Raw genomic sequence first — 141,246 nt, forward strand, 5'->3', positions numbered from 1 at the left:
TTGATTGAGCGGAAAAGTTTTGTAAATAGCCCTCACAGTCTTCTCTGCGTGTATATGATTTTTTGTTATTTTTTTATTTATTATTATTATTATTTTTTTTTTTTTTTTTTGTGACTTAATGTGGAATTGAATTTGACCAAGGGTGTTGATTTGAGATCTGCGTGGAATTTCTCCAAGGTTTTCTTTGCTTTGAATGTGGCTATGGCTGTGAATTTTTTCTTTTTCCTGATCGGAAGCATAAGTGAATCTGCTAGTGGGTGTGAATTTCATTTGTTTTACTTTGGTGTATTTTGTATGTACTGTGTCTGGGTTTATGGGCTTATGGAAGCATTAGTGTATGTGGTTGTGATAGAAGATGAGCTGATGGTTATGGTTGAATATGGCTAAAAAATTGCAGGAACATATCCAGTGCTTTGGCACGGCATTTTTTTTAATTTCTTTTCTTGTTTTGTTAATATGAATTAAATTAAAAAAATTATTTGTTTTTGGGTTTTTAAGCTTTGAGCTCGAAATAGTTAATTGATTGTGGGGATTGTTGGAGAAGTTCGATTGTGTGTCGATTACTCAAGTTCGATTTGTGTGGGTTATTTGTGTTGGTGGTATGTTGATGGTGAGGGTGTAACTGTAAAAATTTAAAACTTAAGTGAACAATGTGGGCACCCATGGGTCCACCCGTACCTGCATAGGATAGGGCAATATTGGACCCGTTTAAATCAACCTGTTTAGGGCTCGTACCCGTAGGATCCACACCCATTTGGACCCGACATGTATTCAGCCCATCTGTCCGTTTTACCAGGTTTAAGTAAAACTCATTGAAACTCATGGTTTCGAGGGAAGGATCCCCCAAATATTGGAAATTCACTTTTAGTTTATATGATTTAATAAATTACTATATTAATATCTAATAAATAATTATATATATATCAAAATAGATGTTAAAAGCAAATAATTTGATATATTTTAATTGATGAGATCTCTCATAATAGAGTGTGATGTATAAGAAGAAACAAATCTACGACATATTTGAGATAATTATAAATTATGTGCTCGATAAAAATGTTAAGACATTCAGGTCACACATTCATTTTTTTTTTTTTTTTATATAGGATTCTATAAATGTGTAACATAAATAGGTTTAATTTATTAAAATGTAAATCACATTCGAACAAGTCAAGTAATAATAGATCTTATATTCTTATTGTTCTGACTTTGCTGATCTCTATGCTAGCTTATATAAGATTATTTTAACAATGGAAATATCTAGTTTTCTTTACATTGATTTTCATAAAAAATAAAAAAACAAAAGACTTTCCCTTAACTTACTTTTTGTTGGTTGGGTATAATATTATTAACTAAATATAACAAATGAACCGAACTCAAACCGATCTCAAACTCCAGTCAATTCCTCGAGCTCGAATTCGAACAAGATTTTCCTAGGCTCGATGAATTCGAACTCAAACTCAAACTCCTTCATATTTTCACGAACTGAACTTGAACATGAAGGTCTTCGGCTCGGCTCGGTTCATATGCAAGCCTAATCCACGTATAAAATGTTATTGTTCTAGTAATTGTCCACAAGCCCAACTCTTAGAAAAAGTTTAAAAGCCCACAAAGTAACAGTAATTTCCTCACAAAAATCAGTTCCAAGAAATAGAAATAAGTTTCAGTTTTGGATTATCAAACTCTTATTTCCTAAACAATAACACTACTCTTTCAAAGGAATATACAAAGACACTCTACAATTGCCACGTCATCAGCAAATATTTTAATCCAAAATGTATCAATCTTCTTCTCCACGCTTCTCTTTCACGTTCTTTCTCCATCACCGTGTTCAACTCTGCTCTTCTCCAGCTCCATCACTCTCTTCATCTTCATCTCTCTTCTCCATCTCCATCTCCGTTGCTCTCTTCATCTTCGCGCTCTTCTCTATCTCCTCTCTTCATCTTCATCGCTCTTCTCCATCTCCATCACTGTCTTCACACTCTTATCTCCATCTCCATCGCTGTCTTCGCGCTCTTATCTCCAACGAGTGTAATACCTAAAGCGAGCCATAGAACTGCTTCGAGGGGATAGGTGAGGTTGAGGTTCCCACACAGTAAAGACCATACAGGAGTTTGATGCTCACGGAAAGTCTTTAGTTCGCAGGTCTTTTTGATTTCCCACTTGCTCTGTGGGAATTGAAACCCCTGTTTTCTGTACTAGCCCCTGACCTGTGAGTGAGCCTACACTCTCTCTATTTAATGAAATATTTCATTTTGATTTTTAGATATTCTTAAGCCAATGGCTGATTTGTTTTTGATTGTAAACCTGCTGTAGAGTAGGTCTAACAGCAGTGCAAACCATGTATATTATTTGCATTATTGCTCAATGAAGTTAGACCATTCCGGTAGTTTCAGTTTTTCATTTTGTGTGCCAACTTCTCTGCAGTTCTTTTCCTTAGAATTCTCCAGCTCAAAAACCATCAATTATGAGATAAGTGAGACAAGAGGAATCTCTTCTCTTATTTAATTAGGAATGTGATGTTGACTTAGCTCTAAACATTTTATCAGCTACATTTATGCAATGTCTCCCACCTGCTACCCAACTCTTTCTCTTTAGCTTCAAAATCATATTGGTATCTTCACGTTGCTAACAATTCATAATTTTTTTCTTTTGATTCAGAGGCTGTGCATTGCGTTGACTATGTCTCCTGTGCAGTAGTACATGGGATAGCAATCCAGTTTGGCTTGCCTTCCTATATAAAACATGATAATTGTGTCCTCGTGCATACTTATTTATATTTATCGGTTCATGTAATCAGGAGACAAAGTTTGTAAACATAACCAATTTGATACTAGAACTACTATAATTTTCAGCACATGAGGGCGGTTGACATCAGAATTGCAAATATTTAATCTAAAATAAACAAAAAGTAGGAGCAAATTAAGTTTGAAACGTTCAAGGATGTATTAAACATAGTTAATAAAACNGCATATCAAAACTCCAATACTAAAGTAAAATAAGAATTCAGATACAAGTAAATACAAGGATTAATAATTAGTAAGTATTTTAAGAGAGAAATGTAATAAAAATAAAATTATGAAAGCCAACATAAACCAATATTAAATCATTGGATCATAAAAGTTAAACTAGTGACACAGGCCAAAATTCTGAGACTTACTGTCTTGCAACAAAAGGATCAAAATCAAGTTCTTTACTTCTTTATCAATAATTCAGATACAAGTAACAATAACACTACTATTACAAAGGCAAATACAAAGAAGACTTTACAAAGTGACATGGCAATGCCACATCATCTAATACATCATCACTTGCCACATCATCATTAAATATTTTATCATTTTAATATTTCAATCTTCTTCTCCACGCTTTCTCTTTCGTGCTCTTCTCCATTACCGTTTTTGGAACTGCTCTACTAACTGCTCTTCTCCATCTCCATCACTCTCTTCATCTTCATCGTTCTTCTCCATCTCCATCACTTTTTTCATCTTTGCGCTTTTCTGCTATCAACTCTTCTCCATCTTCTCTCTTCATCTTCATCGCTCTTCTCCATCTCCATCGCTCTCTTCATCTTCGCGCTCTTCTCCATCGTCTTGTTCTCTAGAAGCTGCTGAGAGGTAATCTTCATTTTCCTTCAATAAAATGTTTTGGACATTTTCTGGTTTGGAGCTGACTTATTTCTTAATCCTACCTACTCAGAGGTTGGAACTTGGACGTTGATATGGAGAAAGATTCTTTGTTGCATTAAGGACGGTAAGTGGTCTTTTGCCCTTGGTTGAAATAGCATTTGATTTAGACCTAAGGCAATGATGTGCCATTATTTGGAATAATGTAGCTGTGCATGATATTCTAGTCTATTAATGTGGTCTGTAAATGATTTCTGCATTGGAAATATGATGTTATTTACCTCTCAATGACTCGAATCATTTACCATGACTGTTTGATCAATAAGTGGATTTATGCCTCTAGTTCTATGTTTACTGGTTGTGTTATAGGGTCCCATTGGAAAGTTGAGGAGCATTCAAGTAAAGTGGTGTATAACCAAGAAACGTTCTCCATTTTCCATCATGATTCTGCAGTTTTGGTTCATTACAGATTCCTGGAAGACCTTTAGGTACAAGATTAGTTGCTTTCAGTTGTATTCTAGTTGTTTGGTGAGATCTGTTGTATCTCAATATGATTGTTAAGGTTAAAAGTGAATTTCACTATGTGCCTACATAGAGAAGTCAAAATGCAGATATGTAATTTGGATTTTGGGCCTTGCTATGAGTATGAAACATTAGCTCATTTATTACATTGTTTTTGGTCTTTATGTTTCCTTTTTTCAGGTCTTTTGTAATTTAGCTACATCTACTTTGATTAAAAGAAATGTCAGTTTACATTAGATGGCTTAATTATGTGGTTTTTGCAACGGTAAGTGTATTGGTTGAACTTGAATGTGGTCTATTAATTGGTATTGAAATAAGATTTTTCCATTATTTTACACCAAGTCGTTGGTCCATTTTTGTTCAAAGGTGTAAAGAGTCTATGAGTATACAGATATTTTATATTATTTATTGATTTTTAATATAGTTTTAAATTATAAACATTATATTCTCTTCATGGGTGAATAATGAATTCATGTTCATAAAAGTTAATGTTAAGATCAATGAAATACTCATTTAACCTTATAGTTAAAATTTACAAAAGTTAAAAGTCATTTAATATATTTATTAACAACATAAACTTGTAAGCCATGAATCAATTTTAAACATTTAAAAATGTGGTGGTGCAACGATGTTTAAAGTGGTGGCAGTGGGTAGAATGTTTTAGAAACTAAAATTGCTTTTGCTCTAGGAATTGAGTTGAATGTGGTTTTGCTCTAGAAGATCAATGAAGTACTAATATTATTATTTTTTAATTGAATTAATGAATCATATTTATAACATAGAATATTTGTTTTTTGTATTTTATTTAGGGTAATATGTTAACATCATAGTACCAAAGATGGAAGAATGTAGTAAAACTAAATTAGAGAACTCTTCTTCTAAATTCAATGCCGTTGAGGTAATTTTCTTTGTAATCTCTTTTTATTGATTAATATAATAATTTTTTTATGCTATTATTTCTACGTTTTTGTTAAGTATTATTATATTCTAATTCTGGCTATTATAATATCTAATTAGGAAGAAATAGAAGATGCAAGAAATGTAGAAGAGGAATTGGAGCTTAAGCCTGGAATGAATTTTGATTCATTTGATAGACTTTTCCAATACTATAGAAGCTATGGGAATAAAATGGGTTTTGAAGCTATTATAAGATCTTCAAACAAAGGAGATGATGGAAAGTTGAAATACGCAACACTTTCTTGTGCTTGTAGTGGGAAGTCTACATGTATCTCTAGAAATGCCTTTAAAATGCATCCGGTGACGAAAACTGATTGTAAGGCCCGGATTGGTGTAGCTTTACGTTCTGATGCAAGTTGGCTAATATGTTCAGTTGTCCTTGATCATAACTATGAACTCAACAGTCCTAGCAAAACTAGATTTTTCAAGGCCAATCGAATAATAAAACCGTACATCTAAAGGAAACTCGAAGTAAACGACAGGGTTGGGATTAGACCCAATAAAAATTTAAATTCCTTTGTAGTAGAAGCTGGTGGTCCTGAGAATTTGCCTTTTCTACAGAAAGATTGTAGAAACTACATTAAAAAAGTTAGGAGGTTATGACTTGGTGTTGGAGATGCTTCTACAATTCAAAAATATTTTTTTAAAATGCAAAATGAGAATTCAAATTTCTTCTACATAATGGATTTAGATGAAGAGGGTCGATTAAAGAATGTTCTATGGGTGGATGCAAGAAGTAGGGCTGCATTTAAAGAATTCGGTGACGTTGTGACATTCGACACTACATATTTGACCAATAAGTATGATATGTCGTTTGCGGCTTTTGTTGATGTTGATCATCATGGATATTCAACATTGTTTTGTTGTGTGTTAATCTCTAACGATGACACAAAGACATTTGTATGGCTTTTTCAATCTTCGCTTGCATGTATGATGAATTGTGCTCCAAAGGCAATAATCACTGATCAAGATAAGGCAATGTAAAATGCAATTGAGATTGTGTTCCCGGGTACACGACATAGATGGTGTTTGTGGCATATAATGAAGAAATTACCTGAAAAGTTAAAAGGTTATACCCAATATGATTCTATTAAGTTTTCTTTAAAAAATGAAGTGTATGATTCATTGACACATGGGGAGTTTGAAGAACGTTGGAATAGGTTCATTGAAGAACACAACCTTCAGGCCAATGAATAGTTACTTAGATTGTATAATAAAAGACGACGTTGGGTGCCAGCATTTGTAAAAGATACTTTCTGGGCAGGTATGTCTACCACTCAATGTAGTAAAAGTATGCATGCATTCTTTGATGGATATGTTAATTCAAAAACCACCTTAAAATAGTTTGTGGAATAGTATGAGCATGCATTGCGTGATAAAGTGGAGAAAGAAATGGAGGCTAATTTTAAATCTTTCAAATAATGGATCCCTTGCATAAGCAGTTATGGTATTGAGAGACAATTTCAAGATGAATATACCATTGCAAAATTCAAAGAGTTTCAACAAGAGCTTACTGCTAAGCTCTATTGTGAAATATCTTCTTTCAAAGAGAATGATTCCTATATGGAATTTATAATAAAAAAGATGTTAGGGTTAGAGAGACTTATCGTCGTGTCCCTTTTGTGGTATGTTTTAACGAAGCAACTTGTGATGTTCATTGCAATTGTTAATTGTTTGAGTTTAAAGGAATCTTATGTCGACATGCAATTGTGGTGTTGATTCACAAGGAAATTTCTCATGTACCAGAAAAGTACATTTTAAGGCGATGAAGGAAAAATATAAACAGATGTCACACCAGGGTTAAAATAAGTTATAATAATTGGAGCATCAATCTTGAAGGACAACGATTTGACCACTTGTCTAGTTTATTTTCTAGTGTAGCAGACTTAGCATCAAATAGTGAGGATGATTGTAATATAGTGATAGAAGTGATCAATGATCTTAAGAAAAAATTGATGTCAAATGAAGGTGTTGGCAAGAATGGTAAAAGAGAAAATATGTCAGCTAATAGTAGAATGAATTGTGAAAGTGTTGATGGTACTTCCAAAGAAGGGAATTGTAATATTCTTAGTCCACGGGCTGTCTGCAGCAAAGGTCGTCCTCCATTAGAAAGAAAGCAGTCGAAGGTTGAACAAATTCTTTGTAAAATAAAAAAGAAGAAATTCCGAAAACAGGAAAAAGATAAAAAAGTTGAAGGTAAAAATTTAGTAATTATCAATTTTGTTAATTATTTTCTTATTTTTATTCTATTTATTGATAGATAACATGACTTTTGTTATATAATTGCAGCATTGTTGGATACCGAAGCTTGTGGGATTTCAATACGTGATTAGTGTCCTTTGATATCTGTTTTTGCTGCAGCTTGAATACTGCACCTTTTTTGCTGTATGTGCAGTGTTTTGTAGAGAAGTTTGGTTTTGGTAGAATTTTATGGATTTATAGCTTGTAAGCTACATTTTTTTGTTTCTGTTGTGTTTGTGTGCTATTGTGATGCTCGGGCCTGTTATATGTGGTTATAGTTGGCTCAATTCTATACAGGTTTTCAGGGGAGGTTTTGGGATTGTTGCAACGTAGTAGCAGTTGTAGCATATTGAAAGGGTCTAGAGATGCAACACCTCTGTGTTTTTGTTTGTGTGACTGCAGGGATATTTAGTACTAGTGATGAGGCTCTTCCAGGGGAGGTTGGTTTTTTGCAGTTCTCTCTGTTATTGCAACTTGGTTGCTACATTTTCTATAGTGTTTTGCAGGTCTTTATGGTGTGATCCTTGCCACTTATCATAGTGGTGGTCTTACTAGTTGTGTGAGAGGGATTAGTAAATAATTAATAATATTCACAAGTAGTCAGATTAATTATTTATTGACTGTCAGAATAGTTAGCATTAATTGGATGACTCACATGAATAATTTCCCACATCAGTTACATATATCAGTTTAAGGCGCTTCTTCTGGAACTGCATATTAGCATTTCCTCTAGTCCTAAACTTGCATGTCATTGCTAACAATTTCATTCCTCTTCTTTCTAACAAGATTAGGATTCTTTTGCATTACTATTCTGATTCATATTTTACGAAACTCTAATGCTTAAGTTTCGGTTGTCTTCTTGTCTTACAAGTATATTGGCAGCCTGGTTGGTGACTTCTATTGGACCCTTCTCTATGGCGGCATTTACGAGTACCCCAGAGACAAGAAGAGCAAGAATGGGAAGCTGAGGCTCTTGTATGAGTGTGCACCGATGAGCTTCATTGTGGAACAAGCTGGAGGAAAAAGATCAGACGGCCATCAAAGAGTACTTGACATTCAACCAACTGAGGCGAGGACATTCTTATGAGTTTATGCACTTTTCTTGCTAAACTTAGGTACTAAGATGCTTTGGTTGTTTCCTTTCAACAGATACATCAGCGTGTTCCACTTTACATTGGAAGTCGAGAGGAAGTGGAGAAATTGGAAAAGTATTTAGCTTAACCGAAATGTAAAACAAAGAGTACTTTTGTTCATGAAATAATTCTTTAATGGAAGTTTCTCAAGAAATACGCTAAATTGAAATTAAAAGAGAAGCAATTACTTTCCTTTACCTGTATGAATTACTTTTGTTTCGGGGCAAAATATTGCCAGCTCTACATGGGACTTCAGCTGTGTGTAAGATTCAATCTAGAAATTGGATCAAATTTTCAGAGTGTGCTGATGTGGCATTGATTTAAGCTTATGTGGAGTCAAAGTTTTTAAACTTTGGTCAAAGGCACTTTGGAAGAAAGAAAGGGATAGCTTTGTAATTTCATTTCTAGGATATTTGTTGGAAGAAAGAAAGGAGTATGCTGAGAAGGTATTAGAAGATTTAATATGCTTGAGTGTAAATCTGTCAAAACACCAATGGGGCAACATATTAAATTAAGCTTGAATCAGTGTCCTAGTTCAGAAGATGAGAGAAAGGAAATGATTGATATCCCTTATGCTAATGCAATAGGAAGTCTAATGTACCTTATGGTCTGTACAAGGCCTGATTTAGCCTTTGCAGTGAGCTATGTTAGTAGATTCATGAGTAATCCTGGAAAACCTCATTGGGAAGCAGTGAAATGGATACTAAGGTATATTAGGGGAACAATGTCAACAGGAATTGTGTATAGTAAAGAGAAAAACATGCTGGATTTCATTGTGGGGTGTGTAGATGCTGATTATGCTGGAAATCCTGATAATAGGAAATCCATGACAGGCTTTGTTTTCTCTTTATGGAATAATCTGGTTCGTTGGAAAGCTAATTTGCAGGCTATTGTGACTATCAACTACAGAAGCTGAGTATGTGGCGATTACAGAAGCTGCCAAGGAAGCAATTTGGCTAAAGGGAATGCTTAGTGAGTTGGGATTTAATCAGGCTCAAGTTCCAATCAAGAGTGATAGCCAAAGTGCTATATTCCTATGCAAAAACCAAACCTTTCATGAAAGGTCCAAACACATTGATGTGAGGCTGCACTTCATCAGAGATATGGTTGAAGAAAAAATTATTAAGGTGGAGAAAATTCTTGGGAAAGAGAATCCAGTAGATATGTTTACCAAAGTTGTTACTTTGGATAAACTAAGGCTCTTCAAGAGCATGCTCCAAATTGAGTAAGAATTGAGGAAATTTCCAAGGCAGTAGGGGATGAAGAAATCAGATGCCAAGGTGGAGATTTGTGCTGATGTGGCATTGATTTAAGCTTATGTGGAGTCAAAGTTTTTAAACTTTGGTCAAAGGCACTTTGGAAGAAAGAAAGGGACAGCCTTGTAATTTCATTTCTGGGATATTTGTTGTGCCTTTCAGTTTTCACGCCACTTTCATTTCTCTCTGGATTGTTCTCTTCTTGTTACAAAGAGAGGAAGTTGTTGAGGGAAAACATCAAGGTGGAGCCTTGGTATTCACAGGATGAGATCAACGATGGTGTTGAGCTCTCTTTGTAACTGATTTTTATTCTTTTTCCTCTTGTATAAATTTTGATTTATTCTATGTATTTTTGTGTGTGTGTGAGAGGTGTGAGACACATGGGAGCAACCTAGGGTGGTTTACAGAGGGGAGTTGATACTGGGTTCTTGGTGTAAATCTGACTCACAAACTCTGTAAGATTTCTCTTCATAGTGTATTTTTCTTACTGCTTTGAAGAGTGGATGTAGGTAATCAATCTGATTACCGAACCACTATAAATCAGTGTGTATGCTCTTTATTATTTATGCTCTTATTTTCGTTATATCTTTTTTTTGCTGTGAATGTGTTGGATTATTTTAAACTTAGATTTCCTTATTGAACAATCAGTTTGATCAACACAGAGGAAACAGATTATCAGAAATGGAAACGCATAATTGTCTTCTTTTCATGTGGGAGAGAAGTGAAATTTCTTAGCCATTCTTCATGGTGATCAATCACACAATTTATGAAACTTGTATCAAACCAATGCCATAATCAGAACCTGTGCCTAGGGCTGGTTAACAAACCAAGCCACTCGCGAGCCGGCTCGGCTAGAGTTTGGCTCGTTAACGGCTCAGCTCGGTTCGTGAGAGAGAACGATTCGAGTTTGAGCCTACTTCAGCTCGGCTCGTTAGGCTCACAAGTCGAGCCTGGCTCGAATAAGTGAGGAGTTTTGGGGGGTTTACTGAATATGAGGGATTACACTAAAATTTTTAAAACAAAAAGTTTTCAAAAATGACAAGGACCCCCTGATTTTAAAATCCCTAAAATCGTTGACATGAACTATTTGCCTTAAAATCAAACCAATTCCAAAAATTGTCAACACATTTTCTAGCCGTCTCCGGTGTACCCTATCATCGTCGTCAATACCATCTACTTCGCTGGAGTGTTTGTTGCAGAATCGCCATCGTCAAACCTATCTACCCTTCCAACTCTCGACGTCACTGAAATCTACTTGTTTTCCTTTTCTGTCCTCGCTGTAAAACCCAGCTGCTCCATCGTCGACCATCGTCTTGTTCGCAATAAGTTTGATTGTTTTTAATCTTGTTGAGTTATTGTTATTTGTGTATGATTGATTTTTGTGAAACCCATTAGCTTCTCATGATTTTTGTGAACTCTCTTTTATAACAGGTGGTTTTTTCCCGTGAAAGTGATTGTGTTGTTGTCGTTGACCAGCGTGGTGTCATCGTCTTTTCTTCTTTAACTTGTGTGATACTTTTAGGTATCATTGGCATTGAAGATTCAGATCGAAGATATGCCAAGTGCCAAAGTCAGATGAAAAACATTGGTTTGTGTAAAACAATGTAAAAGTCAAAAAGATGTGATAAGGATGTCAGTTGCTTTATTAACTTTACAATGAAAATATATTGTTTTATTACCTTTTTCCAATACTTGATTACTGATAGTATTAAAAGGGCCTAAAAAATTGAATTTTCTGGACAGCTCGCGAGCAGCTCGAGCTCGTAAATCGACTCAAAATACTTGTAAGAGGCGTTTGGTTCAGAAATGTTAGATTACTGGAAAGATAGATTACCTTAGAAGATTACTAGGAATCTTTAAAAAAATGTTTTTGGTTAGTTGGTGGGTATGTTATATGAATATGTTTGGTTATGGGGAATAAATTGATGGGTATGTTATTTAAATTACTAAATTGTCCTCCTTTTAAATATTAATATAAGATTGTTTTTATTATTAATTTTTGAATAATTTCTTTTAACCCCCAATATTTCAGATTTAGCTAAAACACCCCCGCTTATATAAAACTTTAATTTATGACGAAATCACCCCCATCTCCTGCCGCCGCCTGCCGCCACCGTAAACCACCGCCGGAAATCTCCGAAAGCACCCATGAGTACCTCACCGTGACGAAGAGGCTTCGAATATGGCTGTTTTCGGCCATTTCGATGGCCAAAAATGGCCATATCAGGCCAGATCGATGGATCTGGCCATTAACGGCCAGGTCTGGGCTAGATCTGGCCATTAACGGCCACGGACATGGCCGTTAACAGCCAGATCTATTCCGACCAGATCTAGCCCAGACCTGGCCGTTAATGGCCAGGGATCTGGCCGTTAACGACCAGTTCCATCGATCTGGCCTGATATGGCCGTTTTCGGCTATTTCGATGGCCGAAAACGACCATATCGAAGCCTCTGGAGCCTCCCACGGAATTTCGTTCCTTTTCAAGGACTCTGACGATTTTTCGGCGGTGGTCCGTGGTGGTTGGCCGCTGCCGGTGGTGGTGGCTGGGTAGCAGTGGTGGTGGTGGTGGCTGGGTGAGTGGTGGTCTGTAAATTATTTTAAATATAAGGGTATTATTGTCCAAAATTTTAATTAACAAGGGTAAAATTGAAATAGAATATTTATGTAAATTTGTTTTAAAGTAGGAGTATTATTGTCTAAAATTTTTATTAATAAGGGATAAAATTGTAACAAAAAAAGATAACCCTGGTAATCTCAGAATACCTAAGAAAATGGAAGTAATCAGATTACCTCTTATATTACCAATAGTAACCACTATTGGTATTTAAAGATTACCGGTATCTTATATTACTTGACAACCAAACATGGTAATCAAGTAATATAAGATGATATAACCCCAGTAATCCCACTTAACCCCCAACCAAACGCTCTCTTAAATTCATTATGAGGCGAGCCGAGCCGAGCCACAAAATCTATGGCTCAACTCGGCTCGTTTCTTTACCTTATTTCATGAGCTCAGCTCGTTAAGCAAAAAATTCAGCTCATGAACACCCCTACCTGAGCCTCAAATAGCCGTGAGATATTTACTTTTTTGGTAGATACACCATAAACCAATTTTAATTGGAAGCCTGGATAAATAAATAACAAAGATTTTGTGCAAGAAGTTTCTACTTCATTATCAAATGTTATCAGTAACCTTCATCAGAAATTTACAATCACCACTAAATCAATATGGACAGAATACAAGTGGACAAAGATAAGTATTTGATTAGCAAGCTGAAGGGTACTTTGCTTTGCCCAATCTTTCAACTAAAATTATGTGGGAATACTAAAGAGATGTTAAGTAACGTGTAACAAAGAATTAAGATCACAGTCAAGCATCTTTGATGTAAGTACTGTATTGGTACCGTGTCAGCATTAAGTCATCTTAATCTTCAAAAAGAATTAGTTTCTTGCTGAAAAAAATTTCTAATCCAAAGAACTCCTGCGACCTTTTGCTGCATTTCATAAGAAAACATCAATTTTAGAACTCCGAACTAAATTTTGGTATACAGAACAATGAAAATACAAGTTTATCCCCAGTATTGAAAAGAGAGGAAAGCAAAACTTAAAAGTAAGGAGCAATAAATCACCAGGACTTAAAATTCTTATGCATTTTGTTATTGATTTTACTGCAGTTAGGGTTTCAGAGCCTGCAAAATGAAAATTTACAAGATAAATACATAACTTGAAATGATTAAAATCAAATCAAATAGGTAAGTCTAAATCACCTTCAACATTCATGTCTTTTCCTGAAAGAACTTCTGTCAGTATAGATGAATATTCTGACACAACTTGATTAGCCTCCAGATTGGCATCCCCAGATTCATGAGAGCTGCATATTATGTCAAGTATAACATATCTGGTGAAGTGTATAGTGGTGTATAAAATAGTGGAGAATACTAAGACATTAAATAATCAACATGACAAAGGGAACAAATACCCTGAAATATTGTCCACAGAAGCACAACTATCCACAATTGGCTGGCAAGGATAACCAAGTCCTTCGCAGTCGAGATCAAAATCAACTAGCAGCTCGGAGAAAGAAAAATTTCGTCCAAAGGCATCTAAATTAGGCAAATCCATGTCAAAAATGCCAGCTTCCTTTTCAGATTCAGATGTCGAAATTTCATTAGTAATTGGTTCATCCACGTTCACTACAATTCCACCTCAAATCTTTCCCACCTACCCACCTCAGACAAGCCATCCTTCTTAGTCTCGTTCTTCTGTGTCTCCAACTCCATTTCCATTGCTTCTTCACTGCTCAAAACCACTTCACCCATTCTCATAGTAGCCAATCAGGAAAACAGCCAACAACAACCAAAACACTACACCAAGTATGAACAGTCACAACAACAACCAAAACAAGCAATAACCCAAAAAAACAGCAAGAACATAGCAGCCAATCAAGAAAACAGAAAATATCATATATTGATACCATTTACAATATACATAGTAGATCCCGGCAAACATAGATGATGTCATTTAAGAAACAGTGTCAAATGGTAACAGTATCATGCAATTCATTAAGATGCAACGAAAAAAAAATTAAGAGCACCGATTGAGAAAAAAATTAGTATCAAGGTCAACATAAATTCAATTGCAAGAGGACTTGGGATCCGTAGTGAGAGACTCACACGGCTCCGGCGAAGAGCTAAGGCGAAGGTAGCGACGGAATTTCGGAAAATCCACAGCGGTCACTCTATTCACTTCTCTATTTTGAGATTTTATAAGCTATGAAATGACAGAGCTGGACTCTCTATGATTTCAGTGGTTAGGGTTAAGGTTTGGTTTGTCAACGGGGAGAAGAGCGCGATGGAGATGAAGAGCTGATAGGAAAACTGACCGAATGAGATGAAGAGCTGATAGGAGAATAGAGCAATGGAGAAGAGAGATGGAGATGAAGAGAGCGATGGAGAACCAGAGACGAGAGCGACAGAGAAAGCGATGGAGAAGAAGATTGAAAAATTGAAAAATTGAAATGATAAAGTAAATTAAAAAAAAACAGAGAAGAAGTAATAAAAAATAAATATTTAATGATGATGTGGCACATGTTAGATGATGTGGTATCGCACGTCACCTGCCACGTCACTTTGTAATGCCTTCTTTGTTTTTGGCTTTGTAAGAGTAGTGCAAGGATCTAATAATACAAGACAGTTCAAGTACCACAAACCAAAATGATTTATGGTAAGTTGAGCACCTTTGAACAACATTTGTAAATCGTATAAAATATTTTAAAACAAAAAGTCTAACGAGAACTATAAATAAGGTCTAAACAAAGACGTAAAAAAAAAAGTTGGATCCGCTGCAATCAGGTGGCGAAGATAATCAGTGATGGACAATCATCTTACTCGTTCATTTGCAGTTCTTGGTTCCACTGGTTTGCAGCCAGTAGTTTCTCGATAATACTCTTCAATGCAGGGACACTCATCCCACATTTCTGATCAGCAAAGCAAGATCTTCCTTCTTCAGCTGCCTTGCAAAGCTTTGGATCTAGAGGTACCTTACCGAGGAATGGTACAGCCATCTCCATGCACATTTTTGCCGCACCGCCACCACTTGTATCAAATACTTCACTCAAGGCAATCAAGTCTAACATTTCTGGTGCCTTTTCTCTCATATACTTTATCACTTTCTCCGTCACATCTATCTGCTCGCCATTCTCCGTTCCCCGAATGAATTTGAAATCTGTTAATGGCTGGCATAAGCCACTCATGTTCTCAACAACCCCAAGAACTGGGACTCCAACTTTCTTGCAAAAATTCACTTCTTTACGCACATCAATCAAAGAAACCTGTTGAGGTGTAGTTACAATGATCGCACCATCTATTCCCGTAGCCTGGAGGAATTGGACAATAGAGATGTGTTCATCTGAAGTCCCCGGTGGTGCATCAACAACTAAAAAGTCAATATCTCCCCAATATACATCCTTTAGAAATTGCTTGATGAGTCCATTCTTCCGAGGTCCCCTCCATATGACAGCTTCATCAGGGTCAGGTAGCATAAATCCAATGGACATAACCCCAAGGTTGGATTCCACATAAACAGGAGACCAACCAAGGTTGCTTTGGTGAATATCTTGACCTTCTAGGCCAAGCATCTTTGGGATACTAGGGCCGCAGATGTCTATGTCCAGGAGACCAACTTGGAAGTCCATAGCTGCTAATGCAAATGAGAGCTGTGCAGAGAATGTGCTTTTTCCAACTCCACCCTTCCCTGATAGAACCAATATCTTGTGCTTAACTGTAGCCATTCGTTCAGCAATAGCAACCAAATCTGCGGAAACCAATACATAAAATATTAAATAAATAAACAATTCATGAGAGGAACAATATGGTCAAGGCATAATAGTTAAGCAGATATGAAAAATAAGTGCTGCGATCACTTGTACAAGAAACAATTTGCATCAGTGATGGCAAACCCATCATATTAAATTTAAAACATTTCTTCTCACAGCTACAATTTCCATGGGAGGTAAGTTAAAGCACAAAAGAGATATTTACGTTCAAAAAGAATAGTAACAGAATTTTAATCAGAAACAAAAGTGAACTATATTCTTCACTTTTGGGGTTCTGGATTATATTCACTCTGGCATACAGGAAATGACTAATCATTGCTTTCAAACATGCAGTACGGCCTAAGATGGTAGTCCATTTAAACCCAAAAGGTGAAATTTAAACCTAAAGATGTGAGTTTGAGAAGCTGAAATATTTTTACACTCTTGACAAGATTATGTGCACACAACCTTTACCTGATTTCCAACCTTCAAATATAATAGATAAGGTCATGTAATACTTGTTATTCCTTCATACTCAACAACTATCACACTTAAAACACATTAAGTTTTAACTGGAAACATAATAAAGAACTTCTCACATGCAAAGAAAAATTAAATCGAATTTGAGATCACCACAACTACATTGATCTCAGTAGCATCATATTTATTTCAACTCTATTGACAGGCGTCAGTAAGAGAATTTCCTTGTAATCAACATACTTCTAAATATAGATAAAAGTAAATATTAATTAAAATTCTCTCAAAACTAATTAAATTAACAGCTAATAAAAAGTATCTTGAAGACTAACAAATTAATGGTGCATGAGTTTAGACTTTGAGAGACTTGTAACTATCACAATTATGCATACTTCAACTGAACTAATAGGTGACTTTAAAATCTAACCAATACATGATCTGATATCTGCATTACACAAACCACAGCCCCATAAATAAAAAAGCAACACTTGCACAGCAGTAAACTATAAATCTGCTAAAAATCAAATCCACAACATGTAGGGCCACACACCAAAGTGATTCCACACTGCAAAAATTTAAGAAAGCCAAAAAGTGATCCTATATCATCTTGTGTGATAATATCTCCAATCTCTTCAACAGCACCACACTATATGATTAGTTTTTAGGTCACACTGCTATCTAAAATGTAACATAATCCCTCAATCTCCAAGGACATGAAGAGACAAGCCAATATTACTTAAAAGAAATTGCCTACAGTCGAGTTCAATTCATTGAATAAACTTTGGCTTCTAGCCACACCATTTAAAACAGGAAGAAAAAAAGAGTCCTACTGAAACTTTGTTCACCAGAAAGAAACAAATTGTAGTTGACACAGAAACACCTATGAAGTGGGACTCACATAAAACATCATCCTAAATTGATTTCTAACTAGCATACTCCATCCAAATCTACTAAAGCTTTCAATCACACTTAATTCACATTTAATTAAAAGTTGCAACCAGCAATTAAATAAAAGCTTATAAATATAAAGACAAAGACAAAGAGAATGCAAAAGGTTAAAACCTGGGTCGGGGCCTTTAGGGGCAGTAGCACAAGCTTCTTGATTAGGGCATCCTTGGCAGGAGTCAGATTTTCCCGCAGACTCTGACTGAGGACCTGGGCAATCTGAGGAACAAAACAAAACCAATGAATTCAATAAATTGTAACCTTGTACATAACAAAAGCCAGGAAAATCAACTTGATCTAAAAGAGGAAGAGAATTTGAAGCATACGTTCATTGGCGTTTTCAGGAATTTCACCGTTCTCCATAGCCGGGTTCTCTTGAATGAGTTGTTATTAGTTCAAACAGTGCTGAGCTACGAACACAAGGCAACAAACAAGTCCAAATTGAGACGAGCTAAAAAATCAATAACACGATTAAAAAAACAAAAAACAAGCGTTTCCTCTTCTTCCTAAAAATATATCATAGCAAAAACAAATGGAACTTAAGCCCGCGCACACTAAAAAGATTAAAAATGAACATAAAAAACAACAACAAAGGTATCTCTAATTTTGTTGCAATTTGAAATATTATCCTGTGCCTTTTTATCAAACACCTTGAACCAAACAAAAACGCACATATCAACTCCCTTCCTCTCATCTTCTACAACTTCTTGATGATTTTACAAAATACAAGTATTCATCTAGTTAAAAGGCACATATCAACTAATTGACCGAAGCACCCCATTGGACATAAAAAGATCAAAAATTTACAAATCCCTATTTCCTAGTATTTGAACTCCTATAGCTTGGACTCAGAATTCTGAATAATCTAAAATTATGAGAGAAATTACCAAGATTAAATTGCTCCTCATTTTTCTTAATAAGAAACAAACAAAATTTTATTAACATAAAACTACATTGCTCACTCAATAAAGCAATATCAAATAGCTTTTTGAATAGCAAGACACCAATAAAGAAATTAATGAGAAAACTTCAAAACATCAGTATTCATTATGCTTATGCAGCACTGAAAGCATACAAATAATTAAAGGAAATATTACACATACTCATTTATTCAACTCTAAAACTACAAACATATTAACATGAAGCAAATTTCAACCTTTCCAAACCCAGTATACACATGCATATCCACAGACACCATGAACTGAATGATTTTGGTCTCCAGAAAAAACTTTCCATTTCTAAAGTAAGTTTGCAAGAAACAGTCAATATCATTTTAACAGAACATAAGTCCTGAACTCCTAAAATAAGGTACTGACATTCATAGCTCAATACCTCTACAACTACAAACATATACTCACAACTTTAAAACTACAAACATATTAACAAGAAGCAAATTTCAACCTTTCCAACCCCGTCTATACATGCATATCCACAGACACTATGACAGAATGATTTGGTCTCCAGAAAAAAACTTTCCATTTCTAAAGTAAGTTTACAGGAACAGTCAATATCATTTTAACAGAACATCAGTCCTGAACTCCTAAATTAAGGTGCTGACATTCATAGCTCAATACCTCTACAAAATAACCCATTATTTTCACATCTATCTTTGTACATATATCTATAAACCAAGATCAATATCAAAACCTAGTGTGCTAAGCAAAGTAATCTTCTCAATAATATAGTCTAAAAGTCATAAGATGATAATACCGATGTAGAAAATGATTTGATTAGAACACTGGCCACATAACAGCTACTACTCAGAGCACATAAGACATATGTAATTACTTGCTTTTATGCTGATACAACTAAGAACCAAAGCAATTCCATACAGAAAAACACTTTGTTTGCAACAGGACTATACAATTACTTGATATTATTGAAAAGCATGAAAGTTAAAATAATATATGGCAATAATGTACAACAGAATAGATAAATACTCACATGAGAAACAATACAAAATAAAGACGATCAACCAAAGGACTATGCTATAAAAAGAAAACAAAGCAGCAGTTCAATAAAGAAGCACAACTATCTGTGGAGCCAGCATATAATACAATGCAGGGTGATAGAGCACTATGTCAAGAGTTAAGAGTACTGTGGTAAGGATCTAGAGTCTTGACAACACAACATATCCTTCAGCACAGAAGATGTTCAGAACATTGGCACTAAGTCAAATTACACATGAAACTAATGGAAATTCAAGAGTTGTTTTCATATGTTCCCAAGTTATTAGTGACAAAAGAAACCTATGGAATATCATCATTTAGAACAATACAAGAAGAATAGTTCCTAGTGTATAAAATTGCAGCGAGATTTACATTTATTTTGTAACCTCAGACTATCCCACAAATATTTTGCTGCTAGAAGAATCGTTCAACTGTAACAACATAATAATTCCTCAAACCGGCCAAAATTGTGAATGTAATACTCAAGGCAGTTAATGTTTTAGATCCACTAACTAGTGCTATCACAATCTTCAGGGAGCGCGCTAGATAGCTCCTAAAAATAAGTAGAAATATATTTCAGCTGAGCAAAGAACCAAATTACCATTACAAATCATCAAAATATCATTCTATACCATAACCCATCACGGATAAGATTACCAAGTGCAGAAAACCGATTATACAATCAACTCATAACCAAAATTTTGACTTTATAATGGAAAACACTACAATTTCGAAAGGGAAAAAGAAAATTCAGCAAATCTAAAGAAATTTAAAAACCCATTTCTTGGTATTTAGTATTTACCAGAAAAAAGAAACCAACCACTAAAAAAAATTAGGGATTATTTGTACTTACGATATGGAGATGGAAGGTAAAAGAAGAGATGAGATATGGAGATGAATATGAATATATAGTTACGATCGATTTGGGGCTTCAATTAGGGATTTAGTAAAAGAACTGACGATTTGGGCTCCCTGATTCCAATGTTGATGACGATCTTGGCTTTGATGTTGGAAGGAGTGAGTGAGAGAGATGGCGATGGTGAGTTGGTGACTGCAAGTGCAGACTGAAGAATGAAGATGGCGTTGGTGAGTTTGTCTTTGTGATTGTCGAGAGAGAGAGTTTGAGTTTGAGTTAAACTAAAATTGTAGGGTTATTTGAAATTTGAAAGGGGGTGCATAAAAATCAAAACCGCCTAGTTTTAGTAAAATTTGGATCGGATATGGATATCCGCTTTTTTAGCAATCTTGATCCGGTATTCAATCTGGATATTCAGACTTTCTAAAATTATGATTCGTATCCGATCCGAATTTTTGGATAACTGGTTTTTTCGAATCGGAGTGGAGCAGACACGGATCGGATATCGGATTTTTTTGAACAGCCTTATCCAATCAGATGCGATTCCAATCGAATGAGATATGAGATTTGGAATGACTATTTTACTCTTGAACCGTTATATTAAACAATTTTACATTAATTTAAAGGAGGGAATCTAGAATTTGTAAAACTATGGACAAGAATTAGCCATTTTGCTTTAACCTTGGGTGAGAACATGTCTTTTACTCTTTTTTAATTAATACTATTAGAGGTTGTTTGGTTAACAGTAATGGAAGATGACACCAGTAATCTATCTCAAAAGGGGATATTACCATGTTTGGTTTTTAGGTAATCAAAAATTCTAGTAAACTTTTAACGTAAATAGTGTTTACTGTAGGCAATATTGGGAGTAATCTGATTACCGAGTGAAAATATGTTATTTTAAGATTATTGAGGTAATCCAATTTTTGTTCCCATTTTACCCTTAATTAATTAACATTTTAGGCACAAATGTCCTCGTATGTTTATCAAATAACAATTAACTCAATTGTACTAAAATGCCACAATCACAATAAAAAATTTAAAATTTAACAAAATAACCCCAACTGCCCAAGACGACTACCAGTCATCAACCACTGCTGACAGTTACTAGAATGGTGAATGTCCGACCGAATCTAGCCGATCGTGCGTCGATCTAGATCTCTGGCTGGAAACTTTAGATCATTGTGGATCTGAACGGCCAAATCCATGGCCATTTTCGACAACATTTGTGGCCGTTAACGGCCTTGGATCTAGCCCTTTTTTGCCAGGATAGGTCTAGCTGTTTGCTGCCAGATCGACGCACGACTAGCTAAATCCGAATGGTCGTGCATCGTTCATGCCACTTTTGATGGCGGCCGACGATGGTAGCCAACTGTCGACAGTCACTTGGGTGACTAAATATTTTGTTAAATTTTAAACTTTTAATGTGGTTGGGGTGTTTTAGCAAAATTCTCAAATGTCAATGGGTTAAAAGTAATAATCGAAATAATAAAACAATATTATAATAATTTTTAAAGAAAATGGCAATTTAGTAAAAAGGTCTCCTATAATTCTTTTATTCTTCCCAACCAAACATATTAATCATATATATCCATCAATCGAACCAAACATATATAGTATAATATTCTCCTTAATCTTTAAAATAATATATCTCACTGATAATCTTATCTTTTCGCATTCCTTGAATGACTTAACCAAAGAGCCCATAGGGGCGTTTGGTTGGGAGTTATGTGAAATTACTAGGGGTTAAGTCATCTTATATTATTTTATTACCATGTTTGGTTGTGGTTGTCAAGTAATATAAGATGTCGGTAATATTCAAATACCAATAGTAGTTACTATTGGTAATATTTGAGATAATTTGATTACCTCTATTTTCTTAGGTATTCTAAGATTACTAAGGTTATCTTTTTTTGTTACAATTTTATCCCTTATTAATAAAAATTTTGGACAATAATGCCCCTATTTTAAAATAAATTTACATTAATATCCTATTTCAATTTTACCCTTGTTTAATTAAAGTTTTGGACAATAATACCCTTATATTTAAAACAATTTATAGATCACCACTGCCACCCAGCCACCACCGCCAACAGCAGGCCAACCACCACGGACCGCCGTCGGAGTCCCCTAAAAAAGAACGGGATTCGGTGGGAGGCTTCGGAAGGCTTCAATATGGCCTTTTTCCAGCCATATTGATGGCCGAAAACGGCCATATCAGGCCAGATCGATGGAACTGGCCGTTAACGGGCAGATCTATTCTGGCTGAAATAGATTTGGCAGTTAACGATCAGATCTCGCCCAGATCTGGTCGATAATGGCCGTTTTTAGCCATCAATATAGCCAGAAACGGCTATATCGGAGCCTCTTGGTCACAGTGAGCTACTCATAAGGACTTTCGGAGACTTCTGACAGTGGTTTGCGATGGCGGCAGACAGCGGCAGGAGGTGGGGGTAATTTCATCATAAATTAAAGTATTATATAAGCGGGGTGTTTTAACTAAATCTAAAATATTGGGAGTTAAAAGAAATTATTCAAAAATTAATAATAAAAATAATATTATATTAATATTTAAAAGGGAGACAATTTAGTAATTTAAATAACATACTCACCAATTTATTCCCCATAACCAAACATATTAATATAACATACCCACCAACTAACCAAACACATTTTTCTAAAGATTCTCAATAATCTTCAAGCTAATCTATCTTTCCAGTAATCCAACATTCCCTAAATCAAACGCCCCTTTAATATATTACTATATTACTTGAGAGTTCTCTTTAAGTGAGATAGGGGAAATTGGGAATGATTCATTGACACCAAAGTTTTTCTACAAATTCTTACATTATTTAATCAGAGTGATTAAACTATTTATCATAGCAATCTTTATATTATAAGAATTTCCCAATATCATATTCATCCCTTCTTAAACATCACTTTTATATCGTGTTGTTCTATTTCTATACAGTTTTACAAATTTAATTTCGACCGGTAAATTCAAACAAATTTAGTAATTACAATACAAACAAATTAAATTAATAATAATTGAAGGAAAGATTTTCGAAAACTGAATTCAAGTATAAGAAAATAACATCTCATCTCTGATAATCATTAGATTATCTAACTCAAACAAAAACATCCCTAAAATGATGATAAAATTAAATCAAGTCTTTACAAAATTCACCAGATTAGATAAACATAAATGCTAATCAAGTTTAGTACCTACAAGAGAGAAAGATTATTGAGAAACAGAAATAAGACAAGAACGCCTACAATCAAACATCTCTCACTTCTTTATAAAACAAACCAGACACCATTTTTTTTTCCCATCATATTAACTCCTGCAGCACAACACAGCACAACTCAATCTTCTATTGAATAACATACCAGACATAATTTTGTTTTCCCCGCCATACTCAACTCCTCCAACACAAGACAACTCAATCTCTGTTAAACAACATACCAGACATCATTTTTTTTCCCACCATATTCAGCTCCTCCAACACAGCAACACTCAAATCTCCGTTGAACGTCACATTCATAAATGTATACGTTCTTTTTTCCATTGTATTCAACTTAATGTCCTCCAAGCTGTAGCCACAGTCAACTAGAACACAACCAACATCTCCAGTTGCATTATAACATACCACCACCCGAACTGCACCATTGATGCTCCCAGCTTCCCAACATTTATTCATTCCACAATGTAGCTTCACGTAATCTGCACTTGATGCCAGACCAAAAACCTTCATTTCTGCAACACCCCAATTTATAAACCAACAAAGATTCAATTAACTATATTTGCAGTCGGTTTTTTCAAGATATCCCCCACAAAATCTCCATTTCTTCTCTTTCAACCACCTCATTTCTTTACTTGTATATCTCCTTTTTCTTTTTTCTTCTTTTTTTCTTTTTTTTCTTTTTTTGTTTCCCCATTTCGATCTTTTAGAAGCAAATTAATGTAGAGACCAACACAAACTAAAGTTTTTCATTTGATGCAGCAACCAAACATGAACCAGTAAATCGGACAGTAGTAGGGGCTCTGCCTCGCAAGTTAAAAATGCCACTATCATTCACAGTGGTGATAGATTTCACAGCTTGAAATTCTTATCACCAGGTCAATGGCTGTCTATTATATTTGCGCTAATCATCTGGACAGCAAATCATGCAGATTCTAGTCCATAAGTCCTCTCTCTATCTCTTTTTTTTTTTTTTCTTTTCTTTTTTTCTTTTTTTTTTTTTATCCTTTTTTTTTATAAGAAGCTCCATATTCCTCTCCACTAGCCATAAAAACAAACTTGTATCTCTACAAAAAATGGCGCCCTTAGAAGAGAAAGCACACTTCTGACTTTTCTACCAACTTTTTCAAACAATCCACACATAGCATATCTAGGCAAAATGTCTCCTCATACTCACAGTCCTCAAGACAACACCCACAATAGAAACAACGTGCTATGCAAAGCGTGCAACCCCTACAAACCTGAGAGGCATGATCTTTTGCCCGGCAACTCTCTCTTGGGCAGTCATAAACTAGCCCCAGTTTTTGGCATTTAGGGCATGACTCAATGTCGAAGGCACGATCATCATCACAAGGAGGATATAAATGTTCAAAACCAAAAAACTGCGGTTTACGGGTTCTCAGCTGCATATTGTCATCCTCACCAAGTAAGCACTTGAACTCTTCAAACTGCTTGTCTGTTATACCCATTTGTCTACCAATCCTTAAGTGCTTTATTCCTGGGGTGCCGGCAGACATGAAGGCTCTTAAATTAGACAAAATGCCCTCAGTGCTCAGTTTCAAACAATCTGGCACACAAAGCTGCAAACAAAAAGCCCAAAATTCTTAGTTCAACATACTTCAAAGAATTAAACTCAGGAAGAATGGAAATATAAGAGTTAAAATAAGGAAATCATTAACACATGCTTTATAAGGACTAAAATTTGATTGATCCTGTCACTGTATCTCTTTTTCTCAAGAGAATCTTCATATAAATCAAAAGGCTTCTAGCAAGTAATATTAAAAGCACAGTAGATAAGGAAATCCCAATCGCAATATCAACAGACGACGATCTTGGCTTTGATGGTGGAAGGAGTGAGTGAGAGAGATGGCGATGGTGAGTTGGTGACTGTAAGTGAAGACTGAAGAATGAAGATGGCAATGGTGAGTTTGTCTTTGTGACTGTCGAGAGAGAGAGTTTGAGTTTGAGTAAATTAAAATTTTAGGGTTATTTGAAATTTAAAAGGGGGTGCATAAAATCCAAAACCGCCTAGTTTTAGTAAAATCCATCCTGATCTGGTATTCAATCTAGATATTCGGATTTTCTTAAAATTATGATTCATATCCGATCCGAATTTTCGGATATCTGGCTTTTTTGAATCGGAGTGGAGCGGACTCGAATCGAATATCGGATTTTTTTGAACTGTCCTACCCCATCAGATGCGATTCTGGTCGAATGAGATATGAGATTTGGAATGACTGTTTTACCCTTGAACCATTATATTAAACAATTTTACATTAATTTAAAGGAGGGAATCTGGAATTTGTAAAACTATGGACAAGAATTAGCCATTTTGCTTTAACCTTGGGTGGGAACATGTCTTTTACTCTTTTTTAATTAATACTATTGGAGGTTGTTTGGTTAACGGTAATGGAAGATGACACCGGTAATCTATCTCAAAAGGGGATATTACCGTGTTTGGTTTTTAGGTAATAAAAAATTCTAGTAAACTTTCAATGCAAATAGTGTTTATTGTAGGCAATACTGGGGGTAATCTGATTACCGAGTGAAAATGTGTTATTTTAAGATTATTGAGGTAATCAAATTTTTGTTCTCATTTTACCCTTAATTAATTAACATTTTAGGCACAAATGTCCTCGTATGTTTACCAAATAACAATAAACCCAATTGTACTAAAATGCCACAATCACAATAAAAAGTTTAAAATTTAACAAAATATCGGCAGCTGCCCAAGATGACTACCAGTCGTCAACCACTGCCGACAGTTACTAGAATGGTGAATGTCCGACCGGATCTAGCCGACCGTGCGTCGATCTAGTCATTTCCGACTAGATCTCTGGTTGGAAATGTTTAGATCATTGTGGATCTGAACGGCCAAATCCATGGCCATTTTCGACCACATTTGTGGCCGTTAACGGCCTTGGATCTAGCCGTTTTTTGCCAGGATAGGTCTGGCTGTTTGCTGCCAGATCGACACACGATCGGCTAAATCCGAATGGTCGTGTGTCGTTCATGCTACTTCCGATGGAGGCCGACGATGGTAGCCAACTGTCGACAGTCACTTGGGTGACTGAATATTTTGTTAAATTTTAAACTTTTAATGTGGTTGAGGTGTTTTAGCCAAATTCTCAAATGTCAATGGGTTAAAAGTAATAATCGAAATAATAAAACAATATTATAATAATTTTTAAAGAAAATGGCAATTTAGTAAAATGGTCTCCTATAATTCTTTTATTCCTCCCAACCAAACATATTAATTATTTATATCCATCAATCGAACCAAATATATATAGTATAATATTCTCCTTAATCTTTAAAATAATATATCTAACTGATAATCTTATCTTTTCGCATTCTTTGAATGACTTAACCAAAGACCCCATAGGGGGCGTTTGGTTGGGAGTTATGTGGAATTACTAGGGGTTAAGTCATCTTATATTATTTGATTACAATGTTTGGTTGTCAAATAATATGAGATGTCGGTAATCTTCAAATACCAATAGTAGTTATTATTGGTAATATTGAAGGTAATTTGATTACCTCTATTTTCTTAGGTATTCTAAGATTACTAAAGTTATTTTTTTTTGTTACAATTTTATCCCTTATTAATAAAAAATTTGGACAATAATGCCCCTATTTTAAAATAAATTTACATTAATATCCTATTTCAATTTTACCCTTATTTAATTAAAGTTTTGGACAATAATACCCTTATATTTAAAACAATTTATGGACCACCACTGCCACCGAGCCACCATCGCCAACAGCGAGCCAACCAACATGGACCGCTGCCGAAAAGTCGCCGGAGTCCCCTAAAAAAGAACGGGATTCTGTGGGAGGCTCCGGGAGGCTTCAATATGGCCGTTTTCCAGCCATATTGATGGCCGAAAACGGCCATATCAGGCCAGATCGATGGAACTGGCCGTTAATGGGCAGATCTATTCTGACCGAAATAGATCTGGCCGTTAATGATCAAATCTCGCCCAGATCTGGTCGATAATGACTGTTTTCAGCCATCAATATAGTCAGAAACGGCCATATCGGAGCCTCTTGGTCACGGTGAGCTACTCACAGGGACTTTCGGAGACTTCTGACAGTGGTTTGCAACGGCGGCAGGCAACGGCAGGAGGTGGAGGTGATTTCGTCATAAATTAAAGTTTTATATAAGCAGGAGTATTTTAGCTAAATCTAAAATATTGGGAGTTAAAAGAAATTATTCAAAAATTAATTATAAAAATAATATTATATTAATATTTAAAAAGGGGACAATTTAATAATTTAAATAACATACCCATCAATTTATTCCCCATAACCAAACATATTAATATGACATACCCACCAACTAATCAAACACATTTTTTTAAAGATTCCCAGTAATCTTCAAGCTAATCTATCTTTCCAATAATCAAATATTCCCAGTAATCTAACATTCCCTGAACTAAACGCCCATTTAATATATTACTATATTACTTGAGAGTTCTTTTTAAGTGAGAATGGGGAAATTGGGAATGATTCATTGACACCAAAGTTTTTCTACAAATTCTTACATTACTTAATGAGAGTGATTAAACTATTTATCATAGCAATCTTTATATTATAAGAATTTCCCAATATCATATTCATCCATTCTTAAACATCACTTTTATATCGTGTTGTTCTATTTCTATACAGTTTTACAAATTTAATTTCGACAGCTAAATTCAAACAAATTTAGTAATTACAATACAAACATATTAAATTAATAATAATTGAAGGAAAGATTTTCGAAAACTGAATTCAAGTATAAGAAAATAACATCTCATCTCTGATAATCATTAGATTATCTAACTCAAACAAAAACATCCCTAAAATGATGATAAAATTAAATCAAGTCTTTACAAAATTCACCAGATTAGATAAACATAAATGCTAATCAAGTTTAGTACCTACAAGAGAGAAAGATTATTGAGAAACAGAAATAAGACAAGAACGCCTACAATCAAACATCTCTCACTTCTTTATAAAACAAACCAGACACCATTTTTTTTTCCCATCATATTAACTCCTGCAGCACAACACAGCACAACTCAATCTTCTATTGAATAACATACCAGACATAATTTTGTTTTCCCCGCCATACTCAACTCCTCCAACACAAGACAACTCAATCTCTGTTAAACAACATACCAGACATCATTTTTTTTCCCACCATATTCAGCTCCTCCAACACAGCAACACTCAAATCTCCGTTGAACGTCACATTCATAAATGTATACGTTCTTTTTTCCATTGTATTCAACTTAATGTCCTCCAAGCTGTAGCCACAGTCAACTAGAACACAACCAACATCTCCAGTTGCATTATAACATACCACCACCCGAACTGCACCATTGATGCTCCCAGCTTCCCAACATTTATTCATTCCACAATGTAGCTTCACGTAATCTGCACTTGATGCCAGACCAAAAACCTTCATTTCTGCAACACCCCAATTTATAAACCAACAAAGATTCAATTAACTATATTTGCAGTCGGTTTTTTCAAGATATCCCCCACAAAATCTCCATTTCTTCTCTTTCAACCACCTCATTTCTTTACTTGTATATCTCCTTTTTCTTTTTTCTTCTTTTTTTCTTTTTTTTCTTTTTTTGTTTCCCCATTTCGATCTTTTAGAAGCAAATTAATGTAGAGACCAACACAAACTAAAGTTTTTCATTTGATGCAGCAACCAAACATGAACCAGTAAATCGGACAGTAGTAGGGGCTCTGCCTCGCAAGTTAAAAATGCCACTATCATTCACAGTGGTGATAGATTTCACAGCTTGAAATTCTTATCACCAGGTCAATGGCTGTCTATTATATTTGCGCTAATCATCTGGACAGCAAATCATGCAGATTCTAGTCCATAAGTCCTCTCTCTATCTCTTTTTTTTTTTTTTCTTTTCTTTTTTTCTTTTTTTTTTTTTATCCTTTTTTTTTATAAGAAGCTCCATATTCCTCTCCACTAGCCATAAAAACAAACTTGTATCTCTACAAAAAATGGCGCCCTTAGAAGAGAAAGCACACTTCTGACTTTTCTACCAACTTTTTCAAACAATCCACACATAGCATATCTAGGCAAAATGTCTCCTCATACTCACAGTCCTCAAGACAACACCCACAATAGAAACAACGTGCTATGCAAAGCGTGCAACCCCTACAAACCTGAGAGGCATGATCTTTTGCCCGGCAACTCTCTCTTGGGCAGTCATAAACTAGCCCCAGTTTTTGGCATTTAGGGCATGACTCAATGTCGAAGGCACGATCATCATCACAAGGAGGATATAAATGTCCAAAACCAAAAAACTGCGGTTTACGGGTTCTCAGCTGCATATTGTCATCCTCACCAAGTAAGCACTTGAACTCTTCAAACTGCTTGTCTGTTATACCCATTTGTCTACCAATCCTTAAGTGCTTTATTCCTGGGGTGCCAGAAGACATGAAGGCTCTTAAATTTGACAAAATGCCCTCAATGCTGAGTTTCAAACAATCTGGCACACAAAGCTGCAAACAAAAAGCCCAAAATTCTTAGTTCAACATACTACAAAGAATTAAACTCAGGAAGAATGGAAATATAAGAGTTAAAATAAGGAAATCATTAACACTTGCTTTATAAGGACAAAAATTTGATTGATCCTGTCACTTTATCTCTTTTTCTCAAGAGAATCTTCATATAAATCAAGAGGCTTCAAGCAAGTAATATTAAAAGCACAGTAGACGAGGAAATCCCAATCGCAATATCAAGAGTTACAAACAATGAGCAAGAATTTGAATCACTTCTAAACTAAATGATGGCATATTAATACACATGTCAAGTTGAAGACATCCATTCTAATAATCAAACATTTTATCCATTTGAATGCTATCAAGAAATTAATGCTTTCTATTATCATGAGTGGGAGATAGATAATCCTTCAAGGTTCAAACACCTATCAAGAGATTGTAGGACTGAACACAAAATTTTCATATAGATGCTGATGAACAATCAAAAGGAATATTCATCATCATCATGGAAAGAAATTCAGTGAGAAGCTATGTGCTTAGAATTGATAGAGAGCGTGCTTCATGATTGAGATAGGTTCTTCCTCTCACAACACAAAAGAAATAAAGACAGATTCTTAAACTTTACATGGAAGTTTCTTTCCAGGTTCTGGTAGAAAATTACATCAATAAGAAAGGGGAGTTTATTAAGGTAACTTTGTAGTGAAGGGCTTGAAGTATTAAATTATTCTAGGAAGAAGGATAAAGATTGTTCTGTAAATTGATTTGAACCATATGTTCCCTTCAGTAGAAACCCTGAGAAGGCTAAGAGAAAGCTTTTTGCAAAATGAGGGTACCAAAATATTCATCAACGCTCTCCACCTTTCCAATTATAGTTTGCTTAAACTATATGGAATCTAAATACAACATAATATATCATAAAATTACAGTGTCTTTTGTCTAAATATATTAGCAAAATCATCAAACCATTACTAGAGGAAAGCAAAATAAAGAACCATAAAGCTATTATTACAAATAATACGCATAAGAAATAGATTTAACTAAGAAATCTAATTAAGCCACGAGTACTAACCTTCTTCAGCCCTGGATTGCTTTCGAGCACACGCTTCAAACCAATATCGGTGATTCTACAACAGTTCACAAGACTCAAGCATTGAAGAGTACCAACTGCCCTGCCAGTTAACTTCACAAGAGCATCATCACTGATCTTCGAACTCAAAGGTTGATATATGTGAATGCTCCTCCATAACAAAGGATCACTCCTAACTGCATCACGCAATGACCTACAAACTCTTTCAACCGAAAGGAGGTCTTTCACTCCCAGACAACCCAGAGCAAAAAATAAGGCATCATGGGGAATACCTCCTCCACCACAATCGAAACAAACTTCCTTAGCCTCATTATTACAAACAACCCCATCATTCACGTTCACATTCCCACTACAACCAGAATTATCACCATAAGAAACCCCATTACCAATCTCAATTTGACTAAAACTACTAATTGGAATCGATATTTTATCAAATTGCAAGTTACCCTTCAATTGTTGAAACCTCACCAAATTGAGACCAGAAAAGGATTTTTGATCTCCATTGTGTTTCTCACTCTCACACCCCCATAAACCTCCTATATCCGTCTCAAAATCTTGAATGATTGCCGTGAACGTAGGCATAGGCAACTCATCCACAGCGCCTCCCAGTTCTTGGTCAAAACTATCCTTCGATTCCTTATCTAAAAAGTCATTATCTAAACTGCTAAAACTCCATGAACCCCAGACGTCATCGCAACTCAAACCAATAGTTCTCTCTGATTCCTTGTCTAAACCGCTAAAACTCCACGAACCCCAAATATCATTACGAAAATTCAAACCCATTCCTATAAGATATATAAGATAGACTACTTACAAGAAAAACCCAAAATTCCAGGAAAGAAAACCCTCAATTCCAGAACAGTATATCTGAAATTTCAAAAGGTTTATCGAAAAAACAAGTAAATTGACGAAGTGGGTCGGCGAAAGAAGAGAGAAAGTTAAACTTGACAGGGAGGAGAAAAGCCTATGAAGATAAAGAAAAAAAAGGTACAAGTTAATGTTAGCGAAGGAGGTGGAGGAGGAGAAGGAGAAGAAGATTAATGGGGCGGGTTTCGCAACAGAAAGGGTAGACAGATTAGTTGGTATTAATAACAAGGGTAAGGGCAAGGGGAGGGCATAGTAAATATTTAATCCCTCCTGTACAGAGGGCGGGTAGATTTTTTACTGGTAATTTCTTCCCTCTCTTCTAACCTAAATCGGGAAACCAAAAGAGTGGAATACACATGTACGGTTAATATTGTATCTACGAATAATTATACGTGTATATATATATATATATATAAATTAATAATTATATTATAAAAATTTAATACTACTTGCGTTTGATTGAGTATCTTATTAACAAGGAATATGTGTAAAATAGTGAATTAATTAAAATAATTTAAGCAAATTATTGTTTTGAGAATTTATAATATATTAATGAGAGTTAGTTACAAATTATTTTCTTGGAGGTTGTGTGCAATTAATTTTTGCTTTTTCTTTCAATTTCAATTGATTTTTTGAATCTTTTATGGAAATTGTTAAATGATATAGACATATATATCTCGACTTCCCAAAAAAAAAAAAAAAAAAAAAAATAGAGATTAAAAAAAGAAATGAAGATAAGTCATAAATGAAAGTGATAAAAATTTGATAAGATATGTTTGGCAATTAATGATAGTTGGAAGACAGGCAAATTAAATATGGGGGATATTGACAATTAAATAAAATCATCACCTTCTCCTATAAACTAAATGTATATCCATCCTCATTATATACTAAATGAGAAATTGGTTTAGGTCATAATCAAAAGTGGCAAGGCCAACTAATTAATTAATTGAATTTGGGATAAAATAAATTGAAATGCCTCAACTAATTGAGGTGGTACAACTAATGGAGAGTGATTAGGTGGGTTCCTACTCATTAAAATTAAAGTCATTTTGTAGATGGTGTTAAGTTCGATGGCTTGAACTATAAGGTTAAGATAACATGATATCAATTTCAATGTCTAAATTTCGGCACAACCACATAATTTTAATGTATGATTCACTGGTGGGAATAAAAATTAATACGATATTAGATAACATATGTTGATATATAATTAATAATCCATATGGGAATATTTATACAAAACAATCTTGCATATAGAATCTATTAGGGAGAAAAGAGAGAATTTGATAAAAGAAATCTTCCAAAATCAGTAACCTATATCATCAAAAGTCACATCTTCCCCAAAACTCAAAGATTTTACTTTTACAACCCCACCAAGTCAATTGATCTCTTGCCCACCACATCATATTACTATTAAATAAAAAATAATAGAGTATATCCCTTCCAAGACAAGTTAGGAACGCGGCTAAGAAAAGAAGAGTCTCAGTCAGTGTCAAATTGTTGTGTTGACGTGTTGAGCAAGCCCAGCCCACATCACCAAAAAGAGAAGAAGGATCAAAGACGCTTATTGAATTGAATCAACTAACGACCAAATCTTCTCTAAATTATTATTATTTTAATGTTAATTTATTTGCAATTTCTAAACAATCAGAAAATCACCCGTTTCTTCCTTGCTAAGCCTTAGCAATCAGATGAAAGAAGATTCCAAGTCCTCCACAGAGTTTGCAATAGCTTTTCGGAGAAGAAATTGAAACTTCAATTACCCAAAAACGCATCCATGCCCAGAAAACAATTATGATTTACATATGTAATCTGCTCGCGGCAACATTTATTGATTCAACTTATTTTTACACACAACAGATACATACTCTTAATCGACAGCTGAGCTAGATTTCAGCACAAAATAACCTGTTTTTTTTTTTTGACATTCTATCAGGGGGAGGCCCAGCTGAATAGATCATTGAAAGTAAGATAACATCACTACATTATTGCTGTATTACAATTCGGCTCTAATGAAAACTCAACTCAAACGGCATTTATTATGCATGCTAAATCTCTCTATAAGGTGGGAGGAATCCATATATACCCATGTGTTTGAACATAACCAGCTTTGGCTAGAAGCTCATCTGCTTCAGCAGGACCTCGGCTGCCTGGTTTGTATGGTAATGTCTTCATTTCACCGTTGTCAATTCTGTGCAGAAGAGGAGTGAAAATCTCCCAGGCCGCCTGATAATTGAAACAATAGAATTGTTAAAGTGTGATGTGGAGCTATGAGTATAGATAATTAGATATTTAACCAACCGGACAATATTTACCTTCAACTCGTCTCTGCGAACAAAATGCTGCTGATCACCTCGAATCCTGTCAACATTTCCAGTTTCATGATCAATTTATGTATGAAAAGGATATAAACTTAAAATTTGTGTATCAATATCATTATTGCACTAAAAGTATGTCTATAATTCTCATAGGATCAGGATCATACGTGTCAAGAATTAGGCGCTCATAAGCCTCTGGGATTGTAACATTTTGATAACGTTGCCCATATGACAAGTCTAGCTCACTTTGTACCGTTGACATCTCCAGACCAGGCTGCTTGACCTGAGACATAGAGCAACTTAGCGGACATGAACAAAGACCCTGAAATTCTTCAGGCAACAGTTTCAACAACTGAGGGATTAACTCTAGGTCAACAAATTGAATCTCTTCCGCTCTAAGATTATTGGGTATGAATATGTGGATTCATGTGACTTGATTGGGAAAATAGATTCTCTTTCAGGAAAGGAAAAAAAAAATGCTTTCTCCACTATCAGACAAAGCAAATTCCTTTATTGTGCAAATGAACAATTTGTTAAAAAACAGGTCATCCAAGTCAACTCAAAATTTAACATTACAAGCAATATCTTCTACAGAAAAAATAAAGGGAACTTTGGGAATAGCTATCATAATGCTGATATCAGAATTACTTACTGTCAGCTTCATGTAAATGGCCTCTAATGGTTGAAGACGTATTACAAATTCATTTCTCCCTTGCTTTTGACCTAAGTATAAGAGAATATTAGCAATTGATTAATGGCTTTCAGTTATTTAGACAGAGTAAAATAACACTCAGGCTGCAACAATTCATGCAATGATACAGATAAACAAAAAGTCAATAATCAATTGACCTAACAATGAGTCATATTGCTGATTACAAGCCACCATTAATTTTTGTAGAGAATGGCTCAGTTGCTGTGAAAAATGCAGAAGTCACACCAAAATACAAGATATCCCGATATCATTTTAAAAATACTATCGTATCTTTTTCTTTACAATAAAACCATTCTTTAATAATTTATTACCAGAAAGCGCTTTTACATTTACTCGATCAACAATTTTTTTTTTTATAGAAGCTATATTTCCATAACCCTACTTCAACAAGATCTACTTCCATAAGCTCAATCAGAAGAAGTTATACCAAACAAATCGTAAAACCTGTATCCCTACAAACTGTATGCATAGATCAGTAAAATGGAGCTCCATCATGTTTAATAAGTGCTGTAAAATTCTGTTAGTGACTAAACAACCTACCTTAGATGGTTACTTCTCACACTCATTTTAATATGGAAGACTACAACTGGAAAGTGCATAGAAAACAAGAAAAATCTTCAACAGAAACTTGAACAGAATTTCAGGTTTTGTGTCATACATTTGAATATATCACCAGGAACATCCTTAAATTGAACGCGTATCTCTGCCTTCCTTGAATTCAATGCCTTTCCTGCCTTTAATATGAAGGGAACACCTAAAATCAAAGATAGATAAGTAAACTAGCAGAGGCAGTGGGAAAAAATGGAGTCATGAATGTGTTAGGGTCAATTCAGTGCATTAGACATACATATATAAAGCAATCATCACTAATGTGCTCGTGCAGAATAAGAAGCAAACTTTTAAAATAGAAAGTTCAGAACGTATTTCCAGTGAACTGCATTAAGTTCTGAAAAGGACAAAAAGGTAGACTAGAAATTCATAATACCTTCCCATCTTTCATTATGTATGCGCAAAACAACAGTAGCAAATGTTGGGGTATTTGAGTGCTCAGGAACTGTTGGATCATCCCTATAGCCATCATATTGTCCAAGAACAACTTCTTCATCATTGATTGGGAGTACAGATTGGAGAACCTGAGTTTCACATAATAATCAGCAATATTATGGCAGAGATATAAATATTATGGCAGAGATATAAATGGACTATGATCATAGAAATTAGAATCCTGTGAAAACTTAAAGAAATCTTAGGGGGACACATCAATCATTACATATATGTACTGCTTGTAATCAGAAACCAAAAAAAAATCACCTCATTTCTTCTGTATATCATTACAAAAGGAAAATGGAATAGAAATGATGAAACATCTAGGTTTAATAAAAATGATAGAGGCCTTTGTAGCAGAAATATTAATTGACGACAGAATATATGTTTGTAAATGCTTTTCAATAATGAAGTAAAAAGTTACAAGTTACACACCTTCACTTTCTCATCCCGGATGTACTCAGGTTTCAAAGAGACGGGCTTTTCCATTGCAACGAGACATAGAACCTGCAGTTTGTGGAATACTAAAATATTTATAAAAAATAGAGAAATGTAAATATAACCTTTCCTTCCTCCTTATACATGACATTGAATAATCAAATTATATTCTCACTTCTGAATGTTCCAGCATTAAGAAAAATTATCAAATATGAAGAAAAAAAATCATTGATACAAAGATGACTTGTTAACCACACAAAAAACTTTTTGATTCAATATATGGCCTACCTGCAACAGATGATTCTGAATGATATCACGGATAATCCTGTAAAACATAAACATAGATACAATTAATGCAAGATTACTCATCAATTTCATGATTTTTTGACATCAGGTGGGTCATATTTTCTATATTTTTTCACAAGCAGGTCAACATTAAAAATACTAAAAAAAAATTATCTATCTGTTAAAAATTTTTTTTGTCAACATCAGCAGGATGTATGAATGAAACTAGCTTCAAAAGGATGAAAGCAATCTATAGAACTCAAGTTTTAATGTGCAAGCTACATGTCCATAAAAATACCATACAAAATTCAAACACATGATTCTTCTTATTTTTTCATTTCAAGATACAGCACAAAGAATTGAGAGTAACCATTCATCAAGCATCATACCCATATTCATCAAAATATCCTCCACGACCTTCAGTTCCAAAATCCTCCCTGAAGACAATCTGCCAAATAAACAAAGAAGATACATATTAAAATTGTAGCCTTCAGTTACTTGAAAATCCACTATCCATGTTTAGGCCAAAACAGTTCAAGCTTCTATATTTACAGTAAGCACTCATAGATACAACTGATAATTTCAACACCACCTAGAGTCCCTAACCTAGCCCTACCAATAGTAATGTACCTCTAATGCCTCAACTCAGTTAAGTCATTGTCCTATATTAATACCTAACAGCATAGCAAGATTCTCACCTGTACATTGTCAATGTTGTCACGATTCCAGAGGGGCAGAAAGAAACGATTTGCAAAGCGAAGTACCAACTGCAGGTAACATATAGAAACAAATGAGTTGAGCTTACAAAACTAGATAAACAATGACTAAGTACCTATTCGTGCATATATTTACCAAGTTTTGCACCAATTCCTTTCCCAAATAATGATCAATACGGTAAATTTGTGATTCATCAAACAACTCTCCTATCTGGGAACTAAGTTCCTCTGCTGAGTCCAAATCCTTGCCAAATGGCTTCTCAACAACAATCCGAGTCCATCCACCAAGATCAGCTGGAAAGGATTACACAAATGCAATACAGTTATTAGATCCTCAAACGCTAACATGCATTTTGAACTGACCAGCACTTCCAATCAGAACCTTAAGTTTAGAACAGCAGTTCGAATTGTTAATTAAAAGCAGTGTAGATTGTCAATGAAATACCAAAATTACGAGGAAAAACAGCTTGAAGCATTGATGCTGAAAATTGAGGTAGTAGTCAGTTTAAGTGACAACTTCCCATGCTGGATGTTGACTTGTGATTGAATCACATGTTTATGATGTAAACAGATATTCATGCAATTAAAAGTTGTCCGCTGAATTTAAGAAACAATAAGAAAGATTCTAACTCAAACACTGCCCTTCAGATATAAAACATAAATAGCAATTAACTTAGGTCTACAACTAGACTATATCATTAGAAGTCGGATACCCATATACAACCTCCAATGCCACTTACTAAGTGCTATTGTATACTAGGTAGTTGACAGGTTTCTTACTGCAGTCTGGTTTCAGACAGTGGAAACCCTGAAATACCCTACAGGATTGAAGGTGTTTTGACATTGGGATCATGAAGATTTCTGCCAGCAGACTAACACTGAAGACTGTGGATGCCTACAATGCAACCCCACTTAAGTTGGAAGCTACCACAGCCCAGAGGAATTCAGTCTTTGCATCAACTCCAAATAATAAAAAGTGTATCAGGTGAAGGACTTCTTACAGAAGCAAAGGAGAAGAACCCATAATCAACGGCGGTGGCTGTATATGCAATTATATATATTTGTTACTATATAAGTTTATTGTTGGAAGACAGTCAGCCCTCTCATAGCAGTTCCTATCATAACGGAAAGAGAGAGCTGATCTTTAATAGATCAATGCAATCATTAATATGATCTAAAGAGATTGGTTAAAGTGGAAAAATGACAGAATCACAACCTCCATATTGGAGGAAATAGAAAAAAGCACAATTTAACTCATCAATTTCTCCACAAAGGCAGTTCTAGGATATAAGAAAAAATATAAAATTTAAAGGACTTACATTTATTCATGCAACACCGCTTAATCATCCTGCATACAGATGGATATACTGACGGGGGAAGTGCAAAATAGAAAAGTCTGCGAGATGATCCTTCTACACTGTTTTTTGAGATCTCATGTTCTGAAATTTCCTTGTCCAGTAGCCGAAAACCCTCCTCGGTATCATAAGAACCACTTACATATTTAATCTACAACAAGGGTTACACCAATGACATGTTACCACAGAGCAACATAACTGAAATGATAAAAATCCAGTAGTAGATGGTAGAGAATACTAACCAGTTGCAAAAAGTCCGATACTTCCGTTTCTTTGGAACCAGTAAGATATCTGCAATTATTTCTCAAAACTCAATTAATATGAACGGTAGGAAAAAAGTCAACAGTGACACAAAAATTACTGTTTCTTCTCATAATATTAACCCAGATCATATAAAGAATGTTAAACATTTTAGGTGGGAAAGGGTTAAAAAAAAGAAATACAGAAACATCTCACCCACGAATGCGATTTCTGAGCTGATCATCAGAAATTTTAGTCCTTGCATAGCCAAAAATGTGAACATCGTTTGACGTTAAAAATCTCTGCACAAAACAACACCAAGCCCAAATTAACACACCCAGTCACCCATGCCAGATTCTTTAGAGATGTACACCAAATCAAATATTATCTTACCACATGCAAGCAAAACGTCAAGCATATATAGTAGTCCATGAGCTTACTTAAAACTGATAAAAATAATCTATAGACACTATAAATCAACGATCTCTAAATAAATAAATATAGTCAAACTATATAACCCAAAAGTATTTTAGTCACATAAACAGCAAATTTTTAACTTCAAATAAATGACCAGCTACACATCATACCAAGATTGAACAAATAAAATACCACAATATGCATAAAATTCTCGCTGAAATTGAGCATCTGATGAATAATGAGGACACTAACTAGAGGTACATGCACACACTTCAACTTTTTTTCCTTCGTTTGGAATAAGAAATTATATGATCCAAAGAGAAAGAGAGTTAGATGACGGAACCTGACGATAAAGATTGAAGAGAGCAGGGAAAGTCTTCTTTTTGGCAAGATCACCAGAAGCACCAAGAACAACAATTGAAAGACAACCAGTTTCAGGCGCATTCTCATTGTCTGACAATGAATCACCTTTGAAACTAGCCCTTTTCTCCATTAACCATTGACCTGATCCCATCTTCTAAACTCTGTATAAAAAACCACAACATCAATGCAAATAAGATCATCCATTAAATACTGTCATTCATATATCACAACAGAAAATTTAAGAAACGTAATTATCATATCCTCGGTATCATCAAACAACGAGTAGACAGTTAAACGAAAACATTAATAAAGAAGAAATCCAAATTCCAAAAAAAAAGGAAATAACTTAGCAGATCCAAACAAACGCAGAATTCGACTGGAGACGAAAAAACATGAAAAGAGAAACAGGAGCAGACGAAATGAAATCAGACCTGGTGAAGCTGAGAAAATTGAATGTTGTTTGTCAGAGAAGAGATATTAAGAGTGATTGTCTGTTTGGTGAACGATAGAAAAGCGGATTTTTATTTTTGTACTGCAAAAATGAGACAGTTGCAAATTGTTATTGTTCCACCAACTCTTGGTTATATAGCTATCCGCCTTCTGATTTGATTCTTACAAGCTGATGATCAGCAGCCGTAGTTGACACGAACACTTGTTATTCTTCGTTTTGTCCTGTTTTTATACGTATTTGTAGTTTTCCCCCAAATAAATTCTGTCTTTTAAATTCCATTTCAGATGACTAGATGAGTCATGAGATGATCATGTTGCAGTTGAACCAAATCACCAATGGACTAGTAATAAAATAATTTGAAGACGAGGGCTTAACTTGAAATACTATAAAATACTGGATTCCTTAAAAAAATACGGTCGCGCACGCTGACAAATTTAGGAGTCATTAAAGATTTCCCTCTATTTATAGCCAACTCCAAATCAGAAACATACTATATGCGTATATACCCGTAAAAATGTTCAGCTGCATGAACGACCACCGCAGTGCACTAAGAAGTAAGAACTGTCTTGTTGGACAGATTGGATGGACTAGAGTGACGACACCACCTAGCGTAATATAGAATCGATTCCAGTTCATGTCGGCTGTTCTGACTAGACGCCACGTCATCAATGATGAATAATTTCGTATCCGATAAAGATTTGGGCCTATAGGGATCGTAGTTCTGATGTATGGGGGCTTAATTTATCCACCCCCATGACAGATGATTATTGAAAAATGTTTGCACCCCCCTACCGTCAAAAAGGAGTTTAAAAAGTCAACTAAAACAAGGCTATTTTCGTCATTTCACGGAGAAAATTTATCCTGGTGGGGGTGGACAAATAAACCCGATGTTTGGATCAATGTGGACGATGAACGTGTTCATTCAATAATTCTTGTAAAATTTTGTTGGTTTCTCCATTTATTTTGTTTTATTAAATTTATATATTTAAATTGAGAATTATGGTATTGTTTCTGTCCGAGGAATGAGAAATCTCTACTTCCAAACACACCAAGTTCTAGAGTTCTTAATATGGGATAAATTTATTTTATTTCTTATGTGAATAAAATAATATATTATTCAAAGTTAACAAAATATTCTCATTTAGATGAGGAGGAGTAGACGTTTGATGTGGTTGGCGGTAGTTGTGATAACGTGATGTTAAAAGTTGATTTTTTTGTTTTGTTTGTAGGTAACCGAGTCTATCTATGTATGTTTTAATTAATCTTCGAAATTTATTAAACACTCTACAAACTTAAGAGATCAAGTAAACTACAATGTGATTAATGGTTCTAAAGTTTGAACCCAGAAACTCAAAGAATAAAACAAATCTCCTTGAACAATGTGGTTGATGGTTCTAGAGTTTAAACCCAGAAACTCAAGGAATAAAACAAATCTCTTTGAACGTTAGACCAATTTGTTAGAGTTAAAAATATTGGATATTCTTGTTTCAATTTATAAATTTTTTTATTTAAAAATTAATTATGAAAAGAAAGAAAAAGTGAGGTTTTCATGACTTTGATTAACTTTGATAACTGAAATGTAAAGCATAATTTTCACATCAGTAATGTGAATTACCTGATGCTGATCATTCTCATTCAACCCATTTTTCACAATTTTAATAAAATGATGGGTCAAATGACTTTGAATTCAAAAGGTCTAGTGTCAATGGCGATTCAATTCAATGGTGGAAATTGGAACCACCCACGTGTGAAATTTCTTAAAATATACGGCATAATTAATTTATTAATTAATAAATTACACAAAAGAGTTGATTAATTATAAGTTAAACAATGTTTCCCGGTTGTCAAAAAGAAGGGAAAGGGTAAGTAAGTTTTGATTTGAGTAGTAGTTGAACTTGAACGCACACCAGTCACCACTATCCGACAAATTAATTAATTAATTATCACAATAAACGATTTTAATAAAAGGTCACGTGGCAAGCAGATACTAGATCAGAGATCAAACTCATCTAATCAAGATTCAAGCAGGTGGGTAGGTGGAGAAGGGTTAGCTCTCACCCGATTTCGTTGTTTTCTATGCTTTATTTTTTTGTATTTTTCAAAATGGAATATTGGACCCCATCGTAATTTTTCCTTTAAAAATATGTTAATTATTAAAGGAAGAAAACACAAATAAAATATGCCTATTTCATTTTTTTTTTTTTTATTATCTTTTTAGAAAGGAAGATTCTGATAAGTTTAATTAAAGTTTCATAATACTTTAATATAATAATTCTAATTAGTTTTCCCATCCCATTATTAGAGAGAGGAGTATGGAATTCTGTGAAGGCAAGGGCCGAATGGCATGGCCATGGCAGGCCCCAGCATGAGCAAAGATTACTGGGAATTTCAAAGTCAGATTTAGAAATTAGAATGGTACAAAAACTTCGTCTTTGAAAATTGAAAATGAGCAAATGGAGCTGCCTTTAGTCTTGCGGTTTTCACAAGCTCAAGCCCAAAAGTCATAAATGGTTTTAGTTCAAGACTGTACATATTTTGACCTATAATTAATGTGTTCATATTTTGTGCTACAATATTTCGGATATTTTAATTCAATTAAACACTATAAAAATTTATTTTGAGTGAGGAATAGAAAGTTTCATAGTTATGGGTGGGCAATTAAACTTATTAGAAGAGCAATAATGGTGATTTTTCTTATGACCAGGTATGAACCAAATAAAGAAGGTAAAAATGTCAAAACAACTTCAGCTTTGGTTGGCAGGTCCTAAGTTAAATAAATTAAAGAAACAGACTGGGCCAATCCAAAATGAATATTAACTTGAAACCCAAATATGATTTCTCCGGCCTAAGCCCAAGCCCTTAACCGAAGCTCTCACAACATCAAACTGCAGTCATTCATATAATAATTCTGCATAAGGCTGTGTATGGCGAGTGATCCCAATTTTATAAATAATATCAGATCTGTGGTAGATAATCAAGCAAAATCTTACAGCTATTACATGATTAAGTGTATAAATTTATAATAGGATATTAGGATTGTAATCAATATATATTAGGAACAAATCTGTAAAATAGAAAGTTAGATTATTTGTTTCCTAGATTAGATTATTTGTTTCCTAGATTAGTTCTTTATTTGCCTATATATTGGTGTATAATTTGTCAATACAATACAAGAAAATTACAATCATTTCTCTATTTGTAACATGGTATTAGAGCAATTCTAGGTTGTTTTTCAATTTCGTTTTCTTTTCTGCTCAAGTAAGCATTATTTGTGAGTCACCCTGGAGAGTGGCCCTTTTTTTCTCACCGCTTGTCTAGGAAACAAGATAGGTCTCTTACGGCCTATTCTATAGACTTTAAAATGATATATGAAGAACTTAATGTCTTTTTACTGGTGAGTGTTGATGTGAAAGTTCAACAAACTCAACGAGAGAAAATGGCGGTTATGAGTTTCTTAGCTGGACTCCCTTTTGAGTTTGAATCTGCTAAATCTCAAGTTCTCCTCAGTTCTGAGATCACCTCCCTCCAAGACATATTTACTAGGGTTCTTCGTACAGAAAGCACTCCATCTGTTCAGTCGAGTAGTGCTCTTGTAAGTCAGAATAATGACACGTCATAATAATGATACCGGGCGTTCATATAACAGGAGCAATAATAGAGGAGGGGTTCGAATTATCGTGATAATCAGAGTCAGGAGTCAGGAGGGATTGTGTGTTACTATTGTCATGAACCTGGTCATACAAAGCGCACGTATAGAAAGTTGCAAAATAAGGCCCAAAAAAACTCAATCAGCTCATGTTGCCGCTACTGATACTTCTGAGAAGACGGTTATGATTTCAGCTGATGAGTTTGCCAAGTTTTCTCAGTATCAAGAATCATTGAAGTCCTCATCTACTTCCATCATTGCTCTCGCCGAGTCAGGTAAACCAAATACATGTCTTATTTCCTCATCCTCTAAATGGGTCATTGATTCTGGTGCCGCAGATCATATGACTGGTAATCCTAGTCTCTTTTTAACATATCAGTCACATAATTCCTCGTCTAATGTTACTTTAGCTGATGGGTCAACTTCTTGTGTTCTTGGGTTGGGTCTGTTAACCCTACTTCGTCAATTTCCCTATCCTCTGTATTGAGTCTACCACAGTTCGCTTTTACTTTAATTTCTGTGAGTAAACTCACTCATGCTCTTAAATGTTGCCTCTCATTTTTTTCCTGATCATTGCCTGTTTTAGGATCTTACGACAAGGCGGATTATTGGTAAAGGACATGAATTTGGAGGGCTCTACATCCGTGACACATAGGTGCCCAGAACCATTGCAAGTTCTAGTATTTCGACCCCTTTTGAGGCGCATTGTCGATAAGAACATCCTTTTTTACCATTGTTAAATAAACTATGTCCTTAGTTTAATAAATTATCTTTGTTAGATTGTGAGTCATGTCAATTTGCCAAACACCACCGTCTTCCTTCAAGTCCAAGAGTCATTAAACAGGCTAGTGTCCCTTTTAAATTAGTTCATTCAAATGTTTTGGGTCCGTGTTCTATTATGTCTAAACCTGAATTTAAATATTTTGTTATATTTGTTGATGACAACTCTCATGTAACTTGGCTTTATTTAATGAAAAATAGTTTTGAGTTGTTTTCTCATTTTTGTGCCTTTTGTGCTTAAGTTAAAACTCAATTTAATACTTCTATCTAGACATTAAGAAGCGATAATGCCAAATAATATTTTTCGAGTTCTTTTCAGTCTTATATGAGTCAACATGACATTCTTCATCAATCCTTTTGTGTTGACACATTATCCCAAAATGGAGTAGCTGAGAGGAAAAATAGGCACCTTCTTGAAACTGCCCGAGCCCTATTATTTCAAATGGAAGTTCCTAAACAGTTTTGGGCCGATGCAGTTTCCACGGCCTGTTTTCTAATTAACCGCATACCTTCATCTATTCTGAATGGTTTCACTCCTTACAGTGTTCTCTTCCTGGCTAAGCCTTTGTTTCCTATTGCACCAAAGATATTTGGTAGTACTTATTTTGCTCGTGATGTTCGACTCCACGTAATCAAGTTAGATCCCAAATCTCTTAAATGTGTTTTTCTAGGTTACTCTCGCCTTTAGAAGGGATATCAATGCTATTGTCCTAGTCTTAATAGATATCTGGTGTCACCTGATGTTACTTTCTTAGAAAACACCCATTTTTTTCCTACTTCGTCTACCTATACAAGTCAGGGGGAGGATGATGACTTACTAATCTATACTGCCACATCCCTACCGGTTACTCCTACACCTGAGGCTTCTCCACCTACTGTTCCTCCTCCGACACCACCTCATGTTCGTCCACTACCTCCAATTCACATTGTCTATTCTTGTTGACATGAACCTCTTGTACCAGTCCCTTCGTCGCTAGATCCAGTCTCCAGTGATCCCGATACCTGTGTTCCTCATCAAGAAGACCCTCAGAATTCATGTCTTGCCCAAGACTCTTCGTCGTTGGATCCAGCCTTGAGTGATCTTGATCTTCCTATTGCTCTTCGGAAACGTAAACGTCAGTGTACTTATCCCATCTCTTCATTTGTTTCTTATGATCACCTGTCATCTTCTTCTTGTTCTTTTGTGGCATCACTAGACTCTGTCTCCCTTCCTGTAACTGTTCATGAAGCCTTATCTCATCCTGGTTGACGTGATGCTATGATAGAAGAGATGAATGCTTTAGATGTTAATGGTACTTGGACCTTGGTTGACTTACCTACTGGAAAGAGACCTATTGGATGCAAATGGGTGTTTGCTATTAAAGTAAATCATGATGGGTCAGTGGCTAGGCTTAAAGCTCATCTTGTAGCTAAAGGCTATGCTCAAACTTATGAAGTGGATTATTCTGACACTTTTTCCCCTGTGGCTAAATTGACTTCTGTTCACTTATTTATCTCTATGGCGGCTACTCATTCTTGGCCATTGCATCAGTTCGACATAAAAAATGCTCTTTTACATGGTGACCTTCAGGAAGAAGTCTATATGGAATAACCACCTGGGTATGTTGCTCAGGGGGAGTATGGGAAAGTTTGTCATCTTCGCAAATCGTTATATGGTTTGAAACAGAGTCCACGTGCTTGGTTTGGAAAGTTTAGTCAAGTAGTTAAAAAGTTCGGAATGACAAAGAGCAAGTCTGATCACTTAGTCTTTTACAAACAATCGGCAGCTGGCATTATTTTTCTTGTCGTATATGTTAACGACATTATCATCACTAGGAATGACACTATAGGGATTTCATTACTTAAGTCATTTCTTCACACCCAGTTTCATACAAAAGATTTAGGAGTGTTGAAGTATTTCTTGGGGGTTGAGGTAACAAGGAGCAAGAAAGGCATATTCCTCTCTCAAAGGAAATATGTATTTGACTTATTAACTGAGACAGGAAAATTGAGTGCTAAGCCATGCAGTACGCCAATGTTTCCTAATTTGCAACTTACCAAAAATGGTGAAATGTTTGAAGATCCTGAGAGGTATAGAAGACTGGTTGGAAAGTTGAACTATCTAACAGTCACTCATCCTGATATTGCGTACTTTGTCAGTGTAGTAAGTCAATTCATGTCTTCTCCTATGGTTGACCATTGGGCAGCGTTAGAACAGATTTAATGTTATCTGAAAGGAGCTGTAGGATGTGGTATTTTTTACGGAAATCATGGACATAATAATATTGAGTGCTTCTCTGATGCAGATTGGGCAGGTTTCAAGATAGATAGGAGATCCACTATGGGCTACTGTGTTTTTGTTGGTGGAAATTTGGTCTCATGGAAAAGTAAGAAGCAAACTGCTGTGTCCCAATCTAGTGCAGAATCAGAATATAGGGCTATGGCCCAATCTGTGTGTGAAGTAATATAGATATATCAATTTTTGACTGAAGTTGGTCTTATGGCCTTTTTGCCAGCGAAATTGTGATGTGATAACTGATAACCAAACCGCCCTTCATATTGCTTCTAATCCCGTATTTCATAAATGAACTAAGCACATTGAAATTGATTGTCATTTCATTCGTGAGAAAATACAGCAATGTTTAATCTCTACAAAATATGTGAAGACTGGAGAGCAACTAGGAGATGTTTTCACTAAAGCTTTGAATGGGGTTCGGATTGATTATATTTGTAACAAGCTGGGCATGATTAACATCTATGCTCCATCTTTAGGGGGAGTGTTGTAGATAATCATGCAAAATCTTACAGATATTGCATGATTAAGTACATAAATCTATAATAAGATATTATAATTATGATCAATATATATTAGAAACAAAACTATAAAATAGGAAGTTAGATTATTCATTTCCTAGATTAGTTCTTTATTTTCCTATATATTGATGTATAATTTACCAATACAATACAAGAAAATTACAATCAGTTCTCTGTATGTAACAAGATCAATTAATATAAAACACTATTCGGAGTTTACACTAAGGATTTGTGAGTTAAATGATAAGAACACTGACATCTTATGGGTCAGATTATGCAGTTGAAAAAAGGTGGTCATGTAGAAAAGGAAGCACAACATTGATACATATAAATATTCACACATGACCGACTGTAGAAAGATTAACAATAACAATGTGCAACAGTTGCGAAAAGAACTGATTCCCATAGCAGTTAGACCCTTTACAGATGAAACAAATTCTAGTTTTGGCTGAAATTTTTCTATAAATAGTAAGATTTGGAGAGCAGATGTTTTAAGTTCATCAGCAGCAACCAAGGCTACAATCAGACTCAGCACATTAAGATGGCGGATAACCCCAGTCAAGGTGGACCAAACAGTCAAACCAGCTATGAGGAGCTCACTTGCAGGATGCCATCACATTTTCAGCCACTTTGGCTTGACAGGCTTTTTCTCAGCAGATTTCTGCTCTTGAACAGAAGGATGGGGAGAGGCTACTACAGGTTCTGGTGCAGACTGAACAGGCTCTGGCTGCTCATCAACGATTTCCAAATCTTTCAAAGACAAAATATCTTCTTGAAGGAATGAGTCTGAATTAACAGCTGCAGTATCATCACCTGACCATAAGAAAAAGAATGAAATGTAAGTTATTAGTTATTGTTTCATATTCATTGCACAAAGCAAGTCAATCTTAAATCAATAGACTAAAGATAGCAGAGTTGGGGTACTGTTCATTCATAAAGATTCACCAAAAGAATAATTGGGTGAAAGTAACCAGCATTTGCAATAGAAATCGAAAATTTAGCATTGGCATACACCAAAATTCACTTCAAGCATTTCTCAAGTGAGCAAATGGGATGGGAAGAAGGAAATAGCAGTAGCTCTCATTTAACAAATATCAGATCATCACATTTTCCAATAATGCTACGGACACCGAGACTGTTCACCGAATTCTTACACCGAATTACGTGTCATGTGACTCAAACCAACCACGTATCTCGTTAACAAATATTTTGCGAGTGAACGAATATTCATCAACTATGGACGGTCGTTCACTGTTATTAGACAGGAGTCTATTATATGTGGACGTCCGTCCATGTGAAATGAACGATAGACTCATGTCCATATTATATGGACGGAAGTCCATTTACTATGGACGGGAGTCCACATATAATGGACGCCCGTTCATACTTTAAAAAAAAAAAAGAAAAAAAATTGTATATAAAATGCAGGGACGCCCTTTCATCACTTATGGACGGCCGTCCCTGAATTTTGGACCCCTGTTCACATTTAATGGACACCCGTCTATACTGTAAAGTTTAAAAAAAAATTAAAAAAAATTATGGACGCCCGTCCATTTCCATTATTCAATGGACGGGCGTCCATTATTAAATTTATGACAGTTTTTGAAAATAAATAATCCAAATACCGTACAGTCAGTCAAACATTTAATTGCACCTAAAAGATTTCAATCAAACATTTAAACAAACATGTTATTGCTTTATAAGTTTCCGCACAAATATATTCAAAAGCAAGCAAAACTGATTAAACAGAGTACCTCAAGAGCCCATTTGTTCAGTTTAAGCAGTGAGGGACGCCCGTCCACTGAATAATGGACGGGCATCCATAAATTTTTTTTAAAACTTTCCAGTATGGACGGGTGTTCATTATATGTGGACGCCCATCCAAAATTCAAGGACGGCCATCCATAACCGATGAACAAGCGTCCCTTCATTTTATATACATTTTATTTTTTTAAAGTATGGACAGGTGTCCATTATATGTGGACGGGGGTCCAAAATTCAAGAACAGTCGTCCATAGTTGATGAACGGCCGTTCGCTCACAAAATATTTGTTAACGGGATACGTGGCTGGTCTGAGTCACGTGACACGTAATTCGGTGTAAGAATTCGGTGCACAGTCCCGATGTCCGTAGCATTATTGCACATTTTCACACATAAGTATATAACATCAAGTTGTTATGATTAATCTTAAAAAAAGAGTGCACACTTAACACACGTCACTGATTAAAAGGATTCACAGGAGAAACCTTGGAACTAAACTCCAGCAAAAACTGGTCTAAAGCCCCATTCAAATAACAAGTAAAAATAACAGTGGCTCTGAAACTAAAGCATGGATTACTAAGGATCCATGCTTTAAGGAACAAATGTAAGTCACCACAAGCAGAAAACAATAAAAGATCACATTACAAATGATACAACGAAACAATATAAAAATGATCTACTGTTATATAATATATATAGAAAAAAATTAAAGCATACAAGAGAATTATAGCATCTGAAAGCACACTCTAACCTTTAGGTGGATCATAAGAAAAATACACAATAGCGCCAGGAATAAAGCCAGCCGCAAAAAAATCTTGCGACAAGTCTTTTATTACCTTCTTTGGGGGAGTTGTATCTGCAAAACAAGCAATTGTTAGACTTTACAACATTAGTTTCATAATGTAACATGTCTCTTTGATGATTATAACAAAAGTTTAAAATTCAAATACATTACATAAATGAAATGGTAGATCTGGTCGAGCAACCACTTTCATAAGAAGATCAACTAAGCTCTGAATTGTTTCTGATGGATGGAAAGTGGCCTCCAGTGTATGACCATCAGGAAAGCGGATCCTAATTACAGCCTGCATACAAGAGCAAATGAACTTCATCCATGGGTTATAAACTTATTAACCTGACCTAGTGTTTGGAATATAATATGCACCAAAATTTCACAATAGCTTATTATGTTTCTCCCTCCAGCAACACAAGAACAAATTAAAATTTCAAAAATGGTACGGCGAGCACCTTCGTAATTTTTGACCTGCGAGCCGCTTCTTCTGCCTCTCGGATTTTGCGTGTCTTTAAGAATTTATCTGTTCATAATTTCATTTAGACATCATAAGAAGTAGTAAACAACCTGTAAAAAATTGTTTATTGTACATGTAAATCAATACAAGTGTCTTTATGTTTACTCCAAACCCTAATAAGAGAGTGACTAAGATGTGAGATCTCTAATGCCAACAAATCTAACTAGCTAAACTAACTAACACTCGCAAGTTAAATTTTATTCATTCCCCATATACCTTAAGTATGTACAAATACAAGAAAGCAATACAAATCCACATTCACAAATAATGGCATGGGCAAATGATACCTAACACGAAAATATACAAAAATGGATTCCTTGTTGATATATATATATATATATATATATATATATAACATGCTATATCATACATGTCCAACCCACTAATTCCTAATTTTACAACTCAAAAGTTGTACATTTATATATCAACCGTCATCCACTATCAACCACAAATATGGATTCAAGAAGATGTTGAGCAGTTCTCCCAAAATCCAATTCTATATAAATGATGCACACTCGAAGAACAGCCTTCTCCTTTTGTCTGTCATAATTACATTATATATTATGGCCGTGAAAAAAAAAATTACCTTGCTTTTTAGTTGCCAGAAGTCTGTAATAATCTTCTGCAGTGAACTCGTAAAAGTCATCCGTCTCCTCTGGCCAAAAAGTAAACAAATGCTTCATCAAGACATTACCAGTGCAGTAGTCAGCACATTTCACCTAAATAAGGGGTTTTGGACTCGAGGTTATTCTTACCAGTGGTGGAAACTGCAGTTGACGATGAAGAAAGTCCAGGTGTTTCAAACACACGAATTTCTCGTCCATACTTCTCTTTGGCAGCTGCAAGCTTAGCCTGATAAAATTCAGCCAAAAACAATCAGAACAACAGCACTGCAAAGACAACCTTATAAACCATCAAACAAGAGCCATTGACATTGAAGAATCTATATGTAAAAGCGTTCAACAATGTTTTTAACTTAAAATCATGTTGATATAAAGTACAAAAATCAAACAACTCAATGAAACTTTAACAATAAGCATCACTTTACATATCGAAAGTAACAATAATTTATCTTTACATGTTAAGGAGCTAGTATCTGAATCCTATATATCCAAACTTGTTATCCAAGAATTCAGTTTTCAAAACTGTGACCTTTAATTGTTATTATTTCTTCAAAATTCATATCAAATTTAACTTAAAACAAAAGAGCACATGACCCAGATAAAAAATCAAACTACAAAAGCATAAAAAGCGGTCTTAGACAGAACCCAGATCGAAAGACGAGCAAAAACCGATAAAAATTATGATGAAAATTGGTGATAAAGAAAGTGACCTTAGCTGATTCAAGTTCCATTGGATGAATGTTGATGTGTCTCCTCCTCTTCAAAGGCACTGGCGAAGAACCATCAACTAACATCAGCGAAAGAAGCAGAGTCTTTGAGTCTTGATCTTTAAGTTCTTCTCATTTTACGATTGGGACTGCTTAAATTTAAGTAATTCCTTTCTTCTTTCTGCAAGTCGGCGCTTGTACGTAACAAGATGAAACGGGTTTCTCTTCTAATTTGGGCCGGTTCGGTGCTGTAAAAGGGCCGTGGCCCGTTATGACTCTCTTTTGTATTCTGGGCCTTCTTGTCGTTTTCTTTTGTGTTTTGGGTCTTTCAACAATTTGACCCAATATTGAAGTCCGATGGGCTTTTAATTGTTCGACCTGTCATTTCCTTCTGCAGACTCTTAATTGAACTTCAATTAGGTCCTCTTTTTTTTTTTTTTTTAATCAGGGTGTCCGACGACCTTATGTACATCTTAACTAATCTCTGAAATTCATTGAATATCCTACAAACTTAATATTTTAAGTAAACTATAAATGTGATAAGTGACCTCAAAGTGGTTTGAATCCTGAAAATCAACGAAGAGAACAAACCTTCTTGACGATTAGGAATTGGGTTCATGTTATTATACCACAATATTCTAACTTATATAAAAGCAGTTATATTGGACCACTATTACTATGAATAATTAACAAGTTATATATTTAGAATTCAAGCAAAAACAATTGGATTACTTTTGTTAGTGGTTCCTTTTCGGGAAAATAAAAGTTGTTAACAATGATGATATATTAAGGAGGTTCACAACGTGGTCCAATGCAACTATTCCTTAATAGTTACCTTTCTATTTGATTAACAATAGTTGAGGAATAGAAGTATCACGAATAACTTACTAATTTGTTCACTTCCTATATAAGACCACCGCGAGATTAATGGATAGCATTATTAAATCGATAATAGTCATTTTCGCTTAAATCGAAAGATATACATCATCATTATAGAATAATCAAACAATTAAGACTATTTTTTTTTTTTATATAATATGTGCCAAATGAAGAACATAAATCTCTAATACTCGCCGATTCAGGGTAGGAATCAGGAATTCCCGAGCCTGGTTCTGATTCCTATAGTGTTGGAATCGGAAACCATAATCGGAATCGAGGTCTAGGTACCCGAGTAGAAACCAAGACTAAATTGTAATCTTTGTAGACTGTTGGGAGTGTATTTGTCATTTTTAAGGGGTGTATTTGTCATTTTTTAAAAAGTTGGGAGTAATTAAAATTTGCTTAGGTACCTGGAACCGAAAACGGAACCAATGTTTTAGGTTTTAGTCTCGATTCCAAATCTTAGGAACTGGTCGATTAGGGTTCTGGTTACTTAAAAAAAGTTGGGTACATGGAACCGATCACCCATAGTTCAAATCACTTTGGGGCCACCAACCACATTTATGGCTTGCCTGAAATATTGGACTTATAGAATGTTCAATTGGGCTGGGGGATTAGTTGAGGTTGAGCTTGTAGGGTATTTAATGAGCTCGGGGATTAGTTGAAGTTGGGCTTGTAAGGTGTTCAATGCATCTCGAGGATTAGTTGAGGTTGAGCTTCTAAGGTGTTCAATGGGCCTGGTGATTAGTTTAAGTTGGACTTATAGAGTATTCAATGTGTTATGGATATTAGTTAAGGTTGGTCTTATAGGGTGTTCGATGGGTCTTAGGGATTAGTTGATGTTGGGCTTGAAAGGTGTTTGATGGGCCTTGGGGATTAATTGAGATGTCCAAAAACTGACTCGGATTATCAAAGAAAAATATATATAATAGGCATTTGGGATTAATTGAAATTAAACTTGTAAAGTGTTCAATGAATTTTAAAGATTAATTGAGATACACGCAAGCTGGCCGGATTATAAAAACAAAAAAAATATCAATAATATGACTTGTTACCCTTTGTCCATTTTTTAAAATAATTGTAAATGGGTGGCCGGCTGGGTGCATCATTATGTTGGTGAAAAGATAGAAAAATGACATAAATTTAAGTAGTAATAAGACAATCACAAATGAAAATAAATATCACTTATCCAAAAAATCTTTTTGTCTTATAGTTATATGTGTTATGTTATATTAATATATACCATTTCCTTTAGTCACCTCGCCCTTTACCATATCCCAAGTTACATCTTATTAAGGGATAATTTGGCACTTAAGCTAAGCAAAAAAATATGTGCACCTTAACTCACTCTTATTTTAAGCATCACTTACCCATTTGTAATAAATCAAATCTTATCCATTTCAACACTCATTTTTCCCTTTTTGTCCTCATCAAATCCCAATTCCTCATCTTATAATATTTTCTTCATTACACTTTTTTAACATAATACAAACAAATGTAGTTAATTATTTAAAATAATTCTCTAGCTAAAATGTCTTGATATAATTTTATTAGGATTATAACATTAGGTTTTAATTCAATAAATAAATCCACAAAATATATAAATATAGTCAATGAAATTCGACCAGAAAACGAAAAAAATTATATATTTATTAATATCGTATACGCATTTATTTGATTATTTTATTTTTCATTTAACTTCATACAATTATAATGTTGGGATGAATCAAAATGCATTTGTTTTGGGTGACTTCGAATGAATGGATTGCTACAGTGAACCCGCGAAACATTGTATTATAGCCTCCAACCGAAACCTTGATGACGCCACCTAAGCAATTCAAATCCGGCCGGCAACAACATCACCTGCGCACGTTAGCATCGACTCCCCATTTCAAATCCTTTCATTCGTCCAAAAGGACCAAAATTTCCCCGCTCGGCCCCACTAACTTTTTCAAAATTAAAAAAAAGCTTCATATCCGAGGTCTGTTTCACAATTATGAGAATCCCTAGGGACTTACATTTAAAAAACAACGAATTAAAATTTTAAATTAATAATAAAAAAAACCAACCAGAACGGAAAGCAACTGAGAGAGAGAGAGAAAGAGGAGAAAGAGAAGAAATCTCGATAGAGAGAGAGAGAGAGGGAGAGAGCGGTGGTGGTGGTGGTGATGACGATGGACAGAGAGAAGGAAAGAGAGATAGAGCTAGAGAGTGCAATGTACACAAACTGTTTGTTATTAGGTTTAGATCCATCGATAATCGGGCTCGGAGCATCCAACGGCACTCCTCGGGTCGGACTCTTCCGTCACTCCAACCCTAAATTAGGCGAACAGCTTCTGTACTTCATCCTCTCATCTCTTCGCGGCCCTACTCAATCCGCCAAAGTAACATCGTCTCTTTATCTTTTTGTTTTTTTCCAAAATGCAATGCATCATTCATGATTTAATTTTCTTGTTTGTGGATCTTTCAGGATTTCGATAAGGTCTGGCCGATTTTCGATTCGGCGCAATCGCGTGATTTTAGAAAGGTGATTATCTTTTGTTTTGTTTTGTTGTCGTTTTTTATTTTGAATTTTTGGTACTAATGGGTAATGTTATGTGATACTTAGGTTGTGCAAGGGATAATTAGTGAGCTGGAGTCTCAAGGGGCATTACCGAGGAGTAATTCGAGAGTTTCGTCACTCGCTACGTGTTGTGGACCGAGGTTGGTTGCTTAATGTATTCTGCTTTTTCTCTGGTGTTTGAGTTTTTTGAACTGAATTTGTGTTTGGTTGATGAGAAAACTGAGGAAAATAATGCCAATTCAGTTTATATTTTATCTGTTCACTTATATGTATTCTGGCGATATGCGAGGTTGTAGATGTATAATTCAAAAGTTTGAATTATTTATTTTCCAGATTGGGAAAGATAAGAAACAAGAGACTGAGCTTGCTTTTATTTAGGTGGTAATTCACAACTGAACTAGGGAAGGGATGATGGGAAACTTTCGTGTAAGAGTTTCTTTAGTATTCTGGAATACATTTTTTAAGCTGTATTACACAATTGATCAATTGTAGTATGATTTCGTGAAAGTTACTTCTTAATAAGTTTTAAAATGCTGCCATCTAATGTGTTGTGGCGCCTGAATGTGATTGTCATTGGTTTACATTTTTCTGTGTGAAATATCACATGTTGGTTAAGGTTTGTAATTTTGATAGTGAATAGTAAGTCTTTATATTTAATTTTGTAGGACTTTTTTTTTTTTGGGTTTTGGTAATGGGGGGTCTATTTAAGTGGTTAATAGGTATAATAATTTGATCCACAGGGTTCCTTTTGGGCATTAATGATATTTGTCTTTTAATCATTGAAAGTAATTTCATTTTTTGACAGATTTGTTGAACTTCTGTGGCAACTTTCTTTGCATGCTTTACGTGAGGTTCATAGACGAACATTTCCAGCTGATGTAGCATCTAACCCACTCCCGGCCTCTTTAACGGATGTTGCCTTTTCACATGCGGCTACACTACTTCCAGTTACTAAGGTATTGGTGATTTACATCATATCCAGCAAAGATAATGTCACAGTCTCTGGTGTGGGGTGCCTTATAGGGGTTTTCAAATTAGTGAAATACATGATGGTAGTCAGGCCATGTTAATATGGATAGGAATTTGTTGACGTGAGTATAAATGACTACATTCGAAGAGAAGTTAATTAATATTTCATATTTGAAGACTCCATTTAATTCATATCTGAGTTAGTGTCATGTGATTATTCGTTTGAATTTATGATGGCAATATACGATTGATTAGAACAGTTTCAGTGTTCCTTGTCTGGTTTTGAGAAAAAGACTGTAGTTTTGTTTATATGTTGCCTTATCTTCTGCTTGTTACTGTACTCTATGCTTTTAGCACCTGTTTGAAAGTTGATTAATTTCTTCTAGAGTAGCTTTGATTTTAGCTTCTCATCTTAAACAGGCAAGAATAGCACTTGAAAGAAGGAAGTTTCTTAAAAATGCAGAGACAGGAGTGCAGAGGCAGGCAATGTGGTCAAGCTTAGCTCATGAAATGACTGCAGAGTTTCGTGGTCTTTGTGCAGAAGAGGTAAAGGGGGTTACTGAGTCACATTCTTTCAGGCATTTAAGTTCCATTCTTTTGTACAAGGCTTTACATTCTTTCAATTTTCTTTGGAAACTTTGGATCTCAGGCATACTTGCAGCAAGAGTTGGAAAAGCTACATGACTTGAGGAACAAAGTGAAGTTGGAAGGGGAGTTATGGGATGACCTTGTATCTTCTTCCAGTCAGAATTCCCATTTAGTTTCAAAGGCTACTCGCTTGTGGGAGTCTATATTAGCTCGTAAAAGTAAGTTCAAAAGATTACGGTCTCATAAAGATTTGAAATTTATTGACTTTAATGTTGCCATTCTCCTGAATTTTGTATGTTACAAGATCTCTTAGGAAAAAAAAAAAACAGTTGTTTTGATGGACTAACCCTTTTGTGTGAAAACTGTATGCCTTTTCTTAACTGCAGTTAATATATCAGGCATTTTTTCTTATTTATTTTGTTTCTATTACTTCTTTGGTCTTGTATTGATATTTCTATGTTGGAGTTTAAGCTACATGGACTTTGTTTATACAGTTGCGGCATGATGTCTGTGCCTACAAAATGCATTTGATTTAGCTTGCCATTCCTTTGAGTAGCCTTATATAATTCAAATTTCCTGCTATATTTCTTGGTGCTCGTGAAAGAATACCATGACTACTGTTAACTATGGGGATCATCAAAAGAATGTTAGGTTTTTTTTATTCAGAGAAGTGCTACTTCTATGACCTACTGTTGACATTTCCAATATGGTTTGGATTTTTCAAGGTGTGAAGAAAAAGGAACGGTTTGAATTGTTTAATGACCTGGTGCCTCTTTATTACTCATGACCTGTTTACCTATGTGATTCATTTGCTTTTACTGGTTATTCAATCTTGTGTAGGGATCTACTTATGTTAGAAATATACTGGAGCTTTTCCGTCCATGTTTTCACTTCTATGCCTTTGCAAGAAATTGTGCTGTTCTTCTAATTATTAAACATTCAAACATTGTTTTCTCTCAATGAATTCAATTGATAAACCATTACAACTGGAGATTGTTTATAAAATCCAGGGCTAAGTTTGCTTTTACCTTGTTTCTCATTTTCAAATAAGTGTAATTGATATTGCCAATTCCTACTTTATTTTTATTTTTTCATGTCTGCTCCATTTAACAACCTTAATACTCTATATACAGATCAACATGAAGTTCTTGCTTCAGGCCCTATTGAGGACTTGATAGCTCATAGAGAGCATAGGTAATTTACCATCACGTATCATTTTGGGTGCAGAGATGCCAATGACTCAATTTCCTCATTTATAGTCTTCTGTTAACAGGTACCGCATCTCTGGTTCATCTTTGCTCGCAGCTATGGATCAGAGTTCTCAGGTACAGTCTGGTGATTTGGATGAGAAAGAACATGGTGATGGATCGTCCTATTCACAAATTAGTGATGAGTCTCTTTCTCGAGTGGATGATAGGGGTGGAAGAGTTCACCCAACTGTTGATGTGGCAGAAATTATTAGGCGTTGGACGCATGCCTTACAACGTATACATAAACAGTCACTACAACTGGTATGCTATTTATTTCCTTTGTTATCAGCTGTCCAACACAAAATCTTCTTTTGTCATTTTCTGTTTAGATTAGTAATTAGTATAACTAGAGTCTCATGGTTATGGACTCTGAATGTGGGTTAAGGTGATAATATCCTTCCCATAGATTAGAAAACAACTATGCAACATGTATATGTACCTAAAAATCATATATTAACCAAACTCAAAACCCTTTATCTGTTTCATTTTTTTGATAAGAATTTATAGATTTTGTATTAATTGTGAAAACATCTATTTGTTGTATTTAATAACTGCAGCTAAATTATGTGGTGTTTATAACGAAACAGAAAATTAGAAAATTTCAAATCAAATTATTACAGAATTAATGATCTCACACATTTTCTGACATGCTGAAATGCTATGTAATAACTTTTCCATAGGCAAAAGCTAATGATGGAAACGGTCCAGATATTTTACGAAGTGCACAAGAGGGCTGTACAAGTGGCCATGCTGAGTCTTTAGCCTCAACGCTTACTGAACATCAGCAACACTTGGCCAGCTTTCAGGTAAGTAAATAATCTTTATAGATCAAGTCAGTAGCTTTCAGCTAGGCTGATGTACTCCCATGTCAACTTCAAGCATGAGCACTTTCAGCTCTTCCATAATGCGTTGGTGACTTATTATATGCATTTTATGTAGTATCAGATGCCATGTTGAAGATATTTGTCATAATGTGCAGGTGCTCATTAATCAACTGAAGGAAGTTGCTCCAGCAATACAAAAATCAATATCAGATTGTACAGAGAAAGTAAATGGTATTTCCTCTACTCTGCCTCCAATGGCTAAACATCGTGGTCGAGCCACTTCACCCATACAAGCCCAGAGCAGTGGGAGGACATTGGTAATTATTCAAGCAGTCTTATTTTTGTACCAAATGTTTGTACGTAATACCTACTTTCAAACATTGAATAATGAAGTGAAGGCTTATTTCTGTTTATCATACAGGAAAATAGCTCTGATGATATTGCTGAGGTGACTTCAAAAATGTCGAGTGTCCAGCTTGACAAGGTTTTGGCTAGTCCACCCACTTTAAAGCTCCCACAGCTATTTACTTTGACCCCAAATTCTTCTGGAAAAGGTGGAAATGTTCAAAAGCGTCACACTTTAGTCCCTCAAACCAACCAAATGGAAAGTTTTTCTGAAAGAAATTCCCTGGACCAGCCTCTGTCAAATAATCGCTTGGATAACCCACCACAAGGTTTGCCATTTCTGTTTCATGCCATTTTGCATATATAATCGGCTAGCTGAAGGAATTTTATTCTGTGATTTGCATAGAAAATTTGGTCTTTGAACATCTTTATGTCGAGATCTTGATTCTTAGTATATTGGTTGCAGACAGTGATATTTCTTATGTTCAATACTTAAAGAGATCTGTAAGAGAAGCAGCTCTATCAGTGCGATCCAGCAATTCAGAATCATCACGAGACAGTCACTCTGATGAAAGCTCTGAACACTTCTTTGTGCCTCTTTCAGCAGCTGGGTTTTCTCGCCTTGGCCCAGAAAACAAAGCATCACCAGTAAGGAGTAAGAGATTATTCACATCTCAGACAGACACTTCCTTGCTCAATAATTGTGCCCCTGATGGTCATGTTGGGAGCAAGTATGATGATATACCAGACATGTTGAGTGAATTGGATTCACTTCGTGATTTTGATAAGGTAAATGGTTTTCTCTCAGCCACTGGTTCAAATGGTGCAATTTCTGAGACACGGAGGTCATTCTATGACATTGATGAAGCTCAGGATCAGGTCTTCTCACCACCATTACTAATGGAAACATCCCTGCTGGCTGATACTTATGAAGACTTACTTGGTATGTTTGTCTTGACAACAAACTCTTCCTGTAGTAGGAGGCTTCCATGGGGTTAATCTATTTTGCCTATAATAAGTTCATCACATTTTATTAAATGAAGTTACTTTTGCATATATTTATCCAATACAATCACGTGGCGAGGCAAATTCGTAAGCTGATGCTGGCAATTTTCGTGTCTAGTCATCAAATTTATTTATTCTTAAAATGTTTTGGGGTTTGAAAGCTTGTTTAATTCTTTGCAGCTCCACTTTCGGAAACTGAAACCGCCTTGATGGACCATTAGAACGAAAGTCTAGGCAATGCCTGCTCTCATAGTCATGAGAATATGACTAGATCATTTTGGTGGTATTGTTTTCATATATTGGTTGGGATATTCTCCACTCTCCACTAATTTCTTTTTGCATGATCCGATGCTTGTATGTATTCCTTCTTGGTCTTGAGTACCTTATTGCTCTCCGGTTCAGCACGATTGATATTTTGTTGTCTGGGGCAAGGGAGAATATGAACCTTCTTGGCACTGCTGTTGTACATGCTTGTAACATACCTGAAAACCCAAGATGAAGTTTTATATGCCAAGTCGGATCTGGATCTTTGAGGCCAATATTTATAGCCCAATCAGATTGGTACGACCAGAAATTCATGATTAGAAGAGAATTGCTTTGCTTGCTAGTGTGATTTTCAGCCCAATGGATTTTAGGCGTCAATACTGAATTTCTCAAGATTATTTTTGAAGGACTGATTTTAATGTATCTGATAGATGTGTATTTTGATAGTGTATTATGCTGACAGATCAGGAATGGAAGAAATTGCTATCTGAATCTTCGGATTTTTTATTATTTATTTATTTGTATTCTTTAAATAGGAGTGTGCTTTTTATGGTTTTTCAATTGATTTAAGTGTGCAGTTGTTGTTGCTGCTGAAATTAGTTCATAACTTTCTCAAGACGGTATTATTGTTTGTTGAGTGATTGTGAATTTGTGATCATCTGAGGCTTGCGTATAAGCTTTGGACCGTAACTTTATGACGTAGTGGTTGGTTTCATTGATTTTATGACTTTTTCAAAGTAGTACTGTGGTTCCTGGAACAAATGAATAGAGTTAAATTGTGCCCAATTTAGTTAAAGCAGTAGAGGGGAATCCGTCTTTTGAAAGAAGCTTGTTGACTGGGTTTCTATCTTTAATTACACCCTTGACACGTTTTTTTTGGAAACGACACATTGACATTGACCTTTTCTGGGCTAAGGTCTCAAAGGATTGGACTGTCATTCATTTTCAAAAAACACTCGATGTGGGATGAGTTATCTTGATGTGATCCTCCACCAAATTTGTTTTGGATTCAACTTGTGCTTTCTTCTGACCTTAAAATTAAAAGACAAGGAAAAAGAAAGACTGTCTTATTTTACCGGCCCTGTTTTGAACAGAAATAAATTAATATTCCTTTCACATTTCTAAATCATACGACAAAATTTTTATCCCGATAATGTTGCTTTCACATGCCACGGGTCTCTTGACTATATTTATAGATTTTATAATAAGTTATAAATTATGAATATTAGTTTATAATATGTAACGCGGAAGTATGGCGCCAAAAATGCTCGGATATATGGTGGTCAACCAATTTATTTGTCCGCCTAATTTGAACAGTTCTTATAAGCAACAACAATTTATATAATAAATACATACAAATTGGAGGGTGGAAACAGAACAATATTGTATGAAAATGGAAGATCAATTTGTTTATATGGGTGCAAATCTTTGAAAGGGTCAAATAAACTTTTGCAGCCTCTTTTTTTTTTTTTATTTATCATCAGGGGTATTTAAACCAGCTCACACGTATTTCAATTAATTTTTCGAGACCTTAAAACTATCAGTCGGGTAAGAGTTCCAATTGTCACCCCTATTAAGGTTTAGGGAGACTCAAACTCTGAAGCTTATGAAACATCATTTTGCTATTTTACTATTTTACCATCAGACCATCCAGTAGTGATTAATTTACCTTACGTCTCAGTGTGTGACAATTGATAATCGATTACGTATTGTAAACCTAGTAAAATAATAAATAAATTGAGAAGAGAGGTACCATTTTATTAAAAAAGAAATTCAAGTTGTAAAATGAAAAACATCCAATGGGATTAAACCTTTTTTTTTTTTTTTTTTTAATTTCTGCTATTGAATTTGAAAGTCACGTTAGAGGAAAAGTGTGTTAGCTTCAATGGAGATTTACCCAACTTGTAATCAAATAATATTAGAATTCAAGGTTGTAATGATCTTATTATATTCTTTTACAGCTTATAAAGATGCGTCTTTTTGTGTTATATAATTCAAAGAATTGCTAACATCAAAGAGAAACACGCGCGTCAGAGTACGTGGGATTTTTTATTCAGAAAATTTTAAAATTTTAAGATTATATTATTATTAATATAATCTAAATAAACATTAACATTTCCTAATGTTAAAAATTTGAACAAACTGATTTGGAATGAATTTTAATAATTTAAAAAAAATTAAATGTTTAATTAATTCTAAGATTGTCGATTTAAACGATGTTTAAATCCTACTGTGGAAGTCTGTGACTCTGTGTTAATATAAAAAATATTGATAATAAAATACTTAATATTTTAATTATGTGATTAAATTAAATATGTCTGGAACCGGACATACTTTACTATGATTGAACAAATCCCACTCACGGTCGAATGGCGCGTGTATTTGGCAATTCCGATCAGCCGGTTCGAAATCTCCATTTTAACCTTTCGCTTTTCCGTGGATGACCGTAGCCAGGAAGTCTATTTTGGTCAAAATGGTGTCATCTCTATCTGAAGAAAATCTAAAAGTGAAAAAGAAAAGAGGAAAAAAAAAAAAAAATTCCAGGGAAAGTTGAGAATAGAAAAGAAACTCAGAAAGAAAGAAAATGAAAAAGCAACAAATTAACAACAGTAAAATTGGCTAACAAAACACCACCACCACCACAACAACAACAGGAACGAAAGATTTGATTTTTATTTGTTGTTTAATCCCATCATTGTTTGAACTGAATCTCAATCTCTCTTTTTCTGTGAGAGAGAAATGAGTAGCTCAACTGTCGTTGTAAGTGTAGATAATACTCTTTAATCATTCTGTTTAGTTTCTTTGCGATTTGATTTTGCTTGTTTTGTACTTGTTAGTCTAATGTTGTTCTTTTACTTTTTGTGTTTGCATCATGTTGTTGTTGTGTAGGTTGAAGTATTGTTGATGGAGAATGTTATGTGGAGTTTCTAGATCATACTCAGATCTTGTTACTTTTTGATCCAGCTGAATAGTTTGCCAATCTTGGAGAAACACATCAAGGGAGAGAGGTGAATATTCACTGTACCTTTTTCACTTTTATTAAGTCAAAGTTTGGGGAGTTTTAGTTTTATTTTCAAAATCAGGGAGGTTGTTGGATACTTCTTGATTCTCAATTGTTTTGTGCATCTGGGTTTCTTAAATTAAGTCAATACGTTGGTGGGTTTTGTTTTTTGACATGAGAATGGCTGACCAGGGACTTTTTATCTTTCTGTTAATTGGTTTCAAATTCCAGTGTTTTTCTTTTTGTTTTTCATTGTATGAAGTGGGTTTGATGTTTCTGTTCAGATAAGCGAGGGATTTTCTTTATCATCTTGAGTCAGAGTGGAACATTTATTGAATTAAGTAAAGATGACCATTTTACGATAATGAAGAAGGTTAGAAGCTTTAGGGGTGGATTTCGAATTATGACTCCATATTGATTGATGCATCCTGGTTTTCCCAGTTAGAGTGAATTGTGCCCTTTGACTATCATTCATGCTGTTTTGGCTTTGAAGGAGGAACAATTAGGTATTGGATTCTCAAGTGCATGAGATATTGATACCATTGTACAGCTTGAGTTATGATCAAACAGATACTTAATAGGTTCCCTAGGAAGCCATCTAAATCGTCTGACAGTCGTGAAGGTGGGGCTACCTCTACCTCATCTTCAAATGTTTCAACCAGTTCAAGAAACAGTGATTCCGGTAATCGCTATGGCAATCAGAACAGTGCATCTCATCCTGGGAACAATTTCAACGCTAATGTAGGGGCCAATCATGGGAATAAGTTTGCCCAGGTTGTAAATTCAAAGCTTAATGGGAATTCCTTGGTTTCTTCTTATGAAGCTTTGCCTAGTTTTAAGGATGTTCATAGCTCTGAGAAGCAGAACTTGTTTATCAAGAAACTGAGCCTATGTTGTGTTATCTTTGACTTCACTGACCCAACAAAGAATCTCAAAGAAAAGGACATCAAGCGACAAACACTAGTAGAGCTTGTGGATTATGTTTCTTCTGCAAATGGAAAATTTCCAGAAACTGTCATGCAGGAAATGGTAAAGATGGTGTCCCTAAATTTGTTTAGAACCCTCACTTCTCCACCCCGTGAAAATAAAGTTTTAGAAGCCTTTGATTTGGAAGAGGAAGAGCCCTCAATGGACCCTGGATGGCCTCATTTGCAAGTAGTGTATGAATTTCTTTTGAGGTTTGTGGCATCACCAGAGACAGATGCAAAATTGGCTAAGAGGTACGTTGATCACTCTTTTGTTCTCAGATTGTTAGACCTTTTTGATTCAGAGGATCCAAGAGAGAGGGAGTATTTGAAAACGGTTTTGCACCGAATCTATGGGAAATTCATGGTCCATCGTCCCTTCATTAGGAAAGCAATCAACCACATCTTTTATCGTTTCATTTTTGAAACCGAGAAGCATAATGGGATTGCAGAATTGTTAGAAATTTTGGGAAGTATAATTAATGGGTTTGCTCTGCCGTTGAAAGAGGAGCACAAACTCTTTCTTGTTCGAGCACTAATTCCACTTCATAAACCAAAATGTGTAGCCATGTATCATCAGCAGCTATCTTACTGCATTACACAGTTTGTGGAGAAAGACTGTAAGCTTGCTGACACTGTTATACGAGGTTTGCTAAAATATTGGCCAATTACAAACAGTACTAAGGAGGTCATGTTCTTGGGTGAACTGGAGGAAGTGTTAGAAGCAACACAACCTGCAGAGTTTCAGCGCTGTATGGTACCCTTATTCCGCCAGATTGGCCGTTGCTTGAGCAGTTCACATTTTCAGGTTGGTAGTCCATTGGCTTCACCAGTTCTGTACTTGAAAATTTTCTTTACTTTTGTTTTCTATATCAGCTGTAGGAAAAAGGAAAAGAAAAAGCTTTATTTTTTTTAAACTAAAACAACAAAAGATAAATTCTGTGGCTTTATTTATATTGTTGTAACTGAAAATTCATTTGGTACGGTTTTCTTCCTTCCACCTTCTCCGCATGATAAAAGTTATTCCTTTTGGTCAATGTGGTCTAATATATGTTTAACTGAATATTTGAATTTTATATTTCAATACAAAGGTTGACGAAATTAATAATCATTAGTATGCAACACCTAAAGATCTGGACTTGTACCTGTGATCACATATACCTAAGGGGCACTAACATCATCAAGTATGATGTATTGTGATTCTAATCCTGGACCAATTTTGAGCACATAAGACTGGTTGTTGAATATTATTCTGTATCTTTTAGGACTATATTCTGGAACGTCAACTCCAAAGAAGGCTAACTGGAGTCTGCCAAATGAAAGTTCATGTTGAACTTTGGCATTGAAATGATAATGACATAAGACAATGGCCTTACAGAATTGCTCATAAGCTTTATGATAGGAACCCACTCCTATAACTTAATAATTTGGACTGGGCCATGGGTCTTTCATGGGCTTGGGTAGAACTCTCCTTGGAAAACCGGTTTGCCAAGGGAGGGTGCCCAAGCTTTTATAACCCACATGCCCACCCTTTTCCCTTTCAATGTGGGATCCTAACACTTTAACTGGCCAGCTTTAGAAAGTGAACAGGTGTACTGACAAGCGGACTAAGTTAGTTGGATTTGCATGACTAGAATTATATCAATCTGAGATTTCTTAGTATTCAATGGTGAAAAGATGCTCATTCCAAAAAAATAATAATAATAATAAAGGTGCATAGCTGTAAATAGCCATAAAATAATAAAATAGACAATCAGGTGTTAATGACTAGTATTAAAAGCTAGAATGGAAACTGCTTATGGCTGTGAAAAGCACAACCTTGGCAAGATAAACAGGTTGTTATAGTTACAGCTGGGATCAAAATGGTTTGTAGCTTCTGTCTAAAGCCATTTGTTACAAATTCTATCAAGAAAATCGTTAACTGGCTTCAATTTATGTATTCTGATGATTACTGTTCAGATTTTGAGTGATACATTGCATATTATTTTTTCCCAGATTTCAAGGATATAAGTCCTCTCTAATAGAAACTGGTGCTACTTCTATTTGGTTTTGTTTCGAAGTGAAGGAAAGCATCTATTATTTGCAATCTAATATTTGGCTATATTTTCCAGTTTCATGAAATTTGAGAAGCCTTTCTCCTGTTTTAGTTGTCTTATGTCCATCTGGATGTTGGAATATCCACCATTAGCCCTCTAATAGAAACTGTGTGGACTTGGGATCACCTAGTCAAGATGCTATTACTGTCAAGTTTGGAACATGTGGCATGCATCTGCTTACTGTCAATTAGGCCCCAGAACTAAGTTTTCAAATTTTCTTCTTCTTCTTCTTCTTCTTCTTCTTTTATTATTTAAAAAAAATTAGAAGATGTTTCCAATGGTTTTGGTTTATAGTATAATTTTCTTGGAAAATCTTAGGTTTCTTAATATTTCATGATTAATCATTGGGGACATGCTTTGCAAATATTGAGTTTCTATTATAAGAGTGTTTACTGTGTAAATATTCTATTTTAAGAGACNCAAAGCTGTAAATAGCCATAAAATAATAAAATAGACAATCAGGTGTTAATGACTAGTATTAAAAGCTAGAATGGAAACTGCTTATGGCTGTGAAAAGCACAACCTTGGCAAGATAAACAGGTTGTTATAGTTACAGCTGGGATCAAAATGGTTTGTAGCTTCTGTCTAAAGCCATTTGTTACAAATTCTATCAAGAAAATCGTTAACTGGCTTCAATTTATGTATTCTGATGATTACTGTTCAGATTTTGAGTGATACATTGCATATTATTTTTTCCCAGATTTCAAGGATATAAGTCGTCTCTAATAGAAACTGGTGCTACTTCTATTTGGTTTTGTTTCGAAGCGAAGGAAAGCATCTATTATTTGCAATCTAATATTTGGCTATATTTTCCGGTTTCATGAAATTTGAGAAGCCTTTCTCCTGTTTTAGTTGTCTTATGTCCGTTTGGATGTTGGAATATCCACCATAAGCCCTCTAATAGAAACTGTGTGGACTTGGGATCACCCAGTCAAGATGCTATTACTGTCAAGTTTGGAACATGTGGCATGCATCTGCTTACTGTCAATTAGGCCCCAGAACTAAGTTTTCAAATTTTCTTCTTCTTCTTCTTCTTCTTCTTCTTTTATTATTTAAAAAAAATTAGAAGATGTTTCCAATGGTTTTGGTTTATAGTATAATTTTCTTGGAAAATCTTAGGTTTCTTAATATTTCATGATTAATCATTGGGGACATGCTTTGCAAATATTGAGTTTCTATTATAAGAGTGTTTACTGTGTAAATATTCTATTTTAAGAGACGGGGATTGCTAACATTATTAAAAGAGTTAATTATGTGTTCAGGTGGTATATAATGGACCTACTTGGATAAAAAAATTTGTTAAGTTTTCAATGAGTGAAATTTGAAATTGAAAAGGCATGGGTAATTATTTGTTTACAATTATCACAACATACTTTAGAATTTTGATGAGGATGAAATCAGAATAATGTAGATTATGAAAATTATTGGAATTTCCATGACCCTCATGAAATTACTATGACCCCTAGAATTAGCTATGCTACTGCAATCTAAAGTTAGAATGCATATAATGACTTTTTAGTCCCAAGAGGATTCTAATGAGCTGTGAGTTAGACTGTATTCTGGATTTCTTGCTTTATGTGTCTGATTACTGTATTTATTTTTAAGCTGTTGGTATGATAAAACCATCTACTTGTCTCTTAATTTTGACTTTTAAAACCAGGTACGTCTCTGACATGATTTCACCCTCTTTATTTAGGTTTTTGTTTTTGTACTTTTAGGCGTTAGAGTATGGCACTGGTTTTGTAGAATAAGATGTGTGGAGATGGGAGGTTGCAGTTTAATGTCTGGCAATGGTCATTGTGGACTTAAAATTGAAGATAATTGGCTATAATGGTGTTATGATCTAGGTGATGGGTGACAGTAGCAATGGCTGTGATGATGAGAGGTGGTTGATGGTAGTGGTAACGGGGCTGTGGTTGGTGCTGCTACATTTGGTTTTTCCCCTTTGTGATGCCAGCAAAGTTAACTCTCAAACAATTCTTAATGGAACGAAATGGCAAAGCAATTTAAAAAATTTAAGATGAGAGAGAAAACTGAATCATGAATCGGTTATTAGAGATATTGTCCATGGTTGAAAAATAATACTTTGAATTAATGAATACAGTGGACAATTTTGGGGCATGAATCGGCTATGATTGTGTTTATATTTTAAAAAATGTGTAAAAATATTTAAAAAGAAATTTGAGGAGCACCAGGTCTGAGGTAGATTTGGCAAATGTATTGTTGTGGCTACTGCAGTAAGCTAGTGCCAGGTTTTTGCTGTGGTAGTTGGTCCTGGTGGGTTGTACTCCTTACCCTCAGTGAGGCATGGTGGTGGTATTATTATTATTATTATTTTTTTTTTTAATTTATTGTCAAAAATTACTAGAAAGTACACAGAATGAAAGGAGAAAATTTTTATTCTGTAAATGTCAATGGTGTTCATTTGTTGGCTTTTGGTGTCCAATAAGCATTGGAATCTGAAAGGCAAATAGAANTAATGTTGTGGCTACTGCAGTAAGCTAGTGCCAGGTTTTTGCTGTGGTAGTTGGTCCTGGTGGGTTGTACTCCTTACCCTCAGTGAGGCATGGTGGTGGTATTATTATTATTATTATTTTTTTTTTTAATTTATTGTCAAAAATTACTAGAAAGTACACAGAATGAAAGGAGAAAATTTTTATTCTGTAAATGTCAATGGTGTTCATTTGTTGGCTTTTGGTGTCCAATAAGCATTGGAATCTGAAAGGCAAATAGAAATCTTCTTGGATAGATTAAGAATGTGTTCCTTATAAGGAAATTCTTCTATTTTTCTGTTAGGTTTCAACTTTCTTGCTGTGATACTTGTACAGAAGTATATAGGATATAGTATAGCGGTTAGAGTCCAAATATTGATGCCGTATAATGCCTAAAGATCAAGCTCCTAAATGTCAGTTCAAGATGATAAAAGCTTTTTTTTTTTTAATAACATTCATTTCCCTCTTTGATATATATTTTCATTTGTTGCAAGATCAACTTGCTGCCTGGATAGCCAATTTTTATCTTGGGCTTGTTCTTTAGCTTTTCTGATCACCCTGGCATTACAGCTCTGCATTTGGATTTTGTTTTTTGTTTGCTGAAGTCTATAGATCAAATTCTGTATCCTTCTCAGAATTCAACTGTTTTACAGATGCAAGAATAAACATGCTAACATTGGAATAATGATTTGGCATTATTCTAATCTGAAAATTGCAAAAGTTAATGGCAGCCTTATAGTTTGTATTGAATCAAATTGCTTTGTCTGCTTGTGCATGCTGTGGCCTAATTTTTTTTTTTTTTTTTTTTTTTTTTTTCAGGTGGCTGAGCGAGCTTTGTTCTTATGGAACAATGATCACATTGAGAACCTGATCAAACAGAATCGCAAAATTATACTGCCAATAATCTTCCCTGCCTTGGAGGGAAATGCAAGAAAGCACTGGAATCAGGCTGTACAGAGCTTGACGATAAATGTCCGCAAAATCTTCTCTGATATTGACCCAGAGCTCTTTGAGGAGTGCTTGCTCAAATTTCAGGAAGATGAAGCACAAGAGGAAGAGATGAAATCGAAACGTGAAGCCACATGGAAACGCTTGGAAGAAATTGCTGCAATGAAAGCTTCAAGTAATGAACCTGTGCTCATCTCCCCAAAAATAGCTACACGCCCACGATCCGGCTAAGTAGTTAACAATGTGATTGGCAGTTGCTGGAGTTTTTGGTTTTGCAGTTGTTATGCAGACCATGGATGGATATGGTGATTTCTGGAAGTGGAAGGCCCAGACTTCCCTAGCTTTTGGTCGGATGCAGGTTAAAAGCTAGCCCCATTTTGGTCTATTATCCATAGAATGTATATTGTGGATTGGGAGAGCATAACAATTGGGTGCTGCTAAACGTGGATGTCACTGCTTGATTTTCTGAAAGGTGGCAAGAAAGTGAGAATTCCACATATTTCTGCTTTTCTTATTTTTTGAATTTGTATTACTGTAAGTACACTCCAATGTCCAGTTATATGTATCATTAAACTTTGCTGTCTCTGCTCATGGAAATTTGTTGCTCAACGTAAATTTGGTAAAGAAATTGATTGAACAACCTTCCCTTCCAAATGAAACCAATGCATTAGTTACTTTCTACATTGAATTAGATAATTGGCTTCTCTGTTAAATAAAATAAACCCACCGTCTATATATGATTAATCAGAAATTAAATAAAAACAAACTTTAAGGTTACCGAAAGTAAAGAAGACATCAGCATAGAATAGAGAATTTAGCCATTTGCAACTTTATTGTTCTTGGTTACTACTTGGTTTCCTCATTCCCGAATAGGTGCTTACTTCATATGCTTCATAAAGGTGTCTTTAGCAGTTTTCAAACTGCGAAGAGCTTCTCTGATGCTAATGCGCCTGTCGGGTGAATCTTTGGTGCAAGAAAGCCCCACTCCAATTATTGTTATCAAAACATGATTTTGTTTTTCTGGGTTTATGCTTTGGCCTTGATGTTGCAGATTGTTCAGCTCAGCGTCTAAAACTTGCATCACGTTCTCTGGAAAACTTGATTCAACCCATTTAACTAGATTTAGTTCTCCACTAAAACTCTCCTGTATTGGGCTCATTCCTGTAAAGAGTTCCAGTAACATCACTCCGAAGCTGTATACATCTCCAGAGGTTGATGGTTTCTCACCTAAACCGTATTCTGCATCATGATAATACTGTTACCAAAATAAGGAAACAATTGTGCTTTTCCAAGAAAATTTGGAAAAGTCATATATATGTAAATGAAGCAAAGAGTTGTTGTGGCACTAACCTGGAGGTATGTAACCGATGGAACCCTTTACAACAACTGTAGAGCTAATCGAAGATTGATGGCTCCTTCTTTCATGCAGCAACCGAGCTAGCCCAAAGTCTCCTACTTTCGCAGTCATTTCCTCATCCAAAAGAATGTTGCCGGGTTTCAAATCACAGTGTACAATTGGGATTTCACAGTCATGGTGAAGGTAGTCCAGTGCACTCGCAACATCGATTGAAATATTCAATCTCTGGAGAAAAGAAAGTCCCTTGCCGTTTTCATTCTTTCTCTGGCCCTGAGTCCAGTCTGCTAAGCTTCCATTACTGAGGAACTCATAAACTAGAGCCAGAAACTCCATGTTTCGGAAGTCCAGGCTTGAGCATGATGTAATCAGTTTAACAAGATTACGGTGCCTTACATTTTTCAAAGCCTCGCATTCGGCAAGAAAGCTCTTCCAGGATCCAGTCCTTTTGATGTCAAGAACCTTGACGGCAACATGAATACCTTCTATAAGATATCCTTTGTATACTGACCCAAAGCTCCCACTTCCAATCACATTTTCCTGGTTAAAATTCCCTGTTGCTTGACGGAGCTCACTATATGAAATCATTTGAGGCTTCCCATTTGATAATTCAGAAGCTCCAGTGGCCTTTGTTTTACGTCTCCTTACTACGATCACCAAGGCAATCAGAAAACAAACTGCCATTGCAGCCATGACGGCGGTGATAACATAAATTTTGTTTAGTCTTTCGTCACTCTGAGAATTCGCACATCCCAAATGCATGCAAAGCTTTTGGTTTCCTTCTAAATGGACATTAGAGATATTTTTAAAAACTCCACTGCTGGGAATTTGTCCTTCAAGATTATTGTATGATAGGTTTAAGGACCGAAGGGCTTCAAGTTTCTGAAGGTCGGAAGGAATGGAGCCAGAAAGTTGGTTTGAGGAGAGGTCTAGAACTTCCAGGCCCTTCACTTCTCCCAGAGTATTTGGAATAGTGCCTGAGAATTCATTGTTGGCCATCAAAAGTTCCTCCAAGCTTTTACAGCCTTCGAATGAACTGGGGATATTACCAGACAGGCGGTTGTGAGAGAGGTCAATGGTAACAACATTTTCTAGGACCCCAACTTCTTGAGGCAATGGTCCATCCAAGAAGTTCCTGGACAGATTTAAGATGGTGCTCAAACTGGGAAGATTTAGAATCTCTTTTGGTACGCTTTTATTGAGCCTGTTGTTGGATAAGTCCAGGGAAAGTAGACTCTGGAAGTTCTCAAAACTAGTTGGTATTCCACCCACCAACTCATTTCCTGATAAATCAATCTGGTTTAGCTTTCTGAGATTACCTAGCGAATTCGGAATACTGCCAGAAATTTTATTTCCTGCCAAACCCAGGTATTGCAGTTCCTTCAATTGGCCTATTACATCCGGGACTCCACCAGAAATCGAATTGTTGTTCAAATTCAGCAATGTCAAGCTCCTGAGACGGCCAATCGAGAGAGGTATTTTACCATAAATACGATTACTTCCCATGTACAATTTTGAAAGCACCTTGGAAAGATTGCCAACGGATTCTGAAATTACACCTTCAAAAGCATTGCCATCAACGGCAAGGAAGTTGAGACGAGTACTGTTTGCTAAAGAAGTGATGAATGCAAGACCATCATCTCCAGAGCTAACAATCCTGTTGAACCCGATGTTGTACATCTGCAGGAATGGAAGATTTCCCAAACCTGGTGGCACTGTTCCCTCAAGAAGGTTGTGAGCCATGCGGATAACTTGTATATTAGTGAGGTTGTGCAAAGACCCTGGAATTTTCCCAGTGAAATTATTGAAGCAGTAATTGAAGACCAGAAGATTTGGGAGTTTATTCCCAATATCATAAGGAATTTCACCCCAAAGTCGGTTTGAAGCTAAAGCCAGATTAACCAGAGAACTCATGTTGTAAATGGATGAAGGAACAGTGCCAAAGAGATTATTTATTGTGAGATCAAGAACTTTCAGGTTTCCAAGACGGCCTAAATCACCGGGTATCCTTCCACTAAGGCTATTGGTGCCTAAATTTAAGTAGGTAAGTGAAGAAAGATTTGATAAGGATGCTGAAATTTCCCCCAAAAGACTGTTTCGCCCCAAGTTCAGAACCTGGAGCTTGCTTAGATGGCTGAGTTCTTCAGGAATTGTTCCTGTAATCTTATTTGACATCAAGTCAAGGACCTGGAGCTTAGTCAACTTGCTTATGTTGAGTGGTATCTCACCTTCCAAGCTGTTGGAGCTCAGGTTCATGACTGTCAAACGAAAAAGATTACCTATTTGGGGTGGAAGATTTCCTCTAAGCTTGTTGTTTTGGAGCTGAAGGGAGCCAAGGAAGGAAAGATTGGTAATATGGGGGCTAATGGTTCCTTCGAGTCCGAATCCAGAAAGATTGAGAGCAATGACTCTCTGGCGAAATTCATTGCAAGTAACTCCAGTCCAGTTGCAGGGAGAGGAGTTACTATTACTCCAGGAAGATAACAGAGTTGGAGGCTCCAGCTCTTTTAATTGAGACTTGAATGAAATCAAGGCCTCCTTGTCTGTAATGAGGCTTGGAGAAGCTGACTCCACTGGAAGCAAGAGGCATTTGAGGTGTAGAAGGGCAACCAAAAAGGAAAAAATCTTTGTATGGAAAAATGAGGAAGACATTAAAGTTTGAGGTAAACTGCATGAAGGGGTGTGTTGTTTTTGAATAAATAATCAGGGTGTATATAATGTTGAGAGTCAAGATTGGCTAGTTAAAACCTTCCATGTGAAGTCTAGCCTATATGTTTCAACTATAAACGCGTCAAGACTGGACAATCAGCACCTAATTAGCCGAAAGTCTATGAAGTCAGTCAATTCATGGTGGAGAAAAGTATAACCATATCCAAGTCTACCAAAGTGAACTCAGCGTGAGGCCACAATCTTCAGGGCAACAAATGCATTTACAATCAATTAATTATAAAATCTTACAATTAATACTTGTGTTAAGAATTAAGATATTAGGGTATTCAGTTTGACACGAAACAGAGAAGCTAGCTGAAATAGTCACCAGACCAGACGCGATAAATTTCTTCTTGTGTTCAATACTGTTCGGCCTGTATTGAACACAAGATATTAGGGTATGCATGACAACCGTTGAAAAACTGTCATTTTCAGTTTATTTCTCCAAGCCTCATTACAGACAAGGAGGCCTTGATTTCATTCAAGTCTCAATTAAAATTTTTTTTTTTTTTTTCAGGTGGCTGAGCGAGCTTTGTTCTTATGGAACAATGATCACATTGAGAACCTGATCAAACAGAATCGCAAAATTATACTGCCAATAATCTTCCCTGCCTTGGAGGGAAATGCAAGAAAGCACTGGAATCAGGCTGTACAGAGCTTGACGATAAATGTCCGCAAAATCTTCTCTGATATTGACCCAGAGCTCTTTGAGGAGTGCTTGCTCAAATTTCAGGAAGATGAAGCACAAGAGGAAGAGATGAAATCGAAACGTGAAGCCACATGGAAACGCTTGGAAGAAATTGCTGCAATGAAAGCTTCAAGTAATGAACCTGTGCTCATCTCCCCAAAAATAGCTACACGCCCACGATCCGGCTAAGTAGTTAACAATGTGATTGGCAGTTGCTGGAGTTTTTGGTTTTGCAGTTGTTATGCAGACCATGGATGGATATGGTGATTTCTGGAAGTGGAAGGCCCAGACTTCCCTAGCTTTTGGTCGGATGCAGGTTAAAAGCTAGCCCCATTTTGGTCTATTATCCATAGAATGTATATTGTGGATTGGGAGAGCATAACAATTGGGTGCTGCTAAACGTGGATGTCACTGCTTGATTTTCTGAAAGGTGGCAAGAAAGTGAGAATTCCACATATTTCTGCTTTTCTTATTTTTTGAATTTGTATTACTGTAAGTACACTCCAATGTCCAGTTATATGTATCATTAAACTTTGCTGTCTCTGCTCATGGAAATTTGTTGCTCAACGTAAATTTGGTAAAGAAATTGATTGAACAACCTTCCCTTCCAAATGAAACCAATGCATTAGTTACTTTCTACATTGAATTAGATAATTGGCTTCTCTGTTAAATAAAATAAACCCACCGTCTATATATGATTAATCAGAAATTAAATAAAAACAAACTTTAAGGTTACCGAAAGTAAAGAAGACATCAGCATAGAATAGAGAATTTAGCCATTTGCAACTTTATTGTTCTTGGTTACTACTTGGTTTCCTCATTCCCGAATAGGTGCTTACTTCATATGCTTCATAAAGGTGTCTTTAGCAGTTTTCAAACTGCGAAGAGCTTCTCTGATGCTAATGCGCCTGTCGGGTGAATCTTTGGTGCAAGAAAGCCCCACTCCAATTATTGTTATCAAAACATGATTTTGTTTTTCTGGGTTTATGCTTTGGCCTTGATGTTGCAGATTGTTCAGCTCAGCGTCTAAAACTTGCATCACGTTCTCTGGAAAACTTGATTCAACCCATTTAACTAGATTTAGTTCTCCACTAAAACTCTCCTGTATTGGGCTCATTCCTGTAAAGAGTTCCAGTAACATCACTCCGAAGCTGTATACATCTCCAGAGGTTGATGGTTTCTCACCTAAACCGTATTCTGCATCATGATAATACTGTTACCAAAATAAGGAAACAATTGTGCTTTTCCAAGAAAATTTGGAAAAGTCATATATATGTAAATGAAGCAAAGAGTTGTTGTGGCACTAACCTGGAGGTATGTAACCGATGGAACCCTTTACAACAACTGTAGAGCTAATCGAAGATTGATGGCTCCTTCTTTCATGCAGCAACCGAGCTAGCCCAAAGTCTCCTACTTTCGCAGTCATTTCCTCATCCAAAAGAATGTTGCCGGGTTTCAAATCACAGTGTACAATTGGGATTTCACAGTCATGGTGAAGGTAGTCCAGTGCACTCGCAACATCGATTGAAATATTCAATCTCTGGAGAAAAGAAAGTCCCTTGCCGTTTTCATTCTTTCTCTGGCCCTGAGTCCAGTCTGCTAAGCTTCCATTACTGAGGAACTCATAAACTAGAGCCAGAAACTCCATGTTTCGGAAGTCCAGGCTTGAGCATGATGTAATCAGTTTAACAAGATTACGGTGCCTTACATTTTTCAAAGCCTCGCATTCGGCAAGAAAGCTCTTCCAGGATCCAGTCCTTTTGATGTCAAGAACCTTGACGGCAACATGAATACCTTCTATAAGATATCCTTTGTATACTGACCCAAAGCTCCCACTTCCAATCACATTTTCCTGGTTAAAATTCCCTGTTGCTTGACGGAGCTCACTATATGAAATCATTTGAGGCTTCCCATTTGATAATTCAGAAGCTCCAGTGGCCTTTGTTTTACGTCTCCTTACTACGATCACCAAGGCAATCAGAAAACAAACTGCCATTGCAGCCATGACGGCGGTGATAACATAAATTTTGTTTAGTCTTTCGTCACTCTGAGAATTCGCACATCCCAAATGCATGCAAAGCTTTTGGTTTCCTTCTAAATGGACATTAGAGATATTTTTAAAAACTCCACTGCTGGGAATTTGTCCTTCAAGATTATTGTATGATAGGTTTAAGGACCGAAGGGCTTCAAGTTTCTGAAGGTCGGAAGGAATGGAGCCAGAAAGTTGGTTTGAGGAGAGGTCTAGAACTTCCAGGCCCTTCACTTCTCCCAGAGTATTTGGAATAGTGCCTGAGAATTCATTGTTGGCCATCAAAAGTTCCTCCAAGCTTTTACAGCCTTCGAATGAACTGGGGATATTACCAGACAGGCGGTTGTGAGAGAGGTCAATGGTAACAACATTTTCTAGGACCCCAACTTCTTGAGGCAATGGTCCATCCAAGAAGTTCCTGGACAGATTTAAGATGGTGCTCAAACTGGGAAGATTTAGAATCTCTTTTGGTACGCTTTTATTGAGCCTGTTGTTGGATAAGTCCAGGGAAAGTAGACTCTGGAAGTTCTCAAAACTAGTTGGTATTCCACCCACCAACTCATTTCCTGATAAATCAATCTGGTTTAGCTTTCTGAGATTACCTAGCGAATTCGGAATACTGCCAGAAATTTTATTTCCTGCCAAACCCAGGTATTGCAGTTCCTTCAATTGGCCTATTACATCCGGGACTCCACCAGAAATCGAATTGTTGTTCAAATTCAGCAATGTCAAGCTCCTGAGACGGCCAATCGAGAGAGGTATTTTACCATAAATACGATTACTTCCCATGTACAATTTTGAAAGCACCTTGGAAAGATTGCCAACGGATTCTGAAATTACACCTTCAAAAGCATTGCCATCAACGGCAAGGAAGTTGAGACGAGTACTGTTTGCTAAAGAAGTGATGAATGCAAGACCATCATCTCCAGAGCTAACAATCCTGTTGAACCCGATGTTGTACATCTGCAGGAATGGAAGATTTCCCAAACCTGGTGGCACTGTTCCCTCAAGAAGGTTGTGAGCCATGCGGATAACTTGTATATTAGTGAGGTTGTGCAAAGACCCTGGAATTTTCCCAGTGAAATTATTGAAGCAGTAATTGAAGACCAGAAGATTTGGGAGTTTATTCCCAATATCATAAGGAATTTCACCCCAAAGTCGGTTTGAAGCTAAAGCCAGATTAACCAGAGAACTCATGTTGTAAATGGATGAAGGAACAGTGCCAAAGAGATTATTTATTGTGAGATCAAGAACTTTCAGGTTTCCAAGACGGCCTAAATCACCGGGTATCCTTCCACTAAGGCTATTGGTGCCTAAATTTAAGTAGGTAAGTGAAGAAAGATTTGATAAGGATGCTGAAATTTCCCCCAAAAGACTGTTTCGCCCCAAGTTCAGAACCTGGAGCTTGCTTAGATGGCTGAGTTCTTCAGGAATTGTTCCTGTAATCTTATTTGACATCAAGTCAAGGACCTGGAGCTTAGTCAACTTGCTTATGTTGAGTGGTATCTCACCTTCCAAGCTGTTGGAGCTCAGGTTCATGACTGTCAAACGAAAAAGATTACCTATTTGGGGTGGAAGATTTCCTCTAAGCTTGTTGTTTTGGAGCTGAAGGGAGCCAAGGAAGGAAAGATTGGTAATATGGGGGCTAATGGTTCCTTCGAGTCCGAATCCAGAAAGATTGAGAGCAATGACTCTCTGGCGAAATTCATTGCAAGTAACTCCAGTCCAGTTGCAGGGAGAGGAGTTACTATTACTCCAGGAAGATAACAGAGTTGGAGGCTCCAGCTCTTTTAATTGAGACTTGAATGAAATCAAGGCCTCCTTGTCTGTAATGAGGCTTGGAGAAGCTGACTCCACTGGAAGCAAGAGGCATTTGAGGTGTAGAAGGGCAACCAAAAAGGAAAAAATCTTTGTATGGAAAAATGAGGAAGACATTAAAGTTTGAGGTAAACTGCATGAAGGGGTGTGTTGTTTTTGAATAAATAATCAGGGTGTATATAATGTTGAGAGTCAAGATTGGCTAGTTAAAACCTTCCATGTGAAGTCTAGCCTATATGTTTCAACTATAAACGCGTCAAGACTGGACAATCAGCACCTAATTAGCCGAAAGTCTATGAAGTCAGTCAATTCATGGTGGAGAAAAGTATAACCATATCCAAGTCTACCAAAGTGAACTCAGCGTGAGGCCACAATCTTCAGGGCAACAAATGCATTTACAATCAATTAATTATAAAATCTTACAATTAATACTTGTGTTAAGAATTAAGATATTAGGGTATTCAGTTTGACACGAAACAGAGAAGCTAGCTGAAATAGTCACCAGACCAGACGCGATAAATTTCTTCTTGTGTTCAATACGGTTCGGCCTGTATTGAACACAAGATATTAGGGTATGCATGACAACCGTTGAAAAACTGTCATTTTCAGTTTATTTCTCCAAGCCTCATTACAGACAAGGAGGCCTTGATTTCATTCAAGTCTCAATTAAAGAGGTGGAGCCTCCAACTCCGTTATCTTCCTGGAATAATAGTAACTCCTCTCCCCGCAACTGGACTGGAGTTACTGAAAATGACAGTTTTTCAACGGTTGTCATGCAGGTCATGCGGCGACGTAATTTCTTCAATGCCGCGGCATCTTCTTCTCTGGAATTTCTTCGTGCCTTCAAGACTCTTCATGCCAAACTTGCAGCCAATCTTGCTGCCAATCTTCATTTTCTACCAAAAAGATTCATTCTTCAACAATAACTCTGCCAATCGCCGTGATGAAAAAGTACTGAATTTGCTGTTTACATAAGGGACGGCCGTCCGTTAAGTGCGTCCATTAGTTACGGACGCCCGTCAACACTTCCAAGTTTTATTTTGTATTTTTAAAACCATAAAATCATAATAAGGTGACGGACGCCCGTCCACAATTTATGGACAGGCATCCAAATTTTTTATTTTATTTTTTAAATCAAATTAAGTTTGGATGGGTGTCCATTCCTTATGAACACCTGTCCAAACTTAATGGACGGGCGTCCCGTATTTACGGACGCCCGTCCAAGATGAAGAGACGGCAGTTCACAACCTATGAACGGCCGTTCTTAATTTTTATAAGAAGTTTTTATTCTATTTTACTGATGGGGACGTCCGTCCGTAGTAAATGGACTCCCTCCATATAATATGGACGGGAGTCCATGTAAGTAAACGGCCGTCCATCTTCAATGGACGGTCGTTCACCATAAAAATATTTATTATTTAATTACGCATCTGAATTAGTGATGTGAGTTAGGAGGACACATAGACCGGTACACATTTTTGGTGTAAAATCCCCGGTGTCCGTAGCTTTATTGGGGCATTCAATTCGACACAAATTAGAGAAGCTAGCTGAAATAGTCATCAGACGCGATAAATTTCATCTTGTGTCCAATACAGTCCGGCCCATTTAATGATAACTGTATATTGTATTGAGTCATTGACGGCCCATTAATTTTCGATCCATTAAACACCAATCTGTGGTTGATCTTGGGCTGGCCTAGATCTTTTTTTTTTTTTTTTTTGGTTATGCATTTGTAGTGTTTGAATTTGAACTTGATTGCAAACTAGTGTTTTAAAACTAGGCCCAGCCTGGCCCACCCTGTTAAACTGAGACTCAGGACCTTTACCAGGCCGGGTTAACAATTTTCCTATTTACCCAAAACCCTAGAATTTTGGATGATGATCGGAAAACAATTGAAGGCAAGGACTTAGGGTTTTTTAAGAGAAAGTTCGGTGAGTGCAATGATGAACATAATTCAATTTTGGTGAGTTAATCAACCATAAATAAAAAAACCAACGATTGGCGTTGAACAAGATGGGGTGAGTGGGTTTTCATCAAGAAGCTAATGAGAGTATTTTAGCAAGATGGGGAAGGTTGTCGACGCCGAATCGTTGAAATCGTTGATTTCAGCCAGATCTTGGTAGATTTATAGGCTCAAGGGATGACCGAGATTGTCCTTGGTTGTCACGCTGCAACTAGTTGACGACAATTTGTATTTGAGTGTGTTTGTTAAATTTTAACCTATACACTTCATTGTATTTTTATGGATGTATTTCTTATTTAAACTTTTTGACAGTCAATTTGCTGACAGGTCAAACATCAACTCGGGATAGTCAATTTTGTTGGGTTTCACTCTGTTTGGTTATTAAACATTGATACAAACAAATAAAATTAAAAAATACGCTAGTATTAAAATACGTTTGTGTGAGATATCAAATAATCATAAAACTGGAGTTACCTAGAAATATGACAATTATTGGTGCGTTGGTTTTATTTTTGGATGATTTTAAGGGTAGTATTGGGTTATTGGATATGGGAGTATTACGAGGTAAATTTTAAAAATTTATAAAAAAGCCCTTAGGTTTACTAATTTAACTAAAGACCCTAACATGTAAATACAAAACACCCCCACCACTGCAGTGTCAGATTCCGGCCACCACCGCCGGAATCGACCGGAAAATTTCGTTACGGCACAGACTTGTCGGATCGTGCCGTAACACTCGTTATGGCCTTTTCCGGCTAGATCCATGGTAGATCTGGCCGGAAAAGGCCAGATCTGGTTGTTTTGGCCGCCGACGGCCGGAAAAGGCCAAACGCGGCCAAAGATGTGGCCGTCGTTTTCGATCGACGACGGCCAAGATTTGCCGTCGTTGACCGTCAACGACCCATTTCTTTGGCCGTCGCTGACGGCCAGATCTGGCCTTTTCCCGGCCAGATCCGTTGTGGATCTGCCGAAAAGGCCACAGCGTTGAACTTCCGGCCATTTCTGGGTCGAAGTTTGGCGGTGTACAGATTCCGGCTATCACCGACGGTGGTTGCCGGAATCTGACAAGTTGGGTTGTGGTGTTTTTGTTAATTTTAAACTTTTTTTCAGGGGGTATTTAGTGAAATTAATAACCTTATGGGGTTAAAATGAATTAAAAAATAGGGTAATATTTTGAGAATATTTACCAAACGCGATTTGAAAAATAGGATCCAGAATAGGGATAAAAATATTAACCAAACGCATACTATATTACTATAAATTCAACAAAATCCAATTACGTTTGCATCTTCTTGAATTATAGACGTATGTATTAATCGATGTAACATAACAAAATATTACAACGACATCTACGCATTATTTAATCAAGTATCCTTACGTGACTATCTTATAATGAATCTATTCACATTTTTTGCTTTTGAAACCTAATACTGTCCTAATTCCAACCATAATATTAAAAAATTTAAACCTCAATTAAATACTTTCATATATTAAAATCATTGTTATAGGAAACTCAAATTACACGAGCAAATATTAATATTAATACATATCAACACCAATATCATATATTATCAACCATATAATTGAAAGACTTTGGATTATATTTTATTAATGAATTTTTTTTTTTTTTTTGAAATATACATCGTGTGACCTAATCTCGGGTCAATAACTGCTACAAGATTTTAAACAAAGGGCTAATGGGTTAGACGCATAAACAAAACTTTGTCTTAATTCAATAATTGTCTCAAAACACAACGGACAACAGGTTTGAGCTTCAATATCAATATCAATACCATTTCCCGAGTAAGCCTGTAGTGTTTCCTTATTAAACCCAGAGCTAAAATTACACACCATCAATTTCACTTGCAATCCCTCGCTCCACCGCTGATTCCACTTGTACCTTGAGAATACAAGGACAAAATTTATCCAAATAGTACAGCCATCAAGAGCACATGTTGCCTAAAATCTGATGCGTCTACCACACAACAACATATTTCAAATACAAAAGCACATCATAAAGTTGCATGTATACTAATCACCACCTCAGCCCATCTCTCTCTCTTTCTTTCAATATTTTTTCGCCATTGAAACATCATCATCAAATTCAAGTAATCTCCAGATTGCCCAAACCCAAATCTGATGTGATCCGTTTTCAGAAAACGAAAAAATAAAAACCCTTAGTTCAACTCCGAAATCATGAATTTATAAAACCAGAAAAAAAACGAAACACGATTCGACTTGACACGCCGCCGTACCCAACGTAGCATATTTGTGTAGAGTTTCAATTTTGTTTTGAGTGAGGGGAAAAAAAAAAGAGAAATGCCGAGCGTAGCTGTGAAGCTATACAGTGTATTCTTCAAGTTCCTCCTGAAACACCGACTACAAAACCGGATCCAAACCCCGTCCGAAGAATCCAGCCCGTTTGGGGTCACGACCAGACCTGAAGAATCTGTGGCCGCGTCCAATCCTTCATTCTCTGATGGAGTTGCAACAAAGGATATCCATATCGATCCTTTTACTTCTCTCTCGATCCGGATTTTTCTACCCGAATCCGCTCTCCATCCACCCGAACCCGATTCCAAACTTCAATCGAAAACTAAAGTCCGTTTGAACGTGGGGAAAGCCGATCTGGAACAGAGCGAGTCGCTTTTACGGAGGAGCAGTTACGGCTCATCGAATGTGGGGACCACGACAACGAGACAGGAAGAGTATCGGAGAAGCAGTTACGGTGGTCATGGTAGTGACGTGGAGGCTTTGAATTTGAAATCCGACGCATATAGAGGGTACGCTCCGGTGGATGTAAACCGGAGGAAATTACCGATAATGTTACAGTTTCACGGGGGAGGGTGGGTGAGCGGGAGCAATGATTCCGTGGCAAACGATTTTTTCTGTCGGCGGATCTCGAGATTGTGTGATGTGATTGTTGTGGCGGTTGGGTATAGGTTGGCGCCAGAGAATCGGTACCCGGCGGCGTTCGAGGATGGGCTCAAAGTGTTGAATTGGTTGGGGAAGCAAGCGAATTTGGCGGAGTGTAGTAAGAGCATGGGGAATGTGCGTGGCGGTGTGGAGTCGAAGAAGGCGGACAGTAATCGACAACATATTGTCGATGCGTTTGGTGCGTCTATGGTGGAGCCTTGGTTGGCTGCTCATGGAGATCCTTCAAGGTATTTTGATGTTTGTTGTAGTTTTGATTATCATTATTACTCATGATTGCTTATTTCTATGCTTACGGAATACTGTGGAGTCTTATATATTGCAATGTTGGAACACATATACCACATGTTTAGTTCTTAAGAGCAATGGTTACTATAACATTGAAAATATTGATCACATGGGTAATTCTTCTGGCCAGAAGTTTATCATTTGTCTCCATAAGAAGGACAAACACTTGTTTAGTTTGGGAATTATTTACGTTTAGGGAGACCGAAAAACTTTGAAGCATTGCATTTCAGTTTGGGAATTACTTTCTGATTTCAGGGTTTAGTTGTAAAGGTAATTGCAGTTCTGTTGGTTTAGCTCATTCATATTTAATAGTCTCTTAAAACCTAAAAGCATAAAAATTCAGGTACAGTGACCTGCTTCTTCCCACATCTCGGTTTCAACTAGTTGCCAGAAATAAAAATTTTTGGACCAATAGTGTAAAACTAATATGCTCGTTCTTGAGTGTTAGAAGAACTACAATTTAGTTAGTGCAGCCAACATTTAATGTGATGTATGGTATGAAGACCTGGATCTGAGTATTGTATTACGACATAGGTGGGGATGTCAGGCATGGGATCTTTGAAAAATTTAGACATAATAACCATGGCTATACATGTTTATTATAAAGTACATATACGATATTGAGTACCAAACCATAATTTTGTGTTTATTTACTCGTAAATAAACCATACAAAGTAAAATGGTTATTTAACTTGCTAGCATGTGAAAGTTTCATGATAAATTTGTGTAGCATCTACAAAATTCTGCATATGTTTAGGCAAATCTTGGTGAATTTTACCCATATGAATGTCAGACACAAAATGTGGACAGGTGAATTATATTACAGTTTTTTTATACGACAGTTGTCTGCAAATCATAGATTGTGGTGAATTTGTGTATGTGCAGGTCATGGGGCTAATTTATTGTTAGAGATACCTTTTCTCCTGTTGTGCATAAAAATGAATAATGACTTAGTATGGAACTTTTAGTGTATAGGGACTAGAGTAATGTTACTTTGCTGTAAACTAGGTTGCTGGATGGTGGAAGTGGTCACAGTGGTAACTCTGTATAATTTTTGAATCCAATGCATTGAGGATGCATTCTAAGTATTTGAAGAGCAATTATATTGGAATTGAGAATTAGAATTGTGTGCTTTGGATTTCATTTGGTGGAGTTTTGATACTACTGTAGTGCTGAGCGTTTAGAGTTTATTATGTGTTCTACTGTTATGATTGCTATCTTTTATTAATTGCTAAAAGTTTGGTGTATGAAAGAAGAGTCCTACCAATTTTCTTGATGTGCATTATATCTATGGAGGCTGGAACACTAATGTAGAAGCACGGATTCATTATTCTATTTTTTCTGTGCAAGGTGCAGAACAGCTCATATTATTTGCTCTTTCTTTTCACTCGTGGCATTCTTGGTTGGTTACTATTCTTGGTATTCTATCTTTGCTTGCCTGTAGTTAAGCTGAGATCTATTTATAGTTCAGTACAGTTGGCATCTTGTCCTATTCTTTTTTTGTAGATAAAGGTAGAGCTGGCAAAATATAACAAGTCACTCCTGTTTACATTGACCTGGGAGTGGGTTTTAGCTGTTTGTCCTGAAATGAACCTGGTAACCAATAACTGTTGTATGTAGTGATAATTGAAATTTTCTTTTGAAAGCTTGTTCTTTGCAAGCAACTTGGAGGGTTCGGTTATGGAGTTTTAAGCAATACAAACCTGATTGTTGTGGATTTGTGGTATGTTTTACAGATGCATTCTACTTGGGGTGAGCTGTGGTGCAAACATTGCTGACTATGTGGCTCGGAAAGCTGTCGAGGCAGGAAGGCTTCTGGATCCTGTCAAGGTCGTTGCACAGGTTTTGATGTACCCTTTCTTCATTGGAAGTGTTCCCACACATTCTGAGATAAAGTTGGCAAACTCCTACTTCTATGACAAGGCTATGTGCCTACTTGCATGGAAACTTTTTCTTCCCGAGGAGGAGTTCAGCTTGGACCACCCAGCTGCTAACCCCCTAATCCCAGATCGAGGGCCGCCTTTGAAGCTCATGCCCCCAACACTGACAGTAGTTGCTGAACATGACTGGATGAGAGATAGGGCCATCGCTTACTCAGAGGAGCTGCGGAAGGTAAATGTTGATGCACCTGTACTTGAGTACAAGGATGCAGTTCATGAATTTGCAACACTTGACATGCTTCTGAAGAGCCCACAGGCCCATGCCTGTGCTGAGGACATTGCCATCTGGGTTAAGAAGTACATCTCATTTCGAGGCCACGAGTTCTCTTATTAAGTTGGAGATCTTAACCCGTAAAAAGTTCCAGAGATTCCTGATATATGCTTTGTTATTCGATTGGAAAGAGAGTTTCTAATTGTTGCCATTGCATTGCGATGAGATTTGCAATATTTTGCATTAGCTTTCTCCAGCTAATCTAGCTGTTGGGTTGTTCATCAGTTTACATAGTTTTCCACACCCTATTTTGTTCTTTTTGTAATATAGAGAACTTCTCAGAGTAGAAAATTAGTGAGCTATGAGATGATATTACATCCTGTTTGAGTATTGTGCGCCACATTGGGACGTTGCCACTTGCCAGTAACAAATTTTCCTGTGTATTAAAGTGTACTACCTCAGTATCTACCGTGAATAGAGTTTATTTGAAAGAAAACTCTTCTCTGTCTCTCACCCTTAATTTACATTTAGTATGTCTGTTTTGCTGCATTTTCTAGCATGTTCTAACTTTTACATTCAAAACAAGAAAATGCTTATATAAGTATTAAGTAGAGTTATCTTTAATGGTTGTCGATAGGCTTGTTGACACCATAATTGGATTGAATCAAATGCAGACACTACCCTATTTTTATAAATTGAAAACGACAATTGAGTTGATCCCAGCAATGCATATTGTGAGTTGCGACCGCCTAGGGTGGACAGATTTTGGCAGTGAGACAAGTTTTGTAAATCCAAAGCTTATCCATCAAGATAAACTTTGTATCTGCATGAATTCTTAGTGCACTTTTGTATCGCCCTATGCTATGTATGTTTATTCCTTTGAGACCACTAATTTTTATTGTTTTATTTTCTTGTAATCTCCTTGGAACTGAGAGCACCCATGTATAAATCTCCCATTTCATGGCAGGTGAAATCCCTGGGCATATGTTAGACAAAGCGTCAGCCTCACTTTGGTTCACATCCTCTCTCAGATTGGACCCAGGAACCATGAAGAGGCTGAACAGGTGAGTTTTGCAATGGAAGTGGCTTTGTTTCTTGGTTTCATACTCATTCAAGCCCTTGCCTTTTGACTAACATGCCCCAATATTGGAAGCATTTGAGGGAAGCGAGTTCGGGTTTGTGTGGTCAGCCGCGAGCCTAGCCAATAGCCTTGGCCTCCACTGGCTGAGGTTGATCAACCACCCCACGGCACAACTGGTTTTGCGATTCATGTGGACTACAGCCTTTTGTAGTTGGAGCAGAGAATTTTGAAGCCTGCCAGCTACATGGGGAAAGCCTTACATGATATATAGTTCCTGTACTATCAAGCACCTAACGTGTGCTTGTCACTGCTTAATAAAACAACTCCTCTCTTTGTTTTTACTACTTGCTTCTCTTCTGGTATGAATATCAATTTTTTGCATATCTGTCAGTATCACTACCATTATCAATGTAGTTTTAAATAAATACATGAGTAAAAGACATATTCCCACCCAAGGTTTGACGAGATCTCAAGTTGGTATCCCAAGTTTCATTTATTCCAGATTCACACCCTTAAAATAACATTGTTAACAATTTTTAGGGTAGTGAGGGTGCAATTACCATAATGCCCTTAACCCTAAATTAATAAATTATTTTTAACCCCTAACTTACTAAAATTATAAAATTAACCATCCTATTTTGAAATTACTTCAATTACACCCTTAGTGATTGCGCACTGTCTCGGTTTTCATCGGATCTGGGCTGTTTTTGATGGCGGCGAACCCCCTAGTCACCTCCATCACCTTCTCCATCGTCCGTAGTCCAAAAACCCTTTAGTTCCCGACTCATTGGGCCCTCCAATCGCCGGCGTCGTCAGGCTTAGGTTTTCGTCGTTCTTCGCTGGATTCCGGTGACAAAAATCCAATTGAACATCACCACTGCAACTAATGTCTCCAAATTTACAAAACCCCTATGCCCCCAGCAACCGTTTAGTGGTCATTCGCTGGTGGAGACCGATGAAAACCAGTCGCATGTGGCGGCTATCGTGGCTGGCGATTGATGAGTGATGAGAGGTTGTGAAGGGTAAGGTTTTGTAGAGGGGAGGATGAGGGTTCGAATGGTGGTAACAAGGGTCATTTTGGGTGGAAGAATCACCGAAAAAGGGCGAAAAACATCGGCGGTGATGTTGGCTAACGTGAGTCGAAGCTTTGTTAGAGGCGATGATTTGCTAATATGTGCCTCCTCTGCGAAATGACCGATTTACCTCTGAGTCGTTATATCTAACCATTTTCCGTTACTTTAAGGGTGAGAATCCGGAATAAATGGAACTTGGGGTACCAAATTAGGTTTTGTCAAACCTTGGGTGAATATGTCGTTTACTCTAAATACATATATAATAAGCTCACCAAATGCCTTGTATGTCGCTACTAGCTATGATCTTATGGAATTTGTTGCTAAATTGCCAGCATTTCTTTCTCAGTATTTAATATTATACTAACATAGAAGTTGGAGACTTTTGTTTATATTCTATTAATCTATCAAAATTCATAACTTAAATTTTATAACTTTTATTTTAGTTTAACCATTTGTAAATTGGAACAAATTTTAAAAATAATTACATTTTGAGGACTCTTTGAAAAATAAACTTAATATTGGATATCCTAAATAAACACATTTACACCTCTCCCATAGTCTTATGTGATCAGATGATAAACTCTTTAACTATTTGTGTTAGTTATATCCTTGGGTTTTATCATTTGACTCCCAGGAGAGTTGATTAGAAACTAGAAATTAGAATCCTAATCGGCTAGACAAGAAAAAACAGCCTTTTTCTATTTTTTCAAAAATCCCCAAATTTTGTCTGTATTTTTTTCTTTTGAATTTTTTATTCTAATAAGTTTTCACCTTCTCATACTTGGGCAAAAACTCAACCCACCCTTTGACCGGAAAGAAAATCGAGGAACAACCCGTGTAGCAAGCCCGAATACCCGATTATATATATCGTTCTTTAAAATGTCTCTCTTTTAAGAGCGAACAGAAACTTTCACGGATCTCACTGATTCCCTTTCATCACCGCTCTTACAAGCTTCTCAACCAAGCTTTCCGAACGAGGTACGCTTTCACATTTGTAGTATAATTTGGTACTCAATCAAATTTGAACGGTCTTTTTTTGTTCAGCTTTAACTCTCTGTTGTTTCTTTTCGCCTTCATTCGGATACATCTCTTCTGTACTGTCGCCAGTGATAAATCTACTGTCAAAGTTAACTTTATGAAACAGATCTACGAAGAATCTGCTTTTTGTGGTTACACTTTTGTTGCTTCTTGCGATTATTGTAAAGAGACTTTTGATCCTGTTGTTGCTAAGTTGATGAGCTACTCTTTCTTGGTAGGGTGATGGTTAAAGACAGAGTGGTTTACTGAGTTCAGTGGAGTAGATATTGTTTGTCGATTCCACGATGAGAGGTTTTCGAGCGACTTTGAGAGTTGCAGCTACTGTAATTTTAACTCTGTGGATTGGCATTGCTGCTTTGTATCATTTGTTAAAGCCGATTTCGAATGGATGTGTTATGACCTATATGTATCCTACATACATTCCGATTTTGTCAACTGAAGGAGCTTCGTCGATGAAGTATGGGTTGTATTTGTATCATGAAGGTTGGAGAAAAATTGATTTTAAGGAGCATTTGAAGCAGCTTAATGGTGTACCGGTTCTTTTTATTCCCGGGAATGGTGGTAGCTACAAACAGGCAAGGTCTTCCTTATTCTTTATTACTTTTGATTGTTATTCTGTTGTTTATTTAATGTTCGTTTTATATGATCAGTGTTTTTTTGAATTAGAGGAGCATTTTTAGATTTAGTCTAGCAATGCTAAACCGTGCTTCTTTAAGTTTTCTTTTGGCTGGAGATTTGTTTCGCAAGGTGTTGCAAAAACTAATTCAAGTTGGAACTTATGTAGAGATTTTTTCTTTCGAGGGAATACGAATGGAAGAGTTGGGGAATAGATTTAGGGCATTGGAAGCAAGAACTCTGTGGTATGATGCAAGATTTATAGTTGTTGCGTTAAGAGTTTTGAACGTTTGCCTATCGAATATGGAAGAGTTGATGAATGGAAGCTCTGTACTCTGTTAAATGGGCTTAAGTGACCTGAGATGAAGACTTTTAGTAAGGGTCTAATCTTAGCATCAATTTTTTGTCTTTTGTATTTTTAAGATGTTGAAACCAGTGAATTTGGCTGAGTTGATGGCTTAGTTGGAGCTTTGCTTATTGTGGTAGCCAGTAAGGCAGAGGTAGTTATTTCAGTGTAGATTGGAAGAGGCTTATGTTTCAGTGTAGATTGGACGGTGGGTTTGCTTCATGATTTTAATCGGCCATTTTTAGTAATTGTTTGTGTTTTGATAATTTGTTAACAATCTGAATTTTATGAGTCCTGTTGGAATAAAGAATTTTTTTTTGCCAATAAAGTGATCCAGTCCATCAAATCCAGAATATGCATTACATATTTCATTATGCATTAATTTTTGAAAATTTTGGTAAACAATTTGCACCGAAGATAATATTATATATAATGTCATATCATATAGTGAGCCTCCACTTGAATTGTGTAGCTCTCTTCATAGAAAATTGAACAGCTTCATACTTATCTCAGGTTCGATCGTTAGCAGCCGAATCTGATAGGGCATATCAAGGAGGTTCACTTGAACATTCATTTTATCAAGAAGTGTTCCTGACTTCTGAGGAAGGCGGTGCAGATATGAACGCATCTGGCTTTCAATTACCCAATCAGTATTCTTGCAGACTGGACTGGTTTGCTGTGGATCTTGAAGGTGAACATTCTGCAATGGATGGTCAGATACTTGAAGAGCATGCAGAATATGTTGTGTATGCCATCCACAGGGTATCACTTAAACTTTTTTGATTGTGTTAATGTCCTCAGCACAAGTAAATATTTTTCTAATGTCAATCAAATTGAAATCTTTGATGTTCAGTATGGTGACTTTTGAGATCATGCTTTGTGTTATTATTAGTATTACACCAGGAACCTTTTTTTTTTTTTTTTTTTTTTTTGGTTTAGAAGCTTTATCATAGAACTTGGAACTATTTCTAAATCTGGAATTATATTGGAATGTAGTTCAAAGTGCCTGCTTCATATTGGAAGGGGGTGGTATGAGGCTACACAATGAAGGTCCAAAAAGCCCTTTTCTTGTCTCAATTTGATGAAGCATCATCCTACAATTTTTGGATTGGCTTCTGTAATTCTATATTATTTTTATTATTACCTATAAGTACATGAATTGGAAAAAGTTGTCTGTTTTTATGCTTTTCCAGCATGGCCTCAAACCACTTTCCCATTTTTTTTAGCCCTTCAAATTTTATTTTTTCATAGCCTCAAACCAATTTTCCCTTGAGTTTAACTTTTGACTTTTGTCTTTGTAGTACAATCAACTTTGATAAGACCATACCTTATTGATACAATAATAACACCAAAATTTCCATCAAATGATGCTGCCTTTAAGTTCTCTCAGACTGATTTAAGCTTGAAGAGTTTCTTGTTTGCTAGAGTGTGGTTTCTTTTGTCTGTGACTTTTCATTTATGCCATTGATTAATGTCTGGGAATATTTGCAGATTTTAGATCAGTATAGAGAATCTCATGAAGCTCGAGAGAGAGAAGGTTCTGCGGCGTCTGGGAGTTTGCCTAAAAGTGTGATATTGGTTGGTCACTCTATGGGTGGTTTTATTGCTAGAGCTGCTATTATCCACCCACTTTTAAGGAAGTCAGCTGTCGAGACTGTACTCACGCTTTCAAGCCCACACCAGTAAGTTTATGGCTTCTTCAATGTCATTGGTTTTAAAATTTTTTATTGATTTATTGGCTTTCTTATGAGATTTGCCTGTTTTATCCAGATCCCCTCCTTTGGCATTGCAGCCATCCCTGGGTTACTATTTTGCTAGTGTAAATCATGAATGGAGAAAGGGATATGAGGTCCATACCACTTTGACAGGACATCATGTATCTGATCCTAGACTTTCTCATGTTGTTGTTGTTTCCATTTCCGGTGGTTATCATGACTATCAGGTATATTTGTGTTGTTGAGTCTTACTCTATTATAAATGGTATATGGTTGTTTTTCTTGAGAATGTTTGCTCTATCAAATAATAAAAGCTGCTTTATATGTTCACCATTCACTAAATGAAACTAGGTCACATGCAAAATATGTTAAGATTTGCCATGAATTGTATCTGATACTTGTTTTGATCAGTTTAAATGGTTATATCATTACCTTACTTTGATTTTCAACGGAATGTTTGCATGTGCTTGATTTGGATCTAGATGTTCATGCTTTTATTTTTGTTTTTGTTCTGCTTTTAGCTTTAAATGTCTTCCAACTTTTATTTTCCCTTTTTGTTCAGGTGCGGTCAGAGTTAGAATCCCTTGATGGTATTGTGCCTTCCACCCATGGCTTTATGATAACTAGTATGGGCATGAAAAATGTGTGGCTGTCAATGGAACATCAAGCTATTTTATGGTGTAATCAACTAGTCATTCAAGTGAGTGAAACTTTCTTTTAGAATCAATATTTATTTCTACTGTGGACAGTTTTGAATATCTATCTTTTATGTAGGTCTCGCATACTCTCCTTAGTTTGATTGACTCCAGAACCGGCCAGCCTTTTCTTGACACTAGAAAAAGACTCGCAATATTTTCAAGGATGCTTCGTAGTGCAACACCTGAAAGTTTTAATTGGATGATGCAATCACACCAGTCAAATGCTCTTCCCATGAAGGATGTAAAAGATGCAGCTGGTATTAGAAAAAACAGCCTTTTTCTATTTTTTCAAAAATCCCCAAATTTTGTCTGTATTTTTTTCTTTTGAATTTTTTATTCTAATAAGTTTTCACCTTCTCATACTTGGGCAAAAACTCAACCCACCCTTTGACCGGAAAGAAAATCGAGGAACAACCCGTGTAGCAAGCCCGAATACCCGATTATATATATCGTTCTTTAAAATGTCTCTCTTTTAAGAGCGAACAGAAACTTTCACGGATCTCACTGATTCCCTTTCATCACCGCTCTTACAAGCTTCTCAACCAAGCTTTCCGAACGAGGTACGCTTTCACATTTGTAGTATAATTTGGTACTCAATCAAATTTGAACGGTCTTTTTTTGTTCAGCTTTAACTCTCTGTTTTTTCTTTTCGCCTTCATTCGGATACATCTCTTCTGTACAGTCGCCAGTGATAAATCTACTGTCAAAGTTAACTTTATGAAACAGATCTACGAAGAATCTGCTTTTTGTGGTTACACTTTTGTTGCTTCTTGCGATTATTGTAAAGAGACTTTTGATCCTGTTGTTGCTAAGTTGATGAGCTACTCTTTCTTGGTAGGGTGATGGTTAAAGACAGAGTGGTTTACTGAGTTAAGTGGAGTAGATATTGTTTGTCGATTCCACGATGAGAGGTTTTCGAGCGACTTTGAGAGTTGCAGCTACTGTAATTTTAACTCTGTGGATTGGCATTGCTGCTTTGTATCATTTGTTAAAGCCGATTTCGAATGGATGTGTTATGACCTATATGTATCCTACATACATTCCGATTTTGTCAACTGAAGGAACTTCGTCGATGAAGTATGGGTTGTATTTGTATCATGAAGGTTGGAGAAAAATTGATTTTAAGGAGCATTTGAAGCAGCTTAATGGTGTACCGGTTCTTTTTATTCCCGGGAATGGTGGTAGCTACAAACAGGCAAGGTCTTCCTTATTCTTTATTACTTTTGATTGTTATTCTGTTGTTTATTTAATGTTCGTTTTATATGATCAGTTTTTTTTTGAATTAGAGGAGCATTTTTAGATTTACTCTAGCAATGCTAAACCATGCTTCTTTAAGTTCTCTTTTAGCTGGAGATTTGTTTCGCAAGGTGTTGCAAAAACTAATTCAAGTTGGAACTTATGTAGAGATTTTTTCTTTTGAGGGAATACGAATGGAAGAGTTGGGGAATAGATTTAGGGCATTGGAAGCAAGAACTCTGTGGTATGATGCAAGATTTATAGTTGTTGCATTAAGAGTTTTGAACATTTGCCTATTGAATATGGAAGAGTTGATGAATGGAAGCTCTGTACTCTGTTAAATGGGCTTAAGTGACCTGAGATGAAGACTTTTAGTAAGGGTCTAATCTTAGCATCAATTTTTTGTCTTTTGTATTTTTAAGATGTTGAAACCAGTGAATTTGGCTGAGTTGATGGCTTAGTTGGAGCTTTGCTTATTGTGGTAGCCAGTAAGGCAGAGGTAGTTATTTCAGTGTAGATTGGAAGAGGCTTATGTTTCAGTGTAGATTGGACGGTGGGTTTGCTTCATGATTTTAATCGGCCATTTTTAGTAATTGTTTGTGTTTTGATAATTTGTTAACAATCTGAATTTTATGAGTCCTGTTGGAATAAAGAATTTTTTTTTGCCAATAAAGTGATCCAGTCCATCAAATCCAGAATATGCATTACATATTTCATTATGCAATAATTTTTGAAAATTTTGGTAAACAATTTACAGCGAAGATAATATTATATATAATGTCATATCATATAGTGAGCCTCCACTTGAATTGTGTAGCTCTCTTCATAGAAAATTTAACAGCTTCATACTTATCTCAGGTTCGATCGTTAGCAGCCGAATCTGATAGGGCATATCAAGGAGGTTCACTTGAACATTCATTTTATCAAGAAGTGTTCCTGACTTCTGAGGAAGGCGGTGCAGATATGAACGCATCTGGCTTTCAATTACCCAATCAGTATTCTTGCAGACTGGACTGGTTTGCTGTGGATCTTGAAGGTGAACATTCTGCAATGGATGGTCAGATACTTGAAGAGCATGCAGAATATGTTGTGTATGCCATCCACAGGGTATCACTTAAACTTTTTTGATTGTGTTAATGTCCTCAGCACAAGTAAATATTTTTCTAATGTCAATCAAATTGAAATCTTTGATGTTCAGTATGGTGACTTTTGAGATCATGCTTTGTGTTATTATTAGTATTACACCAGGAACCTTTTTTTTTTCTTTTAGTTGACGGTTTAGAAGCTTTATCATAGAACTTGGAACTATTTCTAAATCTGGAATTATATTGGAATGTAGTTCAAAGTGCCTGCTTCATATTGGAAGGGGGTGGTATGAGGCTACACAATGAAGGTCCAAAAAGCCCTTTTCTTGTCTCAATTTGATGAAGCATCATCCTACAATTTTTGGATTGGCTTCTGTAATTCTATATTATTTTTATTATTACCTATAAGTACATGAATTGGAAAAAGTTGTCTGTTTTTATGCTTTTCCAGCATGGCCTCAAACCACTTTCCCATTTTTTTTAGCCCTTCAAATTTTATTTTTTCATAGCCTCAAACCAATTTTCCCTTGAGTTTAACTTTTGACTTTTGTCTTTGTAGTACAATCAACTTTGATAAGACCATACCTTATTGATACAATAATAACACCAAAATTTCCATCAAATGATGCTGCCTTTAAGTTCTCTCAGAATGATTTAAGCTTGAAGCGTTTCTCGTTTGCTAGAGTGTGGTTTCTTTTGTTTGTGACTTTTCATTTATGCCATTGATTAATGTCTGGGAATATTTGCAGATTTTGGATCAGTATAGAGAATCTCATGAAGCTCGAGAGAGAGAAGGTTCTGCGGCGTCTGGGAGTTTGCCTAAAAGTGTGATATTGGTTGGTCACTCTATGGGTGGTTTTATTGCTAGAGCTGCTATTATCCACCCACTTTTAAGGAAGTCAGCTGTCGAGACTGTACTCACGCTTTCAAGCCCACACCAGTAAGTTTATGGCTTCTTCAATGTCATTGGTTTTAAAATTTTTTATTGATTTATTGGCTTTCTTATGAGATTTGCCTGTTTTATCCAGATCCCCTCCTTTGGCATTGCAGCCATCCCTGGGTTACTATTTTGCTAGTGTAAATCATGAATGGAGAAAGGGATATGAGGTCCATACCACTTTGACAGGACATCATGTATCTGATCCTAGACTTTCTCATGTTGTTGTTGTTTCCATTTCTGGTGGTTATCATGACTATCAGGTATATTTGTGTTGTTGAGTCTTACTCTATTATAAATGGTATATGGTTGTTTTTCTTGAGAATGATTGCTCTATCAAATAATAAAAGCTGCTTTATATGTTCACCATTTACTAAATGAAGCTAGGTCACATGCAAAATATGTTAAGATTTGCCATGAATTGCATCTAATACTTGTTTTGATCAGTTTAAATGGTTATATCATTACCTTACTTTGATTTTCAATGGAATGTTTGCATGTGCTTGATTTGGATCTAGATGTTCATGCTTTTATTTTTGTTTTTGTTCTGCTTTTAGCTTTAAATGTCTTCCAACTTTTATTTTCCCTTTTTGTTCAGGTGCGGTCAGAGTTAGAATCCCTTGATGGTATTGTGCCTTCCACCCATGGCTTTATGATAACTAGTATGGGCATGAAAAATGTGTGGCTGTCAATGGAACATCAAGCTATTTTATGGTGTAATCAACTAGTCGTTCAAGTGAGTGAAACTTTCTTTTAGAATCAATATTTATTTCTACTGTGGACAGTTTTGAATATCTATCTTTTATGTAGGTCTCGCATACTCTCCTTAGTTTGATTGACTCCAGAACCGGCCAGCCTTTTCTTGACACTAGAAAAAGACTAGCAATATTTTCAAGGATGCTTCGTAGTGCAACACCCGAAAGTTTTAATTGGATGATGCAATCACACCAGTCAAATGCTCTTCCCATGAAGGATGTAAAAGATGCAGCTGGTATTATCTTTCAATAATACTATACTTACAAAGAAATCTTACAAAGATTTCTATACAAAGTGAGGTGGCAAAAAATGAATGGAAGAGTGAAACAAAAAGTCAAACTCATTAAATTCACTTTTCCATTCATATTTTGCCACATCACTTTGTATGAAGATCTTTGTAAATGTAGTATTACTCATTATCTTTCTCCACATTATCTTGATAGTTTTAAAACACTGTATTTTCCATTTTGTAAATTTCCAAAATATTTATGATTTCTTTTTTCTTTTTTTAATATTTCTGAAATATTTTGTTGGAAAAAAATTGATGGTGATTTTAGCTATTATGGTTTGTGAGCTTTTAAAAACTGTCAGTTTACAAAAATACAACTTCAGGGTTTACATGTTATTTCCTTGATATCGGCAGAAACTTACCTGGAGAGCACAATTGTTTGATCCTTTCTCCCAAACAGGGCCCAAGAATCCCAATTTAATGTAATACTCTTAGTTGAAAAACTATAGGAACTTGATTCCACCTCGACATCTAGGAAGGAGACTATTTATAGGCTGTCCTTATGAGTTTAAATGTTCATTCTTTTATCTTCTCAGATTTTAGCCAAGTAATATCTGCTTCATTTAAGTATAACCATGTGTCAAATTTCTAGACTTATGACATGGAAAACCTTTTGTTCTCTTGCACTGCATAGTGTATGCTGAAATGTGTTACAAGTTTTGTACCATTTTATATATAATTAAAAGTTGTCTAATTTGTGGAATACCACCTTGCAGATTCTCAAGTGCGTACTTTTTCTAGTTGTCCCAGCTCTGTGCATTGGAGTGATGATGGCCTTGAGAGGGATCTATACATTCAGACAACTACTGTGACTGTTTTGGCCATGGATGGGAGGAGGCGGTGGTTAGACATACAGAAATTGGTAAGCTGGGCAGAGTTTTTCATCTCTACTCCAGAAACAATTTTATTCTTTTTTTTCTGATCATTTTTCTGCGGTCAGATACTTAGCATGCTGACTGTTGAGAGTTTGTTTTAACAATTTGCCCTTATTTTCATGCCTCTTGCTACCTAGCAAGGTTTGAAAGTTGGTCTCAGGTCAGGAATTCTCCTTCGAAATGCCATGTCCAGTGGGTTTAAGCTTTTTTTGGGGTTAAGATTAGTTGTTTTGGAAGTGTAGATGATGAATACTGAATAAAAAGTTTATGAGGCTTAAAATTTAAGTAAGTTATAAACCCTTAATGGGGTGTGTAAGAAAAGAGTAGATATTAACTAGTTTAGTCGGTTGGACCTCTTAGGCATGTACAAGACGTCTTGGGATCAACTCCCTGTCATGCAAAGGTGTCTTTTTTTTGGGCAGGGGTAGGGGCTTGGTTTATATTTTTAAGTTTCAAAAAAGAAGGGAAAAAAATGAGAAGAAAAAGGATCGATTTCATGGCCAAGTTAATCTTTTTTCTGATAATATTAGTTCTTTTGCATTTTATTTTTTACTTTTGAAGACCAAAACACTATGGCTTACAGTTTTCCTTGTATGTGTAGAGTTCAAACGGAAAAAGTCACTTCATATTTGTGACAAACCTTGCTCCATGTTTTGGGGTTAGAATTCATCTATGGCCTGAAAAAGGGAAATCAACTTCGGACCTGTCTGCAAGTGAAAGGGCTCTAGAGGTGACATCAAAGATGGTTCACATTCCATCACGACAAGCACCGAGGCAGGTACTAGTTGTTGTACCTATGATGCTCTATTCTCAATTGGAATAAATTGTTTGTCTTGTATAAGTGAATAAATATTGTATTGAGATTTAAGATCATGTTGCAATCAGAGCTCTGTTATATGAATAGATCTTTCACTAATTTTGTTGAGACACATTCCTGAATACGCTGTTTCTTCATCAGACTGAACCTGGCAGTCAGACAGAGCAAGTGCCTCCATCTTCAATATTTCAGTTGGGTCCAGAGGATATGCGTGGTTTCAGATTTCTGACTATTTCTGTTGCACCTCGTCCGGTATTGTTTGGTCTTCATTCTCATGAGCATTTCCTTTTTCAAATTGACAACTTCATTTGCATCAGATTTTTTTTTTGTAAATTTTCTTCCTCTTTTATAATTGTATAAATGAATGTTTTGATTGTTCTCTTGCTGACTCTGATAGTAACATGTACGCCACATGATTTGTGGTGATTTGCTGGTCCTCAGACTTTTTCAGGTAGGCCTCCACCAGCAGCTTCCATGGCAGTTGGGCAGTTCTTTAATCCACAGGAAGGGGAAATTGAATTTTCTCCACAATCAATGCTTCTATCTACATATTCTCCTAAGGTTAATATTTCCATAAGCAGCTCACTTACTTTCGGGTTATAATTCTAGAAAATTAAACCTATAACTGCTTAGATTAGTTTTGCCTGTTCAGGTGACTTGGTTTTCATTATTCCAATGTTGTACAGGAAATGTTTCTGAAGGAGGATCATCCCCTCACTTTCAATCTGTCATTTGCTATTAGCTTAGGCCTTTTGCCTGCAACTTTGTCTTTGAGAACTGAAAGCTGTGGAATAAAGAAAGCTGCGCTTCCAGATGAGGAAACTGGACACATGGAAAACAGTAGTAAGGAATTAAATCTCGCTAACTGCCTTTTCTTGTTATTCATACAAAATCTATGTATAATCTTTCAATATCATTTCTTCTTATGTGCGTTTGACTATATGGACTATGATTGACTTCAGTGTAATATTTACAAGTTTCCATGCAATGCGGAAATGCTGTGTCTGAAATGGTTAATTATGCAGGCTGTTCTAGACTATACTCTTTATTTTGTTTATGAAGTATTTATGAATATTCATATGAAAGATCACAAATATTTGAGTGCAAGAGTAAGTGGTTCCAGTGCCCAAAGTGGGATACTTTTTTCTGAAAGTTAAATCATTTTCTGACTCTGGTAACTTGTGTTGTAGGCACCAGTTTTGGTGCAAATATTTTAATATTGTTTAGAAATATTTAGCGTAGTATTGGAGTCAGGTTGACCAAGTAGTCTTATGTTTGAATATCTCCATTGCAGTAATGAAATTATAATAAGTTGTGTCTATGTTTTTGTTGTGGAATTTTATGCACTTGCATTTCAAATGAGAGGATATGTTGGAGCTGACAGTTTCTATTGTTTTTCTTTTTTCTTTTTTTTTTTTTTTTTGGGTTGACTTCTTAGTGCCACCTTATAAACTTGAGAAATTTAACCCTCTGAATATTTTGTAAGGTTTAAGTTTCTCTGTGGTTCAAAGACATCTGTCGTTTGGTAGAGACTCTATGTTGATCACATCTTGTGGCTTTTGGTCACCAAGCAATTTCTTTATAATCATAATATTATTAGTTTTTTCCTTTAAATTTCTTTTTTCTACTGAGCCAGCTTCTCGGCATTTCAGGACTTTGCAAAATGCGTTGTTTCCCACCTGTAGCACTTGCCTGGGATCCCATGTCAGGTCTTCACATATTTCCAAACTTGTACAGTGAGACTATTGTTGTTGATTCTTCTCCAGCAATTTTGAGTTTCTCACAGAGATCTGAAAAGACCACTGTTCTACTGCTGGTATGAAGTTTTCCAAAGAAGTTTGTTTTCTTGTATTATATTATTTAAAAAATTACTTCCATTTTTATTAATTTAAGGTTTTCATTTCTGCATCCTTCTGCAGGTTGATCCACATTGCTCATATAAAACTAGCGTAGCCGTTTCTATCACTGCAGCTGCCAGCAGATTTTTGCTTTTATATAGCTCACAGGTGATTAAATTCAAGATTGCAGATATTCTTGTTTATTTGATGTTGGATATAAACTTTCGTCAGTTTTCTAAAATTTATCTTTGGTTTTACCATTAATTTTAATGTTCAGCTTGGGAATGTAATTTCTGGGAGACACTTGCAACTTATGACATGGAACTTCTCAACTTTCAGCATTAGTTCAAATATTGTCCTTTGTCCAACCAATTAGTATATGTAATGGGTCTTGATGGAACAATTAGTCTATTTCACTATAGTTGTCATTAGAAGTCATTTAAACTTAAATTTTGTGGTAAAAACTGCTCTTGTTGCTGTTCATGAATAATCTTCTAGTATACAGCATTGATGCAAGGAGAGGCGCCATGTACCATATACAAAAGAAAATTCACTACTATGAATTGGTTTGAAGCTTTTTTTGTGTGATTAATTAAGAAGAGCACACAAGGGCCCCTTGTACATGGGATAAGCTCCAAAATCGTAATTCAACTGCATGGATGAATGTTCTTGTTTTTCCATGAGTCTGTAGGGACACGTTTCAGTTTTGACCTTTTTTGGCATCCAAGTTTTGATGAAATATTAGTAAGTCTTTGCAGGAAAAGGGGGAAAAAAAAACTTGTATCCAATAAAAGACGAGTAATTGTTTCTGTGCTCTCTTATTTGTTAAATTCATCTTCTGTTTCCATTGCTGATATATGTCTTTTTGTTTTTTTTTTTTTTTTTTTTCGGAATAAGATGATATAATTAGTTTTGTTCATGATATAATTTTTATGTTGTCATGCTGCTGGACTTCTCTTTTGCAGATAGCTGGTTTGTCTGTTGCTGTTATATTTTTTGCTCTCATGCAGCAAGCATATGCGTGGGATCTTGATTTGCCTATCCCTTCTATGCTGTCAGCCGTAGAAACCAATTTACAAATGCCAATTCCATTTTTGCCTTTAGCTGTTCTACCCATTCTGGTTTCCTTGATTCTTTCCTTCCTAATGTCTCAACCCTTTCCTCCCATCATGAGCTTTGCCATTGTGTCAATGATTTGTTATTTATTAGCAAATGGGTTGATAGTTCTACTGGTATTGGCTTCACAGTTGTTCTTCTATGTGGCTGCCACTATACATGTATTCATTAAGACAAGGTTGGTTGGCTCTCTCCACTTTTCATGTGGTGTAACTCAGTATTCATATAATTTGTTTTTCAGTGGTTTACAGCTTGATACTTTTGGACAAAACTGGAAAAAGAAATAATCATAAGAAAAGTATAGGAGATTTATCCCATACATCATTGAATCTTCTTCTAACCACTTTTGGAAAGTTTTTGAAATGCCATTTGCTTAGTGATTGAGAAAATTTGTTATGATTTTCTTTGAGAAATTACGTACCATTTCTTGTGATTTGATGGATATTCTATCAACTTTTCATTTTTGAATTAATGAACTTGTTATTATTTTGTTTTACTTCAAATAATTTTTAGTTTCTCCTGAGATCTTGTTGGTGGGAATTGAATTCTATGTAACCTTTTTTGGAATATGAAATTAAACTGTTTTTCTTTTTCTCCTTGCCATTTTCTTTTTCTGCAATATATTAGTTGTTCATCCTTGTGTATGTGTGTTGAAGTTACTTGTTTATAAGCTGAACAGTTGGGGTTGAATATTTCAGGTGGCAAGCATGGGAAGGAAATTTTTGCTTTGGATTCCTTCTTTGGTTTGCCAATCTTTCCTCCAGTTTCTTTTCATTAAAGGTAAATTGACCTCTTTGGTATTTGCATGATTAGTAGCTCATGATGGGTTAATGGCTGCCCTTATTTTTACTTGCATTTATTCAATTTGAGGTTAAAAGTGTGGCTAGCTTCTATGCTTCGCTTTTTTCATTTTAATAAACAATCCAGTAGGCTACAACTGAAACTGATCCTTTTAATATGTTAGACTATTTCTTTAGAAGGGGTAGATACAAATATACCACAATTGGGTACAAACTCTGGTAGAGATGTAGTTAATATCACTTACTCTTGATTGGTGGTTGAAGACTTCTTTATTCCATTTTGATCTTTTTCCAATTTTCTTTCCTATTTCATGGATGGAGATTGATGTTTGCACTCATAAACGTTTTTCTGGTTCTCTGAAAAAGCAGATGGTAAGGGTTCTAAGAGTCCATCCGTTAATTGTTACAACACTGGCTGCAATTACTTTGGTGTGCATTGTTCATCCAGCTTTGGGTCTATTCGTACTTCTCATGTCTCATGCTTTGTGTTGCCATAATTCACTGTGCAGGTATATTTTTAGTTTTAAGTCTCTTCCTTTACCATCATCTTTGTGTTCAATGCAAGAATTAATTATCGAATTAAATCTTTGGACTATGTTCATAGTGAATTTGATTCTTTTGTGGGCTTCTTGGGTCTGTAATACTTCAACCCATTATTTTTTACATGTACTTAATGTTCAAAAGGCACTTGTTTATAATTGGAGTGTAAGCATCAAACTGGTGTGGAATTTGAACTATTTATTGCGTCTAGCTGCCAACTCTTTGATTAACCAGGAGTTATCAAAAAAAATTATTCAATAAAACATTGTATTATCATGAACTATATCAAAAGCTTTATGATTAAATGCCATCAACCTTCTCGGTTGTGGGTAAGGTTATCCTAAGAGTTATTTTGTGTTTCTGTTACAGTTCTTTGACAGCTTCCTTCCGTAGCCATGTTTGGAAAACGGAACTATTTGATTACAACAGTGATGGCAATGGTCGGTCTAAGCAATTTGCATCAACACAGGATGGAAGATTCAACCATAATCTTCCATCAGAAGAGATTAACTCCAATAGTCCAAATTCAACAAAAAGTTTTAGTGACACACAACTAGAGATTTTCCATCACCGGCATGGCTTGGTGATCCTGCATCTTCTTGCAACCCTCATGTTTGTACCCTCATTGATGGCTTGGTTGCAGGTATGGATTATCCCAAAGCACCATGTTCGTAGACATAAATTAACTGGTGGAATTCATTTTATAGAAGGAGCACATGCTTTAGGAGCACTAAATAATTAAACATTGATTTTTTATCCATTTCTAATTTTCTTTTCACGTTGAATGAATCGATGTATGAGTTGAGGGAAGATATGCTTGGGTCTGGGCATCATATAGCATATGTTGAATTTGAAAGATATGTATGTATATGCATGCATGTATGTGTACGTGTGTGTATTGAATGCATGTATGATATTGAAGCTGTGGACTTGAACTTGTATTGACGTGCCTTATAACTTCTAAATAAACATATGCTCGTGCACTTATATGAGAGTTCTTCTTTGATTACAGAGAATATGGATTGGGCATAGCTTTCCGTGGTTCTTGGATTCAGTCCTTTGCATCGGTGTAATTTTTCATGGTGTTATCATCTCGAAGCCCGATTTCAATTCCTTAGTTACCTTCCCAAGCATCTTGGGTCAGGAACTGAGGCTGAATGTTGTGTACGCTGTTGCTGGATACTATTCCTTTCTCTCTGGACTGGCATTGGCGCCGTATAGGGTTTTTTATGCTATGGCTGTCATAGGGTTCATTTCAATCGCTTGTAAAATCATAAAAGGAAGAAATGGTTTCGGCAACCGGAAACATTCTCACCGACACTGAGTTAACTTATTCTTTAATCTATGTACACTTGAGTCTGAGAGTAGCCAGATCATGAGAAGGTTGTGCAATTAATTTGGTAGTTTGATGATCTGTGTAACATTAATTTGCGTCTTCCCCACCAGAATTTCACACGGGAACAATATGAGAGTGTTTACAATTACTGCAACTTATGACATGGAACTTCTCAACTTTCAGCATTAGTTCAAATATTGTCCTTTGTCCAACCAATTAGTATATGTAATGGGTCTTGATGGAACAATTAGTCTATTTCACTATAGTTGTCATTAGAAGTCATTTAAACTTAAATTTTGTGGTAAAAACTGCTCTTGTTGCTGTTCATGAATAATCTTCTAGTATACAGCATTGATGCAAGGAGAGGCGCCATGTACCATATACAAAAGAAAATTCACTACTGTGAATTGGTTTGAAGCTTTTTTTGTGTGATTAATTAAGAAGAGCACACAAGGGCCCCTTGTACATGGGATAAGCTCCAAAATCGTAATTCAACTGCATGGATGAATGTTCTTGTTTTTCCATGAGTCTGTAGGGACACGTTTCAGTTTTGACCTTTTTTGGCATCCAAGTTTTGATGAAATATTAGTAAGTCTTTGCAGGAAAAGGGGGAAAAAAAAACTTGTATCCAATAAAAGACGAGTAATTGTTTCTGTGCTCTCTTATTTGTTAAATTCATCTTCTGTTTCCATTGCTGATATATGTCTTTTTGTTTTTTTTTTTTTTTTTTTTCGGAATAAGATGATATAATTAGTTTTGTTCATGATATAATTTTTATGTTGTCATGCTGCTGGACTTCTCTTTTGCAGATAGCTGGTTTGTCTGTTGCTGTTATATTTTTTGCTCTCATGCAGCAAGCATATGCGTGGGATCTTGATTTGCCTATCCCTTCTATGCTGTCAGCCGTAGAAACCAATTTACAAATGCCAATTCCATTTTTGCCTTTAGCTGTTCTACCCATTCTGGTTTCCTTGATTCTTTCCTTCCTAATGTCTCAACCCTTTCCTCCCATCATGAGCTTTGCCATTGTGTCAATGATTTGTTATTTATTAGCAAATGGGTTGATAGTTCTACTGGTATTGGCTTCACAGTTGTTCTTCTATGTGGCTGCCACTATACATGTATTCATTAAGACAAGGTTGGTTGGCTCTCTCCACTTTTCATGTGGTGTAACTCAGTATTCATATAATTTGTTTTTCAGTGGTTTACAGCTTGATACTTTTGGACAAAACTGGAAAAAGAAATAATCATAAGAAAAGTATAGGAGATTTATCCCATACATCATTGAATCTTCTTCTAACCACTTTTGGAAAGTTTTTGAAATGCCATTTGCTTAGTGATTGAGAAAATTTGTTATGATTTTCTTTGAGAAATTACGTACCATTTCTTGTGATTTGATGGATATTCTATCAACTTTTCATTTTTGAATTAATGAACTTGTTATTATTTTGTTTTACTTCAAATAATTTTTAGTTTCTCCTGAGATCTTGTTGGTGGGAATTGAATTCTATGTAACCTTTTTTGGAATATGAAATTAAACTGTTTTTCTTTTTCTCCTTGCCATTTTCTTTTTCTGCAATATATTAGTTGTTCATCCTTGTGTACGTGTGTTGAAGTTACTTGTTTATAAGCTGAACAGTTGGGGTTGAATATTTCAGGTGGCAAGCATGGGAAGGAAATTTTTGCTTTGGATTCCTTCTTTGGTTTGCCAATCTTTCCTCCAGTTTCTTTTCATTAAAGGTCAGTTGACCTCTTTGGTATTTGCATGATTAGTAGCTCATGATGGGTTAATGGCTGTCCTTATGTTTACTTGCATTTATTCAATTTGAGGTTAAAAGTGTGGCTAGCTTTTATGCTTTGCTGTTTTCATTTTAATAAACAATCCAGTAGGCTACAACTGAAACTGATCCTTTTAATATGTTTGACTATTTCTTTAGAAGGGGTAGATACAAATATACCACAATTGGGTACAAACTCTGGTAGAGATGTAGTTAATATCACTTACTATTGATTGGTGGTTGAAGACTTCTTTATTCCATTTTGATCTTTTTCCACTTTTCTTTCCTATTTCATGGATGGAGATTGATGTTTTCACTCATAAACGTTTTTCTGGTTCTCTGAAAAAACAGATGGTAAGGGTTCTAAGAGTCCATCCGTTAATTGTTACAACACTGGCTGCAATTACTTTGGTGTGCATTGTTCATCCAGCTTTGGGTCTATTCGTACTTCTCATGTCTCATGCTTTGTGTTGCCATAATTCACTGTGCAGGTATATTTTTAGTTTTAAGTCTCTTCCTTTACCATCATCTTTGTGTTCTATGCAAGAATTAATTATCGAATTAAATCTTTGGACTATGTTCATAGTGAATTTGATTCTTTTGTGGGCTGCTTGGGTCTGTAATACTTCAACCCATTATTTTTTGCATGTACTTAATGTTCAAAAGGCACTTGTTTATAATTGGAGTGTAAGCATCAAACTGGTGTGGAATTTGAACTATTTATTGCGTCTAGCTGCCAACTCTTTGATTAACCAGGAGTTATCAAAAAAAATTATTCAATAAAACATTGTATTATCATGAACTATATCAAAAGCTTTATGATTAAATGCCATCAACCTTCTCGGTTGTGGGTAAGGTTATCCTAAGAGTTATTTTGTGTTTCTGTTACAGTTCTTTGACAGCTTCCTTCCGTAGCCATGTTTGGAAAACGGAACTATTTGATTACAACAGTGATGGCAATGGTCGGTCTAAGCAATTTGCATCAACACAGGATGGAAGATTCAACCATAATCTTCCATCAGAAGAGATTAACTCCAATAGTCCAAATTCAACAAAAAGTTTTAGTGACACACAACTAGAGATTTTCCATCACCGGCATGGCTTGGTGATCCTGCATCTTCTTGCAACCCTCATGTTTGTACCCTCATTGATGGCTTGGTTGCAGGTATGGATTATCCCAAAGCACCATGTTCGTAGACATAAATTAACTGGTGGAATTCATTTTATAGAAGGAGCACATGCTTTAGGAGCACTAAATAATTAAACATTGATTTTTTATCCATTTCTAATTTTCTTTTCACGTTGAATGAATCGATGTATGAGTTGAGGGAAGATATGCTTGGGTCTGGGCATCATATAGCATATGTTGAATTTGAAAGATATGTATGTATATGCATGCATGTATGTGTACGTGTGTGTATTGAATGCATGTATGATATTGAAGCTGTGGACTTGAACTTGTATTGACGTGCCTTATAACTTCTAAATAAACATATGCTCGTGCACTTATATGAGAGTTCTTCTTTGATTACAGAGAATATGGATTGGGCATAGCTTTCCGTGGTTCTTGGATTCAGTCCTTTGCATCGGTGTAATTTTTCATGGTGTTATCATCTCGAAGCCCGATTTCAATTCCTTAGTTACCTTCCCAAGCATCTTGGGTCAGGAACTGAGGCTGAATGTTGTGTACGCTGTTGCTGGATACTATTCCTTTCTCTCTGGACTGGCATTGGCGCCGTATAGGGTTTTTTATGCTATGGCTGTCATAGGGTTCATTTCAATCGCTTGTAAAATCATAAAAGGAAGAAATGGTTTCGGCAACCGGAAACATTCTCACCGACACTGAGTTAACTTATTCTTTAATCTATGTACACTTGAGTCTGAGAGTAGCCAGATCATGAGAAGGTTGTGCAATTAATTTGGTAGTTTGATGATCTGTGTAACATTAATTTGCGTCTTCCCCACCAGAATTTCACACGGGAACAATATGAGAGTGTTTACAATTACAGTAATACTATATTTACCGACCCAAATACCGATTTTTATATACCGACTCACTACCCAACAACCCAAATCTCAAAATTTAACTCAGAGTCAGTATATCAAATCAGTCGCTGGGTCGGTAAGCCTAGCATTACTGTTACAATTACAGGTGAAAGACGTAACTCTGAAAACAGAAAGGAAGGGGAAAAGAAAAATTGGTTGAGTGCGATTTGTAATTAGTGGCTGAGCCTTTTTGTGAACATGGCTCTCCCTGTATTTCACCTTACTAGATGTTTATGAATTTTGTTGTACAATCAAAGAGGTTCATTTTTCATTTTTGCAGCATTACAGATCAGTTTGTTAAACTTTGATGATGAAATAACAGCTTAATCTTTCAAAGTAATTAATGGACAAATACGTTCAGGGGCGGAATATAAAATGTACGACAGTCTTTGAATGAATATTTTACAGTTTGGTTTGTTGCAGACGTTTTATCAAATCTCATGTCTAATTGGCTTTTCGGAAGCAAAATGGACCACATTGCTCAAATAAACCATCCAAAGTAAAATAATAATCAAATAATGCAGGCTTGCTTTTTTCCTAGGCTTAAAAGACATGGACCTCCTTAAGTTACGGCATAATAAGAAAAATCTCTTGCTCTTAATAAAATGTTAGTAAAACATTAAAATTTACAGCGATATGAGTTAGTATTATTATTAAATTACTTCTTTAACAAGGATTTTAACACTTAAAACTTAACGATATGGAGATTTTTGTTATTTCTGAAACCTTAAGGGGGGTTTTGTGATTTGCTCAGGGATTGATATCATTAAGACATTAACTTCTTTTTCTTATTCAGGTACTGATGTATATTATTTGCTTCTTTTATTAAACAGTTTAATTCTTAATAACTTTTATATATGATTAATGCATTCTTGTTTTCATAGAAAGAGACCTCTTTTTGTTTCTTTCTTTTTGTTGTTAAAAATGACACTTATATCAGATAAATACTTACTTTTTCTTCTTGAATATGAAGAAGAAATTGGGTGGCAGATATATCTGTGACTTTTTTCTGGAACTCGTTGGTTTTGGTTTAAGATATGTTAAAAGAATTCATCATCCGAAAAAAAAAAAAAAAAAAATCAATAAACTCTTTAAGTTTCAAGCTTGTTATACATGGGTGAAAGAAGTCAAGGAAAGATGTGATGAGCATTCTCTGCATGGTGTATATCATTTCTACCATGGAGTTCAAATTCATAAGAGAAAGATGACAAACACTATTTATCTATTTCCTCCCATGTAACAAGAGTTAAAACGAACCAGAAGCATCAATAATAAAAACGTATCTCAATAGAAAACATAAACATGACCAATCCCAAATGGCTAGTAATTGAGGGAGACAACAAAGAATACCGAGGAAGCAAACAATGTTTTGCCAAACAAATGAGGGGACATGCCAGCTGCAGCAGAGCCCCCGTGAGAGCCAGCGGTAGCACCCGGCGAAGAACCAGGCGACTCACTGTGGTCATGCCCTTCATGAGACATTCCAACACCCACCAGCATTGCAAGCATCACACAAACCAAGGCAAAGGAGAACAATGACCTTCTAATATTTGCCATTTCTAAAGACTTAATTTTGATTCTCAGAATGAATGAGGATAGCCTCTAATTAATGGTTTTATATAAGTGGAGAAACAAAACGTAGTTGACGTATATCTTGGCTTAATTTAATATTTTTAATTGCTTATATTTTAGTCTCCGTACAGTTAGACTAAAATTGCGGTGGGGATTGGCTTTGAAGCCGGCTGTACTGAATTATGTACTAAGATTCATTGCAGTACAATGGGAATTAAAAATTCTTTAGCATTGAGAAAATGCTGCCCAAAATCAAGCTGACTTTCATAAAATCGTAATTAAAAATCAAGCAAGTTACGTCGACATGCTTTCTTTGTTTATGAGAAAGGGATCGGTTGCATGTTTGACAGAGTCCATTATATATACATAGATGAATCAACAGAGATACATATCTTGCATATTAAACATCATTTCTTGATTGTTATTGGAATTGACAATCTTAAGATAATCAAATTACCATCATCTTTAAACAGTCTCCACAAACAAGCAATTGGGTTATCCAAATTATGCTGGTTCATCTTTTCTATTAGATAAATCCATGAAAAGACAAGAAATAAGATAATATATAGAGGCACATGCAAGGCTGTGGCACCCCATGAAGAAAAAACTGATACGAAAAGACTGATGGTAAAGCAAGGAAGAAAAGTCCTCAATAATGGCACCCCATGAAGCTATTCCACATCTTTCCTTTTTTGCACTAAAACTAGGAACAAGCATGGTTATGAAACATAACAATCATATTTTCCTGATTAATTATCTAAAAAAAGAGAGGCGATGTGGTAACAAGAAGGCTAGTAAAGAAAATAAAGGTGTGGCAAGCATAAGTAGGATTTCCTGCACTTGTTCTAGTTGCTGGAGCCGGTTCAGGCGAGAGGATGCTTGGAGATGGAGCAGTTGCATCCGAGGACGCTGAAAACCTAAGAAAATGGAATAAATTGCCTCCCACTGACAATATCTTGGTTCTTAATCAAGAATACACACATTTAGTGAGACTAGTTTGCAAAGTTAATGGCTTTATAGGCAATGGGATTAAGGAAATTTTCCAACTTGGGTAGTTAACTTTCTGTATCAGCAGTTCAGATCTTCCCAACCCAAAATTAGTTTATTGCACACGACATCACCATATTGGTAGATCAAGTCGATTAATCTGATTTAGAGCACAATTTGTTTAATTTGATGAAGTTAGTCAAATAAAGAGAGAGAAAAAAATAAAGGAAGAAGTCAAATTGTGACAAAGAAAATATTATAATCGGTTTGGCATTTTCTGAAATGTAGATTGCATAAACTTTAATCTGTAATAAGGTATTCTTGATTAAGTTGTGCTCTACCTAATAAACATTGACTGCATAGATTTAGCTCAGATAATCTTAAGAACTTCACATTATGATCTAATATACACTTATTATAGAATAAATGGCTGGACTTATGCTTCTTTGACTCTTCCGAACAATTTTATTATACCTTAACGACGGAGACATTGTAACTGCTGAGAGGAAAACAGAGATGAATGAATATGAAGTTAATCCAATCACCATCTCAGAATCGGTATACGAAGTGGAAAGTAAAATGATATAAAATTGTGAACTAGAGTAGGACAGTTTTGATTCCCAAATTTGACAGGATCAGAATACCCAAAGGTATTGGAGACCATGTCATTCTTATGTTCTGTGAGTTTCAAAAGCTTCGCAGTCTGTAAGACCCTGTCCTTGTGATTTTAAGAGGCAGAACTTTGCTAAGTTTGGCTGCATCAGCATTTTTCATCACAGAGAGGGAAGCATACTGTCCAGTCTCCTCTAAACTAAGAAAAGATGGACGGAAAACAAACATGACTATCAAGAGTTCTCATGTAAATACTAGGGGTTCCTCATTGAGTTTCACAAGGTGATATCAGCCAGTGTTGTTTCATGCATCTAAACAATTAAATGGGCAAACAAATCTGCACCAGCTATCATGTATAGATATTTTCCATAAACCCAACGGGGAGTAATCGGGTCATGTCACATTACCTAATTTGACGAGGTTGAGTGCTATGTGAAGCCAAGCTCAAAAAGAAATGCAAAAATGTGATGGATGAAGAAATATAAGTTGTTTGCAGGAAATTCGATCAAAAGACCAACAACTTGAATGATGAATCCACAAATATTTAACTTATCAGAAGTCACATTCTCTACCTAAAAAGTAAACATCATTTGCTTCTATGTTTTCTGCAATATCTTTACACTCCTTAACATTAAGCTACAACAAGATGAACGTACATTCTTCTCACAAGTATTTTCTACAAGATGACTGAAGGATGAGCTTGTCGAACTGTGGAAGGGTGTAACCGATCATGAACAATCAAACTCCACTGGCAAAACCTCTATAACGGGCGGCCTCTCATTCGGTTATTAATTGCCCTCGATGCCATGGCTCTCAAGTTTGCTGTAGCCAAGGAAACAGATCTTCCGGATTGCTCATCATTTCCCCTGAAAGCCTCCATGAACTCTTCTCTCTGCAACCTTAGCGCTAATGCAGCATCCTCATCTTGGCTTCTTGTGCCTGTCCTCCTGACACTTGCGTCTCTACTTACCAGTCTTGCAAGATTTTCCCTTTCCATCCTTAGAACTAATGCGGCCTCCTCATCTTGGCTTGCTATCCTCCTTCTCCTCATACTTGATGCCCGCGTCCTTACATTATTATAAAATCTTAGTGGGCTATTTTCTCTCTGCAACCTTTGAGTTAATTCAGCATCCTCATCCTCATCCTCATCTAGGCTTGGTATCTCCCTTCTCCTCGTGGTTGAATCTGTGTTTGATACCGCTGACGGTCTCATACTTCGAGTCCTCACATTGTTCTGGATTCCTCTTTGTAGATTTTCATGATCAAGTTCTCGGCTACTTAAGGCTCCAGCAGCCTTTCTGGCTTCAACCTCTTGTGGAAACAGAAGCTGAATTGTGTTCCAAAGAACTGTGTTCACAGTGCAAGATCTTCCATTGCTGCAAAATCATACAAGTAGTATATAATACACTGCCTTATTATTGAAGTTGCTTGTTAGCTTAAAATTGTGGATAAATTTTACCTAATTAGCTGTCTGCACTTTGGACACTTCCTCCCACATTTATCAGCAGCAGATCTCAAACATTTCTTACAGAAACTACATACAAATACAACTAATTGTTGTAAAACAATGAAACATACAAGTACAAATGCAAGTACTTGCACTTACAAACAAAGTATTTATGTTCGTGTCCATTATGCAAATAATAATATTCCTTAACTAACTTTTATCAATGCCACACCCCACAAGCAAACCATTCAAATGCGGGAGAAGAGTATATCCTATAATTCAAATCCTCAACAGAAGAATATACCAAAAAGCATATTCATAAAACAAATGTAAATTATTGGAATATTAAACCTTTATTAAAAAAAAAAAAAAAAACATATATGTGATATTTACCTGTGTCCACAAGTGGTGGTACTAGGTTCAAAGCAGATCTCCAGACATATCTGCCAAATATACATAGTTACTAAAAATTAATTAAAACCCTGTTTTGCTTTATCATGAAAATTAAGAAACTAGTGATAAAATATGGATTCAAAGATTCTCACCGCACAAGAAAGTTCATCCCTGAGTTTATCCATGCGTTGGAGAACCGTATTTGAGCAAGAAACTCCAGAACTCTGTTCACTCAATTCATTTTCTTTTATTTTCTTCTCAACTTTCGTTTTCTTTTCTTTCAATTCTACATTCTTTTTCTCTTTCTCTGTTCAAATAATAATATATACCAAAAGAAATCATTTTCTTTACTTTTGAGCTTTCTCAGAAACCAAACTAAATCTCAAGAAATGAAGACAAAATCAATACCTTCTTTCGCAGTTTCTTCTTCATCAAGGTCTAACACGGGTATAGGAATCGACACGGGGCTCCTCCTATGAGCTCTACGTTTACTGAAAACCAATCAAATCAAAGTTTCCTTCAATTGCCAAGAAAATAAAAGAACTAACTAAAGAAACTAAATCTTTTAAAATCTGTTAGCTGGGTAAGCCCCAGTTCATTTTCAAAACCCTAAATTTTATCTTTCTCATAACCAAACACGATTATACCTTCGTGAACTGGAGTTTGGAGACTTGAATAGCGGATCTGTTCGTTTCTTGTGCTTAGACTCCCGAACAGGCGTGTCTTCGACAACAAGGGCGGCGACAATAATGGCCTCCTCGTCCCAACCAGCCATGGCAGCCACAGATTTGAATCTGGGGCTAAACAGACTCTCGGCATGTTGGCCATTTTCAGGGACTGGGTTAGTTTGTTTTGGGTCCTGGGTGCTCTGATTCGGTTCTTCACTCACCATTTTCTGAGACTCTTCTCAGTTGGGTTGGTTGGGATGGGGGGTGAGAGGAACAATCTGACTTAACGGTCGAATTCTTTTGCATTTATTTGTCTTATTGATATTTGAAACCTTCTGTAACGGCTATAATTTGGGATATGTGCAAGGGTTCCACTAATTGCCAGCGTGGCCTCTTTTAATAATAATACTTCACCTTTTACAAATAAATATATACGGCAAAAAAAAGTAAATATAAAATTTTGATTTTTTAAGTTGTAATTTCAACGCTTAATTTCTTTAATAAACTTTTTTATGTTTCAATTTAAACATACACATTAACAATAATATTACACCTTTTGCAAATAAATATATACGGCAAAAAAGAAAAAATAAATATAAAATTTTGATTTTTTGGTTTATTTATTTATTCAGTTTGTGACACGTCTTTTTGTATATAATTTTCAGTTAAATGACTATGTATAAATAGTATTACTTATGTAACAATTGTTATCATGTTCAAATAAAAAATAGAAAAGAATAATATTATATTTATTACTCAGTTGTAAACGAAACAAGACATTATTATTTCATCAAAACGATACAAAACTAAAGAGTAAAAGCTACAAAAGATGTATTCACGATTTCTTAAAATCATTCTATATTATAATCACTGCAACTTTTGATTAGTAAATTTATATATTTACAAAACGATCAAAATACACTATCTTGTATTTCTACATGTATTCCCCCCATCATAAAATTTTCATACAGTATGGTCATGACAAAATCCCATGCCTCCTTTTCTTGTCAACTACAATTCTAATTAATTCCTCTCCTTTCTCCTCTTGCCATGGCAAAAGCTGTGTCTGCGGGTTCACAAAACTTTCCAACACTCGCTCCCTCAGCCCACTGTCATTCACCTCACAGAACCGCCTCGACCAATCCTCCGGCTCCACCGCTCTCGTCCCCAACCCCGGTGCCCGATCCTTTGACCCCACATTATGAGTATCCTGCCAATCAACTACATAAGTCGCCACTCTCCTGTAAAACTTCTCTTTAAACACTTCCCACACTTGATACTTATAGTGATTAATTATCAACGTTCCTCTATCCACATTCACGTAACCAAACCCACTTCTCAGATGAAAATGGTGCACCACATTGATCAACGAAGAGTTCAACGCCTCTGGTTTAACTATACTCTTGTGCCTCTCCGAGGCAACCATTCTGCACGTGTAACCCACCATCACTCCCTCAGCCGGCACGTGCTTGAGCCCCGATGGTCCGAAACTATAACAGGAAACACGTAGCTCCGCGATTTTACTATCCGCGGAGTAATTTCCCACGACGTCGTATAGCGTTAATCCCGACGGCAAGTGAAAGAATTCATCCACGTCGATAAACCCGACCCAATCACACAACTCCCGCGCCCGTAATGCGCAGTGGGCGAACCCGGCCTCTTGTGTCTTGATCCATGGCCAAACGTGTCTAGTAATGTTATAGTTTGAATCAGATAATGACTTGATTACCATCTCAATTTCATCTTCACTGTTGTTGTCGTAAATGAACCACCGTTGGACTCCGATTTCTGCGTGGTACATCACCCATTCCTTCATAAACTTTGCCTGATTTCTCAACATGGTGCATATGCACATTTGGTGCTGCTTTCGGGCGGGCGGGTTACGATCCAACCGGCGAATCGGGCGGGCTATTGTGCGATATATACCTTTACCTTTGATCCTAATTGATACTTTGACAGAATTATCTCCTCTTTGGGGGCCGTTCAAGACACTTAAAGGTGTCTTACACCGTCCGATCTCCTGGCCGATTGACAATAGTTCTGATCTTAACAGAAACTTTGTGTTACTAAAATCCCAGCCGTACACACACTCGAATTTTGATGCATTGGACATTCTTTCTGGCCGTAGATTAAGTCCCTTAACAAAAACAACCGTGGAATTATCACGGTCGATTAAAGCTTCGTAAGCAAGTGCGTCCCACCATTGAATGTGAACGATTGGGATAATCCCATGTGGATTTAAATCAAGGGATAATATAAAGCCACGCGGGGGGATAGAACACCGTACTATCTGGTTCTCAAAATCCTCGCCGTCTATTTGAATAGGCGGTTGCTTGATGAGATTCGGCCAGGATGAGTTGGTCGACGAATAAACGCAGCGGAAGTCCTCTTTGGCAAATAACCGAGCCGACGGAGGGTATTTTAGGTAAACAAGTACCTGATCTGGAAGCATAACCGTTTCTTGTATCGAGACGGCCGGAGAAACTGGAGTTACGTCCTTCATAACTTCCAAGATCGAATTTTGCCTCGTGGACCCAAGAACTGGATGATATTTATCTGTTTTTATAAAATAGAAATAATGAATTTAACAATTTTTCAGTTAAAAATAATAATATTAAAAAAATTTAAGTAAAAAGAATAAGCAAGTATGCGTACCTGCGAAGAAGAGGCGAACTGCAGAGAAAGTGAAGAAAGAGGTGACAATGAAGACAGTGCACCAAAAGAAGTTGCTCCATGAAACGACGTCGCGCCTCCTACTACGAACCTTCATCGCTGCCATAAAGTGCTACTGTTGTCGTTGTCGAAAGAGCTAACAACAACTACAATGGCAACGAGATTAGACAGAATGACACAGAGAAATCTTCATCGTCCTCAATCATATATAAATTTGTTGTCATTTTTATTTTTAATGGAGTCGTGATGGTTCCGTGTTTCTTTTTCTTCTTCTAAGTACTCGAAACCTTTAAGCAAAGTGGGAGAGAGAAAGGGAAAGAGAGGGAACATCAAGAGTGAGAAAGAGAAAGAGACGGCTCGCAACTCAAATAATATCTTTGGTTTGGTGTTTCGACCGTTCATGTCGGTTTACAATTTTACATGCGGTCGTTATTTTGTCTCATTTGGTTTTTATCTTCTGTTTCTGTGATATTTTTTTGTCCAACTCCTTCGCCAATGACATACTACCACTTCATCTCCAAAAAGCTGAAACTAGTATTTTTATGTTGTTTTATTGAACCACGAGAAACATTGCGAGCAAGTCGTAAAATTTAATAATTACGAGACAGTTTATAATTAATTAGCACCATTTATTTAGAATTTATATAAAATTCATTACAAATGGGTGGGTTGTGAATTGTTACGTTAAAATTGTAAAAAAAGATTATTAGTGTAGTATTATTCCATCTAGAATACTTTATTTAGCTAATTATTTAAAATTAAAAAGTAAAACATTTGATCTTTTATAGGATCAATATTTCAAAAAATAACAATAATAATAAAAAATTATTAGATAACTTAATTTCATCATTTGTATATAATTTTTTAAAATATTTTAATTTTCTAAGAGAAGATTATTAATTATAACTTTCAGTTTCATTTTTTCTTCCCTCTTTCCATCTACTTCTCACTTAATTCTTTATTTATCATAATTATAGATTGAATTTTTATTTTTATTTAAGAGTGTTTTGGGACTGTAAAATTAAATGGCAAATTAATTAAAATCATTAATATTGAATAAAAATAAAATTGGACAATATATCCCTAAACTTGACAAATTTTTAAGGAAAATGATAAAGTTATCGAAAGTTACACATCGAATGACATGACAAAATTCTGATCGTTGATTAATATTAATTTATAATGAATCAACGGTTAGGATTTTATCATGTCATTTGGTGTATAGATTCGATACACACCCTTCGATAACTGCAACATTTCTCAATTTTTAAATAAAGAAAAAGGAACAGTGTATAATAAAAAGATAGAATTGTGAGTAAATGACTAAACGATCCCTTGACCTTGAGTACTACATATAGCCATCAACGTGGCGCAAACATGGGGAGGTTCACAGGGGATCTGTGGCGTTTGGTGTGAATGAGTGGATTTAATCTTCTCTGATTTAATTGATTTGGGGCCACTATTTCAAACGTGGGTCCGACTCAAGCATTACTTTCTCTACCTTTATCTTCTTTACAAAGAATAATCAGGCTTTATCAGTTTAATTAGCTTTTGTTAAGTTTAAGTTTCTACTTTCTAGATCAGTATATTATATTTATCTAAATCCAATAGTTATGAATCTTATGATGTATTTCATAAGGACAGATTTTTGCTTATTCATCAAACTTGTGATATTTTTTTGTCTAAATTACCAAAATATACTCTCAAACCTTTATATCGTGCAATTCTTTAACATACGAGGAATAATTTAGTCAATTGATAATGGTTATAATAGTATTAGCTCTAGTTACCTATACCAAATACTTTCCATCAATTGACTAAACTACCCCTCATTTTAATAAAACTACATTACGTTATGGTTTATGGGTACATTTTAATAAGAGTAAATGACATGTTCGCACCCAAATATTAGCGAGATGGTAAGTTTCCACCCCTGGTTTCATTTATTCCATATTCACACCCTTAAATTAACACTATTAATGATTTTTGTGTCCTGACACAGTATAGAGAGTGTTATTATCAAACTGCTCTTGACAAATAAATTAATAAATTACTTTTTAACCCTCAAATTAGTAGAATTAGAAAAATAATCATCTTACTTTCAAATTTGTTTCAATAACACATTCTTCTTCAACATTCCTTTTTTCCATGGCGCATTTTAGCAGGTGACGACGCACGTTAACAGTGTCGTTCTCGGTTGTTTTCTGGCACTTTCCAATGACAGAACTTGCCCCTACCCCATTTTCCGACTACCTTGCCCTTACCATCCCAACTTTTCGCCGTCACCCTTCACCTCATGTGTTACACTCCACCAACTTCTTTCCGGCCAACCCCATCACCAAAAATCTTCACCAAGCCCGCCATTTGACTCATCAAATGGCCTTATCTAGTAACCCCTTGTTTTCCATCCCTGACTGCTCACCTTTCAACGCCAATTGAAGCCCTCTCTCACTAGGGTTTTTTCGGAGTTGGTTGACGATTTGTGGTTTGTTTGTTGGTTTTCTTGTGTTATTTTGTTGGCTGCTGCCTCTTTCTCTCTTCTCTTTTCTCCTTCTCCTCTCTCTTTCTCTTTCTCATTTCCTTTCTCCATGGCAGATTTGGATTAGATTGCAGGGATTGTTGCTGTAACAGTTTTGGATGTTGCGGCGGATCTGGGTTTTTCTGTTATAGGGGTGCAGTCGACAGATTTCAAAATTGTAGGGATTGCTAGGCTATTTCTCAAGGGTGCTTGTGAGAGAAATTTGAGATGTAGAGGGTTCTTTTGAAAATTTTCTTTTCAGATTTAATGAAGTACAAATGACCACTTTACCCTTTGTCTGTTACATTGAATGATTTTCTGTTAATTTAAAGGTAATAATTTGGAATAAATGAAATCGGGGTTGGAATCTTGTCATTTCGCTAAGAGTAATGCTACATGTACAAATAAGTCTTACAAAGATTTGTGTACAAACTGATGTAGCACAAAATAAATGAAAGAGTGAATATGATAAGTTTGAGTGAATATATCATATTCACTATTTCATTCATTTTATGCCACATCAGTTTGTACATAAATCTTTGTAAGATTTGTTTGTATATCTAGTATTATTGTTTTGCCAATCTTTGGGTGGAAACATGTCTTTTATTCTTTTAAAAATTTTGCCCAAAAAGCGCCATGAATAGGTAAACCTCGGCGATATTTTATGAAAATCTATTATTGAATATTGAATGCTGTCATCCATTGCGTTTTGGTTCCTATTTTAAGTTTTTGTAACACATACACATTAACAATTATATACCATTGTTGTTGGTTTTTTTCTACTATTGCCAAACTAATTACCAAACATATTGTATTTTTATGTAAAGAGAAAACAAATTAGAGAAGGTGAATGTTATAAATTAATATAATGTTTTTTCCTAAATTATGACATAATTTGGAGATTTAGTATTTCATATATAATTAGTAGTTTTATGATTAAATTGAAACTCAATCTCATTCTAAATGTTTTATCAAATTTATTAATTTATGTACTTGTTTAATTGAACAACATTAACATACATCTTTCTTAGGATGATAGACTGTTGTTCTCATGCGTATTTTATTTTGTGAACAACAAATTCAGTGTTCTTCAAACCATATTTAAGAATACAAATGATAGGGATGAAATTAGTCTTTTAAAATAAAATAGTATTCCATTGGCCATCGTATAGAGAAGTCAAAGAAGGTACAACTGCTAAAATATGATTTTTTTTTTTTTTTTAAATAATAAAAATTAGAATTGCTATTTTAATTAAAGCTAAAAATGTCAAATTAGAAAGTGGTAACTCACCCAACGCAAATCTTTCAAATAATATTTTCAAGTGCAAGTTGGAAAGTTTTGTCAATCATTTGATGGTTGATTATATATCACTCACTAATCTGTTTAAATAAGGTAATTAATAATGTATTAATTTGTCTTTTCTTTTTAATTACCGAGTAAAAACTGAAATATATAAATTTAATCAATATTGGAAGGGTACTTCGTGTATTTTAAGGCGTTGTGCTCTTCATATAACATTGACTGCATAGATTTAGCTCAGATAATCTTAAGAACTTCACATTATGATCTAATACCTTATTATAGAATAAATGGCTGGACTTATGCTTTCTTGACTCTTCCGACAATTTTATTATACCTTACGACGGAGACATGTAACTGCTGAGAGGAACAGAGATGAATGAATATGAGTTAATCCAATCACCACTCAGAATCGGTATACGAGTGAAGTGAAATGAATATATAAATTTGTGAACTAGAGTAGGACAGTTTTGATTCCCAAATTTGACAGGATCAGAATACCCAAAGGTATTGGAGACCATGTCCTCTATGTTCTGTGAGTTTCTAAAGCTCGCAGTCTGTAAGACCCTGTCCTTGTGATTTAAGAGGCAGAACTTTGCTAAGTTTGGCTGCATCACATTTTTCATCACGAGAGGGAAGCTACTGTCCAGTCTCCTCTAAACTAAGAAAAGATGGACGGAAAACAAAATGACTATCAGAGTTCTCATGTAAATACTAGGGGTTCCTCATTGATTTCACAGTGATATCAGCCGATGTTTGTTTCATGCATCTAAACAATTAAATGGGCAAACAAATCTGCACCAGCTATATGTTATAGATTTTTCCTAACCCAACAGGGAGTCATCGTTCATGTCACATACCTAATTTGACGAGTTAGTTGCTATGTGAACCAAGCTCAAAAAGAAATGCAAAAATGTGATGGATGAAGAAATATAGGTTGTTTGCAGGAAATTCGATCAAAAGACCAACACTTGAATGATGAATCCACAAATATTTAACTTATCAGAAGTCACATTTCCTACCTAAAAGTAAACATCATTTGCTCTTATGTTTCTTCAATACTTTACACTCCTTACATTAAGCTACAACAAGTCTCACAAATTTTTTCTACAAGATGACTGAAGGTGAGCTTGTCGAACTGTGGAAGGGTGTAACCGATCATGAACAATCAAACTCCACTCAAAACCTCTATAACGGGCGGCCTCTCATTCGTTTTAATGGCCCTGGATGCCATGCTCTCAAGTTTGCTCTAGCCGGAAACAGATCTTCCGGATTGCTCACATTTCCCCTGAAGCCTCCATGAACTCTTCTCTCTGCAACCTTAGCGCTAATGCAGCATCTCATCTTGGCTTCTTGTGCCTGTCCTCCTACACTAGCGTCTCTACTTACCAGTCTTGCAAGATTTTCCCTTTCCAACCTAGAACTAATGCGGCCTCCTCATCTTGGCTTGCTATCCTCCTTCTCCTCATACTTGATGCCCGCGTCCTTGCATTATTAATAAATCTTAGTGGGCTATTTTCTCTCTGTGACCTTGAGTTAATTCAGCATCCTCATCCTCATCTAGGCTGGATCTCCCTTCTCCTCGTAGTTGAACTGTGTTGATACCGCTGAGGGTCTCATACTTCGAGTCCCACATTGTTCTGATTCCTCTTGGTAGATTTTCATGATCAAGTTCTCGCTACTAAGGCTCCGCAGCCTTTTGGCTTCAACCTCTGGGGAAACAGAAGCTGAATGTGTGTCCAAGAACTGTGTTCACAGTGCAAGATCTTCCATTGCTGCAAAATCATACAATAGTATATAAACACTGCCTTATTATTGAAGTTGCTTGTTAGCTTAAATTGTGATAAATTTTCTATATTAGCTGTTCATTTGATTGGACACTTCCTCCCACATTATCAGCACAGATCTCAAACTTTCTTACAGAAACTCATCACAGAACAATATAACTGCTTTAACATGAAACACAAAAGGACAAATTCAAGTACTGTCTTACAAACAAAGTATTTATGTTCGTGTCCTTAGCAAATAAAAATCCTTAACTAACTTATCAATGCCACACCCCACAAGCAACCATTCAAATGCGGGAGAAAGGTATATCCTATAATTCAAATCCTCAACAGAAGATAAACCAAAGCGCATTCAAAGCAAATGTAAATTATTGGAATATTAAACCTTTTTAAAGAAAAAAAAACATATATGTGATATTTACCTGTGTCCACAGTGGTGGTACTAGGTTCAAAGCAGATCCTCAGACATATCTGCCAAATATACAAGTTACTAAAAATTAATTAAAACCCGTTTTGCTTTATCATGAAAATTAAGAAACTAGCGATAAATATTGAATTCAAAGATTCTCACCCACAAGAAAGTTCATCCTAGTTTATCCATGCGTTGGAGAACCGTATTTGAGCAAAACTCCAGAACTCTGTTCACTCAATTCATTTTCTTTATTCCTCAACTTTCGTTTTCTTCTTCAATTCACATTCTTTTTCTCTTCTCTGTTCAAATAAAATATATACCAAAGAAATCATCTTTAGAGCTTTCTCAGAAACCAAACTAAATCTCAAGAAATGAAGACAAAACAAACCCTCGCAGTCTTCTTCTCACAAGGCAACACGGTATAGGAACGACACGGGGCTCCCCTATGAGCTCTACTGTACTGAAAACCAATCAAACAAGTTCCTCAATTGCCAAGAAATAAGAACTAACTAAGAAACTAACTAAACAAGCTGGGTAAGCCCAGTTCATTACAAAACCCAAATTTTATCCCATAACCAAACACAGAACCTTCGTGAACGGAGTTGGGACTTGAATAGCGGATCTGTCGTGGCTTAGACTCCCGAACAGGCGGTCTTCGACAACAAGGGCGGCGACAAGAATGGCCCCTCGTCCCAACCAGCCATGGCGCCACAGATTGATCTGGGGCTAAACACTCTCGGCATGTTGCATGGCTGTGTCAGGGATGGTTATTGTTTGTGTTGGTGTGGGTTGCTCTGATTCGGTTCTTCACTCACCATTTTCTGAGACTCTTCTCAGTTGGTTGGTTGGGATGGGGTGAGAGGAACAATCTGACTTAACGGTCGAATTCTTTTGCATTATTTTGTCTATGATATTGAACCTTCTGTAACGGCTATAATTTGGGATATGTGCAAGGGTTCCACTAATTGCCAGCGTGGCCTCTTTTAATAATAATCTCCCTTTTACAAATAAATATATACGCAAAAAAAGTAATATAAATTTGATTTTTAAGTTGTAATTTCAACGCTTAATTTCTTTAATAAACTTTTTTATGTTTCAATTTAAACATACACATAACAATAATATTACACCTTTTGCAATAAATATATACGGCAAAAAAGAAAAAATAATATAAATTTTGATTTTTTGGTTTATTTATTTATCGTTTGTGACACGTCTTTTTGTATATTTTTCAGTAAATGACTAGTATAAATAGTATTACTAGGTAACAATTGTTATCATGTTCAATAAAAAATAGAAAAGATATATAATTTATTTATTACCTTTGTAAACGAAACAAGACATATTATTTCATCAAAACTACACAAACTAAAGAGTAAAAGCTACAAAAGATTATTCACGATTTCTTAAAATCATTCTATATTATAATCACTGCAACTTTTGATTAGTAAATTTATATATTTACAAAACAATCAAAATACACTATCTTGTATTTCTACATGTATTCCCCCATCATAAAATTTTCATACAGTATGGTCATGACAAAATCCCATGCCCTCTTCTCTCTTTTCTTGTCAACCACATTCTATAATTCCTCTCCTTTCTCCTCTTGCCATGCAAAAGCTGTGTCTGGGCGATTCACAAAACTTTCCAACACTCTCTCCCTCAGCCCACTGTCATTCACCTCACCAGAACCGCCTCGACCATCCCCGCTCCACCGCTCGTCCCCAACCCCGGTGCCCGATCCTTTGACCCACATTATGAGTATCCTGCCAATCAACTACATAAGTCCCACTCTCCTGTAAAACTTCTCTTTAAACACTCCCACACTTGATACTTATAGTGATTAATTATCAACGTTCCTCTATCGACTTCACGTAACCAAACCCACTTCTCAGATAAAATGGTGCACCACATTGATCAACGAAGAGTTCAACGCCTCTGTAAACTATACTCTTGTGCCTCTCCGAGGCAACCATTCTGCACGGTGAACCCACCATCACTCCCTCAGCCGGCACGTGCTTGAGCCCCGATGGTCCGAAACTATAACAGGAAACACGTAGCTCCGCGATTTTACTATCCGCGAGTAATTTCCCACGACGTCGTATAGCGTTATCCCACGGCAGAAAGAATTCTCCACGTCGATAAACCCGACCCAATCCAACACCTCCCGCGCCCGTAAAGCGCAGTGGGCGAACCCGGCCTCTTGTGTCTTGATCCATGGCCAACTGTACGTATATGTTATAGTTTGAATCAATAATGACTTGATTACCATCTCAATTTCATCTTCACTGTTGTGTGTCGAATGAACCACCGTTGGACTCCGATTTCTGCTGGTACATCACCACATTCCTCATAAACTTTGCCTGATTTCTCAACATGGTGCATAGCACATTTGGTGCTGCTTTCGGGCGGGCGGGTTACGATCCAACAGGCGAATCGGGCTATTGTGCGATATATACCTTTACCTTTGATCCTATTGAATCTTTGACAGAATTATCTCCTCTTTGGGGCCGTTCAAGACACTTAAAGGGTCTTACACCGTCCGATCTCCTGGCCGATTGACATATTTTCTGATCTTAACAGAAACTTTGTGTTACTAAAATCCACGCCGTACACCACGCAATTTTGCATTGGACATTCTTCTGGCCGTAGATTAAGTCCCTTACAAAAACAACGTGGAATTATCACGGTCGATTAAAGCTTCGTAAGCAGTGCGTCCCACCATTGATTTGAACGATTGGATAATCCCATGTGGATTTAAATCAAGGGATAATATAAAGCCACGCGGGGGGATAGAACACCGTACTATCTGGTCCCTAAAATCCTCGCCGTCTATTTGAATAGGCTGTTGCTTGATGAGATTCGGCCAGGATGAGTTGGTCGCGAATAACCAGCGAAGTCCTCTTTGGTAAAACCGAGCACGAGGTTTAGCCGACGTCTGGAAGCATAACCGTTTCTCGTATCGAGACGGCCAGAGAAACTGGAGTTACGTCCTTCATAACTTCACGATCGAATTTTGCCTCGTGGACCCAAGAACGAATGATTATCTGTTTTTATAAAAATAAATAATGAATTTAACAATTTTTCAGTTAAAATAATAATATAAAAATTAAGTAAAAGAATAACAAGTATGCGAACCTGCGAAGAAGAGGCGAACTGCAGAGAAAGTGAAGAAAGAGGTGACAATGAAGACAGTGCACCAAAAGAAGTTGCTCCATGAAACGACGTCGCGCCTCCTACACGAACCTTCATCGCTGCCATAAAGTGCTACTGTTGTCGTTGTCGAAAAGCTACAACAACTACAATGGCAACGAGATTAGACAGAATGACACAGAGAAATCTTCATCGTCCTCAATCATATATAAATTTGTTGTCATTTTTATTTTAATGGAGTCGTGATGGTTCCGTGTTTCTTTTCTTCTTCTAAGTACTCGAAACCTTTAAGCAAAGTGGAGAGAGAAAGGGAAAGAGAGAACATGAGTGAGAAAGAGAAAGAGACGGCTCGCAACTCAAATAATATCTTTGGTTGGTGTTTCGACCGTTCATGTCGGTTTACAATTTACATGCGGTCGTTATTTTGTCTCATTTGGTTTTTATCTTCTGTTTCTGTGATATTTTTTTGTCCAACTCCTTCGCCAATGCATACTACCACTTCATCTCCAAAAAGCTGAAACTAGTATTTTTATGTTGTTTTATGAACCACGAGAAACATTGCGAGCAAGTCTAAAATTTAATAATTACGAGACAGTTTTATAATTAATTAGCACCATTTATTAGAATTATATAAATTCATTACAAATGGTGGTTGTGAATGTTACGTTAAAATTGTAAAAAAAGATTATTAGTGAGTATTATTCCATCTAGAATACTTTATTTAGCTAATTATTTAAAATTAAAAAGTAAAACATTTGATCTTTTATAGGATCAATATTTCAAAAAATAACAATAATAAAAAATTATTAGATAACTAATTTCATCATTTGTATATAATTTTTTAAAATATTTAATTTCTAAGAGAAGATTATTAATTATAACTTTCAGTTTCATTTTTTCTTCCCTCTTTCCATCTACTTCTCACTTAATTCTTTATTTATCATAATTATAGTTGATTTTTATTTTATTTAAGAGTGTTTTGGGACTGTAAAATTAAATGGCAAATTAATTAAAATCATTAATATTGAATAAAAATAAATTGGACAATATATCCCTAACTTGACAAATTTTTAAGGAAAATGATAAAGTTATCGAAAGTTACACATCGAATGACATACAAAATTCTGATCGTTGATTAATATTAATTTATAATGAATCACGTTAGAGTTTATCATGTCATTTGGTGTATAATTCGATCCACACCCTTCGATAACTGCAACATTTCTAATTTTTAAATAAAGAAAAAGGAACAGTGTATAATAAAAGATAGAATTGTGAGTAAATGACAAACGATCCCTTGAGTACTACATATAGCCATCAACGTGGCGCAAACATGGGGAAGTTCACAGGGGATCTGTGGCGTTTGATGTATGAGTGGATTTAATCTTCTCTGATTTAATTGATTTGGGCCCACTATTTCAAACGTGGGTCCGACTCAAGCATTACTTTCTATCCCGGCGAAGAACCAGGCGACTCACTGTGGTCATGCCCTTCATGAGACATTCCAACACCCACCAGCATTGCAAGCATCACACAAACCAAGGCAAAGGAGAACAATGACCTTCTAATATTTGCCATTTCTAAAGACTTAATTTTGATTCTCAGAATGAATGAGGATAGCCTCTAATTAATGGTTTTATATAAGTGGAGAAACAAAACGTAGTTGACGTATATCTTGGCTTAATTTAATATTTTTAATTGCTTATATTTTAGTCTCCGTACAGTTAGACTAAAATTGCGGTGGGGATTGGCTTTGAAGCCGGCTGTACTGAATTATGTACTAAGATTCATTGCAGTACAATGGGAATTAAAAATTCTTTAGCATTGAGAAAATGCTGCCCAAAATCAAGCTGACTTTCATAAAATCGTAATTAAAAATCAAGCAAGTTACGTCGACATGCTTTCTTTGTTTATGAGAAAGGGATCGGTTGCATGTTTGACAGAGTCCATTATATATACATAGATGAATCAACAGAGATACATATCTTGCATATTAAACATCATTTCTTGATTGTTATTGGAATTGACAATCTTAAGATAATCAAATTACCATCATCTTTAAACAGTCTCCACAAACAAGCAATTGGGTTATCCAAATTATGCTGGTTCATCTTTTCTATTAGATAAATCCATGAAAAGACAAGAAATAAGATAATATATAGAGGCACATGCAAGGCTGTGGCACCCCATGAAGAAAAAACTGATACGAAAAGACTGATGGTAAAGCAAGGAAGAAAAGTCCTCAATAATGGCACCCCATGAAGCTATTCCACATCTTTCCTTTTTTGCACTAAAACTAGGAACAAGCATGGTTATGAAACATAACAATCATATTTTCCTGATTAATTATCTAAAAAAAGAGAGGCGATGTGGTAACAAGAAGGCTAGTAAAGAAAATAAAGGTGTGGCAAGCATAAGTAGGATTTCCTGCACTTGTTCTAGTTGCTGGAGCCGGTTCAGGCGAGAGGATGCTTGGAGATGGAGCAGTTGCATCCGAGGACGCTGAAAACCTAAGAAAATGGAATAAATTGCCTCCCACTGACAATATCTTGGTTCTTAATCAAGAATACACACATTTAGTGAGACTAGTTTGCAAAGTTAATGGCTTTATAGGCAATGGGATTAAGGAAATTTTCCAACTTGGGTAGTTAACTTTCTGTATCAGCAGTTCAGATCTTCCCAACCCAAAATTAGTTTATTGCACACGACATCACCATATTGGTAGATCAAGTCGATTAATCTGATTTAGAGCACAATTTGTTTAATTTGATGAAGTTAGTCAAATAAAGAGAGAGAAAAAAATAAAGGAAGAAGTCAAATTGTGACAAAGAAAATATTATAATCGGTTTGGCAATTTCTGAAATGTAGATTGCATAAATCTTTTAATCTGTAATAAGGTATTCTTGATAAGTTGTGTCTTCATAATAAACATTGACTGCATAGATTAGCTCAGATAATCTTAAGAACTTCACATTATGATCTAATATACACTATTATAGAATAAATGGCTGGACTTATGCTTCTTTGACTCTTCCAACAATTATTATACCTTAACGACGGAGACATTGTAACTGCTGAGAGGAAAACAGAGATGAATGAATATGAAGTTAATCAATCACCATCTCAGAATCGGTATACGAAGTGGAAAGTAAAATGATATAAAATTGTGAAACTAGAGTAGGACAGTTTTGATTCCCAAATTTGACAGGATCAGAATACCCAAAGGTATTGGAGACCATGTCATTCTTATGTTCTGTGAGTTTCAAAAGCTTCGCAGTCTGTAAGACCCTGTCCTTGTGATTTTAAGAGGCAGAACTTTGCTAAGTTTGGCTGCATCAGCATTTTTCATCACAGAGAGGGAAGCATACGTCAGTCTCCTCTAAACTAAGAAAAGATGGACGGAAAACAAACATGACTATCAAGGTTCTCATGTAAATACTAGGGGTCCTCATTGAGTTTCACAAGGTGATATCAGCCGTGTTGTTTCATGCATCTAAACAATTAAATGGGCAAAAACAATCGCACCAGCTATTATGTATAGATATTTTCATAAACCCAACAGGGAGTCATGGGTATGTCACATTACCTAATTTGACGAGGTGAGTGCTATGTGAAGCCAAGCTCAAAAAGAAATGCAAAAATGTGATGGATGAAAATATAGGTTGTTTGCAGGAAATTCGATCAAAAGACCAACAACTTGAATGATGAATCCACAAATATTTAACTTATCAGAAGTCACATTCTCTACCTAAAAAGTAAACATCATTGCTTCTATGTTTCTGCAATATCTTTACACTCCTTACATTAAGTACAACAAGTCTCACAAATTTTTTTACAAGAGACTGAAGGATGAGCTTGTGACTGTGGAAGGGTGTAACCGATCATGAACAATCAAACTCCACTGGCAAAACCTCTATAACGGGCGGCCTCTCTTCGGTTATAATGGCCCTGGATGCCATGGCTCTCAAGTTTGCTCTAGCCAAGGAAACAGATCTTCCGGTTGCTCAACATTTCCCTGAAAGCCTCCATGAACTCTTCTCTCGCAACTTAGCGCTAATGCAGCATCATCATTTGGCTTTTGTGCTGTCCTCCTGACACTAGCGTTCTACTTACCAGTCTTGCAAGATTTTCCTTTCCAACCTTAGAACTAATGCGGCCTCCTCATCTTGGCTTGCTATCCTCCTTCTCCTCATACTTGATGCCCGCGTCTTGCATTATTATAAATCTTAGTGGTATTTTCTCTCTGTGACTTTGAGTTAATTCAGCATCCTCATCCTCATCTAGGCTTGGTATATCCCCTTCTCCTCGTAGTTGAATCTGTGTTTGATACCGCTGAGGGTCTCATACTTCGAGTCCTCACATTGTTCGGATTCCTCTTGGTAGATTTTCATGATCAAGTTCTCGGCTACTTAAGGCTCCAGCAGCCTTTCTGCTTCAACCTCTTGGGGAAACAGAAGCTGAATGTGTGTCCAAAGAACTGTGTTCCACAGTGCAAGATCTTCCATTGCTGCAAAATCATACAAGTAGTAATAATACAATGCCTTATTATTGAAGTTGCTTGTTAGCTTAAATTGTGGATAAATTTTACCTAATTAGCTGTCTGCACTTTGGACACTCTCTCCACATTTATCAGCAGCAGATCTCAAACATTTCTTACAGAAACTACATACAGATACAAGTAATTGCTGTAAAACAATGAAACACAAAAGGACAAATTCAAGTACTTGTACTTACAAAAAAGTATTTATGTTCGTGTCCATTATGCAAATAATAATATTTCTTAACTAACTTTTATCAATGCCACACCCACAAGCAAACCATTCAAATGCGGGAGAAGAGTATACCTATAATTCAAATCCTCAACAGAAGAATATACCAAAAGCGCATTCATAAAGCAAATGTAAATTATTGGAATATTAAACCTTTATTAAAGAAAAAAAAAAACATATATGTGATATTTACCGTGTCCACAAGTGGTGGTACTAGGTTCAAAGCAGATCTCCAGACTATCTGCCAAATATACATAGTTACTAAAAATAATTAAAACCCTGTTTGCTTTATCATGAAAATTAAGAAACTAGCGATAAAATATGGATTCAAAGATTCTCACCGCACAAGAAAGTTATTCCTGGTTTATCCATGCGTTGGAGAACCGTATTTGAGCAAGAAACTCAGAACTCTGTTCACTCAATTCATTTCTTTTATTTCTTCTCAACTTTCGTTTTCTTTTCTTTCAATTCTACATTCTTTTTCTCTTTCTCTGTTCAAAATAATATATACCAAAAGAAATCATTTTCTTTACTTTGAGCTTTCTGAACCACAAACTAAATCTCAAGAAATGAAGACAAAATCAATAACTCTTTCGCAGTTTCTTCTTCATCAGGTCAACACGGGTATAGGAATCGACACGGGGCTCCTCCTATGAGCTCTACGTTTACTGAAAACAACTCAAATCAAAGTTTCCTTCAATTGCCAAGAAAATAAAGAACTAACTAAAGAAACTAAATCTTTTAAAATCTATAGTGGGTAAGCCCCAGTTCATTATCAAAACCCTAAATTTTATCTTTCTCATAACCAAACACGATTATACCTCGTGAACTGGAGTTTGGAGACATTGAATAGCGGATCTGTTCGTTTCTGTGCTTAGACTCCCGAACAGGCGTGTCTTCGACAACAAGGGCGGCGACAAGAATGGCCTCCTCGTCCCAACCAGCCCTGGCAGCACAGATTTGAATCTGGGGCTAAACAGACTCTCGGCATGTTGGCCATTTTCAGGGACTGGGTAGTTTGTTTTGGTTCGTGGGGTTGCTCTGATTCGGTTCTCACTCACATATTTCTGAGACTTTCTCAGTTGGGTTGGTTGGGATGGGGGGTGAGAGGAACAATCTGACTTAACGGTCGAATCTTTTGCATTTATTTGTCTATGATTTTGAAACCTTCTGTAACGGCTATAATTGGGATATGTGCAAGGGTTCCACTAATTGCCAGCGTGGCCTCTTTTAATAAAATACTTCACCTTTTACAAATAAATATATACGGCAAAAAAAAGTAATATAAAATTTGATTTTTAGTTGTAATTTCAACGCTTAATTTCTTTAATAAACTTTTTTATGTTTCAATTTAAACATACCAATTAACAATAAATTACACCTTTTGCAATAAAATATACGGCAAAAAAGAAAAAATAAATATAAAATTTGATTTTTTGGTTTATTTATTTCAGTTTGTGACACGTCTTTTGTATATAATTTTCAGTATGACTATGTATAAATAGTATTACTTTGTAACAATTGTTATCATGTTCAAATAAAAAATAGAAAAGAATAATATTATTTTTTCAGTGTAAACGAAACAGACATTATTATTTCATCAAAACGATACAAAACTAAAGAGTAAAAGCTACAAAAGATGTATTCACGATTTCTTAAAATATTTATATTATAATCACTGCACTTTTGATTAGTAAATTTATATATTTACAAAACGATCAAAATACACTATCTTGTATTTCTACATGTATTCCCCCCATCATAAAATTTTCATACAGTATTGTCATGACAAAATCCATGCCTCTCTTTCTCCTTTTCTTGTCAACCACAATTCTAATTATTCCTCTCCTCTCCTCTTGCCATGGCAAAAGCTGTGTCTGGGATTCACAAAACTTTCCAACACTCCCTCCCTCAGCCCACTGTCATTCACCTCACAGAACCGCCTCGACCAATCCTCCGGCTCCACCGCTCTCGTCCCCAACCCGGTGCCCGATCCTTTGACCCACATTAGGTATCCTGCCAATCAACACATAAGTCGCCACTCTCCTGTAAAACTTCTCTTTAAAACCTTCCCACACTTGATACTTATAGTGATTAATTATCAACGTCCTCTATCGACATTCACGTAACCAAACCCACTTCTCAGATGAAAATGGTGCACCACATTGATCAACGAAGAGTTCAACGCCTTGGTTTAACTATACTCGTGCCTCTCCGAGGCAACCATTCTGCACGTGTAACCCACCATCACTCCCTCAGCCGGCACGTGCTTGAGCCCCGATGGTCCGAAACTATAACAGGAAACACGTAGCTCCGCGATTTTACTATCCGCGGAGTAATTTCCCACGACGTCGTATAGCGGTAATCCCGACGGCAAGTGAAAGAATTCATCCACGTCGATAAACCCGACCCAATCACACACCTCCCGCGCCCGTAAAGCGCAGTGGGCGAAACCGGCCTCTTGTGTCTTGATCATGGCAAACGTGTCTAGTAATGTTATAGTTTGAATCAGATAATGACTTGATTACCATCTCAATTTCATCTCACTGTTGTTGTCGTAAATGAACCCACGTTGGACTCCGATTTCTGGTGGTACATCACCCATTCCTTATAAACTTTGCCTGATTCTCAACATGGTGATATGCACATTGGTGCTGCTTTCGGGCGGGCGGGTTACGATCAACAGGCGAATCGGGCGGGCTATTGTGCGATATATACCTTTACCTTTGATCCTAATTGATACTTTGACAGAATTATCTCCTCTTGGGGGCCGTTCAGACACTTAAAGGGGTCTTACACCGTCCGATCTCGGCCGATTGACAATAGTTCTGATCTTAACAGAAACTTTGTGTTACTAAAATCCCAGCCGTACACACCTCGAATTTGATGCATTGGACATTCTTCTGGCCGTAGATTAAGTCCTTAACAAAAACAACCGTGGAATTATCAGGTCGATTAAAGCTTCGTAAGCAAGTGCGTCCCACCATTGAATGTGAACGATTGGGATAATCCCATGTGGATTTAATCAAGGGATAATATAAAGCCACGCGGGGGGATAGAACACCGTATATCTGGTTCTCAAAATCCTCGCCGTCTATTTGAATAGGCGGTTGCTTGATGAGATTCGGCCAGGATGAGTTGGTCGACGAATAAACGCAGCGGAAGTCCTCTTTGGTAAATAACCGAGCCGACGGAGGGTATTTTAGGTAACAAGTACCTGATCTGGAAGCATAACCGTTTCTCGTATCGAGACGGCCAGAGAAACTGGAGTTACGTCCTTCATAACTTCCAAGATCGAATTTTGCCTCGTGGACCCAAGAACTGGATGATATTTATGTTTTATAAAATAGAAATAATGAATTTAACAATTTTTCAGTTAAAAATAATAATATTAAAAAAATTTAGTAAAAAGAATAAGCAAGTATGCGGACCTGCGAAGAGAGGCGAACTGCAGAGAAGTGAAGAAAGAGGTGACAATGAAGACAGTGCACCAAAAGAAGTTGCTCCTGAACGACGTCGCGCCTCCTACTACGAACCTTCATCGCTGCCATAAAGTGCTACTGTTGTCGTTGTCGAAAGAGCTAACAACAACTACAATGGCAACGAGATTAGACAGAATGACACAGAGAAATTTCATCGTCCTCATCATATATAAATTGTTGTCATTTTATTTTTAATGGAGTCGTGATGTTCCGTGGTTCTTTTCTTCTTCTAAGTACTCGAAACCTTTAAGCAAAGTGGGAGAGAGAAAGGGAAAGAGAGGGAACATCAAGAGTGAGAAAGAGAAAGAGACGGCTCGCAACTCAAATAATCTTTGGTTTGGTGTTTCGACCGTTCATGTCGGTTTACAATTTACATGCGGTCGTATTTTGTCTCATTTGGTTTTATCTTCTGTTTTGTGATATTTTTTTGTCCAACCTTCGCCAATGACTACTACCACTTCATCTCCAAAAAGCTGAAAACTAGTATTTTATGTTGTTTATTTGAACCACGAGAAACATTGCGAGCAAGTCGTAAAATTTAATAATTACGAGACAGTTTATAATTAATTAGCACCATTTATTTAGATTTATATAAAATTCATTACAAATGGGTGGGTTGTGAATTGTACGTTAAAATGTAAAAAAAGATTATTAGTGTAGTATTATTCCATCTAGAATACTTTATTAGCTAATTATTTAAAATTAAAAAGTAAAACATTTGATCTTATAGGATCAATATTTCAAAAAATAACAATAATAATAAAAAATTATTAGATAACTTAATTTCATCATTGTATATAATTTTTTAAAATATTTTAATTTTCTAAGAGAAGATTATTATTATAACTTCAGTTTCTTTTTTCTTCCCTCTCCATCTATCTCACTTAATCTTTATTATCATATTATAGATTGAATTTTTATTTTATTTAAGAGTTTTGGGACTGTAAAATTAAATGGCAAATTAATTAAAATCATTAATATTGAATAAAAATAAAATTGGACAATATATCCCTAAACTTGACAAATTTTTAAGGAAATGATAAAGTTATCGAAAGTTACACACGAATGACATGACAAAATTCTGATCGTTGATTAATATATTTATAATGAATCACGGTTAGGATTTTATCATGTCATTTGGTGTATAGATTCGATACAACCCCTTCGATAACTGCAACATTTCTCAATTTTTAATAAGAAAAAGGAACAGTGTATAATAAAAAGATGAATTGTGAGTAAATGACTAAACGATCCCTTGAGTACTACATATAGCCATCAACGTGGCGCAAACATGGGGAAGTTCCCAGGGGACTGTGGCGTTTGATGTGAATGAGTGGATTTAATCTTCTCTGATTTAATTGATTTGGGGCCACTATTTCAAACGTGGGTCCGACTCAAGCATTCTTTCTCTACCTTTATCTTCTTTACAAAGAATAATCAGGCTTTATCAGTTTAATAGCTTTTGTTAAGTTTAAGTTTCTACTTTAGATCAGTATTTATCCTCTAATTAAAATTTTAAATAATAAATACTGATATTTTAGCATATTATCTTACCTAAATACAATGGTTATGATGTATTCATAAGGAACATATTTTGCTTATTCATTAAACTGTGATATTTTTTTTATCTAAATTACAAAATATACTCAAACCTTTATATCGTGCAATTCTTTAACATACGAGGAATAATTTAGTCAATTGATAATGGTTATAATAGTATTAGCTCTAGTTACCTATACCAAATACTTTCCATCAATTGACTAAACTACCCTCATTTTAATAAAACTACATTACGTTATGGTTTATGGGTACATTAATAAGAGTAAATGACATGTTTGCACCCAAATATTGAGGAGATGGTAAGTTTCCACCCTGGTTTCATTATTCCAATTCACACCCTTAAATTAACACTATTAATGATTTTTGTGTCCTGACACGTATAGAGAGTGTATTATCAAACTGCTCTGACAAATAAATTAATAAATTACTTTTTAACCCCAAATTGTAGAATTGAAAAATAATCATCTTACTCAAATTTGTTTCAATAACACATTCTTCTTCAACATTCCTTTTTCCATGGCGCATTTTAGCAGGTGACGACGCACGTAACAGTGTCGTTCTCGGTTGTTTTTGGCACTTTCCAATGACAGAAATTGCCCCTACCCCATTTTCCGACACCTTGCCTTACCATCCAACTTTTCGCCGTCACCTTCACCTCATGTGTTACACTCCACCAACTTCTTTCCGGCCAACCCCATCACCAAAAATCTTCACCAAGCCCGCCATTTGACTCATCAAATGGCCTTATCTAGTAACCCCTTGTTTCCATCCTGACTGCTCACCTTTCAACGCCAATTGAAGCCTCTCTCACTAGGGTTTTTTCGGAGTTGGTTGACGATTTGTGGTTTGTTTGTTGGTTTTCTGTGTTATTTTGTTGGTGCTGCTCTTTTCTCTCTCTTTTCTTCCTCTCTCTCTCTTTCTCTTTCATTTCCTTTCTCCATGGCAGATTTGGATTAGATTGAGGGATTGTTGCTGTAACAGTTTTGGATGTTGGGCGGACTGGGTTTTTCTGTTAAGGGGTGCCGTCGACAGATTTCAAAAGTGAGGGATTGCTAGGCTATTTCTCAAGGGTGCTTGTGAGAGAAATTTGAGATGTAGAGGGTTCTTTTGAAATTTTCTTTTCAGATTTAATGAAGTACAAATGACCACTTTACCCTTGTCTGTTACATTGAATGATTTTCTGTTAATTTAAAGGTAATAATTTGGAATAAATGAAATCGGGGTTGGAATCTTGTCATTTCGCTAAGAGTAATGCTACATGTACAAATAAGTCTTACAAAGATTTGTGTACAAACTGATGTAGCACAAAATAAATGAAAAGGTGAATATTAGTGTGAGTGAATATATCATATTCACTATTCATTCATTTTATGCCACATCAGTTTGTACATAAATCTTTGTAAGATTGTGTTGTATATCTGTATTATTGTTTTGCCAATCTTTGGGTGGAAACATGTCTTTATTCTTTTAAAATTTTGCCCAAAAAGCGCCATGAATAGGTAAACCTCGCGCTATTTTATGAAAATCTATTATGAATATTGAATGCTGTCATCATTGCGTTTTGGTTCCTATTTTAGTTTTTGTAACACATACACATTAACAATTATATACCATTGTTGTTGGTTTTTTTTACTATTGCCAAACATTACCAAACATATGTTATTTTTATGTAAAGAGAAAACAAATTAGAGAAGGTGAATGTTATAAATATATAATGTTTTTCCTAAATTATGACATAATTTGGAGATTTAGTATTTCATATATAATTAGTAGTTTTATGATTAAATTGAAACTCAACTCATTCTAAATGTTTTATCAAATTTATTAATTTATGTACGTTTAATTGAACAACATTAACATACTCTTCTTAGGATGAAGACTGTTGTTCTCATGCGTATTTTATTTTGTGAACAACAAATTCAGTGTTCTTCAAACCATATTTAAGAATACAAATGATAGGGATGAAATTAGTCTTTTAAAATAAAATAGTATTCCATTGGCCATCGTATAGAGAAGTCAAAGAAGGTACAACTGCTAAAATATGATTATTTAAAATAAAAAAAAAAAATTAGAATGCTATTTTAATTAAAGCTAAAAATGTCAAATAGAAAGTGGTAACTCACCCAACGCAAATCTTTCAAAAAATTTCAAGTGCAAGTTGGAAAGTTTGTCAATCATTTGATGGTTGATTATATACACTCACTAATCTGTTTAAATAAGGTAATTAATAATGTATTAATTTGTCTTTTCTTTTTAATTACCGAGTAAAAACTGAAATATATAAATTTAATCAATAAGGTTAGAAAACCTTTTACAAATCTTAGTACTATTAACTAGACCTGGCAAAACAGACGGGTGGGCCAGGTACGGGCCATATACGGGTCAAGGTATATGGGTCCAAAATATTAGACCTGTACCCTATCCTATACGGGTATGGGTGGACCCGCAGGTACCCATTTTTTCAACATATAGGAGAAAGAGATGAGGTAGCAAGTAGTCCACTGGCCAGGCGAGTTAAATTCAAAGAATACCTACATACCTTGGGCATAAAAATGAATGCTATTGATTAACAAACAACTAATACTTCTTCAAATTTAAAGGAAAAATATTTATCCCCTCAATTGATGTGCCTCAATGCCCTTGAGTAAAAGATAACCATCATTCGTTAAAAACATTCAATTGGCAGCACAGAGGTGTCAAAGACTCAGAACAAGAGAAAGAGAACCACCAAATGGATTTACAAGAGAACTTAGAATTAACATTTAACACAAAAATTATCTTTGGACAGCTCTGTTGTAACATGAGAACCAAAAACATAACACAGTATGCAGTATTCGAATCCAAGCCAAAGCCACAAGTTTACAGCAATAATCAAATAAAACATAAAAGCAACAAAATAAAGAACACCAGATATATAGTGGTTCGGTAATCTTTCAGATTACCTACATCCACTCTTCAGGGCAAAAGAAATAGAATCCACTATGAGAAAAATGAGAAACCTTACAGAGATTAGGTTCAACCCCTTTACACAAGGTACAACCCGAGAAAAACCCCTCTGATTTACACCCGTACACCCAGATGCTCTCACCACTCATACATGATCAAATAGGCAGAAATTAGAGGCAAATTATACAGCAAACAAAGGGAAAACAAATAGGACAGCTAAGACCTACCATCACCGTTTGATTCTATCGACGTTCTTCGGATTTCCAGCACAGCATATTCCAACTGTTTTCTCTCTCTGTTAACCAAGAGAGAATGATCAAGAATGAGCTGCGCAAAACCTAAATCAGATTAGGTTTATTGAAGATACCAGAAAGACTGAAATGCCCCTTAAGTCAATAACAATTAACATTGACCACCCAAGGTAAAAGTTGACTTCCACGTGTGTGAATATTAAGTGCCACATCACAACAAATCTCCACCTTGGCATTTGATCTTCTCCCTTTCTTACTGCCCTGAAAAAATCCTTTAGTTCTCTTCAATATGCAGAAGGCTCTTAAAGAGCCTTAACTTGTCCAAAGTCACTAATTTAGTAAACATATCTGTTGGGTTCTCCTTTCCAGGAATTTTCTCTATCTTAATGACTTTATCTTCAATCAAGTTTATGATGAAATGCAGTCTAACATCTATGTGTTTTGACCTCTCATGAAAGACCTGATTTTTGCACAGAAAAATGGCACTTTGACTGTCATTCTTGATTGGAACTTGTTCCTGAACTAGTCCCATCTCATCAAGCATTCCCCTGAGCCACATAGCCTCCTTGACTGCCTCTGTAATTGTAACATACTCTGCTTTCGTGGTGGACAAAGTTACAATAGCCTGCAAATTAGCTTTCCAACAAACCAGATTATTCCAAATGGTAAAACAGAAACCAGTCATGGATTTCTTATTGTCTACATTTCTAGCATAATCAGCATCCACACATCCCAAGATGGGATTCTCCTGAATTTGCCCTTTGCTGTAAATAATACCAGTGGACAATGTACCCTTCACATATCTAAGTACCCATTTTACAGCTTCCCAATTAATCTTTCCAAGGTTACTCATGAATCTACTAACTGAACTAACTGCAAAAGCCAAATCTGGTCTGGTACAGACCATTACGTATATCAGACTCCCTATTGCATTTGCATATGACATACAAGCCATTTCCCTCTTTTCTTCTTTAGTTTCTGGACACTGGGTTACACTAAGTTTACAATGTTGACCTAATGTTGTTTTGACGGGTTTAGAGTCAAGCATGTTAAACTTCTTGATTAATTTTCCAGCATACTCTTTCTATGACAGTATAAGACTTGCAGTTTTCCTATCCCTTACAATGTTCATACCCAAAATATTTCTAGCTTGTCCTAAATCTTTCACCTCAAAATGTTTACTCATTTCCCTTTTGAATCTATCAATTTCAGAAAAATCCTTACAAGCTAATAGCATATCATCCACATATAGAGACAAGTATATGTAAGATTCACCATATAAACATTGAAATAGAAACAACCATCAAAACTACTTCGGGTGAAACCAGCATTCAACATAAAATAATCAAATTTCCTATACCACTGCCTAGGTGATTGCTTCAAACCTACAAGGATTTTTTCAAAAAAAAAAGACTTGGTTCTTAGGCCCCTTTTCAAACAGTTCAGGTTGTTCCATTAAAATTTTCTCTTCTAAATCACCATTTAAGAAGCTATTTTTATGTCTAACTGCTTTAGTTCTAAACCAAACTGAGCTACCAAAGATAACAGTATTCTAATGGTGGTATGTCTCACTACAAGTGAGAAAATCTCATTGTAGTCCACCCCTTCAACCTGTGTAAACCCTTTTGTCACTAATCTTGCTTTAAACCTAGGTGCTTCTACCTCTGGTATGCCCTCTTTTCTTTTAAAAACTCATTTGCATTTAATCACCCTACTGCCTTCAAGTTTGTCAATCAAAATCCAGGTGGTTTTTTATTAAGGAATCAAATTCTTCTTGCATAGCCAGTTTCCACTGCCTAGATTCTCTACAACTCATGGCTTCCTTAACAGTTTTAGGTTCCTCATCAATTTCTTCAGCAACTTAAAGAGCAAAGGCTACAAAATCGCATGTGAATACCTACTAGGTAATCTGATTTCCCTTCTTTCTCTATCTCTAGCTAGTTGATAATTTTGCAATTCATTTTCAACTCTATCATTATCACCATTATCCTCTAGGCTAGGTTCATCCTCCTGGGTTTGAACATCAATATTAGGGTCTGGACCAAGGCTGTCCAGGTTTGAGATATCTCCACCTAAATCTAGGTTAATCATTTTTGTCCTAATTGTATTGTCCTTTTCACACTCACTCAAACCATTTTGATTTAGACTAATCACCTCATCCTCATTAAACCTAACATCTCTACTGATTATACATCTTCTTCCTGCAATATCCCAACACCTATAACCTTTTATGCCATCAGGATACCCTGAGAAAATACATTTAATTGCCCTTGGTTTTAGCTTATTAGTTTTCTCATGAACATAAACAGTGCATCCAAAAACCCTAAGGCTGCTATAATCAGCAAGATACCCATACTACTTTTCCATGGGTGTTCTGAAACTAAGAGCTGAGGAAGAGATTATATTAATCAGGTAAACAGTTGTGTGAGCAACCTCTGCCCAAAACCTGGTAGGTAATTTGGAACAAGATAACAAGCTTCTAACCTTTTCAAGAATGATCCTATTCATCCTCTTTGCTAAATCATTCTGCTGGGGTGTGTGTCTAACTGTTCTATGTCTCAGAATTCCACTCTTCCTACACAGGTTATCAAACTCTTTATTGATAAATTCTAACCC

General features: G+C 35.9%; 14 protein-coding genes and 2 pseudogenes across 21 annotated transcripts; 6 read left to right on the forward strand and 10 right to left on the reverse strand.

Moving 5' to 3' along the window:
- Positions 1-12,898: 12,898 nt before the first annotated feature.
- LOC116141965 lies at positions 12,899-14,700 on the reverse strand. 3 transcript variants are annotated; one of them, XM_031427442.1, is made up of 4 exons: positions 13,719-14,700; positions 13,507-13,610; positions 13,369-13,428; positions 12,899-13,227 (listed from the first exon to the last, which is right to left on the reverse strand). In XM_031427442.1, exons 1-4 carry the CDS (start codon positions 13,859-13,861, stop codon positions 13,205-13,207), a joined length of 330 nt encoding a protein of 109 aa, XP_031283302.1. In that variant the 5' UTR covers positions 13,862-14,700; the 3' UTR covers positions 12,899-13,204. The 3 variants fall into 3 exon arrangements, with proteins under 3 accessions (XP_031283302.1, XP_031283301.1, XP_031283303.1); XM_031427441.1 differs by having other exon boundaries at positions 12,899-13,233; XM_031427443.1 differs by lacking the exon at positions 13,369-13,428 and having other exon boundaries at positions 12,899-13,233.
- A 352-nt stretch (positions 14,701-15,052) lies between these two features.
- LOC116141961 (cytosolic Fe-S cluster assembly factor NBP35-like) lies at positions 15,053-20,475 on the reverse strand. Of its 2 annotated transcripts, none has more exons than XM_031427437.1 (4): positions 20,340-20,475; positions 17,801-17,884; positions 17,592-17,693; positions 15,053-16,051 (listed from the first exon to the last, which is right to left on the reverse strand). In XM_031427437.1, the coding sequence occupies exons 2-4, from the start codon at positions 17,835-17,837 to the stop codon at positions 15,123-15,125; spliced, it is 1,068 nt and encodes a 355-aa protein (XP_031283297.1). In that variant the 5' UTR covers positions 17,838-17,884; positions 20,340-20,475; the 3' UTR covers positions 15,053-15,122. The 2 variants fall into 2 exon arrangements, with proteins under 2 accessions (XP_031283297.1, XP_031283298.1); XM_031427438.1 differs by having other exon boundaries at positions 17,801-17,879; positions 20,340-20,391.
- Positions 20,476-29,527: 9,052 nt separating this feature from the next.
- Positions 29,528-32,214, reverse strand: LOC116141954 (F-box protein SKIP14-like). Its single transcript, XM_031427430.1, has 2 exons — positions 31,113-32,214; positions 29,528-30,043 (listed from the first exon to the last, which is right to left on the reverse strand). Exons 1-2 carry the CDS (start codon positions 31,911-31,913, stop codon positions 29,549-29,551), a joined length of 1,296 nt encoding a protein of 431 aa, XP_031283290.1. The 5' UTR covers positions 31,914-32,214; the 3' UTR covers positions 29,528-29,548.
- A 1,518-nt stretch (positions 32,215-33,732) lies between these two features.
- LOC116141948 (glucose-6-phosphate 1-dehydrogenase, cytoplasmic isoform) lies at positions 33,733-40,495 on the reverse strand. The gene is made up of 16 exons (XM_031427422.1): positions 40,320-40,495; positions 39,869-40,049; positions 39,325-39,410; positions 39,111-39,159; positions 38,833-39,019; positions 37,650-37,807; positions 37,496-37,564; positions 37,187-37,245; positions 36,801-36,837; positions 36,510-36,581; positions 36,016-36,163; positions 35,689-35,784; positions 34,971-35,041; positions 34,486-34,601; positions 34,316-34,361; positions 33,733-34,226 (listed from the first exon to the last, which is right to left on the reverse strand). The coding sequence occupies exons 2-16, from the start codon at positions 40,037-40,039 to the stop codon at positions 34,059-34,061; spliced, it is 1,533 nt and encodes a 510-aa protein (XP_031283282.1). The 5' UTR covers positions 40,040-40,049; positions 40,320-40,495; the 3' UTR covers positions 33,733-34,058.
- A 7,255-nt stretch (positions 40,496-47,750) lies between these two features.
- Positions 47,751-52,127, reverse strand: LOC116141953 (plant UBX domain-containing protein 1). The gene is made up of 7 exons (XM_031427429.1): positions 51,963-52,127; positions 51,385-51,481; positions 51,216-51,284; positions 50,568-50,635; positions 50,275-50,404; positions 50,071-50,175; positions 47,751-48,371 (listed from the first exon to the last, which is right to left on the reverse strand). Exons 1-7 carry the CDS (start codon positions 52,044-52,046, stop codon positions 48,172-48,174), a joined length of 753 nt encoding a protein of 250 aa, XP_031283289.1. The 5' UTR covers positions 52,047-52,127; the 3' UTR covers positions 47,751-48,171.
- A 2,812-nt stretch (positions 52,128-54,939) lies between these two features.
- Positions 54,940-61,153, forward strand: LOC116141958 (AUGMIN subunit 6). The gene is made up of 13 exons (XM_031427433.1): positions 54,940-55,222; positions 55,309-55,365; positions 55,447-55,541; positions 56,207-56,357; positions 56,791-56,916; positions 57,020-57,176; positions 58,092-58,152; positions 58,232-58,469; positions 58,889-59,014; positions 59,188-59,349; positions 59,454-59,706; positions 59,844-60,320; positions 60,563-61,153. Exons 1-13 carry the CDS (start codon positions 55,007-55,009, stop codon positions 60,601-60,603), a joined length of 2,160 nt encoding a protein of 719 aa, XP_031283293.1. The 5' UTR covers positions 54,940-55,006; the 3' UTR covers positions 60,604-61,153.
- A 2,059-nt stretch (positions 61,154-63,212) lies between these two features.
- Positions 63,213-70,495, forward strand: LOC116141949 (serine/threonine protein phosphatase 2A 57 kDa regulatory subunit B' theta isoform-like). The gene is made up of 4 exons (XM_031427423.1): positions 63,213-63,406; positions 63,536-63,654; positions 63,932-65,420; positions 70,020-70,495. The coding sequence occupies exons 3-4, from the start codon at positions 64,206-64,208 to the stop codon at positions 70,377-70,379; spliced, it is 1,575 nt and encodes a 524-aa protein (XP_031283283.1). The 5' UTR covers positions 63,213-63,406; positions 63,536-63,654; positions 63,932-64,205; the 3' UTR covers positions 70,380-70,495.
- A 530-nt stretch (positions 70,496-71,025) lies between these two features.
- Positions 71,026-74,219, reverse strand: LOC116141938 (LRR receptor-like serine/threonine-protein kinase EFR). The gene is made up of 2 exons (XM_031427410.1): positions 71,499-74,219; positions 71,026-71,387 (listed from the first exon to the last, which is right to left on the reverse strand). Exons 1-2 carry the CDS (start codon positions 74,152-74,154, stop codon positions 71,026-71,028), a joined length of 3,018 nt encoding a protein of 1,005 aa, XP_031283270.1. The 5' UTR covers positions 74,155-74,219.
- A 1,515-nt stretch (positions 74,220-75,734) lies between these two features.
- On the reverse strand, positions 75,735-78,928 carry LOC116141939 (LRR receptor-like serine/threonine-protein kinase EFR). Its single transcript, XM_031427411.1, has 2 exons — positions 76,208-78,928; positions 75,735-76,096 (listed from the first exon to the last, which is right to left on the reverse strand). The coding sequence occupies exons 1-2, from the start codon at positions 78,861-78,863 to the stop codon at positions 75,735-75,737; spliced, it is 3,018 nt and encodes a 1,005-aa protein (XP_031283271.1). The 5' UTR covers positions 78,864-78,928.
- A 3,794-nt stretch (positions 78,929-82,722) lies between these two features.
- LOC116141950 (probable carboxylesterase 11) lies at positions 82,723-87,507 on the forward strand. 3 transcript variants are annotated; one of them, XM_031427424.1, is made up of 4 exons: positions 82,723-83,873; positions 85,668-86,043; positions 86,757-86,947; positions 87,050-87,507. In XM_031427424.1, exons 1-3 carry the CDS (start codon positions 83,029-83,031, stop codon positions 86,919-86,921), a joined length of 1,386 nt encoding a protein of 461 aa, XP_031283284.1. In that variant the 5' UTR covers positions 82,723-83,028; the 3' UTR covers positions 86,922-86,947; positions 87,050-87,507. The 3 variants fall into 3 exon arrangements, with proteins under 3 accessions (XP_031283284.1, XP_031283286.1, XP_031283285.1); XM_031427426.1 differs by lacking the exon at positions 86,757-86,947; XM_031427425.1 differs by lacking the exons at positions 86,757-86,947; positions 87,050-87,507 and having other exon boundaries at positions 85,668-86,682.
- Positions 87,508-88,949: 1,442 nt separating this feature from the next.
- LOC116141940 (GPI inositol-deacylase-like) lies at positions 88,950-92,671 on the forward strand. The gene is made up of 6 exons (XM_031427413.1): positions 88,950-89,214; positions 89,493-89,849; positions 90,749-90,997; positions 91,727-91,917; positions 92,006-92,177; positions 92,513-92,671. The coding sequence occupies exons 2-6, from the start codon at positions 89,559-89,561 to the stop codon at positions 92,669-92,671; spliced, it is 1,062 nt and encodes a 353-aa protein (XP_031283273.1). The 5' UTR covers positions 88,950-89,214; positions 89,493-89,558.
- An 856-nt stretch (positions 92,672-93,527) lies between these two features.
- Positions 93,528-104,414, forward strand: LOC116141947. 3 transcript variants are annotated; one of them, XM_031427419.1, is made up of 18 exons: positions 93,528-93,843; positions 94,743-94,991; positions 95,719-95,909; positions 95,998-96,169; positions 96,505-96,642; positions 96,717-96,897; positions 97,668-97,813; positions 98,428-98,604; positions 98,785-98,895; positions 99,085-99,204; positions 99,330-99,486; positions 100,296-100,459; positions 100,563-100,649; positions 101,447-101,775; positions 102,296-102,377; positions 102,767-102,906; positions 103,307-103,580; positions 103,950-104,414. In XM_031427419.1, the coding sequence occupies exons 1-18, from the start codon at positions 93,553-93,555 to the stop codon at positions 104,259-104,261; spliced, it is 3,321 nt and encodes a 1,106-aa protein (XP_031283279.1). In that variant the 5' UTR covers positions 93,528-93,552; the 3' UTR covers positions 104,262-104,414. The 3 variants fall into 3 exon arrangements, with proteins under 3 accessions (XP_031283279.1, XP_031283280.1, XP_031283281.1); XM_031427420.1 differs by having other exon boundaries at positions 93,742-93,848; XM_031427421.1 differs by lacking the exon at positions 93,528-93,843 and adding an exon at positions 94,207-94,258.
- A 635-nt stretch (positions 104,415-105,049) lies between these two features.
- On the forward strand, positions 105,050-108,429 carry LOC116141941. Its single transcript, XM_031427414.1, has 5 exons — positions 105,050-105,411; positions 105,932-106,013; positions 106,403-106,542; positions 106,943-107,216; positions 107,586-108,429. The coding sequence occupies exons 1-5, from the start codon at positions 105,050-105,052 to the stop codon at positions 107,895-107,897; spliced, it is 1,170 nt and encodes a 389-aa protein (XP_031283274.1). The 3' UTR covers positions 107,898-108,429.
- A 3,599-nt stretch (positions 108,430-112,028) lies between these two features.
- Positions 112,029-116,803, reverse strand: LOC116141942 (glycosyltransferase family 92 protein RCOM_0530710). Its single transcript, XM_031427415.1, has 8 exons — positions 116,432-116,803; positions 114,789-116,332; positions 113,741-114,003; positions 113,517-113,575; positions 113,261-113,409; positions 113,109-113,158; positions 112,728-112,802; positions 112,029-112,644 (listed from the first exon to the last, which is right to left on the reverse strand). Exons 1-8 carry the CDS (start codon positions 116,553-116,555, stop codon positions 112,029-112,031), a joined length of 2,880 nt encoding a protein of 959 aa, XP_031283275.1. The 5' UTR covers positions 116,556-116,803.
- A 7,248-nt stretch (positions 116,804-124,051) lies between these two features.
- Positions 124,052-125,194, reverse strand: LOC116141943 (annotated as a pseudogene).
- A 6,915-nt stretch (positions 125,195-132,109) lies between these two features.
- LOC116141944 lies at positions 132,110-133,720 on the reverse strand (annotated as a pseudogene).
- Between the last annotated feature and the right edge of the window lie 7,526 nt (positions 133,721-141,246).

This window comes from Pistacia vera, unplaced genomic scaffold (assembly GCF_008641045.1).
Source record: "Pistacia vera cultivar Batoury unplaced genomic scaffold, PisVer_v2 Contig401, whole genome shotgun sequence".
Taxonomy (NCBI): domain Eukaryota; kingdom Viridiplantae; phylum Streptophyta; class Magnoliopsida; order Sapindales; family Anacardiaceae; genus Pistacia; species Pistacia vera.

Excerpts from the sequence above, each read along its gene's own strand:
- LOC116141965 (XM_031427441.1), bottom strand. The coding sequence starts at position 13,861 with ATGGATTTGCCTAATTTAGATGCCTTTGGACGAAATTTTTCTTTCTCC. Across the intron at positions 13,429-13,506 it reads AAAAGACATGAATGTTGAAG|GCTCTGAAACCCTAACTGCA; the intron begins GTGATTTAGACT and ends TTCATTTTGCAG. Across the intron at positions 13,234-13,368 it reads CATAAGAATTTTAAGTCCTG|CAAAAGGTCGCAGGAGTTCT; the intron begins GTGATTTATTGC and ends TATGAAATGCAG.
- LOC116141947 (XM_031427419.1), top strand. The coding sequence starts at position 93,553 with ATGAGAGGTTTTCGAGCGACTTTGAGAGTTGCAGCTACTGTAATTTTA. Across the intron at positions 95,910-95,997 it reads ACGCTTTCAAGCCCACACCA|ATCCCCTCCTTTGGCATTGC; the intron begins GTAAGTTTATGG and ends TGTTTTATCCAG. Across the intron at positions 97,814-98,427 it reads GGTTAGACATACAGAAATTG|AGTTCAAACGGAAAAAGTCA; the intron begins GTAAGCTGGGCA and ends TTGTATGTGTAG.
- LOC116141949 (XM_031427423.1), top strand. The coding sequence starts at position 64,206 with ATGATCAAACAGATACTTAATAGGTTCCCTAGGAAGCCATCTAAATCG. Across the intron at positions 65,421-70,019 it reads TGAGCAGTTCACATTTTCAG|GTGGCTGAGCGAGCTTTGTT; the intron begins GTTGGTAGTCCA and ends TTTTTTTTTCAG.
- LOC116141950 (XM_031427424.1), top strand. The coding sequence starts at position 83,029 with ATGCCGAGCGTAGCTGTGAAGCTATACAGTGTATTCTTCAAGTTCCTC. Across the intron at positions 83,874-85,667 it reads GCTCATGGAGATCCTTCAAG|ATGCATTCTACTTGGGGTGA; the intron begins GTATTTTGATGT and ends TATGTTTTACAG. Across the intron at positions 86,044-86,756 it reads ACTCAGAGGAGCTGCGGAAG|ACACTACCCTATTTTTATAA; the intron begins GTAAATGTTGAT and ends AATCAAATGCAG.
- LOC116141939 (XM_031427411.1), bottom strand. The coding sequence starts at position 78,863 with ATGTCTTCCTCATTTTTCCATACAAAGATTTTTTCCTTTTTGGTTGCC. Across the intron at positions 76,097-76,207 it reads CATCGGTTACATACCTCCAG|AATACGGTTTAGGTGAGAAA; the intron begins GTTAGTGCCACA and ends ATCATGATGCAG.
- LOC116141961 (XM_031427437.1), bottom strand. The coding sequence starts at position 17,837 with ATGGAGAACGGTGAAATTCCTGAAAACGCCAATGAAC. Across the intron at positions 17,694-17,800 it reads TCCTGAAAACGCCAATGAAC|ATTGCCCAGGTCCTCAGTCA; the intron begins GTATGCTTCAAA and ends TTTGTTCCTCAG. Across the intron at positions 16,052-17,591 it reads CCCTAAAGGCCCCGACCCAG|ATTTGGTTGCTATTGCTGAA; the intron begins GTTTTAACCTTT and ends TGGTTTCCGCAG.
- LOC116141941 (XM_031427414.1), top strand. The coding sequence starts at position 105,050 with ATGTTGTCATGCTGCTGGACTTCTCTTTTGCAGATAGCTGGTTTGTCT. Across the intron at positions 106,014-106,402 it reads CCAGTTTCTTTTCATTAAAG|ATGGTAAGGGTTCTAAGAGT; the intron begins GTCAGTTGACCT and ends CTGAAAAAACAG. Across the intron at positions 106,543-106,942 it reads TGCCATAATTCACTGTGCAG|TTCTTTGACAGCTTCCTTCC; the intron begins GTATATTTTTAG and ends TTTCTGTTACAG.
- LOC116141958 (XM_031427433.1), top strand. The coding sequence starts at position 55,007 with ATGACGATGGACAGAGAGAAGGAAAGAGAGATAGAGCTAGAGAGTGCA. Across the intron at positions 57,177-58,091 it reads GTCTATATTAGCTCGTAAAA|ATCAACATGAAGTTCTTGCT; the intron begins GTAAGTTCAAAA and ends CTCTATATACAG. Across the intron at positions 59,350-59,453 it reads AGAGCAGTGGGAGGACATTG|GAAAATAGCTCTGATGATAT; the intron begins GTAATTATTCAA and ends TTTATCATACAG.
- LOC116141940 (XM_031427413.1), top strand. The coding sequence starts at position 89,559 with ATGAGAGGTTTTCGAGCGACTTTGAGAGTTGCAGCTACTGTAATTTTA. Across the intron at positions 90,998-91,726 it reads TTGTGTATGCCATCCACAGG|ATTTTAGATCAGTATAGAGA; the intron begins GTATCACTTAAA and ends GAATATTTGCAG. Across the intron at positions 92,178-92,512 it reads GTGGTTATCATGACTATCAG|GTGCGGTCAGAGTTAGAATC; the intron begins GTATATTTGTGT and ends CTTTTTGTTCAG.
- LOC116141938 (XM_031427410.1), bottom strand. The coding sequence starts at position 74,154 with ATGTCTTCCTCATTTTTCCATACAAAGATTTTTTCCTTTTTGGTTGCC. Across the intron at positions 71,388-71,498 it reads CATCGGTTACATACCTCCAG|AATACGGTTTAGGTGAGAAA; the intron begins GTTAGTGCCACA and ends ATCATGATGCAG.
- LOC116141942 (XM_031427415.1), bottom strand. The coding sequence starts at position 116,555 with ATGGCAGCGATGAAGGTTCGTAGTAGGAGGCGCGACGTCGTTTCATGG. Across the intron at positions 114,004-114,788 it reads AGGAATTAATTAGAATTGTA|AAAATGGTGAGTGAAGAACC; the intron begins GTTGACAAGAAA and ends GAAGAGTCTCAG. Across the intron at positions 113,576-113,740 it reads CGAAGGTATAATCGTGTTTG|CCCCGTGTCGATTCCTATAC; the intron begins GTTATGAGAAAG and ends TCATAGGAGGAG.
- LOC116141954 (XM_031427430.1), bottom strand. The coding sequence starts at position 31,913 with ATGGGTTTGAATTTTCGTAATGATATTTGGGGTTCGTGGAGTTTTAGC. Across the intron at positions 30,044-31,112 it reads GCAATCCAGGGCTGAAGAAG|CTTTGTGTGCCAGATTGTTT; the intron begins GTTAGTACTCGT and ends TTTTGTTTGCAG.
- LOC116141948 (XM_031427422.1), bottom strand. The coding sequence starts at position 40,039 with ATGGGATCAGGTCAATGGTTAATGGAGAAAAGGGCTAGTTTCAAAGGT. Across the intron at positions 37,808-38,832 it reads GCGGTGTTGCATGAATAAAT|CTGATCTTGGTGGATGGACT; the intron begins GTAAGTCCTTTA and ends AATCCTTTCCAG. Across the intron at positions 35,785-36,015 it reads ACATAATGAAAGATGGGAAG|GTGTTCCCTTCATATTAAAG; the intron begins GTATTATGAATT and ends CTTTGATTTTAG.
- LOC116141953 (XM_031427429.1), bottom strand. The coding sequence starts at position 52,046 with ATGTTAGTTGATGGTTCTTCGCCAGTGCCTTTGAAGAGGAGGAGACAC. Across the intron at positions 50,636-51,215 it reads TCTGGCAACTAAAAAGCAAG|ATAAATTCTTAAAGACACGC; the intron begins GTAATTTTTTTT and ends AATTATGAACAG. Across the intron at positions 50,405-50,567 it reads GCAGGTCAAAAATTACGAAG|GCTGTAATTAGGATCCGCTT; the intron begins GTGCTCGCCGTA and ends TCTTGTATGCAG.